Raw genomic sequence first — 144,179 nt, forward strand, 5'->3', positions numbered from 1 at the left:
GTAAAATCAGTACATAAAGATAGAGAAGACTATTATATATTAGTAAAGGGTACAATCCATACCCACAATATTACAGTTATGAACATTTACTCCCCCAATACGGGAGCACCCAAATTCGTCAAACAAACTCTCTTAGAATTACAGAACAACATAGATTCAAACACAATCATAGTGGGAGACCTCAATACACCACTCTTAATAAATGACAGGTCAACTCAACAAAAGTTAAGCAAACCATCGACTTAAATGACACCGTAGCCCAGCTGGGCTTAACAGATATACACAGAGTCTTCCACCCAACAGCAAAACTTTTTACATTTTTCTCGGCAGCACATGGAGCACACTCCAAGATAGATCATATAATAGTTCATACAGAAAACTTAAGCAGATACAAGAGGACTGATGTAGTCCCATGCATTCTATCAGACCACAGTGAAGTCAGACTAATTCTGAACAATGCAGTCAAAGTCAAAAAACATTCAATCACTTGGAAGCTGAACAACACACTTCTGAATAACTCCTGGGTAACATATCAGATCAGAAATGAAATTAAAAACTTCCTCAAATGTAATGACAATCAAGAAACATCACAAAGGAACTTATGGGACACAACAAAGGCAGTTTTAGAGGCAAATTTATCGCACTAGGAACGCATGTTAAAAAGACAGAAGAAGAGCATATAAATAACCTAAAAAAAAACTGAAACACCAAAAGAGCAAGAAAAAGTTAATTCTAAAACAACTAGAAGGACAGAAATAACAAAAATAAAATCAGAAATATCAGAGATTGAAATAAGATCTACTATACACAAAATTGATAAATCAAAAAGTTGGTTCTTTGAAAGAGTCAACAATATAGACAGACTCCTGGCAAGATTAATCAAAAAAAGGAAAGGGAAGACTCAAATAAACAAGATTAGAGACCCCACGGGAACAATCACAACTGATTCCCAAGAAATTCAGTCCATAATGAATAGCTACTACCAGGGCCTATATTCAAAGAAACAAGGAGGCCTGGAGGCAAAAGGAGTATCTTGAGCTCTTAAAGGTTTTTCAAATGCAAATAAAGGCTAAGGGGTTAAGAGTTTTAGCAAATGTCAGTCATCATCCTCGTATTATTTTGGAATCTCAGCCCTATACTGTCCTAAAAACCAATGGGGTATCAACCTATAAAAATGAGTGTGTTCAGGAAAAACAACCAGGGAATCATTGAAAGAAGTAATCAAAGTCAGGCCTTGGGTCAAACTTCCTTAACCAGTCTGTGCAGAAATTTGCAGGCCACCCAACAGGAAGTGTGAAGTTCCTTTGGAGCTACCTAGAGACAAGATTGCTGCTACAAATCCTGTTGTGCCTGATTCCACCCCCCTGCAGCAGCTTCCTGAGAGGACTGGAACTAAATAAACCCTTGGTGGTGGGACATTCTATCTGTGCTAAGTTCAAAGTCCCTAGGTTTTTGCAGCCATTATGGTAATTCTAGATGGGTGAAGGGAATTTTCCATCCAGTGCTGAACAGCCTGAAGGTGCAAATGTAAATGAGGGCTATAGTCAAATGAAAAAGAGAGAAAGGTTAGTAAAGGTTTTGAGAGAGGAGTTAAAAAAGAAATGGTGTATAAAGGATTTTAAAAAAGGGTCTGAAAGGAAGTGTCTTCAAAAATGAGAAAATGTTCATGTAAGTTATAGAAGGTTTGAGTATGTAGCCAATGGCATGAGTATGTCTTGAGTAAAGTTGGTATGCACTTAATGCATTAATGTAAATAGAGTGAGAAATAATACACTGATGTGAGGAGTTACTATGCTTGGATGTATATTTCCTAGTTGTGAGGGTTTTTTAAGTGCACAACTGGGAGGGCACACTGTATGCTCCTCCAAACCAAAGAATGCTGCCTGCCCAAGTCTGATAATAATTGTTGGCCCCCCCCAAGCCCTGTGTTATCAGTAAGGCCATCCAATTCATTCAAAGCAGGATAGAATCCATTCAGTTGATAAACCTACAGGTACATTATCAGAAGCTGGCTACTGATGCCAAAGAGGGCACTATGAGGAGATGGGACCCCATGACTCCCCTTAAATGTCTCTTTGAGAGCTAATTCCACAAACCCTCTAGTCTAATAGATCCAACATTGGATCTATAGGTGCTACTACTCCAAGGGGGGGAATGAGGTACCAGACTCAATTTAAGTTGATGACCCCCTCAAACTAACCCTGGCCTTATATGCTTATTAAACAATCAGCTTTATAAGATGCTTGCTAAACACTTTCACAAGGAAGCAGAAAAGGACAAAAATAGGAAAGAATAGTGAGGCAAGCAAACCCCTGTTCCTGTTTGCCCTGGCAGCTGTTTGTGGTTTTTGCCTTTAAAAAGGCACTCCTCCCAGCCTCACTATGCCAAGTGTCTGTGAATGAGTTCCCTGCCTGGCTTGTATCTTGCAATAAACCATTGCTATTGCATTTTGGATGCCTCGATCTCGGTGGTCTTCATTGGGGGACCCCTCCTCTGGGCACAACACTAGGATTACAGGTGAATAGAAATATTCACCTGAATAGAAATATTTTCAGGAGATACATAGTTACATGAAGCAAAAACATAGGCTGCCACTCTCTTTCAAAAATATTTCCAGCAAAATTGTGTGAATGTGGATATGGATGGTGTGTGTGTGTGTGTGTGTGTGTGTGTGTGGAGTCAGGAAAAGAGAAACAATCAGGGTAGAGGGAGACATAACCAGGGGAAGGGGGCTGAGCTAAGTAGGATGAAGGAGATTTAATATAATCAAAATAGATTATTTTCATTTATGAAAAAATAGAACAATGAAATCTGTTGATATTGTTTTGGGAAAAGTACCCTGGTGTAAAGAAGAGTGATAGAGGAGATGAGACTGAACAGAATGTATTATAAACATCAGTCGAGCACTAATAACAAACCCTCAGTTCTATATAAATAATACAAGCTAATTTTGAAAGAGTGCAAAAAGGAAGGAAGTTATTTAGTAAAATATAAGAAAAGTGTCAACTTTTTGAAATGTGTGCAATTTAATAACCACATTCACAATTTATGTGATTATTGCCACTTAACCATTTTCAGAATCTTTTCATTATCCCAAGTACTACTCAGTACTCATTAACTTCAGTCCTCAGCAACCTCTGCTAGTAATTCAGTCACTATGAAATTGCCTGCTCTGAGTCTGCTATGTAAGCATGATTTTGTGCCTAGCTTGTTTTATTTAGTATATTTTCAAGGTTCATCCACTCTATACTAAGTATCAGAATCTCATTATTTTTTGTCAGTTATGAAGTTTGAACTCAGAACCTGGCACAGTCCCTAGCTTTTTTACTCAAGGTTAGCACTCTACCACTTTGAACCACAGTACCACATCAAGTTTGCCAGTGGTTTAATTCGAGATAAGAATCCATGGATTCTCCTATCTGAGATAGGGATAGTGCTTTTAATTCTTTTGCATTGCTGGATTCTATAATCATTCCTTATTTGACTTTTTAAAGATGTATGAAACTGTTTTCTGGACAAAGATATTTGGTAATAGACATTAAGCATTATTTTTTTAATGCTGTTTGCTTGCTGGGCCAGAAAGCCAGAGATTATCTGTTCCTGGTCCTTATCTACCCTCATCTTCTCCCTGGCTCCATTCCCCATTTCCCTAAGTCACAAGGGAAGCTTGTTGTCTCTCTGGAACCTTCCTGCCATTTCCCCCTCAAGGGCATACAGGGTCCACACTCTGCTTCCTTAGGTCTCTGCTCCAATGTCACCTCAAGAATACCCAACCCACCCTAACCACTCCATCTAAACTAATTATCATAACCTGACACTCCCTGTCCTGACTTCCGGCTTTGTTTATTTTTGGTAGTTATCCCTATTACCCACTCTATGTGAAATGCATATTTGCTTCTTTCTTTTGTCAGTCCTGAGCCTTGAACTCAGGGCCTGAACACTGTCTTTGGGTTTTCTCAAGAATAGAGCTCTGTCACTTGAGCCACAGTACCATTTCTGCTTTTTTTCTATGTATGTGGTACCGAGGAATTGAACCCTGGTCTTTGTGCATGCTAGGCAAGCGCTATACCACTAGGCCAAACTCCGAACCTCATATTTGCTTTTTATCCTCTGTTTTGTTCAAGTTTCAGGAGGGCAAGAGCTTTGTCTACAATACTCCTTGACATGACCCTTGTACAGAGATTCACATTTATTGTTTTTGTTATTAATGATAAGCTGGAGGAAAACCACTGGACCCCATCTATTTTTATATTTTTATTGTAATTAATAGAAGTGTTACATTATATTCATCAGATAGAAGGTACATTACTTCACAAATATTGATACCCTTTCTCATGTCCTGGGTCCCATCTATTAATGAAGACTCAAACTTGGATTAGGGGAATAGCTCAACAGAGAGAGTAAGACATTAAGTTCAATTTCCACTATGGGAGGGAGAGAAAGATTCAGCATTAATTTCCTGGAACAGTAGATATTGTCAAAGACTAACACTAGTGTCTTTGCTATGTTTGTTGCAGTTGTGATTATGATGCAGAATAATTCCTTTTCAAACTTATTTTCTGAGTTGTGTCACACATTTTGCAATAATCTTATTTCTTTTTGTTTGTTTCTGGTACCTGGATTTAAACTGAGATGCTTTTACATGCTTTGAGTACTTGTTCAACTTGTTTGTCTGGCACTCTACCACTTGAGCCATGCCTCCAGCCTGTCCCTTTGCTGATCTTTTGGGGGATGGTGTCTCTTGTCCATTTTTCTGCCCAGGCTGACTTCAAATTATTATCCTCTGCATTTCAGCCTCCTGAGTAGCTAGGATTGTTGGGGTGAGCCATCATCATCCATCCATGTCTTGCTTTTAATTTTTTTCAGAACCTGACATTTAATGTAGGGCCGTGTTTTGGAGGGTGCTCTGTCACTTCAGCCAGCCTATTCTTCTATTTTTATTTTGAAAAAAATTTAAAGAGCCATGCACACAAGTACACTGTTAATGTTTAGGAGGTTGGAAGGCTGAAACATGAAGAATGTGAATTGATGGCAAGTCTGAACTAGTCATAAAACTGATTAAGAAAGAAAGAAAGAAGGAAAGAAAGAGAGGAAAGAAGGAAGGAAGGAAGGAAGGAAGAAGAAAATAAAAGAAAGAAACCACAAAAACTTAAAGAAATAATACATACCATATGCCTTTCACTCAGGTAAACAATTAGGAATTGACTCATTTGCTTTACACTCACGTAGTCATTATTGTCATTGCTATTCTAAGGAATATATGACACTAATCTTACATTCCTTGCCAAATCACTCAAAAACCACTGAAGTGCTGACTTTTTCATGGTCTCTAAATTCCACACTAAATTTCATCTGAAATCCAAGTGATTTTTGACTGAGGAAATTAAATAGCACTAAAAAAAATTGCTTTGCACATTAGGCATTGAATTCAACCTTCAATGGGAAAGGTGAGGAGGGGGAGGGGAAGGAGGAGGGGAGGAAGGGGAGAGTAGGGAGGGAGGGAAGGAGAGAGAGAGGGAAAGAGGAAAAAAGAAGATTCTTCAAAGCTCTTCATGAAGTTCTATGGGAAATTCACCAAAAGTCCCTGCGCAAACAGCTTTGAATGTTTTTCTTATACTCTTCTACCACCTAGTGGGCATGAAAGAGAATTGTGGGCATATTAAAAGCAAGCTGCATGGGCATGCTTATCTAGATATAAAGCATGTTTTGCTGCAAAATAAACTCTTAGAAAGTATAAGACTGTATCCTTGCTTTGCTTTGGATTAATTAAATTTTCTAATCAAGTAGTGCTTCAAAACTTGTAGCACATTTCATTACATTTCCCTGAACGTAATGCAGGCATTAAGGATAGGCTTTAAATTTACCTAAAAGTTTTGACCTATTTAGCATCACAAGAGTCTGCCTTCTTTCACTCCCCCATCCAGATCTTTCCTGTCCACATAGTCACGTGATCAGATCTTTGGCAAAATTATATCCCACCTTTCCAGTAAGATAAGTTGGGAAAAATAAAGAAGAAACCAGAGGAAGAAGGAAAAAGGAAAGGAGAAAGGAAGGATTTAGATGACCATGGCAAAATATAAGCCATTAAATCGACCAAACAATAGGATAAAGGTACAAAAAAAAAGGAAGCCAAGTATAAAATCTATGAAATGTTAGAATACTATGCTACTGCGGTTTATGTGTGTTTAGAATATGTCCCTTAGAATTTTTTGAACTGGAAACTTTGTCTCTGGTGTAGTAGTACTGAGATAGCAGAGGCTTTAAGAGATGGATCCTTGTGAAAGCTCATTAGGTTATTGGGAACATAACCTTTGCAAGACATTAATGTACTTTCTCTGGAGACATTGAATCATTAGAGAGCAAACTAGTTCCCTCAATCTACCTGACATCCTGGCTTGCCAAGTAGTTGCCACTGCACAGGTTAGTTCCCTTTCTGTCACCCTGCTGTATGTGTGATGTAGTATGTGTGACACAGGCCTGCAGTCCTTGCTGGGTGCCGGCACCACACTGTTTGGATACTGTAGGTACATTTGAGATAAACAAATACTTTTGTTTTGTTATACAGCGTCAGGTGTTTTTTTTTAAATACCAACTAAACAGAGACTCAAAAAGTTAAAAAGGCAAATAAATACATGGGGAATTCTGGAGTTTACAGCTCAGTTGTACAGTACAAATATTAGGCCCTGGGTTCAATTGCCAGCATTGTAAAAAAGGAAAAAGAGCTGTATGAAATAGTCCACAATCCTTTATCTCATCCCACTCGCAACAATACCTAAAGTCTCCCTCTCTCTCTCTCTCTCTCTCTCTCTCTCTCTCTCTCTCTCTCTCTCTCTCTCTTTCTCTAATACACACTCACACACACGTGCATGCATACATGCACACACACACACACACACACACACACACACGCATGCACAACGCCCCCTAACCTGGTTACCATCACCTCCTATTTTCCTGTGTGACTGGTGTATCTGTTTTGAATGCTTTCACTGACGTTTTCTCCTCCCTGCTGGAATATGAAGGCAGAGAGTTTTGCTCTTCCTTTTTCCTGTTTTTTTTTCCCCCCACCGGTATATCGTATGTGAACAGAGAAAAGCCTGACACATGAATGACAACTGCTTAGTAAATCTTCATAAAATAAATGAGCAAAAGGAATGAGTGAGTAAAGTGTGGGATCCACTCCAAAAATGAGCAAGTAGATTCATTGTCATGGCTATTTTTCTTTGAAACTAATACTTTTCATGAGCACTGCACATTTTCTTTCTTATACTACTGCCTAAACTTAGCCTCATGCTTCTTCTCTAAAGAGGAGTGCTATCACTTCCTAGTAATCATTGGCCATCTTTCACCTAAATAAACATTGCTTCTGTTTATCAAGATAGATAGGAACCATGTAATCTTAAACCTTGCATAACTAAATATCACAGGACATTCTCTGTGCAGGAAAAACAGAGATATTGCCAGGTGTGAAGGTTTATACCTTGATATCTACCAAGGCCAGTCTAGACCACATAAAACAAATCTTATCTCTCACAAAAAATAAAAGAAAGAGGGAAAAAAGAAAACATAAATAATATTCTAAAACAAGAAAATCAAATTATAATAGGCTATTTTGCTATTTCATTTGTGTATCTTAGGGAAGTAGAGAGTATTGGGAAAGTATCACAACAAAGCTGGATGCTAGTGGCACTGCTAACTATCTACTCAGGAGGCTAAGGGCTAAAGACCATGGTTCAAATCCAGGCCAAGGAAAAAAGTCCATTAGGCTCTTATCTCCAATTAACTACCAAAACTTGAAAGTGGAAGTGTGGCTCAAGTGATAGAGCCTTGAGCAACAAAACTAGCAGATTGTGCCCTGAGTTCAAACTCCAGTACCAGAAAAAAACAAACACCTAAAAAAATATTACTATGAAATAATTTAACATAATTAATTTATACTGGTATTTTTTGGCAGTCCTGGGGCTTGAACTCAGGGCCTGGGCACTGTCCGTGGGCTTTCTCAAAGCTAGCACTCTACCATTTGAGCCACAGCACCACTTCTGGCTTTTTCTGTATATGTGGTATCAAGGATTGGACCTAGGGCTTTGGGCATGCTGGGCATGCACTCTACCACTAGGCCAATGCTTCCAGCCTGATATACTAGTATGTATTTAAACATACATACTATTGTTTGTTTTGCAGTGCTAGCAATAAAAACTAAGTATAGGATCACCCACAGAGCTATACATCCCCAGCCAATTTACCTCCGTTCCTTCATTTCAGTCTTTGTAAATTATACTAGATTTACCCATGACTTTCCAATTTATTCCACCCAGCAACAACACAATATATATTTTTTTCAGCAGCACATGGAACATTTTCCAAAATAGACCACATTTTAGGGCATAAAACAAACCTGGGCAGATTCAGAAACACTGAAATTATTCCCTGCACTCTCTCAGACCACAAGGGCATCAAACTGGAACTGAACACCCAACTCCACCAACGAAAACCCTGCAACTCATGGAGATTGAACAACACATTGTTGAATCACCAATGGGTCATCAAAGAGATCAGAACAGAAATCCAACAGTTTATGAAATTTAACAAAAAGGAGCACACAAAATACCAGCTCCTTTGGGACACAGCAAAGGCAGTACTCAGAGGAAAATTTATAGCTCTGAGTGGCTACAATAACAAATTGGAAAAATCATAAACCAACAATTTAATGTGTCACCTTAAGCTCCTGGAAAAGGAGCAACAAACCAACTCTAATCCCAGTAGAAGAAAGCAAATTATTAAAATCAAAGCAGAATTAAATGAATTGGAGTCCAAAAAAAACTATAGAAAGAATCAACAAAACAAGGAGTTGGTTCTTTGAAAAAATTAACAAAATTGACAGACCCTTAGCAAATCTTATCCAAAAAAGAAGGGAGCATACCGAAATAAAATCACAGATGAAAATGGTAATATCACGACAGAAATTACCAAGATCCAGAGCATAATGAGGGACGCCAACAAATTTGAGAATCTAGAAGAAATGGATGAATTCCTAGCCAATATTAATATACCCACACTGTGTGTTTACTTGTAGATTTATAGGCACATTCTACTACCATAAATGAAGGAAACCATGTAATCTATATTTCTCTGGGTCTGGTTTACTTTGTTTAGTATAATTGTTTCCAAGTCTTTCCATTTCCTTAAAAATGGTACAGTATCATTTTTTATGATGGATGAGTAGAATTCCTGACTGATTCCATATCTTAGCTAGGGTAAATAATGCTGAAGTGAACATGCCATGCTAGTGGTTTTAGTGTAGCCTTGTTCGTGTTCTTTTTACCTGTCTTTTAAGGAAGAGTGAGGGAAGGCCTAATGTACTCATGGTATTCAGTAGATACTAGGTAGAAAATAAACTACCCAACTTGTGGACAGGGATAAGAGGGGAAAACTGGGGAAAAGTGAAGGAAAGGGTGCCATTGCCCAAAAAGAAATGTGCTCATCACCTGACCTACCCCTTAATAATAAAAATTAAATTTTAATTAAAAAATATTTGCGAATATCAAATTACACCAAAACATATTAAAATCTGTTTGGGAGGGTGGAAGAATGGTGGTGAGCAGATCATAATTAGCTGAAGTTTAAACCTAGCAATGAGGAAGTCAGACAAAAGGATCTTGAGCTTGAATTCAAACTGACCTACATACATAGTAAGAACTTGTCTCTAAAAGAACAAAAACAGCAAATGAAAGTTTTAAAAAGACAGTTTTCAACTGGAAACTTGGAACCTGAAAATGTCATCCTTTACATTAATTTGGAAGTTCAATTCACTACTTAAAAGTCAATAAGATCCAGGTAGTCAGACACAGTAATTCATGCCTAGATAGGAAGGATTTCAGTTTGAGGCCAATTAGGGAAAAAGGTTAATGAGACTCAATCTTAGCCAATAAGAAATCATCTTCCTGTCATTCCAGCTACAAAGAAGGATTAAAAAGGAGAATTATTTTTTATGGCATAGACTAACATATGAAACCCTGTTTCAAAATTACAATACAAAAAGACCTCAAGTGTGGCCTACACACACACACACACACACACACACACACACACACACACACACACACACACAATGAGAAAAAAATGAGGAAGGATGTCTTACAATAACTCGTGAATGGTTACTTGGCACTGTAGAGCTGATTTGGCAATCTCTGCCTTAATATAGTTTGTGAAAAGATGCTGATTCTTCAAGTGGCCCCACAATTTTGGGTAGTATAGCTTTCAAATCACACATCATAATTTTACAAGTATCAAAAATTTCTATTATTTAATCTTTCAGATATTTCTGTCACATAAATGACATTGGATACTAGCCTTAATTGCATGGTTTTATGGTGTGTGTGTGTGTGTGTGTGTGTGTGTGTGTGTGTGTGTGTTTTACTGGGGTTTGAACTCAGAACCTCACACTTATGAGACAGCTGGAGATACATCTCCAGGCTGCGTTGTGGCTTGAAAGATGGGCTCATGTTTTCCAATTCCATCTCAGCCTTCTAGTATCACAGGCATGGTAGCTGAGCCAGCTCAGTGTCTGGAGTCTCTTCTACCTTCCAGCTAGTCCTTGGATGAATCCTAAAAGGTCAGTGTATCAAAAACTCAGATCTCAGCTTGGGACTTCTAAAAATTTGGGTGGAAAGAGTTTGCAGTTCTAAGTTTAGTCATTGAATGTGACCATGAGCAAATTTGCTGAACTCTCTGATCTTTGTAACTTTCATTTGTAAAATGGGAATGTAGCTTAGTGGTAGACTGCTTGCTGGGCAAGCAAAAGAAAGAAATGAATCAAATAATCCCAAAAATCAACTTGATTTTTTTCTTTTGTTGAGACATGGTCTCACAATATAGCTCAAGCTGGACCAAAATCATATTTCTCCTGCCTTAGCCTCCTGTATGCTGGGATTATAGGTATGAACATTATACTTGATTCTACATGATCTTTAAAGAAATTTACTCCATGTCTGGTTATATTTTAGTTCTAGCTTTTGCATATGAGAGAAAACATGTCTACTTCATTTAAAATGATTTGTGAGACTGACTAATGAAGGTTACACATAGGGAAGAAATTCAAGGACATAACTCCTCTGAACAACAAACTGAAGTACTATTTATCAAAACAAATTCTGAAAAAGGAAACTTTGTTTTGCTTTTTGTTTTTAGAGAGAGAAAAGTGTAATACACAGAATGGAGGAAAGAAGGGTGAGCCAATGCAGTCATTATAGTCCATGTATACTATGCAAAAATAAAAGATGTAACTTGTGATTAGGGACAGGAGAGAGGAAGCGAAGAAGGAGTTGTAGAGATGAAAAATAACTACCCCCAGACCCAAAATTATTCCTCTTCAGTAAGCAGAATAAAAAACTCTGATTCGAAAAATCTCCAAGGACCTAGAGGCTGCACAAACAGGAACTTCTGGACTCTAGTCAGCCACTCTCTTTGCACGGGTGTCCATAAGCTCCAGGAACTAGCCTATTTTGTGTCAAAATTAGACTGCACAGTATAGCATTGTATAGCATTTGTTTCCCAAGCCATAAAACTACTCTCTGACAGTTGAATGGGACATGAGAACTTCCCGTCAGTTTCCACCAGCCTGGGAAGCTCCCTAATCCCTATCTTATCACACTCCACCACCTGATGGGTGTAAACCTGTGATTTTTGCCTTTAAAAGGCTGCGTTATATTATATATTATGTATATGCTGTTTATATGACCTTTCCACATTCCATTTCAACCAGATATGCTTAGGCAGTGCGGAAGGAGTTTGGTGGTGGGGGAGAATGCATGTAAGGCCATAAGACACATCACCTAGGAGCAACAAAGTAAAGTTGGAAGGCTAGAGTTCAATCTCCAGTATCACCACCAATTTAAAAAAGAAAATAAAATGCCCAGAGAAACATCTTGTTAAAACAGCTTTCCTAAATCTCAGTGATACAAAAAATTTATGCCAATTATAAAAATATGACTGAGGACCTACTACTAGGGATCAAACCCAGGGCCTCAGGCGCTGTATATTCTGCCACTGAGCCACAACTGCAACTTCTAAATCCTTTAAAAGACATTTTTATTATGATGTTTTCATTTTGTAAGTTTTGCAAAACATTCACAAAAATTTGCATATGAATGGCATTTTTAATTTTACTGGTTATTTTCCATTTATTTTTATTAATTTCATGTTTGCGTGGTACCAAGGAATTGAACCCAGGGCTTCATGCATGCTAAGCAAGCAAATAATATTGAAATACATCGAATGTATATATGAAGACATAAGAAACTCACTGAAAGCTGTTATGGGGCAAAGGACAGAGAAAGAAAGGGCAATAGAAGGAATCTGAGATATAATATGCATGCGTGAAATAACATACTGAAAGTCCTTTGTACAATTAATATACACTAAACAATGACAGAAAGGCGGTCTGTTGGGGGGCAGGATTACTAGCAGAAGCAAGTAGCGCAAACCAAGGGAATGAATGAGGGTGAATATAATGGAAATAGTTTATGTTTGCATATGGAAATAGACAGTAGAACTTGCTGAAATTGCCTTAAGAAGCGGGAGGAAGGATAAAGAAAAGCATTTGATGGGATACATCATACACAAGTATTGAAACCTCACTATGAAACCGCTGAGGTTTGACCTCAAGACTTCATGTTTAGCCGGGTGTGGTGGCTTATGCCTGTAATCTCAGCTATTCAGGAGGCTGAGATCTGAGGATCAAGGTTCAAAGTCAGCCTGGGCCACTAATGTCTGCGAGACTCTTATCTCCAAGTAATCACTGGAAACCGGAAGTGGTGCTGTGTCTCAGTGGGTTAGGGTGCTAGCGTTGGCCTGAAGTGTTCAGAGACAGAGACCAGGTCCAGAGATCAAGTCTCACAACCGACCAAAAAAAAATCTTCATGCTTGCTATGCAGGCACTCTACCACTAAACCATGCCTCTAGCCCAAAATGTTGCTTTAATGTCAGGCTGAGTGCTCATGGCTCATGTCCTAGCTACATAGGAGGATGATATCTGAGGATAGTGATTCCATGCCAGCCAAGGCACAAAGTCCATGAGATCCTTATCCTCAATTAACCAGGGGGGAAAAATAGCTATAATCCTAGCTATTCAGGAGACAGATCTGAAAGGCATGGTTCAAAGCCAGTAGTGGCAGGAAAGCCAGTGAGACTCTTTAATTAACAACCAAAACAAAAAGCTGGAATTGGAACTCTGGATCTAGTGGTAGAGCACTAACCTGAAGCAAAAAACAACAGGGACAGGACCCGGGCCCTGAGTTCAAGCCTAAGACCAGTACAAAAAATAAGCTGGGTGCCAGTGGCTCCTGCGTACTCATGATGCTGAGATCTAAGGATCATAGTGCTGGGAATTTGACCTAGTGGTAGAGTGCTTGCCTAGCATGCACAAAGACCCGGGTTTGATGCCTTGGCACAACATACATAGAAAAAGCCAGAAGTGGTGCCTTGGCCCAAGTGACAGACTGCTGCCCTTGAGAAAGCCCAAGGACAGTGCTCAGGCCCAAGAGTCAAACCCCAGGACTGGGGCTGAAAAAAGGATCATGGTTCCAAACCAGCTCAGTCAGAAAAGTCTGAGAGATTCTTCAAGTAACCAGCAAGAAGTTACAAGTGGAGGTGTGGCTCAAGTGATAGCCTTGAGAGAAAAAGCTCAGAGAGGCTCTGAACTCCAGCCACTCAAGCCCCAGTACCAGCAAATAAACAAACAAAGAACAAAGAAAACAAAGAAATAGAAACATACAAAGACATGGGTGTTCTTTTTTTTTCTTAATTTCTTCCTCTCTGAAAGTGATCCATGTAAATCAAGATAGACTCTTACAACAACAACAAAACAAAGTCACTGTACTGCTTTTAAAGAAGGGCAGTGTGGAAAGGACTAGGTGCTTGATATACTAAATTAACCAACCTCGAGTAGCCCTATTTTTGACTATTTCTTTATTTTATTTTATTTTATTTCTTTACTGCCATTACTGGGGCTTGAACTCAGAGACTTGTGCCCTGCTTGATTCTTTTGTGTGTGTGTGTGTGTGCTGACTCATGGCTCCTCCCCCCACCTCACTGCCTCACTGCGTTGGGGTACGTGGGGATGGGTCCCCTGCCTGGCTTATAACCCGCAATAAACCTTGCTTTTGCATTTCCGACGCCTCTATCTAGGTGGTTTTCTTTGGGGACCCTGTCTCAGGGCACAACATTTGGTGCCCAATGTGGGGCATGTCCAGGATCCCCAGGAACCCCACCGGGACTCTCTGGAGCCCTAAAGGTTTATTGCCTTCTGACTGGTAAGAGTGCTTGCTGTTTGTGTCTGTGTTGTTGCCCTCTCTAATTAAGGGAGCATCATCTTGTAATTAGTCCCGGGAACTTTAGATTCTGTGGAGATCGCATCTGTATCTGGCAGGCGCTCACTGGGACAGATGTGTCCGGACAGTGATCCTGGAGGGAAAAGGAGACGGCCCTGTCCCTGCCTGGGCAAGGGGTCTCTGGGCCCTAAGCCGTCTGTGGGCACCGAGGACGTGTCTGTCTGGTTTATACTCCCCAGGGAGGGGAAGAAGGAGTCTCTCTGATTCCTCCCCGCACCAGGTGGAGTGTGTCTGGGTAGCTCCGGAGTGAAATTTGTTGCTTGTTACCTGTTGTTGTCTGTTTGTTTTTAGTCTACCAGTCTTCCTTTTTATTCTTTTATCATGGGAGGCAATTCCTCTACTCCTTTAGATCTGACCCTTGCACATTGGCAGGATGTGCAGGAGACTGCCAGTAACAACGGTGTAATAATTAAAAAGAAAAAGTGGGTCACTTTCTGCTCTTCTGAGTGGCCCACATTCAATGCCGGGTGGCCCAACGGTGGAACTTTTGACCTGTCTACCATCCGGAGGGTACAAGAAATCACCTCCCATCCACTTACGGGGTACCTCAACCAAATTCCCTATGTAATTACATGGAGAGGATTAATTGAAAAGGAAGGGGGGCCTGTACCCTTGGGTTAAATCTTTCTTGCCTCCACAGGTACCTAATTCAACTATTCTGGCCACCCAGACCAAAAGATCCCACACTTGCCCCCCCCCCCATCTCAGATCTTACTAATCTCCTAGAAACTGTTTTCTTCACCCACCAACCAACCTGAGATGATTGCCAGCAGCTCCTTGGGGTTCTGTTCACCACCGAGGAACGGAATAGGATCCTAGAAAAGGTCAGGAAACTAGTCCTGGGCCCCACAGGAGACCCCATCACAGTCCCTACCCAGATTGCAATAGCCTTCCCTTCCAAAGCCCCAACTGGGACTACAATGAAGCAGAAGGTAAGGAGCAGCTCCAGGTCTATCGCCAGGCTCTGTTGGCAGGTCTCAAGGCTGCAGCTCGCAAGCCTACTAATATGGCCAAAGTTTGTGATGTAAAACAGGGGGCTACTTGAGAGTCCAGCAGCTTATTTAGAGAGACTCATGGCAGCCTTCAAGCAGTACACCCCTTATGATCCTGAACTAGAAGAGAGGAGATGGGCAGTTATTCTAGCCTTTATCAACCAGGCAGCACCAGACAGCAGGAAGAAATTACAGTCCTTGGAAAGACTTAGTGAGAAAGAATTAAGAGAGTTAGTAGCTGTGGCAGAGAAAGTGTACAGTAAGAGAGAGACTTAAGAGCAGAAGGGAGAAAGGAGAGAAAGAAAAGACAAGAGAGGCAAATAAAAAGGATTCTGGATGGACAGCAGAGGCAAATGGAACAGGTGCTCCTAGCCACCATGGGCAAACCTGAAAATAAAAATAGAAGACTGAAGTTAGGAAAGAACCAGTGTGCCTACTGTAAGAAGAAGGGCACTAGGCAAAAGAATAGAAGGAAGGACTTTCAACCTTTGTCTCAGCCTCTGCACTGGGGGCAGATTACCGACCCCAGAGTTCAGGACAGGTAGAAAGAATCAGACCCTAAAAGAGACTTTAACCAATGGATGGGTCCCCTGCCTGGCTTGTAACCCGCAACAAACCTTGCTTTTGCATTTCGGACGCCTCTATCTTGGTGGTTTTCTTTGGAGATGCTGTCTCAGGGCACAACAGAGTGATATTGCCCAAGAAGCCTTATGTTCATAACCTCCTTTGTACAACGTGTTAATAATAACAATTTCTAAAAGCAATTTACTTCAGATGATGAATCAGGCAACATTTAATTTTGGAGATGGATGGGTTTACTAATTCTTTATTGCTTGAAATAAGTTAAAGATAATTACAACTGTCACTATCCATTTACCCCTCTTCCCACGTTGGCTACAACCAGTGAAAAATGAACACAGAGATCCAGATGATGATCCAGCAAATCTCAGCTTTATCGGGGGATTGGTCAAAGAACAAGTGTCATCCAGAGACTAAGAGATAATCTCCTAAAGTTAAATGAGAATATCAATGAGACTTAACAATTATACCTGATGTCATTTGGTAGAGCACTAAGATGTTCATCTGTTTCCACAGGGCAAGCCTCTGTTCTGTGCCTTTATACTTGATTCTTATGGCTCCTTCAAGGGTCTGAATAGTAAGAAGCTCAGCCATTTCTCACCAAAAGCTCTGAAATAGATAAGACGAAAATAACTTCAAAGACATTCATGCTGTAGGCCAAAATTCTGTTTTGTATATCAAATTATTTTCTACCCAATGACCAGTATATCTCACCAGACAATGAATACCAAAACACTACAAATAATGCAAACACTGCAAATAATGCATAGAAATGCCCAAATTTATAGGAATTTGTAACAGTGATTATATACCAGAAAACCTAAATTCTAAAGATGAAATTTTATTTATCTTTGGTAGATCTGAAAGCATGAAAAATCAGCATTCTTTTGTCACTCAGATTTGTTGTTTAGTAGGGAATGCCATTTCAAGCGCATAATTCTAAAACCGGAACTGTCTCTTTCAATGGTTGTCTTAGTCCATTTTGATTGTTGTAACAAATACATGAAACAACAAACTTTATGAATGAAATAGGCTTATTTAGCTCATAGTTCTGGAGCATATATCTTCTCCATATGGTAAAGGTCTGTTGACTGTATCATAATGTGATATATGCTGTCATAATGGGAATAGATGTAGAAGAGATTACATGACAAGTCAAAATGAGAAAACAAAAATAGATGACTTTTTTTTTGACAACCCATTCCTGAGTTTTTTTAATTCATTCCATGCTACCAGCATTAAAACTTCCAAATGTGGTGCATCTCATATTTAAACTCCTACTAGGCCTCCTGCTCTAAAAATTTCACCATTTTGATACCATCATAATGGGGCCTAACTTTCTGAGGCATGAATCTTTAAGAGACATATTTAAACTATATTTAAACCATAGTATTAATGGAGAATTAATAAATGGAGGATAATGTATCTCAGTGACACAAACCAAATTCTCAGGTATAAGAAAATGCACATTTCATTTCATTTCCAGTAGGTTAGATCCTGAAAGAGGAACCTGTAAAATGGTATTCAATGACTTGACAGTCTTTGATTGCTAAACTTTGTTTCTCAGATGAGAAGGAACATTTATCTCATGTCATCACATGCTTCCCATTTCTGAACCCAGGAAGATGATTGACTATCCAAACAATCTTAGGAAAATCCCAGAACTATGAGTTCAATGGGTATCATCTACTACATTGAATATGTGGCTCAAATCTCTTAGAGAACAATAATACACACATACACACACATACACACATATATATATATATTCATTAGAATATTATTCAGATCCCAAAAGGAAGCTGATCCTATAAATCTTGAGGATAGTAAGTAATATAAACCATTCACAAAAAGATAAAAACTTCATGATACATAGACCCAAAAAATTTTAGAGTATTTAAATTCATTTAGACATTAAAGAATGGCTTTTGTCCAGAGTAGAAGGATAGGGACTTACTCTTGAATGAATGCATAGCTAAAACTTAGGAAGACAAAAATCTTCTATGTTTATTAAACAATGTACTTATTGACATTCAAATGTGCATGTAAAAATGGCTGAAGTGATACGTTTTCTAGGGGGTGTATTTCACCACACTTTAGATGTTTCCTTTAATAAAAAGAATATCAACTGCATGTGGTGAAATGTGCCTTCAATCTGAGCACTCAAGAGACAAGTAGCATTGTTAGTTCCAGACCATTCTAGTCCTACACAACCAATCCAGGCTAGACTGGACTATATAGGAAGAATGGACACACAAAAAATATAAAATAACAAAAGAATAATCGCACTTGGACTCATTATAGAACTCTAAACTCCTTTGTATGATTTTTTTCCTCCAATATCTATCTGCCCAATGTTGGCCAACTGCAATGAAATCAATACAGCTTATTGAGAGTCTTTTATAGCAAATATTGCAGCTTGTCCAGCTTTCCTATATTCCAATGGTTCATAACTGAAGGCTCTATCTTCAACATTTCTATCTATACACAAACTTTCTGGTCATCCCAAAGGAAGAGAACCATCTTATCTGACTAGGTGAAGAACAACATTTACAGAGCAGGTTCCCTGGAGGTCATTGTCCACTGCACCTATCCTTGTGTTTATTAGCGAAGCAGGCTAAGTGGAACCTACTTTAGTAGATGGAAAAAACTTTCAGTTCCACTTCCCCGGCCTGAGTTGAGTCATGAGCCAGATCAGCCAATTTTTGTTTTGAAATTGCAGAAGTAGAAAGATAACTTCTGTCCTAGCAACCAAAATCTGTTCTCTTCTCAGATTCACAGGAGTAGGCCTGCATCAGGAGCTAGTGGGTCACACCTATAAGTCTAGCTACAAGGAGGCTGAGATCTAAGACTGAAGTATCAGAATCAGCCCAGGCAGAAAAATATTCAAGACTCTTATATATAATTAAATAGAAAAAAGCCAAGTGAAAACACAGTTGAAACATGACTTGATGCTGTAGAGGAACAGGTGCCAAAGCAGGTTGGTGAGTGGATATTCAATATCCACATATTGATAATGGACAAAAGTAACTTAATGAGCTTGGTGTAGAAGAAATAGGTAGGAGGTGAGAATGACTCTGATCAAGGTGCATTGTACATATTAATAGATTTGTTAAGTTGAAACCTCCCCGTAAAATTATTTGAAGATTAAATAACCAGCAAAAAGGCTGAGAAACAGAGGTGTGCCTCCATTGGTAGAATGCCAGCCAGCAATCAAGGTAAGAAAACATGAGGCCCTGTATTTAAATCCTGGAAAATAAAGACTTACACTTCAGATTGTCAATGTCCCTCAAACTCCAGAGATTCGTGTGATAAAGGCTAAGTCCCATGTGTGGCTATTAAGAGGTGAAATTGTGTGCATGTGTATGTGTATGTGAATGTTTTTAGACTAGACCTTAGTTCATGAACTTTCTGCCTTTGGTTCCTAAATTCTAGGATGAGCACATTCCCCAAACTAGATGAATGTAATTTAACTCATTCCTCCTCTTTCTTTGCTTCCCAATCATAAGATGAATAATTTGGCTCTCTCATGCCTTTCTGCCATGATTTTCCACCATAGACTCAAAGCCATGGGGTTAACCAACCATGGACTAAGAACTCTAAAACTGTAAACCAGCATAAGCCTCTTCCCTTTGTAAGTCATTATTTCAACTGCCTTATTACAGTGATGAAGAGTTAATTAACATGGATCCTGGTTTTGTGTCATGATGACCAAAGAATTAATTGATCCCAAATCTCTGTTGGTTTATCTGAATCCATACTAGACTGAAATTGAGTGTGTATTTGCAAATAGAAGAAAAATCACTTGGAGAAAGCACAGAACTATAGTATGTCACACCATAAATTCATGTGGCTGCTTACAAATTTAGTTGTTTTGGCTTATCTTCTTTGTATTAATATTTATTAAAGTGAGATTACCATGTCTTCCTGACGTCAATGACTTCATTTTATAGGCAGCAAGAGCAACATACTTTTCTTGTTCTTTAGATATCTGGATTCACAAGAGTACTTATTTTCTCTGATCATCATCATTTCATTCTCTCCACCCATATTCTGAGTAGAAGAAGGAAGAGAACTCTTTATGCCTCCACCCACACCCAAAAAGTCCTTCACAAGCAACTGGCAGATTTTTAGCTGATATGTACTAGATTTTTCTAAAAAAAAAAAAAGCAACTAAAGAAACTATGGGAACAGATCATTTGAAGACTACCTGGGTACTGCCATAAGGGGTTTACAGAACATCTGTATTATGAGACACTTCATTTTCTACAAGAGAGAAAATCATTAGTTCTCTTGCTACATGAACCTTTGCTATTTCTATGGTGACTTCGGGACCAGGCTGTGGTGTGATCCATTGTTATACTGTGATGGACACCTTTTCTATTCTTAGACAATTCAATAAATCAATGTAATTGACTGCTAGCAGTCTATAGAGCTTTTACATCTTTATTTTGGATGATGACTATGCAAAGGTGGTGTGTGTGTGTGTGTGTGTGTGTGTGTGTGTGTGTGTGTGTATGTGTGTGCCCATGTGTGTGCAAATGTGTGCTTAAAATTATAGGATTTAGAAGTGGCATTATGGGTTAGAGAGGTAGAGCATTAGCCTTCACCAGCTGAGCTCAAGGGCAATGCCAGGTCCTAAGTTCAAGCTCCATGACCAAAAAACAAACTTAAAAAAAAAAACCTAGGGTGTTTTTTGTGGGGTAGGAGGAGACTTAAATAGGGTTTGTCATAGGTATGATTCACTCTATAGCCAAAGTATCCTTGAACTGTAATTCTACTGCCTCAGTCTCCTACTGTTTTACACATGTAGTTTGTGTCTCTGAACCTGGTTCTCTAGGATGACAATGACATAAATTTAGGGACAGTGACTTTTGGGGGAAGTTGATACTAGAAAAAGTGAAAAGGAAACCACATATTTATTTACTTACTATCCTAAAAAGCTATCTAAAAGGTCATTGCAGATGAAAACAGGTTGGGGCTTTGGGACAAGGGAGAAACAAAAATCTGGTAGCAAAAGATAAAGAGTGAATGAGTGAAAACACGAGTGAAGGTGAAGCTTATGTAACAAATACTTTCATATGACTAAATTTATCAGGACTAGTTGGGGTGAATATGTGCATGCATCCCCCTGGAGACTGAGTAGACTCCCGTATCCTGGCATCATAAGAATGAGAGTGTCATTGTAGGGTCATCATCCAAGACCCCTATGCATGCATATAGCTGAGGACACTGCCTTACCAGGCAAACACCCTGGTTATCAAGATTGATGTCTGATTGGTTTGGCACTAGAAATTTTAACAGTATCTTTAGCAGTACCTCATGGTGGGCTCTGGACAGTGCTTTTCATAGGTCTATAGGTGGATCTTACATGTGGTAACTGTAGAAAAGGATGCTCCACCTGTATCCCTGGCAACTAAATCCCATTTTCTACCTGCTTCACTATTCCTTCTTGAGTCTCTAAAAGTCTGTGAGACTCTGTAAGTCTTTAAGACCATAAAAGTTGCATTTCTAGACTCTTTGAGACACCTGGTACAGAACAAAAGGAAAAAAAATTTCATAAAAATATTAGACATGACTGGACATGTTGGCATAGGACTTTAATCACAGGAGGATATCTAGCTCAAGTCTTGCCAAGGATACAAAATAATACTTTATCTCAAAACAAATAACAAGCCAGGTGGCTCATACCTGTAATTCCAGCTACTCAGAAGGATGAAATCTGAGGATGAGCCAACCTGAGCAAGAAAGTATAGGAGACTAAACTCTTATCTCCAATTAAGAGTTAGAACCCTAGCTTTGAGCAAAAATGCTAATGGACAGAGCCCAGATCTTGAATTCAAGTACTCAACCCCTAGTACTGATATTAAAAGAATAAAAATAAGCTAAGCACTAGTGGCTCACACCTGACTAACTCAGGAGGCTGAGATCTGAGAATAATGGTTCAAAGCTGTGACTCTTCTCTCCAATTAACTACCAGAAATGAAGAAGCAGAGCTATGGCTCAAAGTGGTAGAGAACTAACCTTGAGTGAAAGAGTTCAGGGAGAGCCCCCTAAATCCTGAGTTCAAACCCCATGACTGAAAAATTTTTAATTTAATGTATAAAGGGGTTACAGGTACATTCACCAGATAGTAGGTGCATTACTTCTCACACACACTGATACCCCTTCTCAAGTTCATGTCCCTATTTTCCTACCCCCAGCTCCTCCCAATCATCTGTGAAAACTTTTTAATAAAAGTAAAAAAAATAAACAAGTTCTTTTCTAGCACATCTACAAGGTTTAATTACAGCACAAAAATGGGGAGGAAGAAAGGAGGAGAGGGAGAGAGAGAGAGAGAGAGAAAGAGAGAGAGAGAGAGAGAGAGAGAGAGAGAGAGAGAGAGAGAGAGAGAGAGAGAGATCACAAGAGCTTCAAACAAATGTGATAACAGCATCACATGAAATGCCTGATTGAGGTAGATTTGTGTAAAGAGGTCAATGCAATATGACAAGGGAATTGAAGGTGGCAGAAATACCTGCACTGGCTTCTTTAAAGGACAGAGCCTATGTCTCCTGCTGAAAAGGAAGATGGCATGGAACTGTGAAGACCCAAGCTGGTGCAGGCATTACCAGGTAATTCTGAAAATTAAAATAGCCTACCCTGAATTGATTTTGCACAAGAGATCTCAGAGGGCATCTTAAGAGTGTAATCTGCTATTTTTTCTAGTGGGTAGAAATGGGTGGACTAGGAGAAGCCTAGAAAGTAATCAGAGGAAAATGATATAGGAATAACACAGCAGGAGAAATACGTTTCAGGGGTTAAGTAAGAGGTTAATATTCTCAAGAATATTAAATGAGACAACTCAAAGATAAAACCACTTACATCTTTGTTTAGTCAAAAATCTATTTTTTGAGGCGTGTGTGTGTGTGTGTGTGTGTGTGTGTGTGTTTCTTCCAGATGTTTTTTTTACACTTAATTTTGTTGTTAAGGTGATGTACAGAGGAGTTACAGTTATCAAATCTTTTTTCTTTTGCTAAGACTATTCTTAAATTCATCTTTCATGCTTATACATTGGCAGTATGATTTCAGAGTTTTCTCTTAAAAATTCTAAAGCTGGGCTGGGAGTTTGGCCTAGTGGTAGAGTGCTTGCCTAGCATGCACAAAGGCCTGGGTTCAATTCCTTGGTATAACATACATAGAAGAAGCCACAGAGTGCTGTGGCTCAAGCGGTAGAGCTCTAGCCTCAAGAAAGCCCAAGGACAGTGCTCAGGCCCTGAGCTCAAGACCAGGACTGGCAAAAAAAAAATTCTAAAGCTGAGTGGTATAGGTGGCTCATCTCTGTAATCCTAGATACTCAGGAAGCTGAAATCTGAGGATGGAGATTCAAAGCTAGCCTAGGCAGGAAAGTCTATGAGATTCTTATCTTCAATTAACTACTGAAACTGGAAGTGGAAGTATGTGGGGTAGAGTGTGCCAACCTTGAGCAAAGGAAAACAAAAACAAAAAAAAAGAAAGAAATCTCAGGAACAACATCAACATGTAAACCCTGACTTTAAGCTCCTATACCAGTACAAAAAAATCTAAAATTTCTAGTAAAACCATCTAAAGCTTCTAACTCTACTCACATCATGTTGTTTTACAATCTCTTATAACCTTTTTCTCTTTTCAACTTCTACCTCTTTGGCCTAAGGAAAAACATATCCAAAGCTAGCAGCTAATAATTAGCAGACATGGCTTATAGAAATGTGAGGCATTGTATAAACTCTACCAAAGACTGTTGGTGAGATGCCTGACTTTGGCTTGTATAGGCCTCTCCTCTCTCAAAAGAATCCCTGGATATTACCATCCTATTTAATCTTAATTCTTCTCTTGTCTCTGCTACCCTTTTTTTTTTAGAGTGTTTTGTTTATGCCAGCTTTTCTTACTGTCTAAATGTTGGAAAATTTCAAAATTTCTAATTTTTCTTTCTCTGTCTGAAATATAATGATACTAGAAATACTTGATGTGATTTTTTACAAATAATAGGGATTGGGAAAAAAGGAAGTAGAGATTTATTTTGCTAGACAAAGTGAGGATTGCAATGAGTTTCTATCTCCAAAACTGTAGTCTTGGCCCTGTGCTTGTGGCTCTCACCTGTAATCATAACTATTCAAGAGGCTGAAGTCTGAGAATCATGATTTAAAGCCAGCCCAAAAAGAAAAATTTGCAAAATATATATCCAATTAACCCAAAAGCTGGTAGTGGAGGTGTGGATCAAGTGATAAAGCCCTAGCCCTGACTTCATTCCTCAGTACCTGCACAAAAAAAAGTAAATATAGCAAACAGAAAGCTGCAGTCCTATTCTAAATCAGAGAGGATATTTTTTTCTTTTTTGTGAAGTATGTGGTAGTACAATTTATTAAATCTTATTTGACGATAGGCATAGTCTTTGCCAGCACTCTCTGGCAAAAAAAAGCTTGTTAAACTTTTAAACAGAATATCTTCTCAGCAAATGAAATAGCTTGTGAATCAATAAATTGATTAAGTCATTAATTAACTATTAAATTATTAACATAAGTAAGTAAACAAATAAAAAATTATCTCTAAAAGCACACAGAAACTTTGAGGAAATCATTAAATAGTAAAATAATATATACATGCTTCACATTAAGAAAACATAATTTGGAGTCTTTACCTCTAATTTTCTTTGTGCAGAACAAAAAATGTTTTGTTCTCCCTGCTTTAACCCTGTTATATTAAAACAAACCTTTGTTCAAACTTAAAAAATAATACTTAAATTAATAAGAATAAGAAAAAGACTGATGGTTAATATTCATTGGAAACTTGATTTGACTATGAAATTAGACATACTTTTTTTTTTTTTTGCCAGTCCTGGCCCTTGAACTCAGGGCCTGGGTGCTGTCCTTGGGCTTTCTCAAGGCTTTACCACCCGAGCCATAGCACCATTCACCATTTCTGTTGTGTGTGTGTGTGTGTGTGTGTGTGTGTGTGTGTGTGTGTGTGTGTGTGTTACCGAGGAATCAAACTCAGGTCTTTGTGTTGTGCATGCTCGGCAAGCACTCTACCACAAGGCTAAACTCCCGGTCCCAAGATTAGATATACTTTTTAGTATACTTGTGATGGTGATCCAAGGGATGAATAAATAAGCACTGGGACCTAATAAATGGATTGATCCTTTGTTCAATTTGTAATATGTTGATATAATTGAGAAATGGTCTAAGCTAGGAGGTAGGTCTTAGGGAAAGTATATCACTAGAGTCTTGTTCTTGAACCCTACATCTAACCTTTCTGCTCTCTGTCAAGAGGACAGATTGTGAAGTGTCTGGACATTCTAGGTGTTGAGAGGAATGTCTTGGGCCACATTGTGCCCTTGTGAGTAGCTTATTTATACTTATCATTTGTCTCCAGAGTTGTATCTCTAGTTGTCCTCAATGTTTCTTCACTCTTGTGGTGTGAAGACAAGGATTCTGCAGTAGAGAGGGTGTTTTTGAGTTTCCTGGCTTGCATGAAGGAAGGAAAACCAATGAGAAAGTAAAAAGCAAACTTTTGTTTAAAAAAGACTGAGTAGTAAAGTGACTTTGTTATTAAGCTTAAAGTTCAGGTGCAGATATATTGTGAAGTCTGTTCCCATTACATAAGAATTTTTCAAAGTTCAATCAAGGAACATCACTTTTGTGATAATTTAATTTTTTATTAAAGAATTTATTAACATTGATTTTTACATCATATTTCAAATGACATGTTTAACAAAGAAGTATTCAAGAAGGGACTCTATATGATAATTAAATTTGTAATAATTTCCTTAACTAGGCTTTTCATATGGCTTTAATCTAAGGATTTGAGAGGCAAAAGCTGGAGGACATCAATTCAAAGTCAGCTTGGGCTGAGATAGCCTCTAAGTAGCCCATCAGGTGCAAGGCAGCATCATTCTATATTATTTGGGGGATTGGGTCTATAAATATGAATATAAGCCACATGCCTGTGGCTCACTCCTACAACCCTAGCTACTCAGAAGGATGAGATCTTAGGAGCTCACTTCAATGCCAGCTTTGGGATACAAATCTCCAACTAACCTACAGGGCTAGCTAGACATGGAGGGGTGGCTCAAGTGGTAGAGTGTTTTCCTTCAGTGAATAAGCTTGAGGTCCTTGGTTTAAACCCTAGCACAACAAAAAACATTAATATAATTGAGGAGTCTGAAAGTCTCCTGATTATTCCAGATTTACCCAGCAATGGCAGAACTGTGGCTTGGAAATGTCCATACCTTCCTTACTCTCTGCCCCTAAATCTCTAAGTCTACAGGTATAATTCTGGGAACCAGAAGGGACTCAGCTGCCTGACAACTAGATACACAAAAGCCTCTGGAGAATTCTTCCCCTGAGAAAGCTCTGGGAACAGCCCTGGGGTCAGCCAGACACAACTTAAGGGATACCTTTGGTGAGTGTGGAGATGAGAGAGCAGTTTCCCATGGTGCTCGTTTGAAAAACATGGCAGTAAGACCTAAGGAAACGGTGTGAGGCAAATGTTCAGATTCCAGAGAAAAACAGATAGCTTGAAACCAGGCTTTTAGCATACAAGTCCAAATTCCAAAGATGATTTAAAAAAAAGATAAGGGCATTTTGTGTTCTGTCACAAAATGCTCTTAGGTAAATCCTGTTCTTTCTGGAAGTGATTGTAAAGAGCAAAATCAAAGCAGAGCAAAATCAAAGTCCTGAATTCAAAGTCCTGAGTTCAAACTCCAGCAAAAAATAAAAATGTGGGGGTGATTGCTGCACTGTAAAAGTAATAGCAGGGCATAGTGAATCAAAGGAAAGAGAAACTGGTAATTGAGGGCATACTTAAGATTCTTTGTGGTTTGGAAAGGTTCTAGACACTGAAGGAAGATGGAAAAGAACTCAGGAAACTGCCACAACTGGGGCAGAGGACTAAGGCTTTCAATTGCTCAAGAATAGCAGCCAGACTTTAGTAACATCCAATGAAGGGCAGGCCCAAGTCAACACTTGTCAACACAAGTGCATTCAGCCAAGAGCCCTCACAGAGAGCCCTGGCAACAGATACCAAGACAAAGACAGGCTGATGTAAAAACCACAACAATTTGGTTTAATGAACTTAATTGGCATTATATTTACTCTAGAATCAGGCAAAAGCTCATTCCATAGAATAAAAGTTATTCCCATGTTCATTTCAAAATTTCTTTCTTTGTAAAGAGGGGACGAAACAACAGAAAAATTGAACTGATGGTTAATTACTTAGGCTACCTTACTTTACCCTTTGGAGGGATTAGAAAATAGGGAACTTTCATGGTGGTAGCACTATGCCAATCAGAACTGATCTATTTCGGAAATTTGGCCATTACATATCTCATTCTGATTTATGCTGTGGTTAGGAAAACAGATCATTGTAGTTAATGACTAAAACATTAGTGTGTATTACTCTGTTTTGTCCTTGGGCCTAGTCTGTCAGAATCTTGTGCAGATACGTATACTAAAGTCACGGATTTTTGCAATATTTAACACTGGGAAGATTAGAGAGGCAACAGGACCTCACTTTTCCAACAGTACAATACAAGAACAAAACTTCTTTTCTCTGTCCTCTGCTCACCATTGTTTCTTCTGAAAAGAAAGTTTTCTTCTGAAACATGTATCTTACTTTACCTTATCTGGCTGCAACTATTTTTTAAAATGAATAACAGTTGGCCAGTACTGGAGCTTGAGCTCAGGATGTGGGTCTTTCTAGTGACTTCTGGCCTCATCAACATGTACTCAGGTGTTTGCAAACCACCATCCATTGGAGGCTTTTTTTTTTTACCTGTCCTGGGGACTGAACCCAAGGCCTGAGCATTGTCCTTGGGCTATTTCCTCATGGCTAGCGCTCTGCCACTTGAGCCACAGAACCACTTCTATGTATGTGGTATTGAGGAATCAAACCTGGGTCTTCATTCATGTTAGGTAAACACTCTACCACTAAGCCAAACTCCTAGCCCCTCTTGGAGGCTTTTAAGAGTTCAAAAATAGGACCCAGAATTCATGTATGATCATACATCTTGTAATTCCAGCACTTCTGAGGTTGAGGTAGGATGTTTACATTCAGATAGCATCTGAAAGCAAGAAGAAACCAGGACAATAAAGAAACTAGGACAAAGGCCAAATATATTTCTTTTTATATAAAACAGGGGTAGAGTTAAGGGAGGGCTTTGTAGCTATTGCGAAAAGCTTCAGTTATTATCTCTATGAGTGTGATACTGCGTATAGTCTTGTTTAAGTGGGTAACATAAGTTTAACATGAGCCTAACTTCTGGCTATTGTTTTAAAAACAGATTGTAGGAGGAAAAAGGTAGAAGCTATGGTGTGTTGACAACACACACACACACACACACACACACACACACACACACAATTATCTAGTTTTTCCCCCCTAATGATTTTTATCCATTGTTATACAGGGTCTTATTTAAATATACCCAGGAAAAGAAAGTAATTATATCCAGAGTGTTGTGACTTTCTGGCCACTGCTATGGCTTGTAACCTGATGTTAATCACCACAGGCGTGGCTGTATTGCTTGGCTGTCCAGCCAAGGGCAGGTTGCCTGTATTTCTGATTCATTGATCCCACAGGAAAAAAGACAATAGGTTAAAGGTTGACCTGTAAAAATATACTGCAATTGCAAACTTTTGGTTTAGATGGAAGAGTCTTAGTAATACACAAAGCAATGTCAATGTCCTTTGAACAATGTAACAGTACAACTGTCTCCAAAGCACATAGCAACCACATTTCAAAATGTTAGAAATTATCTCTAGAACAAGAAGTGATCATTACAAACATTACTCTGAAAAATTCACTATCCCTTCCAAGAATATCCAAAGAAACTTCAAAATTTTCAGTTGGATTTTAGTTTCATGACAAACTTAAATTTCCACTGCAATGCAATAGGGACAAAAATAGGCGTATTTTGTCTTTTTTTCCCCTCAGCTGTGGGATTTGAACTCTAGACCTGGGCATTGTCCCTGAGCTCTTCAGCTGGAGGTTATTGCCCTACCCCTTGAACCACAGCACCACTTGTGGTTTTCTGGTGGTTAATTGGAGATAAAAGTCTCAGCTCCTTTTGTACCCAGGCTGGCTTTGAACCATGATCCTCAGATGTCAGCCTCCTGAATAGCTAGGATTTACAGGCATGAGCCACTGAACCCAGTTTAAAAGGTTTTTTTTTTTTTTTTTTTTTTTTTTTTATGGTCATGGAACTTGAACTCTGTTCTGGGCATTGTCCCTGAGTTCTTCAACTCAATGCTACCACCCTACGCCTTCAGCCACAGTGTCACTTCCTGTATCTTTTGATTAGTAATATATTCTCAAGATAAAACTTAAAAGTAGACAATTTAAATTATGAGACGACTCTCAGAAACACGCTGAAAAAATGAAAATAATGATTTTTAAATTTCCTTAAATGATCTGTGCTCTGAGGCTACTCTAGAATTCTAGGAAGTAGAGGCTAATTTACATAAACCAGTTCTTTCCTACAGTAATTACTCATTTGGGTGTGGTGACGCCACTGTTTTCATATAATAAATATAATCATGTATCACCACCCTCCCATAGACTCTATGTTAAAGGCCATTGTCTACTTGTAAAAATAGACTATTAGTTTGATTCTAATAAATTTTCAGAACCAAATGTCTATAGAAAGGATTAAACCAAAATTTTGTAAGAAGGTGTTTTAATTCATTTTAGTGTAGCCACCTAACTAAACCCAAGGGTATGGATATCAGTAGGATATTTACTTTCTCCTGAAAGGCTAAATTTTTCCATCTTAAAGATGAGGATAATTTTCTTTTTCTCGTTGTTGTAAAGATTAAATGAGCAAAGGTCTCAAAAACAATTCGCCATGGCTCATGCCTGTAATCCTAGCAACTCAGGAGTCTGAGATCTGAGGATTAAGGTTCAAAGCCAGCCTGGGCACAAAAAATCTGTGAGGCTCTTATCTCCAATTAACCACCAGAAAAATGGAACATGGTGCTGTGGCTCAACGGGTAGGGTGGTAGCCTTGAGCTGAAGAGCACAGGGACAAGGCCCAAACCCAGAGTTCAAGTCTCACAAACTGACAAAAAAACAGCAAAACAACAACAACAACAACAACACACACACACACACACACACACACACACACACACACAAAATCAATGCCTAGCCAGTACTTCATGTGTTTTATCAAAGGATTCACCCACAAGATTGAACCAAGTGTCTTGTAGGCAAGAAGCTCTATCATGTGAACTGTGTTTTTTGCCCTTTTGTTTTTATTTTGTATCTGAGTTGGAATCGTTTGAACTTTTGCTCCCTGGCCTCAATCTCTTAGAAACTGGACTTACAGGCAGCTGTCATCACTTCTGGCTTGTATTTAAACAAATATGCTATAGAAAAGCTGATATAAACAGCACTACTTCCCTAATACTCTCTAGTTTTACTGTTTGGTTGTTTGGTGCTTAAACACATTTAGGACATCACTTATAGCAAGAACAACAATATTTTCCACTTTAAACAACTAGCTGAGTGCAGATTGCTCACACCTGTAAGCTGAGCAACTCTGGAGGCTAAGATCAGTGTATCACAATTTGAAGCCAACTCCGGGCACGAAAGTCTGTCAGTCCCTTACCTTCAATAAATTATTCAACAACAAACAGACAAAAAACAGAAGTGGAGCTGTGGTTCAAGTGATAGATCGCTAGCCTTGAGCCAGAGAAGTTCATGGAAAAGGTACCAAGGCTTAGAGTTCAAGCAAGTCCCAGGACCAGAAAAAAACCCAAAAAACCAAAAAGCCCCCCAAAACAGCCAACCAGCAAGACTGGGCATGGTGGTTCAGGGCTACTGGAGGGGCTTCGGCAAGGGGCTCAGGCCAGCTTGGTTTACAGAGCTACAGTCAATGGGAAAAACCCAACAAAAACTAAACTAAGAATTCCAATCTGATCCCGTACAACTTTTCTTCAAAGTGAAATCTACTGAAAAGAAACTGAACCCTTCCTTTGACTGCACTGCAACTTAGTTTAAGGTCTCAAGGAGAGGTTAAGTCATTCTTCTGTATGGGCAGAGAAGCAGCCACAGAGCCCATGCTCTGTTTCACTAAGGCAACCAGTAGTCCAGAAGTCAAAACTGGTGGCTTCTTGGCGACCTGCTCATCCCTCCTGCGATGTGAGTTACTGTGAGTGCCCACAGTGGCACTCGAGCACGCCCAATTACGGCCATGTCTTGGAGATCCAAGAGGACCAACTCTGAAGCCCTGCAGCAAAGGGGCGGGCCAGGAGCGCGGGACGCCAGGTAGTGGAGAGCGGCCACGGGAGATGGGCGGGGAGCGCGGTGGGCGGGGCGGGGAGCGCGGTGGGCGGGGCAGAGCAGCGCGCAGCCCTCCGGGAGCGGCGCGCGTTTCCGGCGTGCGCGGCGGAACGCGGGGGCGGGGGCACCGTGGGTTCCCAATCGCGCACAATGAGACCGCGCTGAGCGCCGGAAGTGGAGCCGAAGGAAAACACGGAGAGAGAGAGAGCCCAGCCGGGACAGGAAGAGGCGGGGGACCTCGGCTGAGGTGGTGTGAGTGCTTCGGTACGCCTTCTCTCTGTCTCTCTCACGGACTCGCATCCGGGCTGGGGCTCCGGTGGGTTTCCTCATCGCGGGAGTCGGAGGTCTGGCCTGCCCACAGAGGTACGTTGGCTCCGTACCCCACTGGCCTCCGCGTCCCCGTTTCAGTGACCCCGGAACCCCCAAGCCCGGCGGAGACTGACCTTCCGGGTTCGAGTCCGCGTCCTTACTCTGTGTCAGGCTTTGCCGGGCAGAAGGGATTTGGGTAGTGGCGCTGGCCTCGGCCCCTTCGCCTACTGGGGAACCCCGGAACCCCTTCGAGGTGGCAGGTCACTTCCTGCTTCCTAGTCCCTGCAGTGGCGGCTTCGTGTCCGGGAGAGCCGGGGACCCCCCTCATCTTCTCCTGGGATCGCTAAGCGTGGAAAATAAAGCCCTTCAGGGGTGGGACAACCGAACGGGGCTCGGAAAGAAGTGTTGCTTTGCGATGAATTACTGTTTGCGACAAAACTGAACGCGTTTGGGGTTGGAGAGTGAGAGAGAGAGATGGGATGGCTTAGTCGGCGCGGTCCCCTGCTCGGAAACCCAGCCCCTCTGGAATTGAGGGCGGTCTGGGCTGCCTTCTTGGTCGCGAGCCCGGCGACCCGAGGTGGTGGTTTGGAAAAGTGAAAGCGAACTGGAGTTGAGTGGAAATGTAGTCAGTTCACCTACAAGTTTCGCGTACTTTGTATGTGGCTTAAAAGTAATAGCCGACTTCTTTAGGAAGACTATTTTGCACGTTTTAACAGTATCTCGGCATGTTTACTTGGAAGGGGACGCTGTTGTTTACACTATACTGTATAGATAAAAGCTTGTTCTGAGTAAAATTCTGTCCTACCGTTCTCCAGATTGTAGAAGCTTCTCATTCCCAGGTTTAATCTGGATGCTAAATAGTAAGTACTAATTTTCATGTCATTACAGGATTAAGCTTCTGACCTGTGCAGTCATATACCATTAGGGATATGATAGAAATTTTATTATAAAAATAGAAGGGGTTGGGGGTTTGGCACAGCGGAAGGGCCTTTGCCTGGCAAGTGCAAGGCCCTGAATTTGGTCCCCGGCTCTGGGGAAAAAAAAAAAAAAGAAAGAAAACTAGTTACTCAAAAGTTGAACACTGAGTATTTGGTTCACAGCCAGCTCAGGCAGTAAAGTATGTGAGACTCTTGTTTCTGAGCCATGGCTCAAGGGGTGCGGTGCCAGCCTTGAGTAGAAAAAGTTCCCAGAACAGCTCCCAAGCCCTGAGTTCAAGTCCTAGTACCAGCACATGCACAAAAAGGAAAGAAATTTCTTAAAAGACCTTTTTTTTTTCCTGTAGTAAATGTAACATTTTGTGTATATGTTCTGTTATTTTGTGTAGAAGTTCTGTGTTATAGCTAGTTTCCTTAAATCATTTTTCAGGTGCAAAGTAAGAAAATTGAAGTACAAGACTATGGGAGATGCAACAAAACCTTACTTTGTGAAGCACACTAAAGACCGAGGAACTATTGATGATGAAGATTTTAGAAGGGGTCATCCCCAACAAGATTATTTAATAATGGATGATTATGCTATAGGCCATAGCAGTAAAATGGAAAAGAACCTTCCAAAAAAAAAGATAACACCTGGGAACTATGGAAATACCTCTAGAAAAGGACCATATGCAGTTTCCAGCAATCCATACGCATTTAAAAACCCAGTGTACAGTCAACCTACTTGGATGAATGACAACCACAAAGATCAAAGTAAAAGGTGGCTGTCCGATGAAATTACTGGTAATTCAGACAGTTGGAGGGAATTCAAAATTGGGCCTAGAATTCCTATCATAAGCAGACCAAGAAAAGACTCCTTTCAAGAAAGTGATGACCGTTTCAGGCGGCAAGAAGGAAGAGGCTGCAGAACTGTAAGACCGCTGTTTCATAAAGACCTAACAAGCCTGGACACCATGTCAGAATTGGAAGCAGGAAGCCCTGGTAATGTGTTCCAACTCATCAGGTTACCCCAAAGCCAGGAATATCAAATTCTTTATTATTATTAATTATTATTATTATTATTTGCCAGTCCTGGGCCTGAGCACTGTCCTTGGACTTTTTCAGTGCCGGAGCTCTACCGCTTGAGCCTCAGCACCGCTCCCAGCTTTTTTCTATGTATTTGGTACATAGGAGTCGAACTTGGGTCTTTGTGCAGGTTAGGCAAACACTCTACCACTAGGCCAAACTCGTGGCCCCTCAAATTCTTTTTTTTTTTTTTTTATCCAGACTTATTTTATTACTTTAAAAAGGCAGTGAACCTTGCATATAAAGTAACTATTTTAAAATTGCCCTTTGGGCAAACTTCAATACATTTTATATACTTATTGCCTCAAATATTTATTTTAATGACCTCACATGGTAGTTCATGTTTTTAATTCCACGTAAGAGGGCGACATACATAGGAGGATTGAGGTCCAAGACTGGTCTTCTGCAAAATATGAAATTCTTGGAGATTTATCTGAAAAATTCTAGTGCAAACAAGGGTGAGAACATGCCTCAAGGAATAAATAATCTGTCCTAAGTATTGCCAGGAAAGAAAAAAAATTAAGTCAGATATCAGGCATGGTGGCACATACCTCTTAACCTTTGGGAGAGTGAGATGGGTTGTAGGCTAGCTTGGTCTATAAATTGAAATTTGAAACCCTTTCTCAAAAAACTATGCTTTAGGCTCTTTTTACATTAGTGAACATATATTTTGTGGAAGATGGTGGTCTTATACCCCCAGGGGCTGTATAGTAATTTCTGCATAGTATGTATGTATTTTCTAAATTTCATATTTAAATAACGTATCCACACTGCAAGTGATAGAATATAAAACTTGAAAAATTAATTGATGCAAAAACTCAAATGTAGATATATATATTTTTTTTCATGCCTGATTCAGAGCAGAATAATTTAAGTTTTTGTTCTTTCAATAGAACAGTAAACTGTCTGCCTATATTTCCAGTAGTTGCTGAGGCAGGGAAGGTCACTTGAGTGCAGTATTTCCAGGCCAGTCTAGGCTCTGTATCTAGACCCTTTCTCAAAACAAAACAGAAGAAAAGGAACCTGAGATTATATAGTTCAGTGGTAGAGACCTTGCCAAATTTGTACAAGACCTGGATGTGAGGGAAAGCTTAGCATAATAAGTTGCAAAACATGGATTTCGAAAGTTAAAACACACAGAGAAACCTTGTTTACTTTCAATAAAAGGAAAATCCATGAGGTGACTTCATGTGCTTTTTAATAATTGACTCAAAGTGATTTATAGATTTTTGTAAAAGGTGCAGAGTAGACATGTGCATTATAGCAGTGATTTCTTAAAACAAGGTTATTTTTAATTCAATGTTATATTTTCTGAAGTGCAATAAGACCATCAATTGGATGGGAAAAATGAAATCATAGCTTCTGGCTAAAAATTTCTTTTAGTGATTATATAGAACAGATTGCAAATGTTAATGTTTAAATACACTTAAATACATTTTGGCAATATAGGTACTTTCTAGGTGTACAGAGACTTTTTTCATGTATAGTATCTTAGTCGACAGTTTATTTTTGTATTGTGTTTGAATTTGTGATCCATGGATATAGAAGGCTTGGAGGGAATTGATCCTTTTTGTCAAAAAAATCTTAAAGCTGAATTTTGCAGCTTGTAAACCCAGAATTCTGGAGACAGGCAGTATTGATGAGGAAACGAGGATACATGGTAAGACCAGCTTGAGTTATATAGTGAGACTGTGGTTGGACAAAAAACAAAAGTAAACAAACAAAACAGTCTCTAGAACTTACTGAGATAAAATGGATTTTTTTTTTAAAGGAAAAGAAAGAGCTAGTGCTTTTATTAAGTAGCAGAAACAGAATAAAATGTTAGGAAGGAATTAAATAACAGGATAATAAAGGATAATCTTAGCTTTATAAATATTTGTGCTAGAAAGAACTGGAAGGAATTTTCTGATAGAGAACTGTGGTATTCTAGCAAAGGTGGAATAATAATTTTATAAACTTGCCAGCTGCAGTTTGGATTGAACTCACTGAATTCACTTAATTTTGTTGAATTCACTCAAAGTTGTTTATGTAGAATGGTAAAAGGGGAAGTAGAAATAAAATCAGGGAGTCTGTCATCCAGACCATTAACTCAGCCTCCCTAGACCTACAGGAATGAAGGAGAACCTAAGTATTAGTTGGTAAATTCTGGGCTTATGATTTGTATTTTTTTTTAAATTTTCTATGTCTAATTTCTATATCAGTGTGCAACTGAAATATTAATTACCATTAATTGAATTACCCATAATTGAACTTTTGAGGAAAAAAGCCATGAAAAGCATTGTAAGAATAAGAGATTCTTAAAGCAAATATAACTAATTAGCATATAATAATTGTATGAAAGGAATTCATTGTATTTCCATATTTGCATATAGTGTACTTCAATCAAATTTATCCTCTCATCTACTCTTTTATCCTTTTCTCACTTTTAAAACAGCTTTTGATGCCTTTCATCTCTAATTTCTAGTTTCTTACACCAAACTTCTGGGCAGGGAGTGAGTGAGGCCTAGAGGTAGAGTGCTTGCCTAGTATGTACAAAGTCCTAGGTTTAATTTCTTGGTACCACATACACAGAAAAAACTGGAAATGGTGCTGTGGTTTAAGTGGTAGAGTACTAGCCTTGAGAAAACTCAAGGGCAGTGCCTAGGCCTTGAGTTCAGGCAATAAGACTGGCAAAAAAAAAAAAAAAGAAACTTATGTTTCTGAACAGAAGTCACATGTCTATTTTGAGTAAGATTGAGAAAGATAAGAAAATTACACGAGAATAGTAGCACCTTTAAGTTAAAAGTACTGTTCATCTCAGAATTTAGTTTAGACCAAGCTAGATTAGGCTGGACTAATTTGAGTGCAGACTGTAAAGGTGTGGTAGCACACATCTCTAATCCTAGCACTGAGGAGATTGAGGCTGGAAGATAGTGTTAGGCTAGATTAGGCTATATGTGTAGTGAGATCCTGTCTCAGTAAGACCAACAAAATAAACAAGCTTAAAACCACAGGGTTGTTCTGACCAGATGTACTACTGGATTTTAAAGATTGTGATAGTGTAGCTGGGAGTAGACAAAGTATTTAAAAAAATAGTTAAAAAGCATTAAGATAGTCTGATTAGTCAAATGACTATATATTTTTTTTATTTTATTTGCTTGCTGGATTTAGACTTTTTATTTTTGGTGCTATTTGGGTTTGAATTTATAGGGCCTTGCACTTGCAAGGCAGTTACTATATTGTTTGGACCATGTCCTCAGTCCTTTTTCCTTTCTATTTTTCTAATAAAATCTTTTATGTCAGCTGCGATAACAGGCACATAACGCTATGCCCAACATTTTATCTGTTGAGTTAGGGAAGGGCCTCATGAACCGTTTGTCCAGGTTGGACTGGAACCACACAGTCCTCCCAATCTTTGCCTGAACTCAAGGCATACATATTTTCTCTCCCTCTCTCTCTCTCTCTCTGTCTGTCTGTCTGTCTGTCTGTCTGTCTCTCTCTCTCTCTCTCTCTCTCTCTCTCTCTTTCTCTCTTTCTCTCTCTCTTTCTTCAAAGCAGGGATTCTCATTGTAGCTCATACTAGCTTGGAACACTATACCCTTCTTTCTCTGTTTCCTGAGGACTGGAGTTACAGGTATATTACTTTTACTTTCTCTGACTGCATTTTGATTGAGTTTTTTTTTCTCCAAAAACTGTGTTTTCCTTGACAAATTTTAAAACATTGTTTTTTAGCTTGTCCCATATTCTGTTAGAGAAAGTGTTGGAGACTCTTGTTTATTCAGCTCAACAATGTACACAAACATATTGCTTGCTATTTGCCCACCAGACTTCTAAATAATTGTAGTAGGTTTTTGTTGTTGTTTTTTTCTTTTCATTATTTGTTTTTGCCATACAAAGGATTGAATTTAGGGTCCTGTGTATGTTAAACAATTGTTGTCTTACACTGAGTTATTCTACAGTAGCTTTTTTAAATTAAGAAAAAAACAAGCAAACTTAAAAGTACCTTCTTATACATTGTTTTACTTGGCAGCTAGTTCTGTAATTATACTAATCATGACATTCCCTGAAAAATAGGCAGAGGAATTGCCTAATGTAAGGCATTTTAGCTGGTTTTTATTTCTAAGCAAATTAAATTTTTAGCAAACCTTTGAAAAGTATTTATTCAATTTTTTAACTTGGGAAATGAATTTCCTAGTAATGTATGTAGCTAATGGCTTAAATTTTTTTTTTTTTTTAGCTTTCTCCACAGGGTTTTTTTTTTTTTTTCCTTTTTTTTATTGTAATTAGTAAAAGGGTTACATGATATTTGCCAGATAGAAGGTGCATTAATTTACGTACATTGATACCCTTTCACATGTCTTGGTACCCATTTCCCTCCCCCCCCACACTCCCCATCCATCTTGGTTTTCCCCCCTTCCCTATCAAATTTCAAATAACCAAATACAAATTAATTCAATATATCAGATAACAAAGTGAGATACTATACCAATATGAGATAACCAAGGGACAGCAAAGGAGATGAGAGACAACATAGTACATTAAGGACAACAATCATTCGTTATATGGCTTTTGTTTCGATATCCTGGAGGTCCTTTCAATTAGCTTCATACTATATGGCCTTATTAATGGCTTAATTTTTAATAACTTCAAAGAAGACAAGCCATCAAAGCCATTTAAAACATTTTTATAGTTTAATTTTGCAGTCATCTCTTTCACAAGATAAAATTTGGAATTGTGAAAGAAAAGATTCATTTAGTCATTCTAAGACTGTACTTGAAGAGCTTATAACAACTGAATTTACACTTAGACAAATGTTTATTTCAATGACAAGTTGCTTTTTATTCCACCATTAGTACACCCATTATGGTGGGGGAGTGGGGTCTAAAACATTAAAAAAGCTAAAATGAAAGTAGCAATAGGATAAGAAATAACTTGTCCTCAGTAAATAAATGGTGGCTTGGGTTTTTGCTCTTTATGAGAGAAACTCAATTATGTGTTATTGAAGGCTTTTGCAACGTACACATATTCTTAGCATGCCATGTAGGACATGGCTGATATCTAAATAATCCAAACGTACAGTATTGTCCATTTTGCTCTATTGAGATCCTTCAATTAAAAAATAAAAAGTAAATATTGATGGTTTTCTTAGAATCTCAGGTTTTTACAGGTATATTAAAATACATATGCATTATATAATTATAATTACAGATATACTGGATCTTAGGATAATTTTTATTGTTTTATTTAGTACACTCAGAAAGTATACTATTAACACATGAAATAAAATTGTATTATCAAGGTGGAGTTCCTTTTTAAGTAAGATGATTTCTGTGAATTGGTATATCCAGATGTTCTTTGTGCATAGAGTGCCATTTTCCCTCTTGTTGTGTGTTTAGAAGTCATTTATCTCATTTAATAAATATGTAAGTTCTGTTTTTATTCAGTAATGATATTTAGTGTTTGTCAACAATATTTTTCCCTAACTTAAGAAAACAAGAAGCAGCGGCCCAGACCTAGGAAGCCACGGAGGACTAGAAATGAGGAAAATGAGCAGGATGGAGAGTTGGAAGGCCCTGTGATTGACGAGTCTGTACTTTCAACAAAGGAGCTACTAGGCTTACAGCAAGCTGAGGAGCGATTAAAGAGAGACTGCATTGACAGGCTGAAAAGGGTAACATCTTCATGCATACATTTACTAGTTAAAATCTAGGCTTTCAAATTGTGATAGTAGTTGGAAATACCTTAATGAGTTGAGTATTCATTTTTGTTATCAGTGTTTAAGTACAACAAGTTGAAAGTGACATTTTTTTTTGTGGCTTAATAGTATTAATTTGTATTATACTTAAATAAAACTTTTTGACAGGATAGCAATGGCATAGACAGTATAAAAGTTTTAAAAGTAAAGGGAAAATCTCTCTCTCTCTCTCTCTTTTTTAAACTTCTTTTTTAACCTGTATTTTTGGAGATACATCTCTTTGTCAATATTTTCAAACTGTAGCAACCACGGAATTACCCTACAGCAAAGTATACCTGTAAGCTCTGTGATGTTTTGATTGAATCCATTGCATTTGCCCATAAGCATATCAAAGAGAAGAGGCATAAGAAGAACATTAAGGTGAGTTTGATTTGACCTAAGCAAGTGTTTTTACCTATCTGTCATCTTTATAGGTGTCTTACTATAGAGGTATGATATTAATGACATTAATATTTTATTATTTTCTTTTTGCCAAAATTCTGCTGGTCAGTTATGTTTGCTGGGCAGTCTAGTATTTATCTTTAAGCATAATATAATGCCAGCCAGGATGTATGTAGGAAGCAATATATTGGACCTGAGTAAATATCTTTGTGTCCATGGCAAAGCACAGAATTACTTAATTTAATCATTGCTATTTTTAGTTTTCTTTACTCTGTCCTTGTTCCTGCCTACTCTCTACTGTTCCTGTTAAGTGCATACAGTGTATATGCTTGATAGGATGAAGAATAATAGAGCTAAGATAAAACAGGCCAAGAAAACAGTGTCCTAAAATTTTGTAAAGTATTGTCTTAGTGAAAGAATCTGAAAGTATGTTTGAAGTCATGTTTTAATCTTAATATTTGTCTTAAAAGGAAAAACAAGAGGAAGAGTTGCTTACTACATTACCCCCACCAACACCCTCTCAGATAAATTCAATTGGCATTGCCATTGAAAAAGTGGTACAGGAGTTTGGGTTACACAGTGAAAACTTGGAACAGAGGATAGAGATTAGAAGTATGATGGGAAAGGTGTTCCACCACAAATTACCAGGTATTGTCTAGATTTCTTTGCTCTGTAGCAACCTTAAAGTATGTCATATTTCAAATAGCGGTAACTAAAGAAAAATTTATTGCTGGGTATCAGTGGCTTACTCCAGTAATCCTAGCTACTTAGGAGGCTGAGATCTGAGGATTAGGGTTTGAAGCCAGACTGGCAGAAAAGTGCATGAATCTAATCTCCAATTAACCATCAAAACGATGAAGTGACTGTAGCACAAGTGACAGAGACTTCACCTTGAACATAGTAGTTCTGGCACAGTGTCCAGGCCCTTAATTCAAGCCCAGGACTATATATATACAGATAGATAGATAGATAGATAGATAGATAGATAGATAGATAGATAGATAGATAGATATTGATATGTTGACATATAGATGCATATCAGTATAACATAAATATGGTTATATATTATATATCATATATGTTTCTGGCTAGATATGGTGGTACACATCTTTAATGTTCTGGAGCTGAGGCAGGAAGATTGAGACAAACCTGGACTACATAGTGATGTTCTCAATCTCAAAAACAAAAGTGACAAAACAAAACAAAAACTCATTTGCTATGTCCCATGGCTCATATTTTCAGGGTTTTTTTTGTTGTTTATTTTGTAATGTAGACTGACCTGGAACTCCTCATCTTCTTGTCTCTAGTCTCCCTAGTTGCTAGGATTACATGCTTGACAATAGTGGGATTTTTTTGGTGGTGGTGGTGGTGTTGGTTGGTTTTAAATTTTTGTGCCTTTTTCCAAGACAGCAAAGGCTTTTACATGTGCTGTCTTTGTAAATTTATTTTCATTATAAATTTCATTCTTTGATGAACTTTGATATAGTTGTAAGCCATTTTATTGGGAGCACTGTGCCTGTGATTGTGTGTGTGTGTGTGTTATTACCTTTCTGCCTATGGATTTATACATTAACTGCATAAAGTATTCTGGACATATTTTCCAGTTACATGTGTTAAGAAATATTTGAATAGATGTAAAAGAATTACATATCTAAATTGCACTTTGATCAGAAATTGTCAGTGATTTGGAATGCCTTTTGTATGCTGGGAAATTTATTTTCCAGTTCATGTGTGTCTTCTGATTATATTGAATTTAGATCTTTGCTATGAAGTTGAGCCAAAACATAAAGTAAAATAAAATGAAACCAAACAAAACCCTGAAAAATCAAAGACAAAAAAAGAATTAGATGATATGAAGCTCTGAGTTCAAACTCTAGTATTACCCGAGTATATGTGTATTTTATATGTGCATGTATGTAATATATATATATAATATATTTAATTTCTGTGGCCATTTGAGTTTTTCTGTGATAAATTTTTATTAATTGGGTATGATCAGAAATGGCATGCCTTCCTTCAGGACATAATCCATTTAGTGATTTCCCATATTTATTGTCCATGGTGTTGATCACAGGTTCTCTGAGCACAGAACTGAATATCACTGAGTATCTTCACACAAGAGACCTATAAATGGCTATCAAATACAAATTTTTGGTTATTGAAATAAAACTTCAGAAATACTCTTTACTACAGAATTACCATTATGATTGTTGTTACAATGAGTATTTCAAGTTTTATAATCTTACTCCTGAACACACTTTCCTCTAACAAAGGACTACAATTACCTGGGCTCTATCTGACCTTTCTGCTGTAAACCTTGCTGCTATTATAGTTGGTTACTGAATCTAATTTATAAGTTGTTTTTACTAGTCAGCAACCACTGGGATTTATCCATGTTTTTGCCATTTCTGTTATAGTTCATTCCTTAAACATCATAATTTTTATCTAATATTCTTGTATGAATTACAGGCTAGTTTAGTAATTCATTTTGACATGTAAGTGAGAGGTATAGCTTAGATGGTATGACACAAAATACAAGCTACACTATTAAGGTCAAGTATAGCTCATACCCTGGATAGCAGCAAACTTCACCTAACATTGGACTTAAAAAAAATCATATTAAGTGAAGTAAGTCAGACTCAAAGGAACATAGGCTCAATGGTTTCCCTCATTTGTCATAATCAGTAGAAACCTTGGGCTCTCCTAGCAGAGATTTGCAATAGATCAAAACCTAGATACATAAGGCCATATAGGATGAGGCTTAAATGAAAGGACCTCCAGGATATAGAAACAAAAGCCATACAATGAGTGATTGTTTTCCTTAATGTACTATGTTATCTCTCATCTCTTTTCATGTCCCTTGGTTATCTGATATTGTTACAGCATTTTACCTTGTTATCTGATATATTGTATATATGTTTATCTGGTTATTTGAAATCGGATAGGGAAGGGGGGAAAACCTGATGAGGGGTGGGGGTTGGGCGAGGAAAATGGGGACCAAGACATGAAAAAGAGTATCGATATTTGTGAAGTAATGCACCTTATATCTGGTGAATGTAATGTAACCCTTCTATTAATTGCTATAAAAATATATGAAAAAATAATTGGAATAACTTAGTCTGATGTTGTGCATCAGAATTATCTATGGAGCTACCAGTAATAGTTTTTTTTTTTTTTTTTTAATGTGTTTCATGGGGATTGAACTCAGTCTGGGCACTGTCCCTGAACTCTTCAGCTCAAGGCCACCAATCTACCCTTGAGCCAAACCCCACTTCCCAGTTTTCTAGAGCTTACTTGGAAATAAGGATCTCAACTCCTTTTGTGCTAGGGCTAGCTTTGAACCTTGATCCTCAAATCTCAGCCTCCTGAGTAGCTAGGATTACAGGTATGAGCCACTGTGCATGCATATGCACGTCCTTGCACGCCTGGCCCCCCATTAACAGTTTTAAAGGCTTATTATATCATTTTGATTTAGTCCAGGTTGATACATTTACTTACAAAGTATTACTTTATAATTCTTGAAAGATCATGAATATAGTATTTGTTGTATACGTATATTCACACACACATACACATATACACACATATAAAAAGATAGAAATATTTTCTCTAAAATTGAATGTATTTTATTAGAATAAAACTGAATCAGCAAAACTTAAATTTTTTAACTTGTATTTTATTGTTGGGATAATGTATAGAGGGATTATAGTTACATTTGTCAGGTAATGGGTACATTATTTCTCGAACCTTTTTACTCCTTCTGGGTGTTTGTCTCCCTTTCCCTCTCCCTCCCAATCATCTTGTTTTGCCCTTCCTTTCCCTGTTTCAAATAAATAAATAAATATATGTACAATATATCAGCTAACAAAGTCAGCTACAGTAACCACATAAGATTAACCATAAGTGGAAAAAAAGAGAAAAGAAATAACTTCATATAGTACATTAAGAACAATTATCACAAAGATATCCTAGAGTTCATTTTGTTTAGTCTCATCCTGTATGACCATATATGATGCTTTTGAGCATCAGTGCTCTATCTGATCATCACAAGGAAAAGACTCAACCCTCCTAAATTAATTCAAGAATTCTTGGTTTGTTTTTTGATTTTGCTTCTTGTTTTGAGTTTCTTTTGTTTTTTGTTCTGTCTGTTCTGGTTTTTTTCCTTCCTTTTTCTATACTTGTCTTTGTTTTTCCTTGCCTTATCCTCCCCCCACCTTCTTTCTTCTGCCCCTCTCTCCTTTACCATTTCATTGCGGCTCTCTTCATCCCTAGAAACATAGTCTTTTTCATTAATTGTGTACATATCTAACTCAGACTATTCTTTTGATTCCCTAGCCCCATATATCTCAATCTCAGTACTTTTTTAAATTTTAGTATTACTTGTTTGTACTAGTATGTTCTTTTCTTTTTTTTTTTTTTTTTTTTTTTTTGGCCAGTTGTGGGGCTTGAACTCAGGGCCTGAGCACTGTCCTTAGACTTTTTCTCAGTACTAGAGCTCTACCACTTGAGCCACAGCACCACTTTCAGGTTTTTTTTTTCTATGTATGAGGTACCGAGGAATTGAACCCAGGTCTTCGTGCATGCTAGGCAAGCACTCTACAACTTCATTATACCCAGATATTTCTAGTCCCTGTCCCTTAGAAGATTTCCTTACTTAGTTGATCCATAATAGTTTGTTGTTGACCCAGACTTTATCTGTACTCGTGGAAGTGTCCTTGTTATCTAGATGGATTTAATCACATAGTGGTCAGGTTAGTATTTGCCTTAAAACTATGTACAGTGGTGGTATTGTTTCTGTTTTTAAATCAAATTTTGAGTCCTCTGATGAGAATAGTTATTTTGATACAATAATAGTAGATCATTGGCAGTGTTATAAATGCTATAGTGATAAATATACGTACATAACATCATTTGCTGAAGAGGAAATTCCTACTCGCTGCCATTTTAGGTTATATTGTGGATACAAGTATTTTTTACAAAGGGGAGGTTATTTCCCATTGATTTTGTTCATATTAAAATTGACTCTACAAGGTATGGTGGCAATTACCTGTAATTCCAGCACTCAGAAAAAAGTAGTTTGAAGCCAGCTTGAAGAATATACAAATACCTTGTCTCAAAAATTTTTATTTTAAAGTTAACTTTATGTTGAAAAGTATTTTTTCTTACTACTGTTTACTGAGACATGCTCTTTAGTGAAAGCAGTACTTACGTCTGCTTTCTAATAGTTTGCAGTAGTATATTATACTACTGCTTATAAACCTGAAACATGCCTCTTGCAACTGGCCTTTTCTGTTGTTTGTGAGGCAGTGTTTTGTTCTATAGCCTAGGCTGACTTTAAATTCATTTTGTAGTCTAAGCTGGCTTTCAACTCAGGATTACTCCTATCTAAGCCTCACTAAGTGCTGAGATTATACTCATGGCCCACCAGGCTTGACTTAATTTTCATGGTTCTCTTCCAAATCACTACCAATCAAGTTTTCTGCAAAAAAAAAAAGTGAGAATAATAATACAGAAATACTTAACATGTTTTACAACTGGCTTGACAAGCTTGACTATTAGTAATAGAGCTTTCTGTGTTACATAAAGCTAAAGGCATAGCAAATAGCTACCTGTTCCTTTTATTTTGTTGTGTATGTAGATTTTTCATGGTCCTATTTCTGAAAGAGCAGTGTTTTATGATATCTATTAAGAAATTTTACTTACAACTTTTGTATATTTATTTTTAGATTGTTCTCTCAGATTATATGGGTCTTCCTGTAGCCTACTGGGTTTCAAAAATTCAGATGTTAACATTGACATTCAATTTCCAGCCACTGTAAGTATAAAATGGTATAGATTTCTAAACATTTATAATCTGAAAGTAGTTAGCTCTTGAGTTTCCTCTATTATATACCAGGTTTAGTAAGAATACTTATGCTTTTCTTTTTTGGTAAAACTAGGCTGTGAATTCAAAGCCTTTTGCTTCTAGATGATACACTCTCATCTTGAGCTTCATCCCTAGTTCCTTTTATGCTTTCATTGCTTTTCAAATAATTTCTTACTTTTTTCTGAAGCTGACCTTGGATAGGGAACCTCTTGTCTATGCTGGGATTGTAGGCATGTACCACTACATTCAGTCTAATTATTGTGCTTTTATTTTACATACGGAATAATAAATAAATTAAAGTGTATTCTTCCCCACCCTCACCCCCCCAGTCCTGGGGCTTGAAATCAGTGCCTGAGGAGTGTGTCCTTGGGCTTCCTCCAGGCTAGCGCGCTACCATTTGAGCCACAGCACCACTTCTGGCTTTTTTGTGTGTGTGAGTGTCGGTTGTGGGGTTTGAACTCTGGGCCTGGGTGATAGCTACCGCCTTCCACCTTTAGCCACAACCTCCACTTCTGGCTTTTCTATGTATGTTGTACCGAGGAATTGAAGCTGGGTCTTCGTGTATGCTAGATGAGCGCTCTACCCCTAGGCTAAGCTCCCAGGCCCTTAAGTGTCATTCTTGCACACAAGCCATGCTGATTTTCTCTTATTGTCCCATTTTAGTAAATGTCCTGCCAAAGTGATCACTAATGATTATGCTTTTAAATAACTATACCTAGCCTAGGTTTCTGTCTTAAGCATCCTTCAGAAAAATGTGGATGAGTCAGAATTTTAAAACTTGAAAGAACATAAGTGTGCTTGACCATTTACCCACTGGTGGTTCCCATTCATTTTAGATGCTGGTGAAAATACAGATTCCAACATTCTACCCCAAAATGTCTGTTTCATAGCCTGTAATTTTCTGCTATACCTGACTGCTGTAGCTACCTGATCAGCCAATCAGTAATTTTTTTACTCTGCTTACTTTTTAATCCTTTGGCTATATTTGTGCTTGAACTCAGCCTCATACTTGCTAGGTAAGCTCATTATCTCTTGAGCTACATCTTCAGTCCAGTTTTACTATTCTTTTAATTTTAAATTCTGATCAATTGTTTTGATTTTGAACCATTCATTTATTTACCAGATATTCACTAAATCCTTGTTTCATGGCAGGCACTCTATTGGATTCTGAGGGACAAACTGATATAGCCCCTCTTTCACAGAACTCAGCTAGTGAAGAAGATAAGAAGTTTTCCATAACATTATTACTTTTTACAAGTCATTTTTTATGAATATCAGATATATTTATTCATTGGCGTTTTTTTTGCAAATAGTCTTTGGATCTTTTTCTTTTAATTTTAATTTTTTTACTGTTATTATAAAAGTGATTTACAGAGGGGTTACATTACATTTCTTTGGATACTGTTACCCCTTCCCTTGCTTTCTTTCATTTTTCCCTTCCATCCCCACCCATGAGTGGTGAAGTTCATTTTAAACATAGTGTACAGTGAGTTCCATTGCTGCATTTGTTCACCCTTTGTCCCTCCATTTCTGTGCCTCCCCTTACATTTCCAAGGACATATATATGAACAAACAAAACAAAATGGGCACAAAAGGGGAAAAAAAAATCTCTTGTTCACATCAAATATTTTTGCTATTCTGTTTCAAAAAAATTCAAAACAGCAAAAACATATAACTTATGACTCCCATAATTACACATTCTTCTTTTTTTATTTTTTCCTGTCGTGGGGCTTGAACTCTTGGGCTGGGAACTGTCTCTGAGCTTCTTTTACTCAAGGCTAGTGCTCTACCACTTGAGCCACAGTGCCATTTCTAGCTTTTTCTGAGTAGTTTATTGATTTTTTTCCTGAGTAGTTTCCTGCCTGGGTTTTGGAATATGACCCTCAGATCTTAGTCTCCTGAGTAGCTAGGAGTACAGGCATGAGCCACCAGTGTCTAGCTCATTATATTTCTTTTTTTTTTTTTTTTTTTGCCAGTCCTGGTCTTGGGCTCAGGGCCTGAGCACTGTCCTTGGACTTTTTCAAGGCTTAGCACTCTACCACTTGAGCCTCAGCACCACTTCCAGCTTTTTTCTATGTATGTGGTACTGAGGAATCAAACCTGGGTCTTCGTGCATGCTAGGCAAGTACTCTACCACTAGGCCAAACTCCCAGCCCTCATTATATTTCTTAATTAAAAAAGTTTTCCATTTTTTCTCATGAAGATTGTTAGGATATTTTTTTTTTAAATAATCATACTGTATTCCCTTTTTCTGCCTGTGGTGAGGAATAGTGATTTAACGGAAAGATGTCCAAGAAGTATTTAACTGCAAAAAGATGAAGTGTTTACAGTGTTTATTTTTTGTCTCTCATTCTCTCCTCCTCCTCCTCCTCTTCCTCCCCTTCCTCCTCCTCCTCCTCCTCGTCCTCTTCTTCTTCTTTTGCAAACAGAGAAAGAATTAGAAACTTTTATTTCTATTTGATTACTCATAGTAACTCTAAAAGTACTTACAAACAATGAACATCAGTCACAGTTGGGAAGATGAAGAATGAACTGGGAAGGTCATTCTATATCATTTAATATACATTTTATAAATTATATATACACGTAAATATATTCACATATACATAGACAAAATAAACTGAAAATTTATTTATAAAGCAATGTGAATTGGATGTGGTAGTATCAACTTGTAATACCATCTAAATTAGAAAGATAGAGAATTTGAGGAAGAAAAGCCTGAGTTACACAAAGACACTCAACACAAAACAAAAATCAGTATGAAAATCTTGCATGACCTGTTTCTCAAGTTTGGTTGTCTTTCAGTTTGTTTGGGAAGCCAAGCTACCTAGCAGCTTTTATCTTCTATTTGATTTTCTTCTGAAGAGATCATAAAACATTATAAACATCCTCACTAGTCTTCTGAACATTTTCTTAATCAAGGAAACTAAGTTTAAAAATAGTATACATGAGCCAGGTGCTGGTGGTTCACACCTATAATCCTAGTACTCTGGAGGCTGAGATCTGGGGAAGGTGATTCAAAGCCAGCCAGGGCAGAAAAGTCTATGGGATTCTTTATCTTCAATTAATAACAGGAACAACCAGAAGTGGCACTGTGGCTCAAGTGGTAGAGTGCTAGCCTTGAGCAAAAGGAGCTCAAGAATGGCATACAGGTCCAGAATTCAAACCCCAGAATTGGCAAAAAAATAAAAAAATAGTATACACAGAATGAAGACTGTTCCTTTTCAGGTTTGTTCACAATCAATTGGCCTACACTTTCTTTGAGTCCCCAAACAGACCAAATCTACAAGTATCTGAACCCAGGAAAGAAAGTACATGTTTACATTCAAGAATTGAAGAGTAAATGTAAGATGAGCAGAACATCAGAGACACTTTGAGAAGGTCAGCTATTAGCATCCATTTTAATATGATGGCATTTCATTGGACATTGCACATTCCAGCAAGGGAGAAAAACTGTGCAGTAAATTCTGGCCTTTAGCTGGTTAATTGGAAATAAGGGTCTTTCAGATTTGTCTATATAAGCTGGTTTACATCTCTGCCTCTTGAGTCGATGGGATTGCAGGCTTGAGCCTGGGAAGCTAGCAGTTCTAGCTGGCTGGTACTTCTACCACTTGTCTCCAAGATTACTTGCCATCTTTGTGGGACTAACTGTGAATCTGCAGTCAGAAGAAGGCAGCAGGAAAGCATAGCTACCAGAAAGCTGGAGCTGGCATTGACACACTTATTATTAATTAAAAGGAGAGTTATACCTGGAAAACAAGTTCCATATGGCAGAAAGCAAGTTCTAGTCTGAGATTTAGCAGTCATGAATGCCTCTTTGAAAGATAACATTTAGGAAGATTAGACTGGAAAAGTAGGCCTGGGTTCAACATGCAGGATTTTACAAATTATGCTAAGAATTTTACTTTGGCTTAAGGTAGTAAGTTACTGAGAGTTTTAAGGGGTCCACTGCAAAAAATTAAAAGATATTTGAATCCTTGTGAAACAAGGAATGGAGAAAGACTAAAGAAATAATAAAGTTGGACCACTAAGCTACCAATTACAATAGTTTTGCAGAGTGGGAGGTGATACATTATTAACAGTATGACAACTTCTACCTGTGGATTTGTTGAGAGAATTAGATCATCAGGAGTAAATTATGATGAGGTAGGTCTCTTGCCCATAGTATGACAACTTCTACCTGTGGATTTGTTGAGAGAATTAGTTCATCAGGAGTAAATTATGATGAGGTAGGTCTCTTGCCCACAGTCACACTCATTTGGTGCTCATCTGTCTGCCTTTGACTAATATGTACATACAGCATAATGATTCATTTCATTACTGTGGTAGCAACATGTATTTCTAATTAGAAAAGCAATTTGGGTAGCTTTTGGCTGTATAGTATACCAGCAAAATCAAAATATTTAGGGGTTATTTCATGTATTCATTCATTTATTTCCTAGATATCTCAACCAGATGTCCTCTTACTTGTACAAGAATGTTTAAAGAATAGTGGTAAGGCTAAATTCTTTGCATACTTTGCTATTAAAGAAATTTCCTTGTCTCTAAATTTGAGTATTTTATTATTAAAGTCTGAAAATAAGCCATGTTTTAAAAATTGTTTTTATAGATAATATTCAAGGCAAATACCCATCAATTAATAACTAGATTATTTTATTAACTATTGCTATGAATTATTACTAATTAGTTGTTAGTTATCTAGTTGACTAGTATTAAGTTCTATGAATTATTCTTGAGTAGTCATTTCAATGCAAAGCTTTTTTAGCTTAATGGTGACATTACTGTTTATAACGAATACTTGAGTCCTAGACTATAAGAAATCCAGTTTGTAAAATTTACTCTTTAAATATAAAGGTAGAAGATAATCTGCTTTATTCAGTGGCCTAAACCAGTATGTTACAAATGGCAAATAGGTGTGACCCAAACCTAATCAATGAACTATCAAATAGTTGTTCTCACGGAGGTTTATGAATTGTTTTATCCAGTGTACTTTCCATCTCAGATCTGAAGGAGATTTTTTTTCTCTGCCTCATCAGACTGTTTGTTAAATTAGGCATTCCTGTCCTTTCTTGTTGGTTGAGTAAAACATTAAACATTTTATCTTATATATCAGTCAATGCATTGTTTAACACTAATCATTCGAGTAGTTTTGGTTTTAGAGCGTCATATTTTAATTATGTTATCCATGTAACATTTAATTATTGCAATCCAGTATTGCATTCACTTTGTTTTTTCCATTTTCTTACCTTTTTTTAATTGTTACTGGGATTTTACCTAAGGCATTTCACTTGTTCAGCCGTGCATCCAGCTCTGCTTTTATATGGTTATTTTGATGATGGAGTCTTGTGGACTCTTTCTAGTCTTGTGGACTTAGTGCGTGTTTGAACTATGATCTTCTGACCTCAGCCTCCTTCGAGTAGCTAGGTTTCTAAGAGTGAATAACTGACTTCTGGCTGATATCTTCATTTTTAATCAGGCATTCACTTTGCAAAATAAGAGTTTTTAATTAATATGGGTATATTTACTTTTTTTTTTTTTTCAGTATGAAGACTGAGTGTTGTCATGTTACGCTGGCTTTGAACACAGAGATTCTCTTGCTTTAGCGAGCAAGATGCTGAGACTAGCACTGTGCATCACCATGTACAGCTACTGATTTTTATACTTAGTACTTTTTTCTCTTTTTAAGTCATTTCAGAGCCACTTTTAGTAGTATTCTTTTAAAAGGCTGAACAGATAAGCTACAACAGGAACTCATAATTCATGTGTAGCTCTGCTGTAAACAAAGGTTTAACCTATGTAATATTTGTTTCTTTCCTCAGAATGCTTTATTGATGTTGATGCAGATTTCCATGCTAGAGTGCCAGTGGTGGTGTGCAGAGAAAAGCAAAGGTCTTAGTTTCTTTTAAATGTTTATTAACTATCAATTTGTAAAAAGCACAAGAACTTTACTAAATCTTATCCACCTTCTAAAATTGTAGACAGTTTTTTATGTGGTTGTCTCATAATTTCTACAGACATTTTCCTTATGTTTTATGCAAGATGGAGAATATCTTTTATTTTAAAAGGGACAAAGATACCTAGAAGATAAAAAAAAAAACAAACAAAAAAAAAAAACAGGGGCCGGGAGTTTGGCCTAGTGGTTAAAGTGCTTGCCTAGCATGCACGAAGACCCGGGTTCGATTCCTCGGTACCACATACATAGAAAAAAGCCGGAAGTGGTGCTGAGGCTCAAGTGGTAGACCTCTAGCCTCGAGAAAGTCCAAGGACAGTGCTCAGGCCCTGAGCTCAAGCCCACGACTGGCAAAAAAAAAAAAAAAAAAAAAAAAACATAGGAAGGAATCATTGTGACCAATTTCAGCTAGATTATAAACAATTTTATGAAATGGTTACAGTGCTGAGTTAATATATCTCCCTTCATCTAGAAACATTGTTGTCACTACTAAATATGTGGCTTGTTGTTATGATTCTTTATTGAAGATATTATTCATATTTTGGGGGAAACAAAAGATAAAACCTGTTTTACAGACATGAGATAGGTCATTCTTTCATTTGAAATATTTAAGTGAAAAAACTTGAAAGGTATTTATTGTCAGTGTAATTTTTCTGTTGTTCCTATTATAACACATTTTTCTTTTTCTTTTTTTTTTCTTCCTCATCCTTACCCCTATCAGTGGTCTTCTTTGTAAAGTGAGCGCAGGAAATGAAAATGCTTGTTTGACAACAAAGCACCTAACTACTCTTAGAAAACTAGAACCAAATCTACTTCCTTTGGTTATTGCATTTAGATACTGGGCAAAGGTAGGTTTGAGTTCTTTGTATGTATGAATATACTCTTCGTATGAATAACCGCTGAGCTTCTACTTTTACCAGGTTAATACAATTTTACATGATCAGATACCTATTTATAGGCATTCACTAAAAAAGCATGTGAATTTTAGGTAGAACAAAAGAATTCAGGCTTTTGAGTCAGGAGTTTGGCCTAGTGGTAAAGTGCTTACCTAGCATGTACAAAATCTGGGTTCAGTTCCTTGGTACCACATATGTAGAAGCTGAAAGTGGTACAGTGGCTTAAGTGGTAGAGCTCTAGCCTTGAGAAAGCTCAAGGACAGTGGTCAGGGCTCTGAGTTCAATCCCCATGCTGGCAAAGAAAAAAAAAAAAGAATCCAGGCTTTTTGTTGTTTCACTGGAACATTAAAGATGAAACATTTTTAAAGTACTTAGTAAAAATAATTTTAGAAGAACAGGAGGCATGGCTCATAGAATGCCAGCTATGAGTTAAAAAGCTGAGCTAGAACAATAGGATATAACCCAATAAATGACATTTTAGCGAGTTCCCATGAAGTTTGAAATAGAGCTTGACACATATTTCCCAACAGTATACCAAGAGACTTGGAAAAAAAGAAATACTCTGATTTTACCTTCATTTCCATAATGTTCTAAATTATCGCACTTGAAATGCTTCAGTAATTAATAAGAGCATTTATTACTACCCTAAAATGTAAGTCCAAATCTAATAATGAAATGGACTAGATATGGTAGTGCATGCCTTAAAATCCAGAACTTTGAAAGCAGGAAGACTTCACACTTGAGACTAGCCATGACTGTAGTAAATTTGATGCTACCCTTTGATACAGTGATCCTGTCTCAGAAAAAAATAGACACAGAGACAGAGAGACAAAGAATGAGACAGAGAAACTATAAAGTGCCTCATAATATATAAAGCTTTATTGATTTGATATAGTAATATCAATAGATAAAACCAGTTCTTGTCACCAGGATGAGTAGAGGATTCTCCACTCTTAAGTGCATTTTCTCCCAGTTTGTTGATTGTTGTTTTTTTTAATTTTTAATTTTTATTTTAGTGTATAGAGGGATTACAGTTGTATTTGCCAGATAGAAGGCGAATTACTTCTCATGCATTGATACCCCTTCTCATTTTCTTGTCCCCATTTCTTTCCCCTCACCACCCTCCCCTCATTTTCCCTCTCCTATTTCAAATAAACAAACATACATATACCAGGTAACAAAGTCACATACTGTAACAATATGAGATTAACCAAAGAGCAACACAAGAGCGGAAAAAAAAAAAAAAACCAACATAGTACATTAAGAACAACAGTTACTCATAATTAAGTTCTTGTTTTCCTGTCTTAGAGGTCCATTAATTTGGCTTCATTCTATATGGCCTTATGTATCTGGGATTTGAGCTATTGTAATCCTCTGCTAGGAGAGTCCTAGGTTTGTACCAGTTATTAAAAATGAGGGAAACCATTGAGCCTATGTTCCTTTGGGTCTGGCTTACTTCACTTAATTCGACTTTTTTCAAGTCTTTCCATTTCCCAGCTACCGAAAACAACTGGTTGTTGTTTTGTGGTACTGATGATTGAACCCAAGACCATGTTCTCATGCATGCTGGGAAAGTTGAATCATGCCCTGAGCCCTACAGTATGCCATTCACTGAAAACTAAAGTGGTAGAGAGTTTGTCTAGCAGGTGCCAAAGCCATAGGTCTAATACTCAACACTGAAACACTAACAAAAACTATTAATTAAATTGAAAACCCTTTCCTTTGTCACTGGATAGACCATATGTGTTTCCATCAGCATGAATTTGCACATACTCTCTCTGTAAACTCCTTCATACCAAATGGTGGTTCATTTGGTATCAAATGACCATTACAGAGAAAATAATTTGACTTACCATTTTTTAGATTTTTTTTTTTTTTTGGTCTCTCCTGGGCTTGAGCTCAGGGCCTGAACACCTGAGCATTGTCCTTGGACTTTCTTAAGGCTAGAGCTCTACCACTTGAGCCACTTCAAGTTTTTTTCTATTTATGTGGTACCGAGGAATCAAACCTGGGTCTTTGTGCATGCTAGGCAAGCACTCTACCACTATGCCAAACTCCTGGTCCCATTTTTAGGAATATTTTTTTGAAGTTAACTGTATGTTTTACCCAACTGAGTTGGTTTATTATAAATATTAAAAAAAAACACCAGAAAACAATACTTTAGGGCTGTCCCCAAATAAGTTCAGTCAATAAGAGTATTTGAAGCTAAGACTGTTATTCAGAATCACAATGTCATTATTGCAAAACTTTTAGGGAATTTCTGGGGCTGGGAGTTCAGCCTAGTGGTAGACTGCTCGCCTAGCATGCATGAAGACCTAGGTTCAATTCCTTGGTACCACATACATTGAAAAAGCCAGAGATGGTGCTGTGCTCAAGGAGTAGAGCACTAGCCTTGAGGAAGCCCAAGGACAATGCCCAGACCCTGAGTTCAGACCCCAGGACCGGCAAACCAGGAAAAAAAAAAACAAAAACCACAACAACAAAAAATAAGGTGAAAGTGGAGCTGTGGCAAAAGGTGTAGAGAACTAGCCCTGACAAAGCTCAAGGAGTGTTCAGGCCCAGAGTTCAAGCCGAGAACTGGCAAAAAGAAGGAGTAGGAGAGGGAGGGAGGGGAAGGGGGAGGGGGAGGAAAAAGAGGGAAACTTTAAGGAACTTCTAACAGTTGTTTGTTATTCTGCTATTGGGGGGGTGGGGGGGTCGGGGGTGGGGTGGGGAGGGGGGGAGGTTGCGAGTGTGGGAATACTACCCAGGGCTCCAAGTGAGCCAGTCACACTGTTTTATTTTGAAGAGTCAAGAAACTGTTACTCTCTCTTTACTGTTAAGCAGTAAAGCTTTTGTTATGAAGCACTTTATAGTTTCTCCCTCTCACCCTTCCTCCCTCTTTTTTTACCTGAGATAGTCCTTTTCTACAGCCATCTGTAATTTCATGTTTCAGATTTGGGACAAATTGTTCAGTGGAAAATTTGGTGTAGAAAGAATACTGATAGTCTTTTGTCTCATTTGTAGCTTTGCAGTATAGACCAACCTGAAGAAGGAGGCCTTCCACCTTATGTATTTGCCTTGATGGTTATTTTTTTCCTTCAACAAAGAAAAGAACCTCTTCTGCCAGTTTATCTAGGATCATGGGTATGAAACATGTTTGCTCAAATATTTGGTATTTTGTTACATGTCTAGTTTTATATATTTAACTTTATAGATTTTATTATGGATATTTCTGAATAATCTCAAAATCTAAAAACTTGATAGAACTGAAATAGATTTATTTATTTTACTGGTATAAATATTCAAATTTTCCATTGCTGAATTATTAATATTTTAAGTTACAGATGGTCCCTATACCTTGCTAGGGAGAAATTACCTTTCTGTGATACAGTCTAAAGCAATTGTGGCCTTGAGAGGTTCAGACAAGAGACTGTGAACTTGTATTAAATTTGCTATTTAAGTTATACTTTGTGTAAGCTTTGTAATATGATACTTGAATATCTCTAGAGGGAAGGCATCATTTGATTCACTAATATATTGAACAGATCAGACTATTGCCTGTGGTGCTTAAATTCCTGTGTTCAAGTGATTTCTCTGCCTCAGCCTATATAAAGCTAAGACTACAGACTAATACTACAATATTTCTGTTTATTTACTTTTTATTTCCCATATGAACAAGATACAATGAGATTACAATTTATACTGGAATATAGAGAGATAAGTACTTACTTGTTAAGCAATAATTTGATATACCTTTTAGATAAATTATACTTTAATATAAAAACCCTTTTAATTCTAAACAAAATTGAGTTGATTTGTTCAAGTAAGATTTTAAAAAAGATTTGCCATTGGTGGCTCAAACCTGTAATCCTAACTACTCAGGAGATTAGATCACAGGACCACAGTTTGTAACCAGCCCAGTTAGGAAAGTTTAAGAGACTCTTATCTCCAATTAACCATCAGAACACACAAAGTGGAACTGTGACTCAAAGTGGTGGAGCTGCAGCTCAAAATGGCAGATCTCTAGCCTTGAGCAGAAAAGCTCAGAACAGTATGTAGGCCCTGAGTTCAAGTCCCACAACCGACTGAAAATATTTAAAAAGCAAACCATCTAAAAAGTCAAAAGGATGTTACTGTCTTCCTTTTAGAAGATTTTAATCTTGACTTGGTGTTACATGCTAGTAATCCTAAGACACAGGAGATTGTAGGAAGAGAATTGCTAGGTCAAAGATACTCTGAGCTATCTAGTGAGACCCTGTCTCCAGAAGAAAATTTTTTGGCATTATTGACTCATACTTGTTGACCACAGTGATGCATATCTCTCATACCAACCTATATATAATGGGAGGTAAGAGCAGGTAAATTGCCCTTCCATTTACAGAAATGTCTGTAAAACTCAGTTTCAGTGAAGGGAAGCTAAACATAGTAGGTCCTTCCTGTGGTCCCAGAGTTTCAGAGAAGAGGGTAGATCATGGCTCAGACATGAGCCTGGTCAGGAAGTGAAACCCTCAGTGACTACTTGGTGGAAAGCACTAATCTAGCATGTGAAAGGCCTCAAGTTCATGTTATAGCAGCTGCCCTCTCCTAAATGATTGTAAGAATTTTTTTCTCCATACTTTGTAGCCTTTAAATTAAAGCAAGACTTTATCTGGTAGGCCTTAGGAATAAAAATTTTCTGTGGAGCCTCATTATGCCTGGCATGCTAAAGAGAAAATTCACAGCCACAAGAGTGTGTCTTTACTTGACTACCTCTGGGTGGGAAAAAAGACATAGGGAACAAACTTAACTTACTGAAGTAGAAATCTGTGAAAGTCTTTCAAGTTTTCCTTTTTCCCTTGTCCGAAGAGAACAGTTTAGGATGGACTCAAAACAGCTTAAATCATATACCTAATATTTAAAAGCAACTTGGATATGTGGCTTTGCCTGCTGTCATCTTACTGAATATGAGCTACATTTTGATGTCCTGATCATTTCTAAGTGTCATTTATCATTGTCTTGAGGGTACAGAACAAGATTTGTTTCTTGTATACTGATGAGATTCACTGTATGATTTGCTTAAAAGCAGTATAATACTCTGTAGCATAAGTATTATTTCTTCGGTAAGAAGCCAGAGATTTTCTGAGGAGACACTGAATTTGATTTCAATTACATGACTTGATTTTTCAATATTTAATTAAAAAACTTTTTTTTAAAGAAGAAAGTCAACACTGGTTGATTCTAAAGGTAAAATAATATATTCTACTTTTGAACCATAAAGATCTATAGTTATAAGCTAATCAGACAATGGTTTGTTATATTTTGTCAGAATACTCTTCAAATGTTGTACAGGAAGTGAGGAGTAGGATTTTAGCCATTCTGTTTACCCTAATCAGATCTCTGACACATTGGATAGTTTCTAACCTTTTGCTCCCATTCAAAATTCTAATTTTATTGTCATTACACCTGATATGATTAAAATTTGTCAGAAAATGTTATAAATCTTTTTTAAAAATTGGTGTTTAACCCTGTGTTTTCATAACCTTTTACCTCTAACAATACTCTATTTTACTAGTTTTTTGTTTTTTTTTTTTTTTTTTTTTAGTAGAAGTTATGTAGTGGATACATGTAAACAAATCCCTACAAAATGAGTAGCTTTAACATTTGTTAGCTCTGGAGCAGTGCTCATCTAGGTTTGTTTTTGCCACTTGACCTTGAGCAAGTTATTTGATCTCTAAGCCTTTGGGTTTTTCTGAACCTCAAATGAAATCATGAATATAAAGCTCCTACAGGGTAGGAGAACAAAAGTTGAAGTGGTAGAGTGCTTGTCTAGCAAGCAGTAGGTCCTGAGTTCAAACCCAAATAACACAAACTACAATCGTATTAGCAATAAAATTGTCTCAAGTTCCACTTACATTAAAGAGGTATAAACTCCAAACCAAGGGATCCTTCTCAAATAGCAGCTATTAAACTAGATAGAATATAAAAACATGCTTTGTAACTGAACCAAGACAAACTTGGGTGAGGAATAAAAACTTACAGCCAGTGAATGATAGTCACTTTTATCTAGCTTTACCCCTATAGATAACTCTTACTAGGAAAACTGCTTTCTATCATTTGACTAGATCTATCTGAACATAAGAGGAGGTAAAAAAAAAAAGGAAGCATAAAAAAAAATCTAGGCTATTACTGACATATTAAAGCCCAGCACATTTTCAGTTACCTTCTGAACTAGATTAAATTTAGCATGGAAGGATCATGGAAGTCTTCACTCTTGCTCTCACAAGAAAAAGCTAAATAAACTAAAATCTTACTTCGTATAGATCCATCAGACATTTAAGGTTCAAACTGCTCCCTCAACTAAGGAGCAGGTTAATACAGCAATCGATAGCTGCTAGATGAGAAACCCTAAATCTTTTACCAGGGTAGAGCCAGTATAAGAGTAGAAAGTATAAGAGTTTGGGAATGTGGTTTAGTAGTAGAGTGCTTGTCTAGCACACATGAAGCCCCTCAGTACCACATAAACAGAAAAGTACTAGAAGTACTGTTGTAGTGTGGCAGAGTGCTAGCCTTGAGGAAAAGAAGCTCAGGGACAGTGCCCTGAGTTCAAGCCCCAGGACTGGCAAAAAAAAAAAAGGCAATATATAAAGATGTATTTGAACATAATTAAAATTAGGCTGAGGGTTGATTGTATATAGAGATTCCCTTCTTGAATACTTGTTTGTTAAACATGTCATTTGAAATATGATGTAAAAATCAATGTTAATAAATTCTTTAATAAAAAAAGATGTATTTGACAAGGTAGAGAGTTAATACCTTCTTCAATTCAGTGCTAGTCTGCTCCCTGAAGTGACTGAAATGAGGAAGGTTTTTTGCTGGTGGCCACTTTTCCCTTCCTCTGAATTATGTACTTAGATACCTGTGAATTATTTTATTTAATTTTCTTGTCAAGTGATGTACAGAGGAGTTACAGTTACATTTGTAAGGTAGTGAGTACATTTGTTGGACATTGTTATCCCTCCCATGTTTTTTTTCCATTTTCCCTCTGCCCATCTATGAAAATTTTGAAAATACCCTTTATTATTTGTTTTGTTTTTATTTATAAATTTATTATATAGTTGTGAGAAAGTCATACAGAGGTTAAATTAAAAATATCTATTTAAAGTAAATTGTTTTTTTGATTGACAATCTAACCGGAGAATCATATAGAGTACTTCTTTTGCCTGGAGTGTCAAGAAATAGATGTCTTCCTCATTAGATTGTTATTGGCATTATCTTGCATCATGAAGATGATGAATAAGTATTTTTATTTATTCATTTACTCAGTTATCTTTATTAGCATATATTAAAGATATATCATGTAAGACATGTACAAACAGTGAACATATTCTAAGTATAATTTCACATTAAGTTTTGAAAAACATAGGAATTTTTACAAAAAATAAAACTAATTTATGGAGAGTCCCTAAACATTTGTGACATTTTCTTCTAAAAATTCTATGTTTTTAGGGTGAGAATTAGAGAAATCATCTGACTTGGTGAAATGAAATGTAGAAATTTTCAGCAGTCCTACAGGCCTTTTGAACATTCTTTTAATAAAAGCCTCCCTCAGGAAATATTTATCCTTGGGTGAGCCTAACTTCTGTAGCTTAATCTACCTAAGGAATTAATAACATGCATATTCTGTCCAATCTCTCTCTCATCTAAGTAGAAGACCAGACTGGAAGAGAAAAAGTAGAAAGTACTATGGGGGTTCATAGTCTTAGAGCACAGGTTCAGTGAAAAACAGACCTAATGTCAAAATTGTATGGTGTTCCCCTTTCTTTTTCTTTTTTCTTTCTTTCTTTTTTTTTTTTTGGTAGGCCATGGGGGCTTGACTTTGGCCCTGGGCGTGTCCCTGAGCTCTTCAGCTTAAGACTACCACCTTAACCCTTGAGCCACAGCACCACTTCTGGTTTTTTGGTGGTTAATTAGAGATGAAAGTCTCAGGGACTTTCATGCTCCGGCTGGCTTTAAGCCACAGTCTTCAGATCTCAGCCTCCTGAGTAGCTAGGATTACAGGTGTGAGCCACCTCGCCCAGCAGGTATTTCCCTTCTTAAAAACTTTCCCACAGCCTCTGTGTATAAGAAGCACAGTGGTAAACTGTGTCACAACTTACTCAAGTAGTCTCTAACAGTAACGTCAATCTATGAATAAAAAATGAGGACATTAGAGAGGTTTTAGCCTCCAAACTATAGCAACAAATAAAGGATAAATGCACTAAGTTTCAGTGAACATAAAACATCACTGCAAAAGCCTATTTACATGAATTTCTAGGAAAGAGAAAAAAAGGAATGTGGGGAAGAAGGAACAAAATAAGAATTATAGTGTAGTTGCTCAAGGTTGTAATGAGTAGGTAGTTGAAATATGAAAAAAAGAAAAGTATGTGAAGTAAGAGTTGATAGAATATTTCAAAAGTAGACTCATAAACCATGTGTGTTTGGGGACAAAAATAGGAACTGAGGTTTAAAGAACTGCTCTAAGTCAGATATGGTGACACAGTTCTATCATCTTAGCCTTTTGAAGTATCAGACTATAACAGAATTATATGTGGTCTAGTTTGGACTACATAGACTCTCAGTAAACAAACAGGAAAGCGCCTAGCTACTAGAAGTATTAACGTACAGTTTGACCAAATTAATTAGCTGCTAAAACAAACATGAGAACATTTTTAAAACTTAACACCATACTGTTTTATAAATAGTAATTACAAGTTCCAGTGTGCAATCCAACCTTACTCAGCATTCATACAGCCAAGTAAAGGTCACTTCTCTTTAAAAAACAAAACACGAAAAACAAAAAACCACAACAAAGGCCAAGTATTTATTTTGGTAAGCATTTGGTAATGTGACAGAATACCTGAGAAAATCATTTAAAAGTAGGAAAGAGTTACTTTTGTTCAAAATCATTTAAAAGTAGGAAAGAGTTACTTTTGTTCAGTTTCATTCTGTGATCTCTTGTCCCAGATGCTTTGAACCTGTGCTGACATTTCATGGTGACAAAAAGGATAGGGACATAAAGTCCTATTTCCCCTTCATGATATAAGGTTAAAAACACTTGACAGGATCTAATACTTATTTATAAAAAATTTATTTGTAACCAGAAATTTAAGTAAACTTTCTCAACTTGAAAGTAGAGATCTTGCTGGGTGCAGTGGCTCATGCTGTAACCCTAGCTACTCAGTAGGCTGAGATCTGAGAATCAGCAAACAAAGCCAGCCCTCAGTAGAATCTGGGATAGGCTGATTTTTTTTTTTTTTAATTAAGAAGGAAAAAACACTTCAATGTTTCTCAGAGCTTTAAGTTCAAACCATTTTCTTTTCACTTAACATTCATTAATAGCACATAAAATGTTTTTTGGAACTTCTGGACTTAATGAGAAAATTACATGAAATTAGTTTCCAAAACTCATTTGAAGGACCTAGTTTTTACAAGTACCTCCTTTGATAATATTTATAGTAAATTAATTTCCTTTAATTCAACATTTATGCTGCATGCTATAAGAATAACTAATGGCACAACTTTTTCATGAAACCTTGAAGGAAGTTTTAGTGTTATTTTCTAGGAGTTTCATTTACAGAAAGAGGACTCAGGTTGCTTTTATTTATTTGTTTGTTTGTTTGTTTGCCAGTCGTGGGACTTGAATTCAGGGCCTGAGCATTGTCCTTGGGCTTTTCTGAAAGCCAGAGCTCTACTACTTGAGCCATAGCACCACTTCCAGCAGCTTTTTTCTATGTATGTGGTACTGAGGAATTGAACCCCAGTCTTTGCGCTTGGTAGACAAGCACTCTACCACTAGGCCAAACTCCTGGCCCTCGGGTTTTTTGTTTGTTTTTTTTTAATTCTTTTGGTCAATCATGGGACTTGGCCTGGGTGTTGTCCCTGAGCTCTTCAGCTCCTCCACTTCTGGTTTTCTGGTGATTAACTGGAGATAAATCTCAGGGACATTTTAGTGCCTGAGCTGGTTTTGAACCATGATCCTCAGATTTCAGCCTCCTGAGTAGCTAAGATTACAGACGTGAGCCATTGTGCCTGACTCAGGTCTCAGTTTTTTTGAGGTCACCTGACTAATACATAATGAAATGTGAGTCCAGTTAATTTTACTTCAAAATTCATGGCTGAATGAATGGCTGAATCCCCTAGGCCATATTGTTTCTCTCTCTCTCTCTCTCTCTTTCTCTCTCTCTCCCTCTCCCTCTCCCTCTCCCTCTCCCTCTCCCTCTCCCTCTCCCTCTCCCTCTCCCCCTCCCCCTCCCCCTCCCCCTCCCCCTCCCTCTCCCTCCCTCCCTCCCTCTTCCTCCCTCTCCCTCTCCCTCCCTCTCCCTCCCTCCCTTCCTCCCTCTTCCTCCCTCTCTCCCTCTCTCCCTCTCTCCCTCCCTCCCTCCCTCTCTCTTTTTCTTTTTTGCATTGGATCCATGGCCACATGCACTCTACCACTGAGCTGTTTCCAGTAAAATAATTATCAGTGGTAAATAACATTCACTGTAAAAGTTTCACTAGGCCACTGTTTCTTTTGCAAAATCGTATTTTCTGCTCTAAAAATACCTTTCATTTATCTCAGATATTCCATAAATGACATGTTTTATTTACTTGTATTCATAATTTATCTGTATTAGCTTTTCATTCCTTCAATGATTTTAATGTGCTATGATTGAAACAAAGTTGTATGTATGCTGTAATAAAATTTATGCAATTTTTTCCTAGATTGAAGGATTTTCATTAAATAAACTAGGCAATTTCAATCTTAAAGACATTGAGAATGACTTCGTGGTCTGGGAATATGCTGATAATGCTGCAGGGGACATAAACACAGCAAAAGAAGAGGCACCAAAAGAAATGCCAGTTAAGAGGGGACAGGTCTGCTTTCTCATTTCTAGTTATACCATTGATGTTTTATTTCATTTGTCAGAAGTGCAATTTATATGTTGATCTTCCTGTCTTCTGTTTTTAACTATCTTAAGTATTTTTTATTTCTCCTATCACATTCTAAGTAGTCCTCTTTTTACTGTGGTGTTTTTCTCTTCCCCTAAATTGGTCCTGAAACTGACTTACTTCACTTAATATGATGATTTCTTGCAAGCAAAATTATTTCATTCTTTATGGCTGAATTAAACTCCATTGTGTATATATGATACCACACATTTCTTTAGCAGTTTACCCTTTTTTGGGTACCTAGGGTGATTTCATAACTTGGCTATTATGAAGGGCACAGGAATGAACATGGATGTGTTAATCTCTTTAGGAACCTTTTGATTCTTTAGGCACATACCTAGAAATAGCTAGATCATTGACTAATTTTTAATTTTTTGGAGACTCTATGATATTTCATAACTATTTCATTTCCTAGTTGAATAGATAATTAAATCTATTTCTATAATTTATCTGCATATAGAGACATTTGAAAGGTATTAAAAATTGAATGGTAAATCCCTCTATATTGTAAAAAAAGGTTTAGGATTTACAGTATTATTTGGTTTAAATGTATAGAAAGTTAACCTCACATTACTAAAATAGCAGTAAATATATATGTGATTTAATATTCTACTCCCATACTGTTGGGAGTGCCTAGGGTTATTTGAACATAAATTGACATTGGAATTTCAAGTGAAAATTTGTTCAGTGTAATTTTATTATTACTACTAATAACAGGATTCTGTCTTATTGATGAATGATCTGAAACTTCATGACCTTTTCTTAACTCCTTGGAGGAAAGTACCAACAACAGCCACAAAATACTTCTGAGACCAATATATTAACCCTAGCTGTACTTTGACAGGTCATGTAGTTCTTCCAGTCCATGGTTTACTCATGCCTAAACTGAGAGATAATGGTGAATCATAGATACTCCAGTAGCATTTTCTAGAATCTTTGAGTATTAGGGTAAGAAAGGAGAGGTGCCACATCATCTCTTTTTTCATTATAACAGTCCCATTTATGTTTTCTGTTTCACTGTCCAGTCCAGACTGTGAATTTTTATTCCAGCTCTTCCACTTCCTAGCTGTGTGACAAGTTACTTAATTTTTATGGGTCCCAGTTTCTTCCCTACAAATGGGGATAATATTGGTACTCCCTCATAGGGTTATTTATTTATAAAATGTTTAGCTCAGTGCCAAGCACTCATTGAGCACTCAATAAATGTTAGCTTCTATTCTTAATTCATTCAAAAAGGAAATGTTCTCTATGTTAAAAAGCCAGTTTGAGTATTGGTAGTTTGAGTGCTGGTAGTCTGCACATTTCAGTAGTCTTTTATATAAAGTTCCATGTTTTAGTATTTTCAAGTCCTTTCATTGAGATGCTTTAAAAACATTTTTTGTAAAGCTAGAAAAGGCAATGTATAATGAGATTAAATGTAACAAAGATCTAACTTCTGGAGCTTTTGGGTCCTCAACTGTACAGTTTGGGACATAGACAACTTCCATTTTCAGTCACTTCTGAATTGACAGAATAGTTCTGATTGAGATTTACTAGTTACTGAAATTCTATACCACTTATTTGAAATGTGATGTAAGAAAGTATGATTGGAGACAAAGTTGTCTTAAACTTTTTTTCAACACAAATTATAGGAATAATGTGAAGAAAAAGTCCAGTTAATGTTTTCTTTTCATGCTATTTGCAGAGATTTCATTATGTTGCCACTACTGAAATTATGTGTTTTAGATATTGTGAAAGTTGCATGTGTTATAACAAAGCACTGGCTGGAATCAGGGAATTTTATTCTGCTACTGATAAGCAGTGCAATCTACTGACAAGCCACAAAAACTCTTGGGGCTTTAGTTTCTTCTCTTGTAATGTATGAGAGTTGAACTAGATTACCTCTAAGAGCATCTTATAGTTGTAACCTCATGTTTCAATGATACTATGAGTTTCTTTTGCTTAAAAAGACTAAAAAACTACAGAGAGCAACCAAGTCTGCCAGATGCTTTCCCTTGTTTCTCATTTAATCCTCATAACTATCCTGTGTTATAGGTGGTATCATCCCTACTCTGCAGATAATGATAGCGACCATTTTTTGAACATTGTGTGCCAGGCACTGTGCTAAGCACTTTACAGATTCTATCTCATTCAGTCCTCCCAACAACCCTATGAGGTGGGTACTATTATCCCCGACTGTCAGGAAGCTAAGCCTTAGGTTGTAGACCTTGATGAAGATCATACACAGCTAGTACTTGGTAGAGTTTATTACAATTTCAGAGTCAGTTCTCTGAGCCACTGTGATGTACCATCAATGCGTATGCTGAGTTGCAGAGCAATTAAGAGCTCTGGAGTGGCAGAATTCCTATTTGAACGCGAGTGCTTTTTCAGTATACAAAGTATGTGCTTAAACTTGTCAAAAGTCTGTGACTGTAAAAACTGTTATCAATTTTTTATAGCAATTTTTTTTAAGCTTTTAAAACTAGTGGCCACTAACATTTAGTGTGGTGATATAAGCTATCTGGGCTATGAGAAGAATTTTTTTGCTCCATTTTCTTTATGCCTTTTGCTGCTGTCCTTTTCTAGATGTCTGTCTGCAGCTGTAAAGTTGTACTTTTGCAGCAGTATTAGAAAGAGGTCCATGCTGTGCATATTAGCAACCTATGCAGGGCCTACTCTACCTGTTGCTATGCTCTGTGATTAGGTAAAATGGATAGTCAGATCCCTGTGATAATGCCTAGATTTTAACAAAGACTCTTAATCCCAAGAATGCAGCGAAGTGGTATTATTTAACTGCAAGCAAAATAGAATGTAGCATTTGATTTAGCAGGCTGGATTACTCAATTTATATCTTTGCTGAGGTTTTATAGATTTTTGTTTGAATGATCTTTCATTTTTGGGTTGAGCCAGCATTTGAAATAACTTGTATTTCTGTTTGCTGTTTGTAGGTGCCATTAATGTTTGATACAAAACATCAGCCTTCAGTACCAGTTGGGCAGCTCTGGGTCGAATTGCTGCGATTCTATGCTTTAGAATTTAATTTGGCTGATTTAGTAATAAGTATTCGTGTCAAAGAATCTATATCTCGGGAAACAAAGGATTGGCCCAAAAAACGAATTGCTATTGAAGGTATCTCAAGATGTTTAATCTGCCCCTCCTCTTTTTAAAAGGTGTCAGTCTGACAGCATGCATTTTCTTTCACTCTCTTTTCAATTCCTATTTTAAAGGTAAACTAAATATTACAATCTTCCTTGTGTTACGTTGGGTCATTCTAAGGGACCAGAATGTTCATTCTTGTTTTTGTAGTTCCACAATGAACTAATTATGACTTGGCTAGAATAATGACTAGCTGAGTCCTTTGTAAATTTCTTAGCAACTTAAACAGTTAAAGCCTTTCTTCAGCTATTTGTGAGTGTCTGTTCTCTCTTTATTGTCCGCATTATGCATTTCTAATTCATCATTTTATAGGTTGTTGTTGCTTGTATAGTTTTGTAAAGATGATGAAAATACTTTTGCTATGAAAAAAATGACTTTCTTAGTTGGATGACTTCTGTAGAGTGATCAGATAGTGGTTTTTGAAATAGGAAGTAACTTATTCATAAACACCCCCTTTAGTGAAGTCTGTTTAACTGAAACCACTATACTATAAATGTCAATAAATGGACTAGTTTCAGCTTTTTAAATTCAGGTGTTTGAAACAAATACCTGTAAAAATTTTACTTCTCTTCCTTTCTGTAATCTAAAGGACCTCCTAAAAGAAAAAAATTTTTTTTTGTATTTTGTATCAGTTCTTTATGTAGTCATGGGGATCTCACATTTTTAAACCCTCCCCTGCAGTTTCTCTGGCTCAGCTCTTCTGGCCAATTGCCTAACCTGCTGGAGTTCTAGGGGAGGAAAAAAGATTGAGAGAAGTGGTATCTCCTCCTGGTGTCTCCCTCACACCCTTGAAACTCAGGCCAACTAGTTCAGTGATGGGTCTTGCCAGGTCAGAAGAGTGGAGGTAAGCGTGACACTGCAGCCTTGGCTGAATGGGAAACAGCACTCAGTAGGAAGCCTGTCAAAAAAACCTTTCCCCAAGGTGTGAGAGCCACATTCATGACGTTATTCCCACCTCCTCAGTTACAGAGCAAAATAGGAAAGGGATCCTGGTAATGAACAAGTATGGGTTCTCTTTACGGAGCCTGTGTTTAAGGAAGCATTGGTGGTTTTGTTCCTAAACTGAATTTTCTTGTTCTCTGCCCATCATCCCCACTCTGAAAAACTTAAGACCTGTGGTAAATTTGTTGTCTGCTTTTATATTATGGTAGGTTAAGGTTTAAAGTGTGAAGTACAAATGTATGATGTGGTGAATCTTTCTCATTACAGATCCCTACTCTGTTAAAAGAAATGTGGCAAGAACTCTAAATAACCAACCTGTATTTCAATATATACTTCATTGTTTAAGGACAACATATAAATATTTTGCTCTTCCACACAAAATTACAAAATCTAGCCTTCCAAAGCCCCTGAGCTCTAAGACATGCATTTCAGAACATTCTACAGAAACAACAAATCATGATCCAGATATCCAAGCAAAAGATGACAAACACAAAAACTCAGATTTGGCTAAAGATCCTGGTACTACTACTTCAACTTCTGATGCTTGTAAGGCACAGCCACTTACTCTAAAAGAGACTACAGAAAACCTTGGAAGCCAACCAATGAATAACATAGAAAATGTACACTTCAATGTCCACTTGGAAAAATCAGGCCTTAAGCAGACAGATGTCACTAATGTGAATGTTATAGTGCACCATCAGAATACAGGAAATAAAAATGAAAGAAAGAAAATCAGAAGGACAGGCAAACATCTGTTGACTGCCAATGATCAAAATTTAAGCAGTAGCAAGCATGGAGATCTTTTAGCCTGCAATAGTACATGTAATTGTGAGACAGATATTTCTTGGGGTTTAGAAGACTTTGAAAATCTTACAACTGAAGAAGGTGATGGATTTGTTCCTTTAGATGACAGTGATGATTTTAATAGAAAGCATATAGAAGGTACCAATGATGGAGAAGACTTTATAAACCACTTTAACCCTTTAGTCCAAGACCAGACCTCAGAAATGATTCACTTTAATGAAGATGAAGAAGAGGAAGAGGAAGAAGAAACCAGACTCATCATTAGCACAAGGGAAGAGGGAGATGGCATTGGTAATGAAGATGAGTTAGACAATACCTATACTGGATCAGGAGATGAGGATGCTTTATCTGAAGAAGATGATGAATTTGTTGAGCCTGCTAAATATGGAGATTTCAAAGACTGTGAAAAGCATGTAGATGGAGCTCTACTCATAGAGCTTAATAATATAAGTCTTAAAGAAGAAAATACATGTGAGGAAAATTCACCTGTGGATCCGTCTGATTTCTTCTATGAATTTAGTAAACTTATCTTCACCAAAGGCAAGGTAACCATTGCCACTACTAGAAGACATTTGAATAATTTTAGTGAATATAATCTATAAGTATTAGAATAGTCATTTTCCTATTGTGGGTGTTCTTTTTTTTTTTTCCTGTTGTTAGCAGATTTGTATTATCCTAGGATGATTACCCTCCTTAAAACTCATGGAAATCTGCATAGGAGAAAAGGAATGCTGAGAGTAACTATCGTTTCCTCTTGATGATATAAATATGTCTGCGTCTCAAATCATTTGGAGTGGTTGCACATTACATTTCATCTCTTTTCAAAATGTGTGCTTAAAATAAGTTATAGGACTCTCCCCTTCATTTAGCAAATACATGTACTATTTAATTTGCCATTTTGTTTTGCTTTACTATATTCCTGCAGTCTCCTACAGTAGTATGCAGCTTATGCAAGCGAGAAGGTCATCTGAAAAAGGACTGTCCAGAAGACTTCAAAAGAATCCAACTGGAACCCTTGCCACCACTAACACCCAAGTTTTCAAATATTTTGGATCAAGTTTGCATTCAGTGTTATAGTATGTTTTTTTATTTTATTATTTACCCAAAAAGTCTTCAGGGAATCAATATTGTGTTAATTCTCTAAGCGCTTATTTATTCTATAATGTATCTTTGGTCTGTGTCTTGTTTGTCCCATTCTGGCCATAACAGTTATTAAAGGGAGGAAACAAGAGAGTATCTTTCTCCCCTCTCACTCTATCTTTTGGCCATATTGGCGTATGAGCTCAGCACTTTGTACTTGGTTGTCTGACACTGAACTAGAGCCATTCCCTACTCTTTCCTTTTAAAATTTACTCTAGTTTTGGAAATTGAGTTAAAGGTCTGTATACACTCAGTGAGATTTACCACAGCATCCCAGTTCCTCTTAAGTTTTACAATTAAAATGTTAATACTATTATTTTCCACCTGATATTCTTTGAAATACTTTTCTAGATACACTTAATAGCACAAACAGTATTCCCAGGCTGATAGAGAATAATATATACTACTTGGTTCCCTTATAGAAAGTAACTCCCCCTTGAGATTTCTAGGGCATGTTGTAGTAAGGCATGTGAGCAATAATATTATATAGGATTCTACACTTAACTCTAATCATAATTTCTAATTAATTAACTGTAATTTCTAATGTTTGAACAAATTTTTTTTTAAGTAGCAAACATTACTGGTACAAAGGGTATTTTCTTATGGCATTCCAGATATACATACAATGTGCCTCAGCAGCCTTGCATTTGTTGTCTTGTTCTTGTTTTCTGAAAATAAAAATGATTACCTGTACCTGTCATCTCCACAGTGTTCTTTAAGGTTTTCGGGATTTGCATTAAGTTCTTTGAAGTATTTGGAGTTGGCTTTTGTACAGGGTCAGAGATAGATATCAACTTTCAGTCTGTTGCCTATAGATAACAGCACCATGGTTGAAGAAGTTGTCATTTTTTCAAATTATATTTTTGGCTTCTTTGTCAACATTATATGGATATATCTGTGTGGTTTTTATTTCAAAGTCTTTTATTCCATTATTGTGTCTGTTCTTATGCCAGTACCATACTGTTTTTGTTACTTGTCTCTGTAGTAAATTTGAAGTTCAGTCTTGAAAGAGAATTTTTTTGAGTAATTCTTTTATTTCTACATAACATGTTTGGGTTGTTACTAGTATTGAACTTGTAGATTTTTTTTTGAAGTATGATCATTTTTGCAATGTTAATTTTGCCATGAGTAGGAGAGATTTTTGCATCTTTCTTTTTTTTTAATTTTTTTATTGTAATTGATAAAAGGGTTACATAATATTTGCCAGATAGAAGGTGCATTAATTCACATACATTGATACCCTTTCACATGTCTTAGTCCCCATTACCCTCTCCCCACCCCCCATCTTGTTTTTCCCCCTTCCCTATCCAATTTGAAATAACCAAATACAAATATATCCGATAAATCATGTAACAAAGTGAGATACTGTAACAATATGAGATAACCAAGGGACAGCAAAAGAGATGAGAGATAACATAGTACCTTAAGGACAATCATTCATTATATGGCTTATGTTTCTATATCCTAGAGATCCTTTCATTTAGCGTCCTACTATATGGCCTTTTGTATCAAGGTTTTGCTCTATTGCAAATCTCTGCTAGGAGAGCCCAAGGTTTCTACTGATTATGACAAATGAGGGAAACCATTGAGCCTAAGTTCCTTTGAGTCTGGCTTACTTCACTTAATATGATTTTTTTCTAAGTCTTTCCATTTCCTAACGAATGGGGCGATGTCGATCTTTCTGACAGCAGCATAGAATTCCATTGTGTACAAATACCACATCTTGTTGATCCACTCATCAACTGAGGGACATCTAGTTTGGTTCCACATCTTTGCTATAGTAAATAGTGCTGCAGTGAACATTGTTGTGCTGGTTTCTGGATGATTGGGTAAATGCCAAGTAGTGGAATTGCTGGGTCATAGAGGAGGTCTATGTTTAGTCTTTTGAGGAACTGCCATACTGCTTTCCATTGTGGTTGAATGAGTTTGCACTCCTACCAACAGTGTAGTAGTGACCCCTCCTGGCCACATCCCCTCCAGCATCTGTTGTTATTAGTTTTCTTGATCCTGGCCATTCTAACTGGAGTGAGGTAGAATCTTAGAGTTGTTTTGATTTGCATTTCTTTTATGACCAGAGATGTTGAGCATTTCTTCATGTGTCTAGAGGCCATTCTTATTTCTTCTTCAGAGAAGACTCTCATTAAGTCTTTGGCCCATCTTTTAATGGGATGGTTGTTACTTTGGAGATTACTTTTGGAGTGATTCAATTTTTTGAGCTGTTGATATATTTTAGATATGAGGCCTTTGTCCATTGTATGGTTGGTGAAGATCTTCTCCCACTCTGTAGGCTTCCTAATTAATTTACTAGCTATGTCCTTTGCCATACAAAAGCTCTGCAGTTACAAGAAGCTTTTAGAACCCCAAACAGACCTGATCAGAAAAGGACATCCCACTGCCACATTATACTCCGAACTGGATTTTTGCATCTTTCTATGTCTTCAGTTCCTGTTTTAAATCTTTTAAGTTTTTAAACATCGTAATAATCCTCATTGTACACATCATTCATGCTTGAGCTAAAATTCATACCCATATGTATAAATATATATATACATTTCTGTATATGTGTATATATATGTTTCTGTTTATTGTTACTGTATAGAAGGGCTTTTAATTTCTCCTCCTCCTCCCCCTCTTCTTCCTCCTCTTCCTCCTCTTCCTCCTCTTCCTCCTTTTCCTCCTCCTCCTTCTTCTGCTTCTAATATAAGGATTCATCATTTGGGTGTTTTTACTCAGGCTTTTTACTCTACCACTTACTCAAGGCTTTTTTACTCCAAGCTTTTTTCTCTACCACTTACGCCACAACTCCACTTTCTGCTTTTTTGGTGGTTAATAGGAAATTAAGTGTCTCATGGGTTTTCCTGCTTGAACTGGATTCAAATCTCAGTCCTCATATCCTAGTCAATATTCCTGAGTAGCTAGCATTAGAGGCAGGGGCCATTGATGCCTGGCTCAAGCTTCTAAAATTTTAGCATGGACTTTGTATGCTGCTGCATTGCTGTAACTAGTGCATCTTAAGAATTCTGATGAAATCTTTTAAGTTTTTCTATGTGCAGAATCATGCCTTTGGAAATAGGGATAATTTTTCTCATGCCCTGTTTGTATCTCTTTTATTCCAAACGATTACATTCCCTCCTTCTTTTAGTTTCTTTTTAAAAAGTTTGAAAGTATTGATGTTTTGCCAGTTCTGGGGCTTGAACTCAGGGCCTGGGCACTGGGTATTTTGCTCAAGGCTAGCATTCTACTACTTGAGTCACAGTGCCGCTTCCAGCTTTTTCTGTGTATGTGATACCAAGGAATTGATCCCAGGGCTTTGTGCATGCTAGGCAGGTACTCTACCATTAGGCCGCACTCCCAGTCCCAGTACTGGTGTTTTATTTAAAAGTCTCATGAAATTTTTCAGTAAATCCTTCAGATGTTGGATTTCCTTTATTAGTTGACTCATTGTCACCAGTCTCCTTGTTTATCGTTGGTCTCTGTATAAGTAGTTTATTTGCTCCAAGTTCAGTATTGGTAGGTCAAATGAAGGTAGAAATTCTTCTATTCTCCTGGATTTCCTTGTTCTAGTGAAGTTGTCTCCTCCTCTTTTACGTCTGCTTTTATTAGTTTAGGTCTTTTCTTTCTTCCTCTTTGTCAAATTGTCTCTTAATTTTTCAAAGAATAAGAGTTTTTTTGTTGTTATATTGTTGTTGTTTTTTTAAATGGAGTTAGTTTCAATTTCATTAATGAGTTTGCTTCATTCCATTGGGTTGTGATAGAATATTGAGTTTTTCAATTTGCTTTTGTTTGACTAAGATTTGTTTATGAGCTATGACCATCTGTTTTAGAAAAAGTTATTTGAGCTGCTGAGAAGAATGTGTGTTGTGAAAATGGCAGGGGAAAACTGTAGATGTCTCTAAAATATCTATTTGGTGTACAGCAACCTTTATTTTTGAGACTCTCTTATTGCTTTTTTGTTTAGATAATCTACCTGTTGGTTATTGAAACTTCTCAGTATTATTATGCTGTGATTTATCAGTAATTGTATTATCTGAAGTATTTGCTTAATAAACTTAGGTGCACTAACATTTGGTGGTTAAATTGAAATATCTATTTCCTGTCAATGCTTTGTCTCTAATTTTAATTTAAAATTGGTTTTTGTCATATATTATATATATATGTAAGTATTTGATGCTTTCTATTGCTTCATCTTGAGATCTTCTCTTTCCCTATTACCCTATTGCTCTCTGTTTCTCTCTCTCCATTCTGCCCCCCCTCCCTTTCTTCTCTTATCCCTCTGACTTTTCCTCCTATTCCATCTCTCTCTCTACCCCCTCACTTTTTTTCATTTCTTTTTGGCATTCCTAGGCTTGAACTTAGGCCTGGACACTGTCCTTGTGTTTTCTCAAGGCTGTTGCTCTACCACTTGACCACAACACCACTTCCGGCTTTTTCTGTGAATGTGATACTGAGCAGTCAGATACAGAGTTTTGTGCATGCTCTACCATTAGGCCACACTTCCAGCCCATTCCTCACTGTTTTATCCATAGTATTTTTGAACTCTTGGGATCAAATCAGCCTCCTAATTATCTGGGACTGCAAATATGTGCCTTTATTTCTAGCTACCAGTGATTAAAAACAACAGCAATAAGTAAGTTTTTGTGAGGCTCTGGTGACTCATGCTTATAATCCTAGTTACTCAGGAGGATGAGACCTGGAAGACTGAAGTTTCAAACTAGCCTAGACCAAGAAGTCTTCAAGACTATGTCTCTAGTTAATCAACGTAATGCTAAACACAAGGTGTTGCTAAAGTGCTAGAATACCAGCCATGAGTTAAAAAGCAGAGCAAGAGCTTAAGGCTGTGAATTCAAGTGCTGGTACTAGCATCAAAAAACCAAACAGCATATACCTCTTTGGAAATAGAGCTATGAAAGAAAAAGTAGATTCTGCTTAGGTAGAAAAGAAAGACAAAAAAAAAAAAAATACTGTGCACGCTTATAAACTGTGATTCAGTTGGATCCAAAGAGGAATGTCTCTGATACCCTAAAGTAGAGCACTTGTCTATATTAGTTTCTATTCCAATTGAAGTTCTTAATGATAAACTATAAGTATTTCTGTAATATTGCTAATGATGTCTGCTAAAAAGGCCCAGGACTGTAGTTTCTAAAAATATTGAGAACTTTTTTGTTACTTTTAAATAATTCTGTTGAGAACTTTCAATTCAGCATGTTGGTTTATGTGTACACTGCATCTTGATTTGAATCACTTCTTACATTATTCTCAATCAACCCATCTTCTCAAGTATCTTAGTTCCATAACTTATACTATGGAAATCTAGCCCTTTGTGTATCATACTTTAGTCAGTTTGATTATATATATTTATGTATGGCATCATATATTAGTTGTTTAAAGAAATCACAGTATTGGAATCTTCTATTGTGAGTAATATACTTTGATCAATTTGTTTGTGGATATGTGCTTGTAGTCCTGTATATAGTTTTATTATATATGTTTATAATTTAGATCCATCTTCCACATATGAGGAGAAAACAAAAACATGTGCCTTTATCTCTCAAAGCCATACTCTACTCAGCATAATTTTGCCAGGTTCATCCATTTTCCTACAAATGACATCATATTCTTCCTGATAGATGAATAATAACATCGTATATCCATATTTTCTTGATCTTTTTTAAAACTGTTATTTTAAGGGTGGTGTACAGTTTCATAAGTAAGGTGAAGAGTGTATTTCTTTTTGGACATCAACTCTTTTTCTCTCTCCCAGTTTTTCCCTCCTATCTCTATCCACAGATGGTATAGTTCATTTTCAATGTAGTATTTAATGAGCTGCCTTTTTTACTTTTTATCCCTCCCAAAGATAGATAAATAAACAGATAAAAAGAAAAACAGCAATGAAGGAAAAAACCTTGTTTCTATTTCCTAAAGTTCTTTTTCTTGATCTATTGTCCAGTTGTAAGGCATATGGTCTGTTTTCACAACTTGGTGAATAGTCTTAGTGGTGAACATAGATGTAAAGATGTCTTTATTATATCCTGAGTTGGCAATCTTTTGGATAAAAGTCAAGAATGGTATCAACGGATCATTCTTTTTAATTTTTTTTTTTTGAGGCATCTCTATGGCTTTCCTTAGTGGTTGTCCTAGTTTATATTTGCACCAATAGCATCACAGCATCAGGTTGTTTTTCCTCTCATCCTTACATCTGTTATTTGTACTCTTGATGGTGGGCATTCATACTAGAGTGAGATAGAATGTCAATATTGTTGTGATTTACATTTACTTTATTGTTAGAGATACTGAGCATTTCTTTATATATTTTATTTATTGTCCAATTTTTCTTCTGCTTCTGAAGTATCTGTTTAGTACTTTGCCCACTTAGTATTAGGCTACTGGTTCTTTGTGGGTATAGTTTTTTTGAGCTCCTTGTATATTCTAGTTACAGTAGAGTCTTGTCAGAGTATAGCTGATAGACATTCTCTCATTCTGTAGGTTGTCATTTTAACTTATTTTTGAAGATTTAAAATTGATTTTGGAGCTTGTAAGTTTTATTTTCTGACAAGTTTTCATCTTTTTCAAACAGCAGTTTTTTTTTACTTTTCCTCAACTTGTCTATTTTAAACAGAGGATTTTTCTCCAACTGTTTTAGAAGATCAGGCTCGTGAGCATATTCGGCAAAATTTAGAAAGTTTTATAAAGCAGGATTTTCCAGGTAAGTAACTTTTAAATTATTTATTATATTTATTCTACTGTGAATTGGTCTTAAATTTAGAGTTTCATGTTTTTCACTAAGTGCCGCTGGTATTCTACTACTTAAATTGTTAGCCTGTAGTCGGGCTTTTTGTTGGTTTGTGGGAGAAGAGTCTTGTGATTTTGTCTTCCTAGGCTGGTTCAGTGACAATCCCAGATTTCAGCCTCCTGAGTAGCTACAATTATAAGTATGAGCTACTTGCATCGGTCCCATTAATATGTGTATTAGAAGAACATAAATTTTGAAAGTAACAACCTTAAGATGATTATGGTATCAGAACTTTGTTTTGTGATGCTATCTAATGGGCTTTGGCCATTAGCATGGTAGGACATTGATTACAACAGATACACATTGAATTTCATTTTGAATGGTAGTTAAAATTCTTAATATTTATGTATTAATCTAGAAAACCACAATCTTAAATTATTAAATATGTTGATATCCAATAACTCCTTGAAATGTTTTGAATTTTAGAATAAAGTGGAACCTGATAGTATTTAATGTCATATACAGCTTATATTTGAATAGAAACTGAAAGAAAAATGCAAAGTGTAGAATCAATGATTACCTGATGAGAAAACACAACTGTGACATCAGATAGTTCATAACTGGGTATTTTTGACTCATGAAAGTATCATTTCAATATAATTATTATTTATATTTCCAACAGGAACTAAACTGAGCTTGTTTGGCTCCTCTAAAAATGGATTTGGTTTTAAACAAAGTGACCTTGATGTCTGTATGACAATTAATGGACATGAAACTGCTGAGGTACAGTATCCACATAAAACTTTTATTGGCTGAGCTTCTGTGGTTAACTAATAACACTCCTTGGTGTTTTCTTTATTAATCAAGAGTATGAAATGTGGTATACCGAGTACATTAAAAAGTTTAGAAATGGAGAGGAACATCTGGGAATTCGGCAAAGCCAAATGAGTGTTCCTGCTATAGATGAAGAGCCTTTTAAAAAAAAGTTATTAATGTTAGAATCCATGGCATGCAGATTAAAATTCTACCTGAAACATTAGATTAAGAGCCTTTTATGTTTTAGAGTCTGCTTGTTTCTGATTTGGAAAAATATCCAAAAGTGATCTACCCATAATTTGGAGAATGTAAATTCTACAGAGAATTTGCTATTACTCCTTATAGCAAGTCTAATCTTTTATATTCTTAGATTTTTTTTCATGTGGTTATTGGTTTTTAGGGAACTCCTAAGAAAGAATGAAAAAAGCCAGAAGTGGTGCTATGGCTCAAATGGTAGAGCTCTAGACTTTAGAAAAGCCAAGGACAATGATCAGGCCCTGAGCCCAAGCCCAAGACTGGCAAAATATAAATAAATTTTATTATTTATGAATGTAATATGAACTTTGGTCATTTTAGGAACCTGTTTTCTAACTTTGATTCAGTAGTATTTGTCATTTTTATTGTAGGGATTGGACTGTGTGAGAACTATTGAAGAATTGGCAAGAGTCCTCAGAAAACATTCAGGTATATGTTGAGTTTTGTTTGGTTGTTTGAGACAGGATCTTGTGTATCACGGGCTTTTCTTTTTTTTTTCTTTTAACATTTATTTTATTTTATTTTTTATATTTTTTAATTTTTTATTGTAATTAGTAAAAGGGTTACATGATATTTGCAAAATAGAAGGTGCATTAATTCACATACATTGATACCCTTTCACATGTCTTGGTACACATTTCCCTCCCCCCCCCACACCCCCCCACCCATCCTGGTTTTCCCCCCTTCCCTATCAAATTTCAAATATCCAAATACAAATAAATTCAATCTATCAGATAACAAAGTGAGATACTATACCAATATGAGATAACCAAGGGACAGCCAAGGAGATGAGAGACAACATAGTACATTAAGGACAACAATCATTCATTATGTGGCTTTTGTGTCAATATCCTGGAGGTCCTTTCAATTAGCTTCACATTATATGGCCTTATGTATCAAGATTTTGCTGTATTGCAAATCTCTGCTAGTAGGGCCCAAGGTTTCTACTGATTATGACAAATGAGGAAAACTATTGAGTCTAAGTTCCTTTGAGTCTGGCTTAGTTCATTTAATAGGATTTTTTCTTTTTTTTTTTTTCTTTTTTTTTAAGAATTAAAATTTTTTTTTTATTTTTTTTATTTATTTTTTTTATTGTAATTAGTAAAAGGGTTACATGATATTTGCCAGATAGAAGGTGCGTTAATTCACATACATTGATACCCTTTCACATGTCTTGGTATCCATTTCCCTCCCCCCCCACACCCCCCACCCGTCTTGGTTTTCCCCCCTTCCCTATCAAATTTCAAATATCCAAATACAAATAAATTCAATCTATCAGATAACAAAGTGAGATACTATACCAATATGAGATAACCAAGGGACAGCCAAGGAGATGAGAGACAACATAGTACATTAAGGACAACAGTCATTCATTATATGGCTTTTGTGTCAATATCCTGCAGGTCCTTTTAATTAGCTTCACATTATATGTCCTTATGTATCAAGATTTTGCTCTATTGCAAATCTCTGCTAGTAGAGCCCAAGGTTTCTACTGATTATGACGAATGAGGGAAACCATTGAGCCTAAGTTCCTTTGAGTCTGGCTTACTTCACTTAATAGGATTTTTTCTAAGTCTTTCCATTTCCTAACAAATGGGGCTATGTCATTCTTTCTGACAGCAGCATAGAATTCCATTGTGTACAAATACCACAACTTGTTGATCCACTCATCAACTGAGGGACATCTAGGTTGGTTCCATATCTTTGCTATGGTGAATAGTGCTGCAATGAACATTGTTGTGCTAGTGGGTTTAGTATGTCCTTGTTTCTGGATGGTTGGCTAAATGCCAAGTAGTGGAATTGCTGGGTCATAGGGGAGTTCTATGTTGAGCCTTTTGAGGCACTGCCACACTGCTTTCCATAGTGGTTGGACGAGTTTGCACTCCCACCAACAGTGTAGTAGTGATCCCTCCTGGCCACATCCCCTCCAGCATCTGTTGTCATTCGTTTTCCTGATCCTGGCCATTCTAGCTGGAGTGAGGTGGAATCTTAGAGTTGTTTTGATTTGCATTTCTTTTATGACCAGAGATGTTGAGCATTTCTTCATGTGTCTATAGGCCATTTTTGTTTCTTCTTCAGAGAAGACTCTCTTTAAGTCTTTGGCCCATTTTTTAATGGGATGGTTGTTACTTTGGAGGTTAGTTTTGGAGTGATTCAATTTTTTGAGTTGTTGATATATTTTAGATATGAGGCCTTTGTCCGTTATTTGGTTGGTGAAGATCTTCTCCCACTCTGTAGGCTTCCTGATTAGTTTACTAGCTATGTCCTTTGCCATACAAAAGCTCTGCAGTTTAATGCAGTCCCACTTATCCAGCCTTTCTCTGATTTGTTGTGATTCTTGGTCTTTATTAAGAAAGTTTCGACCTGTGCCAAGGAGGCCTAGTGTATCTCCTATTCCTTCCTGTAGAGTTTTCAGTGTGTCAGCTTTTACCTCCAGGTCTTTGATCCATTTGGAGTTAATTCTAGTGCAAGGTGACAAAGAAGGATCCAGCTTTAGTTTTCTGCAGGTGCTTAACCAGTTCTGCCAGCACAACTTGTTGAAGAGGCTATCTTTCTTCCATTCTATTTTTTTGGCTCCCTTGTCAAAGATTAGGTGGCCATAGGTTCACAGGCTTTTCTTGAGCTTGCAGTCCTCCTAACTCAGTCTCCCAAGTGCTTATTATAGGTGTATGCCATCATGCTAAGCTATTTTTTATTTTTATTTGTTGCATATATAAGCGTTCAGTTAATTGTGGCTCATAAAATATTTGTAATATTAGGGTTATTAAATAACTTTATAAGGCACTGGAGGTGTGGCTTGAGTGGTAGAACAATAGCCTAGCATGTGCAAGATCTAAGATCTCAAAGGTTTTAACTCTAGTATTGAAAATCAAAAATAAGACCAATGTGGTATATGAGAATGTAAGATTGAGGAATTAGTGAAAATTCATGTGTGTATTATTGTCTAGGTGTTTTATTTTCAGACAGGCAAGAAATTTCAGGAATAATTTTGCATTACCAGAATTGTATAATTTAAAGCCTATGTGTTGGTTAAAGGCATTGTATAAATCAAAGTCTAGGTCTGAGACCCTTTGTCTGAGAATGTGTTGTATGTTATTTTGTTCATCAGGGTGTATAATTATGACCAAATCACTTAGTTTTCTTTGACCTCTTTTCTTAAAATTCAACACAAAAGAATTGGATTATTTAATGTGGTAAGAGCTGAGCTGAAGGTGAATAAGATGTGGTCTGTTTCCTCATGAAATTTAAGGAAGCTGAAAATCTTCCTTTCATTTTATTTGAGTCTCAACTTTTAAAATTCCTAATATGGTCATAGACATACACACAACATACATCCGAGTTCCTTGTCCCTTGGAGTTTATGGTTTTTTTTTTACTTTATTTTTAGGAGCTTAAGTATAGATACCATTTATGTGTGGGGAAATTTTTTTATTTTGGCCTATTCAAAATGAAAATTAACCTACTATATTGAGGATGTTTTATTTTGTTTAGATTTACTTATTTATTTAGAGAGGGGTCTGACTATGTACTTGAGATTATCCTTGAACTCAGAATCCCTCTGCCTTAGACTCTGTTTTTATTATAATTGTATAGTGATGTCATTTTCTTTGTTTATTGAAAAGTATTTCCTCGCTTGGAAAATCTACCTCTAAGAATCATGTGAAGTTGGTTTTGTTGTAGTTTTCTTTCTTTTAGAATTTATATAAAGAATCTAAAACACTGTGTTGCCACGTTGTTTAGCATTTAGTTTTTGACTTTTTACAGATTGATCTCTGCTTTCTCTATTTTCTTCTATATCCTTTTAGATTTAACAACACACCTTATGTCCCTTTCCCTTACTTAACATCAATGTATATTTCCTACAAGCAAACAAAATTAAAAAGATTGTTTTAATGGTAATAATGACTGATAATGGTTAAAATGCAGTCAAAATGGTACAAGAATTAATAACAGCTAGAAGTTTGTTTTTAAACCTGTTAAAGGCATTTAACTGGGTGCTTATTAGGTGCTCAGTTCTTTATTAGTTGACATACAAACAAAAAAATCTCTGCCTGCCTTCTGACAACTTACGGATTTTTTTTTTTTTTTTTTTTGGCTAGTCCTGGGCCTTGAACTCAGGGTCTAGGCACTGTCTTAGACACTTTTTGCTCAAGACTAGTGCTTTGCCACTTGAGCCACAGAACCACTTCTGGCTTTTTCTATATATGTGGTACCAAGGAATCAGACCTGGGTATTTGTGCATGCTAGGCAAGCATTCTACAATTAGGATACACTCCCAGCCCTGGATTTTTTTTTAAGAGCTGTAAAGTTATCCGTAAACTATATACTAATGTAATATAGTGAGTACATATAGTAAGAATAGTGAGTATATATAGTGAGTATATATGTATAGTATGTATAGTGAATAATATATGTAAGTATATACTGTAAGTATATATACTATGTATAGTATATATAGTAAGTATATATAATGAATATAATAACACAATTTTCTGAAAGCTACTAGGAGAAGTTGTTGCTTAGGTAATTCATGTGATAGATGTCTTATGCTCTCAGACAATAATGATTACTCTTTGAAGAGGGTAGGAAGCAGAGTCATTTCAAAGTTACATAGATCTGAACATGAGAATTACTGGAGTGTATTTTTTGAGGCTAATGAGATGATTTGTTACATTTGGAGAAGAGTTTAAAGTAAAAATAAATTGAAGGAAGTAGGTGAAAGTTTTATATATTTGGAAGCTATATATTTTTTTTCCCATTAAATGTCTAATACAGGTAAGATACTACCTTTTTTAAGGCAACTGTTGTAGTCTGTCCTGGGTAACAGGACACAAAAGTTTTCCAAAAGTGATTCCAGATTGTGGGGGGAAAATCTAACAGTATCTAGAACTGTGAAGAAAGAGGTTAAGGGTAATATTTTAGCAGTTAGGAAATATGAAATATGAATGTTTGCAAGTGAACACCTCTGTGGAAGGGCTAACATGGGATTATCTCCAAACAAGCTGTTAGAAAGATGCAGCTGCAGTTGGCAGTTGAATAGGAGTTGTTGTTTTTTTTGTTTTTTTGTTTTAACTAGTTCTGGGCTTGAATTCATGGTTTCAGGCTCATTCAATTTGCTCATGACTGGCCATTCTACCACTTCAACTGCTCCTTCTGTGAGATGGAGTCTCACAAACTTTTTGGCTTCTGCTGGGTTTTTAACTAACCAAGATTTCAGGCTTGAACTACCAGCACCCCAGCTAAGTACATAATTTTTGCACTGAAAGATATTCTGTATATGTAAGAATGAGTTAGGACATAGAGACTAAGATCAAAAAAAATTCAATAGAAATCATTTTAGAAAAATTGAGAAATTGAGGGATGAGTGTAGACATTCAGAATGGACACATAAAGGAAATCTTTGGAATTGCAAAATGAAACCAGGATGATGTGTTAAAAATAAATCATAGAGGGCTGGGAGTTTGGCCTAGTGGTAGAGTGCTTGCCTAGCGTGCACGAAGACCCGGGTTCGATTCCTGGGTACCACATACATAGAAAAGAGCCAGAAGTGCTGCTGTGGCTCAAGTGGTAGAGCTCTAGCCTTGAGAAAAGCCAGGGACAGTGCTCAGGCCCTGAGCCCATGCCCAGGACTGGCAAAAATAAATAAATACATAAATAAATCACAGAGAACAGATTCATAAGTACTAATTGTGGTCGGTAATATCAAATTCCTAAATGAGAGAGAAAAGTGCATCTCGTTTTAAGGAGTGTTGCAAAACAGTTGCTGGAAATTTTAAAATCTTACTCTCTAGTTTTAAATTTTTGCTCCCTACTTTCTGATTTTGTGATTGCAGAACATCATTTACTAACAACGGCACTATCATTTAAGATTAGAAGACTATACATTCAAGTATGGGTCCTAGCATATTTTAAGTGTTTGATAAATATGAACTTCCTTGCTCTTATTTCCCACCTTTTTAAGCTAACTTTACTCTATCTTCCACACAGATCATATTCTTCGAAACATTTCTATTATTTATACTCTTTTCCTAGAGTAATCACTATGTATGTGATTTCCTGATAGCACTACTCCTTTCCTACCTACCTTTTGAGTCCTTTCTGTAGTTTGTCCACAGTTATAGCCATGAGTCATCAGAATCAGTGAAATGATCATTAGCTGATCTAGAATCAGTTCAATAGAAGTTTGAAGTTGGTTTTGAATCACTTGAATTCTGGCTTCAGAATTTACAAGCCATGTATTCCTAAGTGAATTTCTTCAAGTCTCTTATTTCCTCTTTTGTATGATAAGGTAAGAGTGACACATCTTTGGACATTTGTGTTGAGTACCTTAAAATAATAACCCTTTTATACCATAGGTGCTCAGAAAATAATAGCTTTTTTTGTTTTTGTTTTTTGTTTAATCATGGGACTTGAACTTTGTTTGGATCTGGGCACTGTCCCTGAGCTCTTCAGCTCAAGGCTACCGCTCCACTCCTTGAGCCACAGCACCACTTCTGATTTTCTAGTGGTTAATTGGAGATGAGAGTCTTTAGTACCCGGGCTGGCTTTGAACCATGATCCTCAGATCTCAGTCTCCAGAGTAGCAAAGATTGCAGGCATGAGCCACCACACCCGGTTAATAGCTCCTGCACTTCTCTCCCCTCCTCCGTCACAGACTTTTTTTTTTTCCCAGTCCTGGGGCTTCAACTTAGGGCCTGAGCAATGTCCTTGGGGCTTTCTCAGGACTTGAACGCAGGGCCTGAACACTGTCCTTGGGGGGCTTTCTCAGGGCTTGAACTCAGGGCTTGAGCACTGTCCTTGGGCTTTCTCAAGGCTAGAACTCTGCCACTTGAGCCACAGCACCATTTCCAGCTTTTTCTATGTATGCAGTACTGAGGAATTGAACCCAGGTCTTTGTGCATGGTAGGCAGTCCCTTTACCACTAGGCCAAACCCCAAGAGACATTTTTTTAAATAAGTGATTACCTATCTCCATTCCTGTGTCTCCATTTTGTCCACTGCCAGGATATTGTTTATTTAGTAGATGTGGCCAGTGATTCTTCTGACCTGTGCTATTGGTATTCTTGTGTTCCAGGATAATTTTCAGAGGGAATGCAGGTTCTCTGAGTTTTTCCCCCCATCTCTTATTCTTCTTACTCCTTTCCTTCAATTCTGTACTACAGTCTACAAATGTCCATGGAAGGGCCCTAAAAGCTATCTTTTTTTTTTTTTCCCCAGTCCTGGGGACTGAACTCAAGGCCTGAGCACTATCCTTGGGCTTCCTCAAGGCTAGTGCTCTACCACTTAAGCCACAACACCACTTCCAGCTTTTGTATATATGTGGTACCGAGGAATCAAACCCAGGTTGTAGTATATGCTAGGCAAGCACTCTAGTAGTAGGCCAAACTTCCAGCCCCTATCTAAAATTTGTGTATGTAGTCTTCCTTCTAGGTAAATTCTTGTAACTTTGCTGTTTTTTATATATTTTTCAAATATATATCGCTCAGATAATTTCTTTCTTTTCTCTTGAAACTTATTCCTTTATAACCTTCATAATTGTAAGTGCCTTCGTGAGTAACTTCTATATTAAAAATCCATAGATTTTTCTTAAAATAGGATATGGTTACATGAAGAGAATGAGTAGGACTCACATGTTCCTAACTCTATATTAGCTTCATCTATTCTGGTGTATCTCACATAATAACCCTGTAGACACATACATGTTCTGAATGATAGTAGATACCTTTTACGATTCTTACGATTAAAATTTTAATATGTTTCATATAAGTTTTTCAAATGATGGTACTAAATGGGCAGAGTGAAAAAAGCCAAAATTAGAATATATTCTTTTAAATTGGAGCATTAGTGTAAAAATTGTTTAATTTTTACTATTTAATTGTACTGTATTTCATCATACTGTATTTCCAACCTAGGATTAAGAAACATCTTACCTATTACAACAGCAAAAGTGCCAATTGTGAAATTCTTTCACTTGAGAAGTGGTCTGGAAGTGGATATCAGTTTGTATAACACATTGGTAAGACTTTTGCATTTTTGTTATTTGTTTGTATGGTCAAGATATGACCATGCAGGCTCTGCTGGGATCAAATTTTCAGTTCCCTTCCAAGTGCTGAAATTATAGGTTTGTACCACTATGCCAAACTCAAATTCATAAGCTATTCTTTTTATTCTTCCTTTGGGGAGATTAAGGGGAATGAATGTTATTTATGAAGTCAGTCTTTAAGACAGTGTTTGTAAAAGAGAAAGGAAGGGGAGGATTACACACACACACACACGCGCACACACACACACACACTTCTGATCACCTGTTGCTCATGCCTGTAATTCTAGCTCCCAGAAGATTGTAGTTCCTATTACCCAAGCTATGACAGAAAAGTTACATATGAAGGATCACAGTCCAGCCCTTGGGCCATAATCAACAATCTATTTAGCAAATAACTAGATCAAAATAGCTGGAGATGTGAATCAAGTGGCAGAGTACCTGCCTATTAAGTGAGAATCCTTGAGTACAAACCTCAGTATAGTATATATGCACTTGTTTTGTTTTGTTTTGAGGTAAATTTTTTTATTTTGGGGTGATGTTTAGAGGGGTTACAATTACATTCATCAGGTAGCAGGTACATTACTTCTTGAACATTGATACCCCTTCTCATGCTTTTCTCATACTTTTTCTCCCTCTACACCCTCCCAATCATTTGTAATAATTAGGTCTAGGATTCTTCTAGCAGAAGATCACAGTAGCTCAAAAGCTATGTGCATATGGCTATACAGGATGAGGCTAAGTGAAATGAACTCCAGAATATGGAAAAAAGAGGTTTATCTTTGTGGTTGTTCTTTGTAATGTACTATGTGAAGGTATTTCTTTTCCCCTTTTTTCCCCTTTATGATTTATCCTCTGTTATTACTGTATCTGACTTTGGTAATGGTTTACTACATTTATTTTTGTTTGTTTGTTTTTATCAGTGCTGTGTCTTGAACTCAGGACACTTGCTTGACTTACTGACAGTTGGCACTCTACCACTTGAGCTTCCAGCCCAGCTATTTGCTGGCTAGTTAGCAGTGGAATCTGTTTGATTCCATCCTCTGGATGCCAGTTTTCTGAGTGCCTAGAATTATAGGTGTGAGTCATCAGGGTGTGTGTGTGTGTGTGTGTGTGTGTGTGTGTGTGTGTGTGTGTGTGTGTGTAAAGTCAACTGTCAATTTCAGGCTTTGTTAAAAAGTTTTTTTTTTAAACAAACTATAAATTATCTGTTTAGTTCATTTTACTCATTTTTCAGATTTTATTTATGAGTACTTGTTTGTAATGTAATGTTCTAAGGCTGGGGATGTTGAGAAAATTCAGTTGATGTCATCCACTTAAGCTGTGGCTATAGCTGAGCTATAGGGTATTTGATCAGTATGTGTGAGGCATTAAGTTACATCCTTTTGAACCAAAAATATATAAAATGTAAATGCAAAATATTTAATTCAATAATTTCAGAGTATTTGTATTAGCATTCACATAAAATGACATTGCAAGCTGTTCTGATTGTATTAAACTTTACTGTAACTTGTAAATAGAATATATCATTGGATATAATTGTGTGCCTATAGATGGGCACTATTCAAGCCAGATAACTCTACCCTTCTTTTGTTTTCACACTTGGTTTGCTTGTATTCTTATGGGATCTCTGATGCTCCCAAGAACCTTCTATTAACATAATGCCATGGGTACATGGAAGAGGGAATCTTATGTCTAATTTACAGAAGCTAATAGTTTATTTTAATAGCTCTTTTTCTTTAGATGATCAGATTAGACATATGATCATAATGGAGTTCTTGTAGTCAGATATTACAGAAATTCTTCATTATTGTCTAGCAAGTGAACAGCACTTTTCTTTGGAGGAAAAAAGGTTAAATTCTTTTTTGTTCTATTAGTAGGTTTGAACTCAGGGTCTGATTGTTATCCCTTAGCTTTTTTTTTTGCCAGTCGGAGGGCTTGAACTCAGGGCCTGAACACTGTCCTTGGGCTTTTCTCAAGGCTAGTACTCTGCCACTTGAACCACAGCAGCACTTCCAGCTTTTTTCTACGTATGTGGTACTGAGGAATCCAATCCAGGTCTTTGTGCATGTTAGGCCAAACTTCCTGGCCCCTCCCTTAGCTTTTATCACTCAAACCTAGTGCTCTACCCTTTAATCATCTCCACTTCTGTCCTTTTGTTGGTTTATTGAAAATAATAATCTCAAGGACTTTTTTCTTGGTCTGGGAACCAAGATCCTCAGATCTCAGCTTTCTGAGTAACTAGCATTACAGGAATGAGCCATTGGTACATGGCTCCAAATGATTTTTTTAAATGAATCACATAGAAAAGCTTTCCAATGTAATTTTTTTTCAATCTATTTGATAGCCTTACAGTATGTTTTCCCTTTTAATAGGCCCTTCATAACACAAGGCTTTTATCTGCTTACTCGGCCATTGATCCCAGAGTGAAATATTTGTGCTATACCATGAAAGTGTTTACAAAGGTGAGTATACTTTTTGTTTTGATTTATCAGGACATTGCATTGCATGTTCAGACCTAATTTAAAACATTGTTCTGTATTTTGTAATGTACCCTATTCATGTCAGTGCATCCTAGAACTATTTGAGGAATCCTATGCACAAGCTGAAATTTGGTTCTATGAAATTTTACAGTATGTCTAACAGTCCACTATTTTGTCAGCTTTAGTATGGTTTGGTTTGAAGCAATTAATGTTTTCAGAATATTTTAACCATTGAAAATGAAAGAGTTACAGTGGTTTCCCAAATAAGTCACTTTACTTTACAATAATTGGAGGACTACAAGTTTAACAAAAAAAACATAGGTGACTTTTCAGTTGTTCTTTGTGTTCTTTTTCTAGATGTGTGATATTGGTGATGCATCTAGGGGTAGCTTATCATCATATGCATATACTCTTATGGTGCTATATTTTCTTCAACAGAGGAATCCACCAGTTATTCCTGTCCTTCAAGAGGTAGATTTCTTTTTAATTTTTATTATTTTTTTTTAATTTAAGAGGGGTTACAGTTATATTCACCAGATAGAAGGTGCATTACTTCTCACACACTGATATCCCTTCTTATGTTTTTGTCCCCATTTCCTTCCCCATACCCCGTCCCCTCATTTTTCCCCTCCTATTTCAAATAAACAAGTAGACATCTATGTAATATACCAGGTAACAAAGTGGGATACTGTAACAGTATGAGATTAACCAAAGGGCAACACACGAGAAGAGAGAAAAACATAATACATTAAGAATAACAGTCACTCATAATTAAGCTCTTATTTTCATGTCCTGGAGATCCATTAATTTGGCCTCATCCTATATGGCCTTATGTATCTAGGTTTGAGCTATTGTAATCCTCTGCTAGGAGAGTTCTAGTTGTGTACTAAGTATTACAGATGAGGGAAACCATTAAGCCTATGTTCCTTTGGGTCTGGCTTACTTCACCTAGTATGATTTTTTCCAAGTCTTTCTATTTCCTTACAAATGGTGCGATGTGGTTCTTTCTGATGGCAACACAGAATTCCATTGTGTGGATTTCTTGATCATAGCCATTCTAACTGGGTCTTTATTAAGAAAGTTTCAACTGTGCCAAGGAGACCTAGTGTATTTCCTATTCCTTCTTGTAAAGTTTTTAGGGTTTCTGCTTTTACAAGAGGTATTGAGACTATTTCCTCTTGCCCATTCTGTTTTTTTCTGAGTTATAATAAAACACCAGTGTGGATGAAAAAAAAAGAAGTAGTTTTGTTTTGTTTTGTTTTGTTAAGAAATTACATTTCTTTTCCATAAAGCAGAGTTTCTGAGCCTTCTCTTCTCTAAAATTTTGGAATTAGGTAGTTATTAAATGTTTAACTATTTTCCTAGAAGATTTTTATTCAATGCATTATATTTGTAACCCTCAATGATAATTTAAAATTTAATTTCAGATATACAAAGGTGAAAATAAACCTGAAATATTTGTTGATGGCTGGAATATTTATTTTTTTGATCAAATAGATGAGCTGGTATGTATTTTAAAAGTAAATGTTTTTCCTTTATTCTTGTCTAAAAGTTACCTGCAATATACTATACAGGTTTATTGTGTTTATTTATATTACTTTAAGTGAAAGGTTGTCATTTATTGATGTTTCCTTTGGGAACTAAGAATGTGGCCTGACAGCAGAGCAATTGACCTGGCATGTGGCCAAAACCTGGGGCTCCATCCCTAACACTACAAGTAAAAAGGTATTTCCTTTGAAATGACAATATATCTATTAAGCCAAGTGAGTTTGCAGTCAGTCTGTCCATAATTTCTTTAACCTTCTGATTCCAAATAGCTAAATAGCTTTATTCCAGGTAACAGATACTTACTGTGTTGTTTTTGGATTACGAGGATTTAATGGGCCCAATATCACCAGAGCTCTTAGAATTTTCTTTAGGATTCTCCCCCTAGCATGTTATGATATCTGTCACTTAAAATTCTGACATTTTCTTGTTTTCAAGCAGAATGGTAGAGATGAATTAACTGGCATAAGTAACAACTTAAAATATGAAAACATATATACATTTTTTTATGTATTTAAACTTCAGTTGAGTAGAAAAAAGTACTAATTTTCCCACTGAGATACAGATAAATATTACTTTTACCAATTTTTTTCTCAAGCATGATATTCCTGTTTTGTTCTATTTCCAGCCTAACTATTGGTCAGAATATGGAAAAAATACAGAGTCTGTTGGGCAGCTATGGCTTGGACTTCTTCGTTTTTATACAGAAGATTTTGATTTTAAAGAACATGTTATTAGCATCAGGAGAAAAAATCTGCTTACTACTTTTAAGAAGCAGTGGACCTCAAAATACATTGTTATTGAAGGTACAGATAAAAACTTTAGAAGAGGTTAAAGTTTATAATGAATATATTTCTTCTCCTAATAAAGCTCTTCCCTGTCTCAGGGCTTTAAGTTCATCTCATTCTTTTACTCAGAGCTGTCACTCTAGTAAAACCACATATTTCTAGTCCTAAGGCATTTTCTTTTTGTACTGAATTCAGGGATCCATGGTAGTCATTAGTGTTCATAGATGATTATTTTGAATTTGTGGGATTTTTTTATTGTAATAAGAGAAAATTGAGTTTGTACACATGAAAAATGAACAGTGAAATTGATCTAATAGTACTTGGTTGATCTAATAGTACTTATTTTGTTTTTAAAATATATTTGTATCACCTACGCATATGAAAATGAGCAGAAGAGCCAGGTGCTTGTGGGTTCATCTCTGTAATCGTAGCTACAACGGAGGCTAAATCTGAGAATTGTGGTTTTCGTTCACTAGGGCAGGACAGTCTTCCACTTAACCAACAAAAAGCCAGAAGTAAAGCTGTAGCTCAGGTAGTAGAAAGTTTGCCTTGAGCAATAATGCTTAGCAACACTGAGCAGGCCTTGAGTTCAAGCCCCAGAACTGGTGTACACACACTCACCAAAAAAATCCAAATAAATCACTTTTAGTGATACGTTATTGTACACGTTTTTGTGATTTCTACATCTACTGTAAAGTGGTATTCATCAGGAATCATCTGTGTCTTTTTTACACAGTAATTCTTCCTCAATTAGCTCTCCTAAAATAAGATAAAGGACTTTATAACTATTTCTATATAAAGCAATAGTGTTTTGTCTGGTTAATAATTAGGGAGCCATTTGCTTTTTATATAGTTAAGATTATCTATTTCTTGGCTGCTTTACAAATGTTAAGCTAAACTAAAGATAGTTCTTTATTATAAACAAAGTATGCGAACAGCAGCATTTCCTCTTGATTTTCACTTTTACTCTTTAATTTTCTTAGATCCCTTTGATTTGAATCATAATCTTGGAGCTGGTTTATCAAGGAAAAGTAAGTTACTCTGCTCATAACTTTTAATGCATTCTTTTTTCTTTCTAGTCCATTTAATCAAGTTCTTACATTTTTTTCTTCATAGTGACAAATTTTATAATGAAAGCTTTTATCAATGGTAGAAGAGTATTTGGAATTCCAGTCAAAGGATTCCCAAAGGACTACCCCTCAAAAATGGTAAGCATTTATTAGAAGTGCCTCAAATGATTTTTACAATACTGCAATTCTCGTGAGTCTAACCATAATGAGCCTGTTTTTAGGTTTTTGAGATCAGGTCTCACTATGTAGGTTATGCTTGCTTCAAGATCATAATTCTTCTGTTTCAGCCTACCAATTGTAGGAATTAGGCCATGTGCACTACATCTAGTCTCTGAACAGAAAGTGCCCCTGATAGTAGTCATGAGCATGGGGAGAAATAGCAAGAAGAGGAGTGTGTGAAATTCGGAGGCTTTTCTTCATTGGCACCACATTTCAAAAAATTCATATCCCTACTTTTAACCCCTGAGGTAACTTTTCAGCACAGAAGACAGATTTATGATTCCTAAGTTCTTAGTTTTCCTCTTAATACCTTCATGGATGGCACTATTGTTCCACTAAAATTCAGCTCCATAGCAGCACAGTGTATGAAAATCTAAGATATTTAGACTTGGAATGTTGCTTTTAAGGAGTAATAAATTCCCTTGATGGGACTAGAAGAATATATTGCCTTTACTGTGAACTATCCACTTTCATATAATTGATACCTGATCTTCTAAGGAAACAAAGTCATTGAAAACAAAATAAAACTATGATTGAAAAAGTAACTCTTGAGGGCTGGGAGCATGGCCTAGTGGTAGAGTGCTGGCCTAGCTAGCATATACTAAGTCCTAGATTCATTTCCCTGGTACCACATGCACAGAAAAAGCCAGAAATGGTGCTGTGGCTCAAATGAAAGAGCACTAGCCTTGAGAAAGTCCAAGCCCAGTGCCCGATCCTTGAGTTCAAGTCCCAGGACTGGCAAAAAAACAAAAACAAAAAGTAACTCTGGGCCCGGGCGCTGTCCCTGAGCTCTTCAGCTCAAGGCTACCATTCTACCTCTTGAGCAACAGCATCACTTCTGGTTTTCTGGTGGTTAACTGGAGATAAGAGTCTCATGGAGACTCTTGCCCTCTCTGGCTTTGAACCACGATCCTCAGATCTCAGCCTCCTGAGTAGCCACGATTATAGGCATGAGCCACTGCACCTGGGGAAAAAGTTATTTTAGATAAAGTACAGACTTTACTATTTTATTCAGAATAAAGTTACTTTTTCTTAGTTTTAATGTGGTCGGTAAAAACATTTGTTTGTTGTTTGGCTATATTTGGGCTTGAACTCAGGGTTTCATTTCAGGCTTGTCCATTAGATGCCCTGTTACTTGAGCTATGTCTCCTAGTTCTTTTTTGCATATTCATTTTGTAACATCTCAGTTTTGGGTTTTTTGTTTGTTTGTATGGGTGTGTGTAATGGAGCTTGAACTCAGCCTGAGCGCTGTCCCTGAGCTCTTCAGCTCAAGGCTACTGCCCTACCCTTGAGCCAAGTACCACTTCCCACTTTCTAGAGGTTAAGTGGAGATAAAGAGTCTCAGGTCCTGTTGTCCCTGGGCTGGCTTTGAACCTTGATCCTCAGATCTCAGCCTCCTGAGTAGCTAGGATTATAGGCATGAGCCACCATGGTTGGCTTCAGTCTCTGTTTTTGTCCCAACTGATTTAAGACTGATTTTTCTTTTACTGATGTAATGTGTAGCTGTTCTAAGACGTGATACCTTCGCTAATTTAAGGTACAAGGTACCTGTGTAATAGGGATCACAGACATGGGTATCATTCTTAACTTTTCATTTCAGCTAACAACTTCCCACTTGCTTTCCTCATAAAGACTTTTTTGATGAATCTCAACTGAATGCTTATATAGTTGCATTAAGCATTTCCCTGTATCTGTGTGCCTCGTTTATGGTAGATACTTCTGTGAAAGTCTTTTACACTAGGGCTGAATAACTAGTTCAATCAGATTGCCTGGAAATTTTGTTAAAGTGCATATTCTGGTTGTAGATAACAGTGTGAAGCACAAGATTCTGTACTTCCAATGAGCTGCCAGGTAATATTGGTGCTCATAATCCCTCTTTATTCCTTAATATTAGTAGTAAAGAGGTTAGCAGCCTGATGATCATTGTTTTTTTTTCTTCAGAGGCCTCACCAAAACAAATTATTTTCCTTACCACAAAATTTTCACAGTGGGATTCAGCTTTTTGGTTTTATGAGGCCTTTGTACCTTTTTTCAAGTGTACTTAAACCTTTTAAAGTTTGATTTGCAGAGTGCTCTGTCTAGCTGAATGGAATAAACAAAAGCACATTTAGGAAAATCTGTCCTTAATATTCTTTTTTTTATATATTTTTATTGTAATTAATAGAAGGGTTACATTATATTCACCTGTTAGAAGGTAAATTATTTCACAAATATTGATATCCTTTCTCATGTCATGGCCCCCCCCCCCCCCCCCCCCCCCCCCCCCCCGCTCATCTTGAATCTTGAATCTTGATTCCCCCCTTCCCTCTCCTATTTCAAATAACCAATTTAGCATATATAAAATGTATCAGATAACAAGGTGAAATATTGTAACAATATGAGATAACTAAGGGACAACAAAAGAGATCAGAAATAACAGTACATTATGTTCTTCATATTCTTAATGGTTTTGGATTTCATTAAGAATTAAGCCATCTAAACATTTCTAAAGAATACTCATTAGAGGGTTAAGAAATTGGACGTATTTGGATGTAAAGTCACTCTTCAGTGTCTAAGATTTTTTTGTGTGTGTGTGTGTGCTCTGATCTCACATCAGTAGTTTAGAATTTTACATATTTATGTTTTTCTCTAGGAGTACTTTTTTGATCCGGATGTACTAACTGAAGGAGAACTGGCCCCAAATGATAGATGTTGCCGAATTTGTGGTAAAATTGGACACTTTATGAAGGATTGCCCTATGAGGAGAAAGTAAGCACATGTTTAAAAGGATGATGTGTGTGTGTGTGGTGTGTGTGTGCATGTGTATCATATGTGCCAGTCTCGATTTGGACATTGCCCTTGAGCTTCTGACATTACCACTACTTATGGCATGCTAGAGATAAGAGTTTCGTGGACTTTCCTCCTGGGTCCTGGCTTTTTAACTACAATCTTCAAATCTCAGCCTCTTGAGTAGCTATGATACAGATAAGAGCAATTGGTGCCTGGTGGTGATTTTGTTTTTGTTTTCATTGTCCTATTTTTTTTAACCACAAGGTAATTACATTTTTGTCTACATTTATGCCATTCCTTTAGATTTTTGTGTTTGATTTTTATGTTACTGAAGTATGCTTCTATTTGAGGAATAGGACATATAAAAGAATCTATATAATGTTTTCTATGTATTTTCCTTCATTCATATATGAGTAACAATCTCCCACCTTGTTTTACCAATAATCTTCTAGTCAACTTGGAAAGGTTGCAATATGCGTAAAAGGCTAAGATGGTCAAAGACAGATTTTCTTTTTTCAAAACCGGATCTCTCCATATTGTTAGATGGCCCATGTGGCTTCATACTAGAGTTTTCTGCTTTAACCCCTTAGTAGCTGAGAATAGGTACCTGGACCTCTATTCCACCACTGTGCCTGGAGAAAAGCTGAGATTTTCCTTTTTTAAGTAAAAAACAAGCAGCAGTGACTATTTAAATATTTTTTATCTTATTATATCCACTTAAGCTTGTCTGGACAATAGGAAATAGTGGTGGAAGAATGAGCGCTTCTGAAGTATATGCTAAAATTTGAGATATGCATAATTTGAGATATGGAATTGTTAATTCTATGAAAATAATTCTGCTGAGATTATGTGACAGAAACAACTAATTCTCTTATTAAATTTCTGGTGTTTTTTTCATCTGTGTTTGTGTTTGTGTAAGCAGGATGAGTAATTTCACTGTGATATTCCCATGGATGATTTAGTGTATTTCACTCCATATCAGCCTCTCAGTCTCCTTTCCTTCCAATTTATTTTTAGTATCACTGAAGGAATTAAACTTGAAGGGTAAAAATAATCACACATAAAATTTTAGAAAGTAACTTAGAATTTTTATTAATGTATTTTATTAGCCCTTTTTTATTGTATTACAATACAATAAGTTGTATTAAAATACAATAAATTGTCAAGGTAATGTATAGAGGGGTAACAGTTAACATTCATCAGGTAGTGAGTACATTATTTCTTGGACATTGATAGCCCTATCCTTCAAACTATATAATGTAACTGTTAAAACATCCTTATAGAATAGTTGCTAAATACTCAAGATTTGTGATCACTGCAATTACTGCATAAAAGTGAAAGGAATATTGTCTCTTGGCTCTTCACTTTTTACGCTTTTGGTATACATATGAAGAATAAAACCTTATCAATTAGTATAAAACCTTATCAATTAGAAAACATCAGTTAGTATTCTCATTAGATTTAAGTGGTTCAAATTATAAATTCCAAAGTAAGCACTACTCAAATCTTTATTTGAGGAAGTTTTTTTCATTTAATATAAAAATAGTTCATACTTTTTAGAGTGCCCAAATACTGTTGAAAAAACAATATTCTATGATAAAGAACAATTTTTTTTATGTTTTGTAGTCTTTATTTTGTTACAACTTACATTCCTTATTGGGCATGAGCTAATCAACAAGACAATAAACAAAGAACAATCACAGATTGCAATCATTTTTGCAGTGGAAATAGATCCAACATACTTTTTTCTTACGTATTGTTCATAGTAAGCCAATTTTTATTCTGTATATTCTTACTTATTTTCCAAATGATTTCTACATTTAAGGGTACACTGTAATGTTTCAATACATGCAGTGACCAAATCAGGCTAATTCAGATTTATGTCATGTTGTCTCTTTCTTTTTATTTTCGTTTCTCTTCTTTCTTTTTTTTTTTTTTTCTTTTTTGGTGCTCCTGGAGTCTGAACTCAGGAACTGGACATCTGTTAGTACTTTTCAGCTACAGCACTACATCCAGGGTGTGTGTGTGTATGTGTGTGTGTGCGCGCACGCGCGCGCACATACGTACATGCTGGTTAATTTGAGCTAAAGGTCTCATGGGCTTTCCTTTTTGGATAATTTTGAACTGCAATCTTCAAATCTCAGCCTCCTGAGTAGCTAGGATTGTAGGTGTGAGCAGGTAGAGTGCCCAGTCAGTAGTGCCCAGCTTATCATTTCTTTTTGATTGAAATTTAAAATTCTCATTTTAGCTGCTTTGAAATGGCCAATAAACTATATATGGTACTTTTGCTGTACAGTAGATTAGCAGAACTTTGTCCTTTAGTCTTACTGGGTCTTTGCATCATTTACCAAATTTGAGCATGCATTTGAAAATATTGAAAGCTTGTGTTGTTTTAAATCAGCAAATTTTTAAAAATATTTTTATTGTGATTAATAGAAGGGTTACATTATATTCACCAGATACAAGGTGCATAACTTCACAAACGTTGATACCCTTTCTTATGACATGGTCCCCATTTCCCTCCCCCCCTCCCCCCCCCCCCCCCCCCCCGCTCATCTTGATTTCCCCCCTTCCCTATCCAATTTCAAATAACCAATTAAGCACATATAAAATATATCAAATAACAAGGTGAAATATTGTAACAATATGAGATAACCAAGGGATGGCTAAAGAGATGAGAGGATTTAGTCTGTCCTTGTTTCTGGACAATTGGGTAAATGCCTAGTAGTGGAATTGCTGGGTCATAGGGGAGCTCTATGTTTAATCTTTTGAGGAACTGCCATACTGCTTTCCATTGTGGTTGAACGAGTTTGCACTCCTACCAACAGTGTAGTAGTGATCCCTCCTGGCCACATCCCCTCCAGCATCTATTATTAGTTTTCTTGATCTTGTCCATTCTAACTGGAGTGAGGTAGAATCTTAGAGCTGTTTTGATTTGCATTTCTTTTATGACCAGAGATGTTGAGCATTTCTTCATGTGTCTATAGGCCATTTTTGTTTCTTCTTCAGAGAAGACTCTCTTAAGTCTTTGGCCCATCTTTTAATGGGATGGTGGTTACTTTGGAGATTACTTTTGGAGTGATTCAATTTTTTGAGCTATGATATATTTTAGATATGAGGCCTTTGTCCATTGTATGGTTGGTGAAGATCTCCCATTCTAATTAATTTACTAGCTATGTCCTTTGCCATACAGAAGCTCTGCAGTTTAATGCAGTCCCACTTATCCAGCCTTTCTCTGATTCGTTGTGTTTCTTGGTCCTTATTGAGAAAGTTTCGACCTGTGCCAAGGAGGCCTAGTGTATCTCCTATTCCTTCTTGTAAAGTTTTCAGTGTGTCGGCTTTTACTCGAGGTCTCAGATCCAAGTTTTTGAATGTAATTTTACTCTAACAGAGAAAGTAAGATTTTACAAAAATCCAACAATTTCAGATAAATTTAGGGTTTGAGGTAAGGCTGTATGTGTGTGAAAATGAAGTGTTTGAAACAAAGCCTTATGATCTGTTAAGGTACTCCCAGTTAATTTAGTAAGTAGAGATAGGAGGATCGTAGTTTAAGGCAATCTAGTTTTTGATTAAATTTTATTTTATTTATTTATTTTTTGCCAGTCCTGGCTTGGGATCAGGGCCTGAGCACTGTCCTTGGACTTTCTCAGGGCTTAGCACTCTACCACTTGAGCCTCAGCATCACTTCCAGCTTTTTTCTTTGTATGTGGTACTGATGAATCGAACCTGGGTCTTTGTGCATGCTAGGCAAGCACTCTACCACTATGCCAAACTCCCGGCCCCTAAGGCAATCTAGTTTTATGATTTAACTTCTTAATTAAATGAGAAAAATATGACAAATTCAAAGTTCAAAGGCATATATCTTTTCAGATCTATGATTGTGCTAAATTTTGTTGCTGTTTTTTTTTTGTTGTTGTTGTTGTTAAAGCAATCTAGTTTTTAAAAAGAAAGTAAAGGCAGTAAGGTCATGCTCTTTGGATTTTACCTGTGTCCCTAGCTACTGGAGAGGCAGAAATTGTTAAGAGTTATGGATTGAGGCCAGTTTGAGCAAAATATTAATGAGATCCTCGCCTTAGTCAATAAGCTGAACATGTGAACATGGTGACCTGTACTCCTTTTCTGTGCAACATGGGATGATGTTGGTCTGGTTCTGCCAGTCCCAGGTAGAACCACAAGGCTCTGCCCTCTCTGCCACGTTCCCCCCACTCCCACCCCAAAGAACTAAAGCAGAAGTATGTAGTGGCCATGGCTCAAGTGAGAGTACTGGATTAAGAAATATAGAGTTGTAAAATACATGAAAGAGCCGTCCGTGGTGGCTCATGCCTGTAATTCTAGCTAGTCAGGAGGCTAAGGTCTGAGGATCACAGTTCAAAGCCAGCCCAGCACTAGAGTCTGGGAGACTCTTATCTCCAATTAACTACCAGAAAACCAGAAGTGCTGCTATGCTTCAAGGTGCAGGACAGTACCCTTGTGCTGAAGGGCTCAGGGACAATGCCCAGGCTCAGAGTTCAAGCCCCACAACTGTCCAAAAAAAAAAAAAGGGGGCTGGGAGTTTGGCCTAGTGATAGGAGTGCTTGCCTAGCATGCTCAAAGACCTGGGTTTGATTCCTCAGCACCACATACATAGGAAAAAAAAATCCGGAAGTGGTGCTGGTAGAGCTCTAGCCTTGAGAAAATCCAAGGACAGGGCTCAGGCCCTGAGCTCAAGCCCAGGACTGGCAAGAAAAAAAGAAAAAAAAAAAAAACATAAAAGAACGTAACCCCAAAACAAACAAGCCTAGATAATTGAAACCATGTCTTATGAACAAGTTCAGCATCGTTCATGTATATTTAGGAGGATCTCAGTCATAGCTAGCCAAGGTAGAGACCCTGTCTGAACAAGAACTAAAAGTAAAACTGGCTGGAAATACAGCTCTCAAGTAAAGAGGTACTGAGTTCACTCTGGGAAGGTGATGATGATCTGAAAACTCAGCTCTTGAACATGATTGCTTGCTGGTTGAGACTTTGGTGTCTCATCACCAAATTTGGATGGGTAGGTTGTTCTGCGCACAAAAATTCTCTTCCTTTGGCCAAATTCTAGTCTTTACCATAAAGCAGCAGGTGTAAACAAAGTATCTTCCTGTGTGTTGCAAGCCCTTCACAGCAAATTGATAGAAGGGTAACCTATGAAAGTATGATTTGTGACTGCCAGGATTAATGACTGAAGTGATGGGGCTCGTGTGACCCAGCCTGTAAACCTGTTCAGTCTAATGCTAACTGAGTAACAGAGCTGAATTGGAGATACCCAGTTGGTGTGAAGAGAATCAAAGATTGGTTACTGGTGTTGGAAAACATGTTACCAATGTAACACTGAAGTTTGTTTTCCATACATTGTATAAGGCTAGGCACCAATGGCTCCTATAAGCCTTGCTATGCAGGAGACTGAGATCTGAGGATTGACAGTTGAAGCCAGACCAAGCAGAAAAGTTTTTGAGACTCTTGTCCAATTAATTACCCAAAAACTGGAAGTGGAATTGTAGCTCAAGTAGTAGAACTGTAGTGTTGAGCAAAAAGCTATGAGATCATGCCTAAACCCTTAGCTTCAAACCCAGTACTGGTTCGAAAAACAAATATAATGTGAGTTACATGTGCTTTGGCATTAGTGCGTGTGTACACACACACACACACACACACACACACACACACATTTGTAACAAGAAACAAGTCACAGTTTTCATAGAAGAATTTTATTTAGTGGCCAGATCCAAGGAATAATGCTAGTCATTGCTTGATCCCGCTAAAATGTGCTGTTAGAAATATCCATAAGAAAGAGTACAAGTGCATCACCAAAAGCAGTTTAAATGGTATTGCGTAGAGGAAAATAAAATTACATAAATCTTAAAAAAAGAGCAAGGTACTGAGTTAACTTGTACTGCCAAATATTTTACAATACTTGCATGCATACATACATACATATATACATACAAAACATGGCTTTAGCTGAATACGATCAAGACTATTGTCTCATGTGCATAGTTAACCCTGGTCCTTTTGGTCATAAACCTACTTACTAATTTGTTGTTTCAACAGGGATAGAAGAAGAAAGGAGATGATGAGTATTTCTATTCGGCATAGTAGAAGTTCAGAGATTTTTTTTTTAGTCAGTAAATAGTCAAATGAGTTTCCCCAGGGCCTCAACTATATCTGATGTAAAGTGACTGGGGTGTGGCTTATTGAAATTTGTCCTCATTGGCCATTGATTGTAATAGGGCACCCTTATTTTGCATTTCACAACTTAAAAAAAAAACTCATAATTTGTGCTTTTTCCTATTTACCCTTTTCAGAGGCAAGGGCATGGGTTTAATTGGTAGAGATGGATTGTGGGTTTGGATGATATTTGTGAGGGTTTTTTTTTATAATAATACTTTTAATTCAAAAACTACTCAGAATCAGACAGTGTCAGGGACTGAATTTTTTTCTTAGTACTTCTTTAAAAATTCAGATAAGGGCTGGCAGTTTGGCATAGTGGTAAGAGTGTTTGCCTAGCATGTACGAAGATCTGGGTTCAATTCCTTGGTACCACATACATAGAAAAAGCTGGAAGTGGTGCCGTGGCTCAAGGGGTAGAGTGCTGGTCTTGAGAACAGCCCAAGGACAGTGCTTAGGCCCTGAATTCAAGCCCCATGACTAGCAAAAAAAAAATTAAAAAAATAAATAAAAATTCAGATAATAGTAATTATACTGAGGTAAAAGTGATTTTGACATTTTAAGAGTATAAATCTTCTTTATTTGTTTATTTGAAGTTGGAAAGGGAAGGGGGGTAAACAAGATGATTGGGAGGGGGTTGGGGGAGAGAAATGGAGACAAAAACATGAGAAGGGGAATCAATGTGTGAGAATGTATCTACTATCTGGTGAATATAACTGTAACCCCTCTATACATTGCAATTAAAAAAAGAACATAAATCTTCCTATGATCATTATTTCTTCTACTACCCAGTCACAAATGCCAATGTGCCAGAAAGGCAGTTCCATGAGTCCTGACACAGATGATTTTGGTTTCATTGCAAAGAAGAAATTCGACCAGAGTCGTACTAATTGTGAAAGTGTGTTTTATAACAGAATGATTTTGAAAATGAAAAAGGAACAACAAACAAAATAGTCTACATCCTGAACTCCACAGAAACATTCATTACTCCAAAGATTGCATATCAATAGATTCAACCAACTGCGTATCAAAAGTATTTTGAAAAGTAAATATTATTTTGTGTATTGAACAGTGCAGAATTGTTTATCTAGAATATATGCATAGGTTATTGAAACAACATACTCTTTATATATATATATATGGCTTAATTATTTATTGATTTTGGTTTATTTATTGAAACCAATCGCCCGTGTATATTGAGGGCTGGCTGTACATTCTTAATAGAGAGAATGTAGTGCTTACTTCTTGATTTCCTTGTTTACTTTATATTCCTGGTAATCTCCACATGCTGGTGATATTTTACTGTTTCTTTTTAGACTTTTCTTACAAGTATGATTATATCTTCTATAGAGTGAGAAGACGGCGTGATCAGGAAGATGCCCTGAACCAAAGACAGCTTGACAACAAAGAGAAAAGAAGCAAAGAGGACAAAGAAATTCAAAACAAGTTTACAGAAAGAGAAGTATTGACAAAAGAAGACAAACTCATGCAATGTACATCTCAGAAAGCCAAGCCTATGAGGGCAGCTGTTGACCTTGGGAGGGAGAAAATTCTCAGGCCATCAGTGGACAAATGGAAGAGACAAGATGATAAAGACTTAAGAGAAAAACGCTGTTTTATTTGTGGAAGAGAAGGACACATTAAAAAGGAATGCCCACAGTTTAAAGGCTCTCCAGGTAAGTGTATATCCTGACGTTCGTACTCAAATGTCAAGGAAAAAAAAATTGTTTTAGAACTCTTCTCACTTTAGTTATATTTTTTTAGGAAATAAGCTTTTGTTTTAATAAAGCACTGGGTACCAGTGGCTCATATCAATAATCCTAGCTGTTTAGAAGCTGAGATGTTAGGATCAAGGTTCAGAACCAGCATAGTCAGAAATGTTTGATTTTATCTCCAGTTAACTAGCAAAAAAAGAACTAAATGCACACAATACCAGCCATTATCACAAGCCTAACAAGAGAACTGGCAAAAGAAAAATGACTACTAATGACCTTTTTCTATCTCCTTCAGGTCTTAAATACATGTTCCTAGGATTTAATTTTGTGCAAGTGATTTGATGTTTTTTTTTTCTCAGATATTAAGTCAAAGTTTTCTCATCCTCAGTATCTATAAAACAAGCTCAAGGTAGATCTTTCCTGAGGGAGTAGCCAAAGTTTTCTCAAAACACCACACTGTGTATGGTTTAGCTACATACTATGTTTATACATCTTTAGGTGCATGCATAGAAAAAGGAATAGAAAGAAAAACACTGGCCTATTAATTTGGGCTATATTTGTAGAGAATAATTATGGAGGATTTTATATTTGGAGGTTATTATTTTACTAAATTTATTTAAGTTAACATGGCCATCTTGCTGAGGAATAAAAACTAATAGTCATTTAAAATATTTCCAAATCTGTGATAAATGTAATGATGTGCACTTGCTTGGGACGCTGAGGCAGGAAGAACAGTTAAGCCACAGAGCTTGAGACCAACCTGGGTAGCTAGTGAATCCTTCTCATGCATTAAACAAATCATCCACAAAGCTTGCCCCTTTGAGTTGGTGCTTATGAATCCACCATTTTTTTTTAATTTTTTACTAAAATCAGTATGTGTCCATTATTTCCATGTAACTATTCATGGAAGAAGTGTTGGGAATTAAAATCGGCATCTCTTCCTTGCTGGGCAGGTTGTTCTATCATTATGTTTTAGATAAGGCCTTAATAACATTTTTCCCAGAATGGCCTCCAGTATCAGTCCTCCCATGCCCGTCTCCCAAGGTCTGGGATAACAGAAGTGTACCACCACACCACATACAGCTGTTGCTAATGGACTATTAAAAATAAGGTAACTGGGGCTGGGAGTTTGGCCTAATGGTAGAGTGCTTGCCTAGCATGCAGGAAGGCCTGGGTTCTATTCCTCCGTACCACAAACATAGAAAAAGCTGGAAGTGGTGCTGAGGGTCAAGTGGTAGAGCTCTAGCCTTGAGAAAGCCCAAGGACAGTGCTCAGACCCTGAACTCAAGCCCAGGACAGGCAAAAAATAAAAATAAAAAAAAAGTAAGGATACTTTGAGTATGGATAAGAAGTTATGATGTTAAAGTAATTTATTTATACTCTCACTTTGCATCTTAAGGCAAATCTGTGCTAATGGGTAAAATTTGATTGTTTTTATCCTCAATTGTGCATATTTGACTGCAGAATTAGAGCAAGACTGCTTTATTTTTTTTAAAGTAATTTTTTTATTGTAATTAGTAAAAGGGTTACATGATATTTGCCAGATAGAAGATGTATTAATTCACATACATTGATACCCTTTTACATGTCAGCAAGACTGCTTTATACTTTTAAAATATTCTAATACCTTTGTAAACTTTTAGTTGGTTTTAGAGCTTGAACTTAGGGCCTAGGTGCTGTTCCTAAGCTCTTTTTGTCAAGGCTTGTGTGCCACCACTTTGAGCCACAGCTCCACTTCTGGTTTTTCAGTGGTTAATTGGAGATCAGAGCTTCAGGAGGACTTTTCTACTTTGGCTGGCTTCAACCCACGATCCACAAAACTCAGCCTCCTGAGTTGCTAGTAGGATTACAGGCACCAAGCCATGGTAGTGGGCCAATATTATTAAAAATTTTAAATATATTAATGTTCCTAGGTTTCAGAGCACTAATACAGTTGTCCCTTGTTATATCACAGTTCATTTATTGCAGTTTCACTGTATTGTGGGTTTTTTTTTAAAAAAAATATGTAATAGTGATACTTCACCTATTGGAAGAGTTACTTTCCAGAGATCCCCCACAATAGGTGAAAATCCACAGAGTAGCAGTGTTATTCCTTACTATATTGCAGTTCACTTTTACTACTTTGCAGATTTTCACATAAGTAGCAGAGGTCTCAGCAATTTAACTCCTGTGATAGGTGAATAATCATTATACCTCTCTTCCCCATTATTCTGTCATATTTAGTAATATAATGTATTTTGAATTTTAAGACAAGAGAATCTCAAATCTCCTATTTTTTTTATAGATCTTTTTGTGAAAATACATTATTTGAAGAGTCTTTAAAATAGTTTTCAGGACTCACCTTTACAGTAAAATAAAAATTTAAAAACATAAAAAGCTAAATGCTTTTCAAAGATCTGAGGGAAATCAATTAAAAATTACATTTATTCCTGGAGAGTTCAAGGGAGGGATGTAAGAATTTTATGAATGTTATTTGTCTAAGATATTTCATTAAATAAATATTGAATTAGAAAAATTCATATCTAGACTATTAGTTTTTAAATAGAGCTGAAATGATTAGAAATGATATAGCTTTGATAACCTCAAATAGGCTAAAATTATTGTCCTACATGTAAGGGATCTGAAACTTTAGTCTCACACTAAACTGAAATGAGTTTTCTTTTATAAGAGGAAAATATAGGGGCTGGGAGTTTGGCCTAGTGGTTAAAGTGCTTGCCTAGCATGCATGAAGACCCGGGTTCAATTCCTCGGTACCACATACATAGAAAAAAGCCGGAAGTGGTCCTGAGGCTCAAGTGGTAGAGCTCTAGCCTTGAGAAAGTCCAAGGACAAGTGCTCAGGCCCTGAGCTCAAGCCCAGGACTGGCAAAAAAAAAAAAAAAAAAAAAAGAGGAAAATATAAGGAAATTAAAGTAATGAAGCATTAATATTCATTGAACATTTATAATATATCAGGCCTATTAAATTTGGTGTTAATATTCTCAGTCTATAAGTGAGGAAAAGTATAGATAAGATTTTAAATAATTTGAAACGGGTACCAAGACATGTGAAAGGGTATCAATGTATGTGAATTAATGCACCTTCTATCTGGCAAATATCATGTAACCCTTTTACTAATTACAATAAAAAAAATTTTAAATAATTTTACCAAAATTATTTTTTGTAGTCTACAGTTTATAAAAAGTCAAGATCTGTAATATGAGGTAGTCATTGTTCCACATACTCCTCTTGGTATAAGCAAATAGTCAAGTTTCTTGAACTTTGAGGTGTATTTCTTCTTTGTAGGAGCAGGGTTTAAGATATTTATAAATGCAGTATTCAATTCTAAGAGCAGTTATTCTACAGTCTAACAAGGCACAGAAATGAAATGAGCCATCTTTGAAACAGAGAGATTAATAAACCTGAGGAAAAGCCCTCAGCTAGAAACCTTGTTTCTTCCATATTTAATATTTACACGTTACAGTAAGGAGCCATTGTGTCATAAAAGTAAGACAGGAATGGAAAAGAGAGTTTCCCTTGGTAGCTTCTCCTGTTCAGAAATTGATGGCAGTCCTCATTTTTTAAAATGTTATTTCATCCACACAGTGTACTGAGTAAGGTTTCTGTCACATTCCCAGAAAACCTTTCTGAGAAAGTGTGAAGACAAGGCCTTTCAATTTAAAATAGAAACAAATAGTGCTGCTTTCTTTCTTAGGCATGTCAAAGTCAGGTTGTATGTTTAGATCACCTTCGTCTAGTCTTTTGAGATCACCTGGTATATTTGGTCAGGTAAAGATAGGTTAAAGACTGAAAAGGTTGCCTCTTTATCCTGATTAGTCACTCAGCATTCCTAGAATGCTCCTTCTTTCTAAATCTAACTTGTCCTTCCTGCAGTGCCGTAGATTGTCCTGTATGGTGTGGCTTGCTGGGCTCATGGTGGTGGTGATTACACTCAACATTATTTCTTTGGGTACTGTCAAGTCTGCAAGATACCAGCACTAGTGTTAAAAGTAGAATCCTACCATAAAACATCATTTAATTAATACTACAGGCAAAAACTGTAATACATTCTGCATTATACCAAAATAAAAGATTTATAATTGGCAGAATTTTACTCTTTTCAATAAATTAGCTCTTCAAGTATGTAGCAGGTTTTTTTTTTATTAGAATGCATTAATTATATACAAGGAAGAGTTTATTGTGACATGTCCAAACACATGTACAGTGTATTACAATCTAATTCAAACTATTTCATTTCCTCATTTCTCCTCTCTCAAAATAATTTCAACTTGTTTATTTTATTTTATTTTATTTTGCCAGTCCTGGGCTTAAGCTCGGCCTGAGCACTGTCCTTGGACTTTCTCAAGGCTAGAGCTCTACCACTTGAGCCTTAGCACCACTTCCGGCTTTTTCTAAGTATGTGGTACCGAAGAATCGAACCTGGGTCTTTGTGCATGCTACGCAAGCACTCTACCACCACTAGGCCAAACTCCTGGCCCCTATTTTTTATATATTCACATACATAAACTACTTCCACCACATTCATCCTCCACACCAATTTCATTTGTCTTACTCCCTGCCTTTAGTATTTACTCCATAACAGTCGTTTTGCTTTCCTGTCATTATTTTCTTTATCATGGGGTTTAACTATGGTACTTTATACTGTATGTATTGTATTTTAATCAGAATAACAGTCTCTACTGCTTTTTCTTTCTTACCCTGTAACTTCCTGTTGATCAGTAGCTTTGTTTGAGACGTTTAGTGCTATCTTCATGTATAGTTGAATCTTTTGCTCTCTCTCTCCCTTTCCCTTAATCCTCCAAACACTGTTTAAAACCATGTTTTCTATATGTATATGTGTGCTAGATGTTATGGCAAATTATTGAATATAAGAATACTCTAAAGCCGGGAATTGGGCCTAGTGGTAGAGTGCTTGCCTAGCATGCACGAAGACATAGAAAAAAAGCCAGAAGTGGTGCTGAGGCTCAAGTGGTAGAGCTCTAGCCTTGAGAAAGTCCAAGGACAGTGCTCAGGCCTTGAGCTCAAGCCCAGGACTGGCAAAAACAAACAAAAAACAATACTCTAGCCAGGTGTGGTGGCTCACACCTGTAATCCTAGCTACTTAGGAGGCTGATACCTGAGAATTAAGGTTCAAAGCCAGCCCGGACACAAAATTCCAGGAGACTTTTTTTTTTTTTTTGATCATTTGGATTTTTGTCTGGTTATTTTCTGTTACAAGGCCTCTTCTTGTACTGAAGCAGGGGACTCATCTTGTACTGACCATATGTGAGATTGTATTAGTTATAACATGTGGACATGTGGCTAAGATGCTATCAAATCCAATGGCTGTTTTGATGTTGCTCTCATTTGCATTTTCTTAATTCTGGTAACACTATGTTTTTACATACATAAATGCCATTTTTCCTCTCTCGTAGTTTTGTTTATGTTTTTATCAGTTATCTCTTGATGTCCATTTTTTTTCTGAAATGAATTAGGAATCCTTTAGTTGTGATGATGTGCTTAGAAAGTAATTACCACAATTTTATAGATATTTACTACTGCTTACATTTTTAATTTTTATATTTATATTTAACAGTGAATTTATTAAAATCAGTGAGGTAGGGTATGGTTTGAAGAAAGAACTTCTCTCCCCATCACAAATTGAGTATTTAACATAACACTAGAGTAACTCCCTCCATTGGTTTGAAATTAAACTTTCATTATATAAAGTATGTCTTCTGTCTTGTTAAAACAATTTATTTACACTCCAGAACTTAGCAACTTGTCTGAATTTAGGAAGGCATGAGCAAGTGTAGTTTAATACATATTGCATATGCTTTAAAAAATCTTCCTAATTACTTTGTTTAGAACAGGTGACTATTCTTAGAGTGGCTAGTTTCTGTAAATAATTTAAAAATAATTTTGTGATTGTTTTATTGACTGAGGTTTGTTTCATTGACATTGGGTTTTGTTTTGTATTCTTCCCTAGGTAGCCTTTCCAGTAAATACATGACTCAGGGAAAAGGCTTGGCGAAGAGGACCCAGCAGGAATCATGAGGGAAGGAAAATGGAGGACTCTTAAGTGGCCACTCAGGCATCCCTATCCACATGGAAAATTAGGTTCATTTCACAGGACTTAGCAGCATAGATCAGGCTTTAACTTAACATTCAAGGGAAATGTTGGATTTTTTTTTTAACTTAATGAAATTGTTAATGAGGAAAAAAATTTTAATCTCACCTACCATCAATCCCCAGAGATTTACAGATTTTAGTAGAAAGCCACGATGTATGTATTTATGCCAGGTTAAAAGAAAAATTTAAGTATGGGCTAGTATTCATTGAATACAGCTTTACAGTATTTTAAATTTTTCCAAAGCATACTAAAAAGAGTGTGCTGATAAATTCCAAGTAAATCAACCTTTATTTCCCCTTTAAAATTACTTTTTTTGTTGTTTTGTTTTGTTTTGAAGAGGGGAGGTTATATTTATTGTTTACTGGAAACATATGAACTATATGTGAATTGCTACTGTTGTACTTAAGATCTGTAAATGATTTTATTCCCTTTGTAGAAATGGTGGCAACAAAAATGTATGTCTGTGTGCACCTTCAGTGGGGCTCACTACAACAGAGACATCTCTGGGTGTTTCTCTTTCTAATTGTAAGTCAATTGACATAGAACTCTACTATACTCATAAACAAATGAAGTCAGGAAAAGAAGTAGTCCTGTTTGACAATAAAAAGCATTTTCAAGGGAAAAATGATAAAATAAAAAGGTGCTTTTTACTTTTTATGATATTCAGAAATTAAAGTGGAAAGCTTTTCAAAACCTCTGATGACAATAGAGGCCATCTCTGCCAATCATAACGAGATTGGTATCATTCTGATTCTTACTGGAGCCCTCTTGCAACTGTTTCTCTTAACTTCCACAAGCTTTTCTGAAATACTACATGGTCAGAACTATGCCTCGGTTTATTTATCATTTCAAAATAAAATCAGACTTTCAACCTGTAGTTTTACCCACATTTTCTTTGTAATGAGAGTCTTAAATTTTATTAGGAATATAAATAAAGGAGGTTAGAACAGTGCAAATTTCATCCTTAGTAAGTCTACTAGGAGGGTTCCCCATTGACGTGATAACCCAATATTGTTTTATAACCTGCCTTGAGCCAGGCACTGGGAACTCAAGTAGAAAAGTAGAAGGGATGCAGACTGCACTCACTGTGAAAGTTCTGTTGAAACATAAAACCTAGTGATTGTCATGGTTTGAACACGAAATCTCAAACTGCACAATATGGACTGACCCTCCATGACTTTCCTCAGCTGCTGCTGGCATTTTTCTCCTGCCTTACTCATGAAAGTAATTGGGTTTATAATTCTGATCACACTGTATTTGAAAATCTGTTTTGTTGTCTTCAGGAATTATAGCAGAAGAGAAATAAGGGATTCTCCTAATTCTTGTTCACTTGTAGATTTTAATGTTTGGCTTGAGTGTTTCTATGTTTTTTACCAGCTGTAGAAGTAAGAAGCCAAATTGCCTCAATTTAGAAATGTCTCTCTAGCAATGAAAAAAAAAAAAAAAGTGAATCCAGTGAGGGAAAACAAGTGAATCCCTTCTCACTGTTTTAAAAAAATCTTAGTTTTTGGTAATTAAAAAATTTTTTTTTGCCACCCTGGGTCTTGAACTCAGGGCCTGAGCACTGTCCTTGGGTTTTTCTCAAAGGTAGAGCTCTACCACTTGAGCCACAGTGCCACTTCTGGCTTTTTTCTATGTATATGGTACCGAGGAATTGAACCTGGGTCTTTGTGCATGCTAGGTAAACACTCTACCACTAGGCCAAACTCCCAGCCCCAGTTTTTGATAATTTTTGTTTTTCCTCAGTATGCCACATCTTTTTATTGAGCTAGAAAAACCAGTTTAGTGTGCACGAGTAGTTTGATTTTTTTTGTTTGTTTTGTTTTTTTCTTTTGATAGTCCTGGGGCTTGAACTCCTGGCCTGGGCACTGTCCTTGGGCTTTCTCAAAGCTAGAACTTTGAATCGTGATCCTCAGATCTCACCCTCCTGAGTAGCTAGGATTATAGGCATGAACCACCAGCACCCAGCTACTAGGTTGAGTTTTTGTTAATTATTATTATTTTTATTTTTTGATAGTCCTGGGCTTGAGCTCAGGGCCTGAGCAGTCCTTGGTCTTTCTCTACCACTTGAGCCTCAGCACCACTTCCAGCTTTTTTTCTATGTCTGTGGTGTACCTAGGAATCGAACCTGTGTCTTCATGCATGCTAGTCAAGCATTCTACCACTAGACCATACTCCCGGCCCTAGGTTGATTTTTAGTGTCACCAATTGTTGGTATTTCTAATTCTTTTGTGAATATTATTTTAATTCTATTTTTTTAAACTTACCCTTTTGCTTTTATTCTTTAAGTTTGTACATTTTCTTTCTTTATAGGGATCTATACTTACCTCCTTTTAAGGATGTTACAGTTTCATATATATATTTTTTTTAATGAGCCCTCTAGTAAATTTGCCTAATGCATTGGGATTATTTCTTCGGTGAGTATAGATTTAGTTTGTTTGACATAGAGAGTCCCTTTGGCTTACCTTTAATTTGTGATCCTTCTGCCTTAGCTTCCTGAATGTTGGGATTACAAGTATCTGCAACAATGCCAGGCTTTTTCTCTGATATCAGATTCTTCATATAGGATCAATGAGACCATGAGCAGTGTTTTCCAGTAGACCCACACAATAGGTTGCCCTTGTCTGAACAAGGATGCTGGACACAGCCTTTCTCTGGGTGGTTACAGTGCAGGGCATAATCTCATTTCAAATTCCATTTTTCAGGATGAAGCTATTTTACAAGTATTGCAAGCTGTCTTACTAAGTGCCCCACAACCACAGTTCTGTTAAGGACAAAATTATGAAGTCTATATTTTGTAATGGTGTTGTACAGGACCTATTCTACACTTTCAGAATCTTTTGCTCAGTATTACTAAAGTACAATTTTTATGTTTTTATAGAAAACTAGCCTATTTTTGCTTCACAGGCAGCTTGTGTTTTAAAGAAAAACATGTTTATCAGGTGCAACAAAATCCTAGTTAGACAAGTCAGTTAGTGGAATTCACACAGAGACACACCCTTAAGCTAAAAAGACAATTTCATAGCTCCTCACTTCAAAGTGCTCAGAACCTTTTCTTTGAAGCAAGTCAGTCATGTCTGGTCAACAATGATTTCACAACACTCCACACAAAGTAGAACTCTTCATTTTGGTAGGTAGGGCCTGGCTCTGCCAGTTTGCTAAATGTGCTATAAGGCTCCTAATTGGGCAGTTTAATTTTCCTGTCAAATGAAAATCACCAGTGCCCTTGTAGAGAGTATACTAAGTAAACAGATTTAGAAATCTCCAGAATTATGAAGCATTTTCTTCAGTATGGCATTAACATTAACTACTTGAAGTTAACATATGTAGAAACTAAAACTTATAACTTGTAAAGTTCAGCATTTCCCACACCCACCTCATTTCCACACCCCTGGACAGCTGCTCCTGTGAGATAAACATGAAAGCTTGCCCAAAATACCTAGTTGTTTCCAGGCCCAGTGTCACTTTCAAAGGGCTGCTGTACCTGAAAGATTTGCTAACAAGTAGATTATATGCCTCAGTGGTTATGGACCAAACAGCTAACCAAGTAAATTAGATATAGGAAAGATTATTAAACATTAGATTTGGATATAGGCAATTTAGAAGTAGGCTTTTTTTTTAATAGCATCTACTGCACTAAACTAAAAGATCCGCTTTTAAGCATCACAACAGTATAATTTTCCAAAATTAATCAACCAACTGTTGTAACATGAAACTATAAGTGTTTAAACAAAAAGTCTGGTGTTCTTTTCTCTTTTTTTCTTTTTTTTTTTTGTCCCTTCCTCTCGTTTGCAGTTTAGGGATTCACATTTCTATTACAAACACTCTATCATTTAAGACATGCTCCACATCCTCTCCACCTTTATTTCACATAATAATTCATTCTATATCAAAACACTGAGTAAAGACTTCAGCACTGCTTTGCAGAACCCTTTCCCACATTTTAACCTTTACCTCTAGCCTTTCCTAGGAATGTCACCTTCAGTATTGTTCCCATCTGAAACTGCTGCATTTCTGATATAAAGCAACCAGTTTCTCTTTCTGATGCCTTTCTCCTGCTGGCTTCTTGTGTAAACCTAGGTAAAGTGCCTGCTGCAGGGATTATTAAAAGATAAAATTATGCCCCTCAATAGCCAGGACTGTCAGCACAACAGTTTTCTGAAGTGGTAACAGTTGGATCAGTTCAATCAGGATGATTCCTAGTGCTGCCCATGACTTCAGAGTGGAGTTGAGTTCCATAGTCAATGCCAGATGGGAAATTGGGCACCCAAGTCACCATCCTGCGGCATCCTTCAGGATACTGGACAGTCAAGTGCCCTAGCCTGACCCAAACTGGATGTAAATGTCAGTCAATAGGACCAAGCTACCTTTGAGAACCTGAGTCCCAGATTCTTCTGCGCTTAAAAGCCACTGCGGGGCAGAGAGCATAGCCTAGTTGTAGGGAGCTCACCTAGCATTCACGAAGCCCTGGGTTCGATTCCTGGGTACCATATACACAGAAAAAGCTGGGAGTGGTGCTGTGGCTCAAATGGCAGAGCGCTAGCCTTGAGCAAAAAGTGTCCAAGGACAGTGTGCAAGCCCCAGGACAGGGGTGCGGGGTGGGGTAATCACTGCTTGCTACTGGGAGCAGAGAAGGAGGTGATGGGACCGCACCAGGGCTAGCAGGGTTTTGCTGGCCATCGCTAGCCCTCAGCTGCCTTCCGCTGGGCAGTGAGGTGGTCTAGGAGGGCGCGCGCCCGCCAGCCTCAGCTCACAAGGTCGCGCACCGGACGCCCCAGAGGGCGGCTCGATCCCGGACGTCACTCACGCGGTCCGCCCAATGGCGGTAGCGGATGAGTGGCAAGGGGCGGCGCATTGGGTACGTGCGCAGGAGGTTGTGGCGTCAGTGCGCCTGCTGTGTCCATGGAGAGAGCCTGCAGGGTCTGAGCTCCTCCCGGAGCGCCGGGACGCCAGGAAGATGTCGGCTTCGTTAGTCCGGGCCACTGTTCGTGCTGTGAGTAAGAGGAAGCTGCAGCCCACTCGAGCCGCCCTCACTCTGGTGAGTGCACACCGAGCAGGCCAAAGCCTGCGACACTGGCCCGTGCTGCTTGCCGGAACCCGCACATCGGAATGCGGGCTCGTTCCGCAGCCTCAGCAACTCCACTTTCCAGTTCGCTCCTAACCCAACTGGTAAACAAGCTTAAGGCGGAGCTGGGGCTGCGCGAGTGTCGAAGACTACATTTCCCAAAAGGCCCTGCGCGGCGGCCCTGGCGTGAGAGGTGGGAGCGATGTCAGCTGGAGAGCAGCGCCAGGCCCATCGCGGCCCATAGTCTCCTACTCAGATTTCTGAAGTGTGGAGCTGGAGAGGGCGGGGATAGGGGGGTTGCGGGGGTGGCAGGACGACGCCCAGAAGTCCTGATCCAGGGGTGTGTGGGAAGCATGAGCTTGTGGAAGCCTCACCCCGCTTAGAACCCTGCTAGGCCACACGTAGGCTTACTTCCGGTGTCCTCAGTGGTCAGGCCTTTTAAAACACTAGTTGTGCCCTCTGTACAACCTGGGTCTTACAAAGGACAGAGAATAAAGGTTTTTCAGGCCAAGAACACTGCGTTTGCTGGGAGAAAGGTCAAACTCAAAAAGGCCATAAACACCCCATACACACCGACCAGAAACAAAATTCATTGAGCCATACCAAGTCCTCCTTAATCTATTTTTTTAGTCCAGGGGAAATCACATCAAAGAATTAGCCGTTTCAAAAGATTCACTTGAATGATAATAAATTTAGTGTCCAACTATCACTTTTTTTTTTTTTTAGTTCTAGAACATTTCAAAACAGTAGGCAAGCTTAGGATCAGTCAGGAAAATCATAGTCCCGTGGGAGATTGATTTTTATAGATCATTGACTTAGACTTTCGAGATTATCTCTATTTTATATCATATTGTGTATCTTTACTGTGCCAGCAAGCCTATAAAATTACCTCTGAAAGGTACATGATGGAATCTAGAAGTATCCAAAACTTGAGAACTAGGGAATACAATGTAGACTTAGCTTCTCATTTTTAGTTTCAGCAAGAATTACTCAGAATTCAGAATTCCTAAATTCCGAAAAAGTCAAAGAGTTCAGGGACAGTTTTTTCTCTTTTCCAGTTTCCATCCCTATTTGGCATATTACCTGTTCATTCAGATTTTGAGTCATTCTGTTTGAGGGTAAACTAGACCAAAAGTTAATGAACTCCATCTCAACAGACAAATTGAGCTTGGTGGTATGTACTTGTTTTTTTTGTTGTTTTATTTTTGTTTTTAAATTTCATTTTATTGTTAGGGTGATAAATAGAGGGATTAAAGTTACATTTGTCAAGTAATTGGATACATTACTTCTTAAACATTGATACCTCTTTCCATGCTTTTCTCCCACCCCCTCTGTATCATCTTGACTTTTCCCCTTCCCTTCCCTATTTCAAGTAAACATATACCAGGTACCAAAGTCAGATGCAGTAACAATAGGGGATGAACCATAAGGAGAAAAAGAGAAGAAATAACTTTGCATTAAACAATAAAAAATAGCAACCACAAAGGTAAACCTCTTGTTTCCATATCCTGGAGTTTATTTTGCTTTTAGCCTCATCCTATGTGAACATGTGCACGTAGCTTTTGAGCAATTGCAATCCTCTGCTGGCTGAATGCTAGATGCATACAAATTATTACAAATGAGAGAAACCATAGAGCCTGGCTTACTTCACTTAATATGATTTTTCCAAGTTTTTCCATTTTCTTACCAATGGGATAATGTCATTTTTTCTGATGATAGGATAGAATTCCATTGTGTATAAATAGCACATTTTCTTGGCCCATTCATCTCTGATGGTTATCTGGGTTGATTCCATAACTTATCTGTGGTAAACAATGTTGCAGTGAACATGGTTGTGCTGATAGTTTATTATGCCCTTGTTTATAAATATTTAGGTAAATGCCCAGAAGTTGGTTTGCTGGGTTATAGGAGCATATTCTTAGCTATAAAAGAATCAAGTAGGATTGTTGTTCCCGTCCAGTCAGGCCAAAAAGCCTATCTGAAAAATAACCAGAGATAAAAGGACTGACTGTAGGGCTCCAGTTATAGAATGCCTTCCAGGCAAACAAGGAAAACAAAACAAAACAAAACAAAATTGTATCAGTCATTTGAAAAGTAATAAACATGTCATTTTCCCCTTGATTACTTCATTGGGTTATCCAATTAGATAACAGTATGTTAATCTGACAAACAGGGACCATAACAAAAACTTCCAAGAATACAGATTCTCTTACCTATGTCTCGTGACCATGGACATCGTTTTGATAAGAGGAACTTTCTCTGTAGCCTGCTTTCATTTACTATATTCCACTGTTTCCATGCTTTCTTTTGTTTGGAATTTTGATTATGTTGCTATATTAAACTCTCATTTTCTCAAATAGCTGAAATTACAAGCACCAAAGTGTTTGAGGTCTGCTGAAAGTTGAAGAAGAAAATAGAGTATTTTGAAAAAAGCAAGTAATTTTATGTTTATATGTGGTGTGGTAGGTCAAACAGAGTTCATTTGTTTCCTTTGGAGCTCCTTTGACCTACCCTCATTAAACAAAGATTGTGCATCCGAGTTTAATTCCAATAACTATAGCTTTTTGGTTCTGAACATGTCAGAAATCTTTTTATTTGGCAGTAGGTTAATTTCTTCAGCACTCACATAGAAAATATACCCTGAATTTTTACAAAATAATAATAAAAATACTACCCTCCATTTGATTGCAATCTTTATTTGTGGTTGTTATCCATTATTATAACACTGCCAGCAGATTGTACCTCTGTAGCTATGCTTACAAATGTGAGCCACTGCCCCCAGCAGTATTTTCCATTTTTTTTTTAAATGAAGGTTTTGACCTTCTCAACTTTATGACACATATAAGGTATCTCCACACTAAATTTGAACATCATCTGGTCAGAAGGGAGACCATACTCTGATGCCATCAGATCTCCTTCAGAACAGGATAAGTTCTTACAAGTTTACTAGTAGGTCAGAGGTCATAATATTCAAATTTTAAAATTTCATGAACTGGTGATGGAGGACCAGCACAGCATTGTCAGTAGAAAACAGGAAGATCATTTTTTTTTTCATTCTGATGTATTCTGCCTTTGAGATATACCTAAGTACCTGACACTGTTCTAAGTGCTTTTCCTCAATTTTCCTCAATGCTTTTCCTCATAAGCATCCTGAGAAGGAAAGATGATTATCTTTTTTTCACAATAAGGAAGTAAAAGTTAGAAAAGCTGCTTAAAGTGACTGCCTATGAGCATAATGAGAAAGTGGAGCAGTAAGGCTTCAATAGCCTGGTTCCCAGAAGTTCCCCAAGAAGGTGGGAATTACACAGGTTTTTTTTTACAATTGCCTTATTTTTTTTTTTTTCCCAGAGCTGAGGACTGAACTCAAGGCCTTGTACTTGAACTATGTCAGAAGCATAATGTCAGAATATATTGAATAACAAATTCACCAGCTTTGTCAAGTTCAACAGTGTTAATTGACCAGTTAGGGATAGGTAGTGTGATAATACACAGTTACTTTGAGATACTGCCAGTTGAAATTGCAGAAATGGTACATGCGTCTCTTATTGGATACAGATAAAAATTTGAATAAGTCACATAAAGCAAAGTATGAAAGTCCTAGTAACAGGTTTGAGACTCTGTCACATGTTGATCCATGAATACCCAGATGGTATGATGATGGGTACATGTGAACCAGGTGAGGTGGTTTACATCAATAGCTCCTCATATGATAGATATATTTTCCTGACAATAATAAAGTATTATCAGTTCTTTACATAAACAGAATGAAGTCATTCTTATTTAGGTCTTAGATTGATAGGGCTGTTTGTTTACAAAATAGTCAAAGCTCAGTACATCCTGAAAGTTGTAGTTTTATGAATTACAGAATAACCCAGAGCTGGCTAGCCTATTTTCTTCAACAGAACATCCTGGGACATTTTTTCCAGTATGAGCACTGGGCTCGTTTCAACTGTATTCTTCCTAGGAGACAATTCTGTTTTTATTTCCAATACTGACTAGTTTAATTTCTGTTCACTTCTATTCACAGATCTTAATTTGATTCATATTGAATCTGGGTATTTGGCGGGACTGCTATGAGAAATTCAGTAAATATGTGAATATATCTAGAAAATAATCCATAGAAAAACACCTGAAGGTTGGCTTTTCCATTGAGATAATTGATCCATTCATTTTATGTTACATACATAAAATAGTGTCTTCCCAGGAAAAATGAATTCGTGAGATAAGTAGATGGTACAACGGGAGTATAAAACTCTGGGCATCAATGGCTCACACTTTTAATTCTAGCTCTTTAAGAGGTTAAGATCTGAGGATTGAAGGTCAAAGCTAGGCCAGGCAGCAAAATCAGTCAGACTCTTCTCCAATTAACCATCCAAAAGGCAGAGTTTAGGGGCAGCATCCATGGCCTAAGTTAAGGCCCCCAGGACCAGTCAAAAATAAGAGTGTAACAGGCAGCTAACTTAGACTGAACATCACAGTTCAAACTGATGTCAGTAGCAAATTTTTTGACAAATTGAAATATTTCCGTTCATTGAGTAAGGCTCATCTGTATGTAAAATCAATTTTTCCCTGGCAAAAGTGCAACAAATTAGTCACAAGATTTTCCTAAAGACAGCCTTGGATAATTTTAAAGAATAGTAAATCTATTGCTTTGAAAATTTTATGTTTTTAAATTGAAAATATATCATTTACTTTTTTCAGACACCTTCAGCAGTAAACAAGATAAAACAGCTTCTTAAAGATAAACCTGAACATGTAAGTAAAGCCTGTTTCATATTTAGTAAATTTTTTTTATTATATTTTATTGTAGCGGTGATGAGTAAAGGGGTTACAGTTACATTCATCAGGTGGTGGGTACATTATTTCTTGATCATTGATATTCCTTCACACTTGGCCTCCCATTCATCTTTTTTTCCTTTCCTTCCCTGTTTCAAATAAACAAATTAGCATATATACAATATACCAGGGACCAGAGTCAGATACAATAACAACATGAGAAAAACCATAAAGGGAAAAAAAGAAATGACTTCACATAGTACATTGAGAACAACAGGACAAAGATAAACCTCCTGTTTCCATATCCTGTAGTTCATTCTCTTAGCCTCTTTTTTTTTTTTTTTTTTTTTTTTTGGTGGGTCATGGGGCTTGAACTTGGCCTGGGCGCTGTCCCTGAGCTCTTCAGCTGAAGGCTTCTGCCCTACCCTTGAGCCAAGCCCCACTTCCCATTTTCTAGTGGTTAATTGGATAAAAGAGTCTCAGGTTCTTTTGTGCCCAGGCTTTGAACCTTGATCCTCAGATCTCAACCTCCTGACTAGCTAGGATTACAGACATGAGCCACCATGCTTGGCTTAGCCTTATTCTTTATGGCCATATATATATAACTTTTGAGTTATTGTAATCCTTTGGTAGGAGAATCCTAGATTCATACTAACTGTTGCGAATGCGGGAAACCATGGGGCCTATGTTTCTTTGGCTCTGGCTTACTTCACTTAATGTGATTAGAATTCCATTGTATATGAATACCACATCTTCTTGATGCCTCTACTCAGGGGCATCTAGGTTGATTTCCATATCTTAGCTATGGTAAATAATGCTTCAGTGAACTTGGTTGTGCTAGTAGCTTTGTATGTCCTTGTTTATGGATATTTGAGTAAATGCCCAGAAGTGGGATTGCTGAGTCATAGGGGAGCTCTGTGTTTAGTCTTTTGAGGAACTGCCATAGTGCTTTCCACAGTGGTTGAACAAGTTTACACTCCCACCAACAGTATAGTAGCATTCTCTTCTGGCTGCATCCCTTGGCAGCATCTGTTGTTACTAGATTTCATGATTATGGCCATTCTAATTGGAGTGAGGTAGAATCTCAGAGTTGTTTGGATTTGTATTTTTTACAGCCACAGATGTGGAGCATTCTTCATGTGGCTCTTGGCCATTCTTATTTCCTCTTCTGAGAAGTCTCTCTTTAAGTCTTTAGCCCACTTTTTAATGGGATGGTTGTTTCTTTAAGGATTTGAGAGATTGGATTTTTTGAGCTGTAGGTATATTTTAGATATGAGGCCCTTGTTTGTTGTATGGCTAGTGAAAATCTTCTCCCACTCTGTGGGTTTTGTATTTAACTTTAGCAAAATGTTAAAGTTGGTTTCCAGTGTTTATTTTGGATTAACAATATGGGTTGATATCTTTTACTATTTCCTGGGTTGAAACTTGTTTGGATTGTTTTTCTTTACCACTGGGACACACGTTTTCAACAGCTATTACTTTAGTGATTATGGGGTGCCATGCCCATTGTTTGCCAGATCTGTAAGCATGACTTAGTGTATTCATGCAAGATCCATTTCTAGATTGGAATTGTCAGGGGTATATGCATCATCTTAATCATAGTGCATGGCTTATTGTTAATCACTTCAAATAATGTGCTATTATTAGTTATTATTTATTTATTTATTTGCCAGTCCTGGGACTTGAACTCAGTTGCCTGGGCACTGTCCTTGGGCTTTCTCACAGCTCTACCACTTCCACCTTTTTCTCAGGGTTTATCACTTCCAGCTTTTTCTGTGTATGGCATACCAAGGACTCGAACATAGGGCTTCATGCATGCAAGGCCTTTACCACTAGGCCACATTAGTTAATATTTAGAGCATCAAGTCGAAAAACTTCATTCATTTATTCTGATGGCAGTTATGATGCTGGGAATTTAACACTGGCCTTAAACATACTAATCAGGTTATCAAATGCCAGGTTCACTTTTTTAAACATCTTACATCTGTATTTGTTTTTATCTTTTGATTTTGACTCCTGACACAGTCTGCCCCAGAATTAAAGCTTTTTCATTGAAACCAGGGAAGACCTGTGTGAACCTTGGGGAACTCTAAGGTATTTATCCAGAGAACATATTACAGAATGAAAAGGAATGAACACATTTTTAAGAAAGTGTAAACTTTAAGAGGATATCTCTGCTACTAGGTAATGTTTCATTTTCAGACAAGTAGCTGAGTCTCGTGGCACATGCTGACAATCTTAGCACTTGAAAGCCTGAGGAGCATGGAGGATTATAACTTCAGTCTCAGAAACCTCCAGTAGCACAAATGTGATGATTCTTTGATGATTCTTCTTCTTCTTCTTCTTCTTCTTCTTCTTCTTCTTCTTCTTCTTCTTCTTCTTCTTCTTCTTCTTCTTCTTCTTCTTTGTTAACATGCTGGTGATGCTAGTGCTTGCACTTTTGCTTGCATTTTTTTTTTCTTTTTGCCAAGGCTTGCACTGTACCCTTGAGCCACACCTCCACTTCTAGCTTTTTGCTCATAATTAGAGATAAGAGTCTTTTGGATTTGTCTCCTCAGCTAGCTTCAATCTAGTATCTTCATATCTTGTCCTCTGAGTGCTGGAAATATAGGCATAAGCCCCTGGTGGTACCAGGCTTGACTTTTTAAATAATTTATATTTTTATGCTAATCATTTCCAACTTAAATGCTTACTGGTAGGTGTCTAATAATTAAGAAAATTATAGTTGAGATTTTAGTTCAGTGGAGAACACTTTGCTTACTATGTCTAAGGCATTGATTTTTATTCCCAAATCATAAAATAATAGGTAGTTATATAATGGAATATGATAGACATTATTTGCATGTGATAATTATGAAGAGTCTCTGATATATGATGTCTATTATAAAACAAAATTTTGTCTTAATAAAATGGTATTCAGATTATATGACCAAGATTGGAAAAAACAGGAAAATAATATATAAGCTATTTTATGATGGTAGTAGTGGTATAGAATTTTTCCTCTCTCTATTTTTTTGTTTGCCCATTATTTTTTGTTGTGTTTTTTGGATGACACTTAGTTAATGATTGCATACTAATTTTATATTTAGCTGATTGTTCCATGTGTCATTTAAATTTCCCAAAGGGACATTTTATAACTGGAAATAATAATGTTTATCTTTTAGCTTATAAGAGAATGAATAGTAGTTATAAATAGCCAAGATTTTTATAAGTGTACCTTTTTAATCTGTGTTACTAAGTTTATATTTTTAATTCTGTTTTAGGTAGGTGTGAAAGTTGGTGTCCGAACCAGGGGCTGTAATGGCCTTTCTTATACTCTAGAATATACAAAGACAAGAGGAGATTCTGATGAAGAGGTTATTCAAGATGGTGAGATTTTTTTAGACTTGTTCTGGGCACTTAGTTTTACTGAAAATGTTTAGCATTGTGCATAATGAGAGGAAGACTAATAAAATAGGCATTACGTCAATAGTGCTTACTATGTGCCTTATGTTTTTTAATGATCTTTTCATATATATATATATATATATATATATATATTTTTTTTTTTTTTTTTTTTTTACCAGTCCTGGGCTTGAGCTCAGGGCCTGAGCACTGTCCTTGGACTTTCTCAAGGCTAGAGCTCTACCACTTGAGCCTCAGCACCATTTCTAGCTTTTTCTATATATGTGGTACCAAGGAATCGAACCCGGGTCTTCGTGCATGCTAGGCAAGCACTTTAACCACTAGGCCAAATTCCCAGCCTGAACTTTTCTTATATTATCTGGTTTATATACAGCAATCAAATGAGGGTGATGAAACTGAGACATGGAGAAGTCCATATAATACAACTAAGATCCATAGTTAAATTATATGGTTTTATTAAAATGCAGTTTGGGCTATTTTTAGGTTTGGCAGTATGTCTAATTATGTACATACCGTTACAAAGTTTCAATACATTCTACCAGTTCTGTCTTTACAGAACTGTTATGAGAAGCAACACATTTTGAAAAAAATGAAGTATGAGAGTAAGGAAAGGTAAATTGTGGTGTTGCATGGAGTTATTAGGGAATTTGTCTCTTCTATTATATTTGGTTTTGATATATAGACAATTGTAGGGGCAGAAGGGGCTGACAGAAATGTAGATGATTAATTATACCCATAGGATGAAGCCTGTTCAGAAACTTGCTATTGAATTGTTGTTTATTTGATTGAATTATTGATTATTTACTAAAATTAACTTGTGCCTTGAATCAGCAGATCCTGTAGGCTTCAGGCTTTATATGACTCATCTTTTCCTTTCCCAAAGGAGTCAGAGTATTCATCGAAAAGAAAGCACAACTAACACTTTTAGGAACAGAAATGGACTATGTTGAAGACAAGTTATCCAGTGAGTTTGTCTTCAATAACCCAAACATCAAAGGAACTTGTGGCTGTGGAGAAAGTTTTAATATTTGAAACCTCAGGACCCTTCTGGCTGTAAACTCCAAGAAAGCTGTTGGAAACATTGAAAGTTACTGAAGAAATCATGTGACTGTCCTGTGTCAGGTCTATAATGTGTGGGTGCATTGTTGGGGAAATAAAGTGATGCATTTTGAAAATGAAGCTAATTTGTTAGAATCCAGAAAATATGATATTTATACCCTCTGTAGTGGACAGAATAAGAAACCAGTGCTTGCTAAATTATTTTTCTGTTCTGTATAGCAAAGCATCTTGCCCTGCCTCAACTCTCTTGAATCCTTCGTTTGGAACTAGTTTCATTAAAGATAATTTTGCTAAATACTTTGAAGATGATATTTCACAGACTTCTTTACCTAGACTCTTTGGATCTTAGTCTCTTGGATAGCTAGTATTGTGGGTGTGAGTCATCAGTTACTAGTTTATATCACCGAGCTTGAATGTGCATTTGCCATGCTATTTTTCCAGCCAGTTGGTGGCTCCCAAATTCAGAATCAAGGAGTACTGACTATTGATAGTAATGTGTTTTTATACTCCATTTGGTGTGGCCTTTTCTTTTACTGAAAATTTCCTTATTAGGTGCTTCATTTGTATGTTCTGCAATAGTACCCAGGCAAACATTTCCTTAAAGTACAGTGCAGATTTAAGTGATTTAAGGATGAGAACTTCATAGACTTTTTTTTAAATTTAAAATTTTATTTTATTGTCAGGGTGATATATAGAGGGGTTACAGTTACATTCATCAGGTGGTAGGTACATACTTGAACATTGATATTCCTTCACACTTGCCCTACTCCCATCCCCTCCCAATTATCTTGTTTTCTCTCCCTTCCCTGTTCCAAATAAACAAATTAGTATATATACAATATACCAGGGACCAAAGTCAGATACAGTAACAGCATGAGAAAAACCAAAAATAACTTCACATAGTACAGTTGGAACAACAATGACAAAGATAAACGTCTTGTTTCCATATTCTGCAGTTCATTTCGCTTAGCCTCATTCTTTATAGCATATGTACATGGCTTTTGAGCTATTGTGATCCTTTGCTAGGAGAATCCTGGATGTATACTAACTATTGCAAATGAGGGAAACCATAAGGCCTATGTTTCTTTGGCTCTGGCTTACTTCACTTAATATGATTAGAATTACATTCTTGATGCCTCTACTTAGGGGCATCTAGGTTGATTCCATATCTTAGCTATGGTAAATAATGCTTCAGTGAACTTGGTTGTGCTAGTAGCTTTGTATGTCCTTGTTTATGGATATTTGGGTAAATGCCCAGAAGTGGGATTGCTGAGTCATAGGGGAGCTCTGTGTTTAGTCTTTTGAGGAACTGCCATAGTGCTTTCCACAGTGGTTGAACAAGTTTACACTCCCACCAACAATATAGTAGCATTCTCTTCTGGCTGCATCCCTGGCAGCATCTGTTGTTACTAGATTTCATGATTATGGCCATTCTAATTGGAGTGAGGTGGAATCTCAGAGTTGTTTGGATTTGTACTTATGGCCACAGATGTGGAGAATTTCTTCATGTGGCTCTTGGCCATTCTTATTTCCTCTTCTGAGAAGTCTCTCTTTAAGTCTTTAGCACACTTTTATTTTTTTTGCCTCTTTTATTAAATAATTAACATTGATTTTTACATCATGACGTGTTTAACAAATAAGTATTCAAGAAAGAAATCTCTATATATAATCACTGGCACTTAGATTTTAGAACATAATTAAAATTAGGCTGAGGGCTTGTATGTCATTAATCTATGTAGTAAAACAGTGTGTCTATAGAGTCATAGATTTTTGTCTATGTAGCTGTATTTATATTTCCAGTACCATATCCATAGCATTGAGTACACAAATATTGAGTCCTCGCTCTTGTACAGTTTGGATCTAATAGCCACACTTTAAGGATACCATGTGCCTTTTGTTCCTTTGGTCTTGACTTGTCTCACTCAACATGAATCGCTCTAGATTCATTCATTTTCCTGCAAATGCCATTATTTTATCTTGTCTTTTGGCTATGTAGAATTCCATTGTATGTGTATATATCACATTTTCTGTATCCATTCACCTTCAGTAGGGCATCTGGGTTGTTTCCATCGCCTGACTATTGTGAATAGTGCAGAGATGAACATAGCTGAGCAGGTGTCCTTATCGTATCTTGGGTTATGATGTTCAGGATAGATGCCCAGGAGTGATATGGCAGGATTGTAGGGAAGGTCAATTTTCAGTTCTTTAAGATTTAGCCCACTTTTTAATGGGATGGTTGTTTCTTTGAGGATTTGATTTTGAGAAATTGGATTTTTTGAGCTGTAGGTATATTTTAGATGAGGCCCTTTCTATTGTATGGCTAGTGAAGATCTTCTCCCACTCTGTTGGCTTTCTATTCAACTTGCTAGTTATGTCCTGCACCATACAGAAGCTCTGTAGTTTAATGCAGTCCCATTTGTCCAAACTTTCTTAATTTCTTATGTTTCTGTGTCTTTATTAAGAAAGTTTCCACCTGTGCCAAGAACTCCTTTTCTTCCTGTAAAGTTTTCAGGGTATCTGCTTTTACCTCACAAAACCATTTTTAAATTCAGTGTTTTGTCTCTCTATATGTCTGCTGAAAGAATGAATCCCAAGCTGACTTTGGTTATTTGCCTGGGAGGTCTTCGAAAGCTCTCAACCTGATTCCTTTTATGTATACACAGCGAGATACAACCCCAGGGCTTTTGTGCAGCCACTCTACATGCTAGGGGAAACAGTTTTATACCTATCTCTCCCTCATAGATGACTGTTGTGCAGTCTGAGAAATTAATGATGTAAATGCTGATATGTCTTCCTCATTTGATCAACATTTTGAGAGAGCTTATTTGTAAATTGACAAATACTTTTATGGGAATTTCATCTTCATGTTTTAGAACTAGTAAACAATAGGTCATACTTAAAGAGAAGGTATTTTAGCAGTTCAGAAGTACTTTTAAAGTGTACTAGTATTTGAGAAGAATGGAGATTTTTCTTTAAATTTCACACACACACACACACACACACATTTTTTTTTTCTGATTCCTGGATTTTGGGGATTTGTGGGCATTGTTACAAGGTCTGAGTACATAGCCCTGGCTGGACTTTCAACTGTCAATCATCCAGCCTCAGCCTTCTAAGAGTTGGGATTGTAGGTATGTGTCAATACAAGTGTGTGTCAGTACATCCAGCTTCCATCTTTCAGTTGATGTATTCTGGGTGTTTTATAAAAATACATTTTTCCAATATATGCTTTTCTGTAACTACTTCTACATTCCATAGAATTTTATAATTTAGAACAAGGGGAAGAAAATCATGTTCAGGAACAACCTGGAAGTGGGCTATTCCTCCAGGTTTGATGCTCTGACTTTGTAGCAATTTTCATGAGTCTTGACATTCTTTTTGAACAACTCTCCTCACATAGCTCAAGGAAGTCTTGCTTTTATAACTAAGAACTGCACCTGGCACCAGCATTTTCAAGGTGATCTCTTTCACACTTAGCAGCAATTAGAGTAGTTTTTCTGAATGAGGAAGAGAAACTATGTTTGGAGGGAGAATATCTGGGCTCTCCTGACTAAGATGCAATCTGGACTTCTGAGAAACAGTATAGAGCAAGGGAATCCTGAATGAGCCTTCCCCTCTGTTCCTCCTGGGCCCCATTGTATCACCAGTGCAGACAGGAGTTACCAGTCCTAGGATTGTTGCTGCCCTTGCCTCTCCTCAAGACTCCAGCTTCATAAAGAGACCAGAGATGCGGAGGCTTCAACCTGCACCTTAAATGTGCATACATTTTATATGGAAAAATGTTAAAATTTTGGATTTAAAGATGCAAATGTTTCTTTTAGCAATGATATGTAGGATTAACCCGCTTCCTATCTGCCCTTAATCATGTACACAAGTGTGTGTACATGCTTGCAAGCAGTCCAGAGCCACAGGGCGCCTGGCCCCACCCACCTAGAGCAAGTGGGGCGTGTCTTTGGACACCATTGGCTGACTGTCGTCCCTATTTGATGAGGTGACTGCAACCACTCGATCTGTATTTAGCAGGCACGTTTGTGAAAAAGATTAGACCTGCACCAAGAGTCATGGTCTCCAGGGTTTGTATTATTTGGGGGCCCCGTGGCCATCTTACCTCTCCTCCCCCATGTGGGCGTCCAAGATGGACGTCGGACAATGATATTAGTGTGGTCAGTGTCCAACAGCAGTGCTGAGTGAATTGGGAAGTTGTAGCCAATGAAAAGGGGTCGAGGATTGATTAAACCATGTTTCTGGGAGAGACGGGTCATCAAAAACGCAGGTGATCTTTAGAAGCTTATGAAAGAATTGGTTTTTGTTGGGAAACTGTCCTTTAATTATGCATGTGTAACTAACTGCTTATTTCACTTAAGGAATCAATAGTGGTCTCATTAAGTACCTTGACAACTGAAAACTGCGTACTTTACTGAATAAGTGAATAAAAATAGATAAGACTTAACATAGTCATCTAATTAAATATATTTACAGCATCATGGGCTGGGAGTTTAGCCTAGAGGTCGAGTGCTTGCCTAGAATGCACGAAGACGTGGGTTTTATTCCTCGGTACTACATACATAAAAAAAAAAAAAGCCAGAAATGGTGCTTGTGGCTCAAGTAGTAGAGCTCTAGCCTTGAGAAAACCCAAGGACAATGCCCAGGCCCTAAGTTCAAGGCCCAGGACTGGTAAAAACTAAATAAACCTTATTTACAACATCAAATCATTTAAATATATTATTTCATGGAGAAATAAAAGAACTTCAACATGCTATCCACCAGAGCTGATTACTCAACTAACTGGTCAGGTGAACCATCTCTCCTATGTTTGCTTATTATGTCCGTTTCTTTCAGTCTCTTGTTCTCTCTTGGGTCTAATACCTGGATGTATGAAAGTTTATACTGTATGTATGATGTTTAGAAATGTGATCTCTAAGCAGTGTACTGGTGGCTCAAGCCTGTAATGCTAAGCTATTCAGGAGGATTGCAGTTAGACTTTTATCTACTAAACTACCAAAAAGACAGAAGTGGAGCTGTGCTCAATTGCTAGCCTTGAGCAAACAAGTTCAGGGAAAGGTCCCATGCCCCAAGTTCGAGATCAAGAGTACCACATACACACACAAAAAAGTGATACCCAACAAAGAATACTTAATGGATCAATAATAACTGCAGAGCAGTGTTTTGCATTTTTCTTACCTTTTTTTAAATCTATGGTTGGTGTTATATTTACCATCTGGCTTAACTGGAGATAAGGATCTCACAGATTTGTCTGCCTAAGCTGGCTTCAAACCACAATTATCAGATCTCAGCCTCCTGACTAGCTAGGATTATAGTCATGAGCCACTGGCACCAAACCATCCACATACATTTTTCACAGGAACACTTGGCATGACTTCTTTCCCTTATGTACGGAGATGGAGACCTAGAGATCTACCTTAACACCTCTCCCCCCCCACCCCTGTAGTCCTTGGTACCAGTGGAATAGGTTTATTCATCAATCTTCTTTCCATGGATGCTGAGGGTTTCCTCACCTGCTTCAAGAGTGCTATGAGGAATAGTCTTACAAGAACAATGTTTGGCAAGAAATGTACTCACTGCCTTACATATGTAACCATAATCCCTCTCTATATCACCTTCACAATAAAATGATTATTTTTGACGTCCTGAAAAATTGCACAGCTCTTTATGGGATAAAGCATTAATATTAATACTGCTGCTCAGTTAAAACTTGAAAGTGTTCTAAATGCTGCCCTATAGTATTCATAGGAACATTCTTTTTTTTTATTGTAATTAGTAAAAGGGTTACATGATATTTGCCAGATAGAAGGTGCATTAATTCACATACATTGATACCCTTTCACATGTCTTGGTACCCATTTCCCTCCCCCCCCACACCCCTCACCCGTCTTGGTTTTCCCCCCTTCATAGGAACATTCTTGATTATGTACCCAGTATATTCCCAAGACTTCTGCCTCACACATTCTCACCAGCAGATTTAACCTACCAATCTGGTCCTGACAAATGTCATCATAGGAATGTGTGTATCTGTGTGCCATCATTTGACATTTGCTGGCTATAGGTTGCCTTTTGTCCCATAACACATAGACTCCTGAGGATCTATGTGCTCTACTATCTCAACCATTGTCTGCTGTGGTTTTGCAGAATTTTGCACAAACCCCAGCGGGAACTGGGGTTTGTATCTCTCCTCTTCTATGTAATCTTTTGATTTGGTAGCAGTTGAACTAGGCCATTTTCTTTGTGGTTTCTGACACTACTGTCAATAAAAGAACTTTCCACCTTAGAAGAGTGAAAATATGGACTTAAAAGCACACTCTGCATACAATTGTTTTTCTGAGATTTTCATCTGTAATGAACAGAAAAATTAAGCAAGCACTTCCAGTGCTGTGCAGGCAAAGAAATCTGGCAGCAATGTGAAAACTTCAAACTAGTGAAATCAAAAGGACAGAAAGGTTCCTGGCTGCCATACACTAGGAGTTGTAGAATGGGTGAGTACAATTGGAGGTACAGGACTGAGGAAAATGCAATTAAACAGTTGTGTACAATCTCAAAACTGCCTTAAGATCTAACTTGAGCTAACTTCCAAATATACCAACTAAGCTATGACTTTGAGCTAGATTGTAGCTTTGGAGTTGATTATGACCTGTTGTTCTTTTCAGAGTTCATTTGTATTCTTTGCTGTCTGACCCTTCCTTTACTCCCCTGACCAATGAGATGTGGATGATAGTGTGATAACCTTGCCCGAAGCTATAAAATCATTGTTGAGTTCTCCTGGATGGGGAAAAGTGCTGGGGCCAGCTGGCAGTGAATGGGGATTCCTGATTTAAAGGTTGAGGACTTGGAAAAGAAATAGACAAGAGACAAATAGATGAGGTTCGGGAGGACTACAGCCCAAGTCAGCAGCCCAAGAAGGCTGTGAGCGTAAGACTGTAGCACCATTTATTTCTAAATCCAGTCTCATATACTTTCTTGAAACCAGGGAACTTCCAGGGGTTACATTAGCACTAAATGGTAATCAGGTCTCAGATCAATTAAGCAGAAGGTGATAGAGCAATAACACATTTGTACCAAATGGTAATCAAGTCTCAACAGAAAGATAAAGCAATAAATAAAGTCAGGAAGTTCACAATACTGGCAGTATAGCTCAAAGTTTATAGGCATGGTGTCATACAGGACAGCTCACTTCTTTGTGTGGTTATCTTACTCAGTGATGCAGATTCATGGGACAGTCTGACTCCATACCCCGGCTCCCAACAGAAAAGAATGATGATGGAAAAAAGACAAAGAGAAAAAAGAAAAAGAAGTCTGTTTAAAACAATAAAAATTTTGTGTAAGCAGAAAGCTGGATTACTAAAGTAAGTTTGCAGGATAAAAATTTTGAGCATATTTTTCCGGTATTAATTTCACCTTCTGTTTCTTGGGGAAGAAGGAACACTCAGCCATCTGGTTGCTTCTTGAAGAGATGGGTGATACTATGGGATTGTTTGGGGTTTTTCTTTTGTTTCATTTTCCTGATACAAGGCATATACCTTTTTATTTTTATTTTTTCTTTTCTTTGCATGTGTGTGGGGGTGGGGTATAATAGAGCTTGAACTCAGAATCTCAAGTTCTTGCTTATCGCACCCTCCCTCCACACATTCATGCATGCATGTGCACTTTCTGGTGCTTGAACTCAGGGCCAGCATGCAATCCTTCTTGCTCAAGGCTAGCCCTCTATTACTTGATCCACAGCTCCACTTCTGGTTCTTTTTGTGGTCAATTGTAGATAAGAGTTTGAATTTCCTGTCTACCTTACAAATTGGAAACATCTCAAACTAACAATTTAATGGTGCAGCAACAAACAAATCCCAATTCCAGTAGAAGGAAACAAATTATTAAAATGAAAGCAGAATTAAATGAATTAGAGTCCAAAAAAAACCAATAAAATAAGGAGTTGGTTCTTTGAAAAAAATTAACAAAATTGAGAGACCCTTAACAAATCTTACCAAAGAAAGAAGGGAGCACCCCCAAATAAACAAAATCATGGACGAGAATGGCAATACCAAACTCCAGACATAAGGGAATACTTTTCCAACCTTTATGCCAACAAATTTGAAAATCTACAAGAGATGGATGAATTTCTAGCCAATATTAACATACACAAACTGAACCAAGAAGACCTAGACCAACTAAACAGCCCTATTTCAAGTTCTGAAATACAAATAAGAGACCTCCCATCAAAGAAAAGCCCAGGACCTGATGGATTCACAGCTGAATTCTATAAGGGCTTCACAGCAGAGCTCACACCAATACTACTCAAACTCTTCAATGAAATTAAAAGTGAAAGCTCATTGTCAAACTCATTCTATAAAGCTAGCATAACCCTCATCCCCAAACCAGAGACTCATCAAACAAAGAGAACTAAAGACCCATTTCTTTGATAAACACTGTTGTGAAACTTCTCAAAATACTGGCCAACCATCTTCAACAGCTCATCAAAATATTGTACACTATGATCAAACAAGATTCATCACAGGGCTGCAAAGTTAGTTCAATGTATGCAATTCCATTAATATTCATCACATCAACAGGAGTAAGTTCAAGAATCACATGATTATTTCAGTAGATGCAGAAAAAAAAATTGACCAGATCCAACACCCCTTCATGCTAAAAGCTCCGAAGAAACTAGGAATCCATGAAACATTCCTCAGTATAATAAAGGGTGTGTATGACAAACCTACAGTTAGTGTAATACTAAATGGTGAAAAAGCAAGAGGCATTTCCTCTAAAATCAGCAATGAGACTCTCTCCACTTCTCTTCAATATAGTATTAGAATTCCTAGCCAGAGCAATAGGCAAAAAGCAAACATAAAGGGGATCCAAATAGGGAAAGAGGAAGTAAAACATTCCATCGTTGAAGATGACATAATTCTTTTTTTTTTTTGCCAGTCCTGGGCTTGGGCTCAGGGCCTGAGCACTGTCCTTGGACTTTCTCAAGGCTAGCACTCTACCACTTGAGCCTCAGCACCACTTCTGGCTTTTTGCTATGTATGTGGTACCGAGGAATCGAACCCAGGTCTTCATGCATGCTAGGCAAGTACTCTACCACTAGACCAAATTCCCGGCCCCATGACATAATTCTTTACTTAAAGAACTCTATAGACTCCACTTCCAAGTGGCTTGAGCTGATTTGAAACTTTGGCAAGGTAACTGTGGGAAACCAATATGAGTCTGGGGTCTAACAGAGTTATACTCGAAAGGCCTATATTGAGGATAAAGGGTGAAGAGTACAATCTGCCTGCCTTCGTGCAAGGGTGGAGTGACCTTTTCGCCTATATTCTCACAGGTCATGACAGTGTGCTTTGATAGTATTCCCAGACTTATTTGGTTACCCTCTCCCTCCAGGAGATAGATTTGATGAGAACCATATGATAGTTGAGACTAGATTCTTTATACAAACAATAAGTCTTCTGAAAATTCTTGTTATTATTCAAGTATGGAACTGTAGCTTGATTGCCAACATAAGCAAATGCTTTCTACTAAGGTATAAAATAGACAAGCTGTTTAATAAAGTTGTCAGATGCAGCAATTGCTCTGGCCCTCCCAAACCCCCCTGTCTCTGTCTTATTTTCCTTTTAGCTTCTCAGCCCTACTCTTCGAGGAGCCTTGGCCGGCTGGCTCCCCTCAAATGGTGCTGAAACCCGGGAACCTCTTCTCCTGGATGTAGACCTTGAAGAATACTGGGACATAATCTGAGAAGGATCCTGCTACATGAGCCGCGCGGAAAAGAAAAGTAGTAAGTAGCAGGGAATAGTTAATTCGGGAGTAATAAATATGGGGCAAAATGTAAGTATTGAAAAAGAATTGTTTTTACAAGTTTTACTTAGTTTGTTAATGGAAAAGGAGTAACGGTAGATAAAAAGCAGTTACTTAAGTTTTTGACTTTTGTGCAGCAAGTTTGTCCTTGGTTCCCAGAGGACGGGACTGTGAATCTAGAAATATGGAAAAGAGTGGGACGTGGAGTCCACACTTTGGAAGGACGCCAAATCCCTTGGGTCTACAGCCTGGGTGTGCATGCAATTTGTCTGCTTCAGTGTCCTGTCTTGTTAAGTGAAGGACACTTAATTTGAATGTGGAAATTAGGAAAAGTAAATTAGCTTATACTTTGCAGTGAGGAATGGCCCTCCTTTAAAGATGGATGGCCAGCTGAGGGAACTTTTGATCTCCTTCTTGGTTAAAACACTTTCTGCCCCCCACTTTTGTCTTGACCATCTGCACTGCGCAGCGCTTCTTGATTCTTTCAGTGTGTATTGTGTGCCTAATTGACTTTGCTTCAGCAGCCCTGGCATTCGTCTGCTTTGTTCTGTCTTGCATATAAATCTTTACAGGATAAACTTGTTACTTTTTGCTCTGTAAAATGACTCACATTTGGGGTCGGATGGCCTTGGCCAAGCCGGCTGCCAGAGAATGGAAGTCTCCACAGGGGAGGTGCCCCCTGAGAGTTTTCAGGGCCCTGGGGTCTTTTCCTCACTCTGACTGCTGCCAGGCATGCCATCAAAATTTAGGGTTACTTAATGGTCTCTGCTTCTGTCTTGTTTCATTAGATGTTTTTTGTCTTGTCCGATTTTGTTCTCAAAACTAGTACCAGTCCAAAATATGGATTCTTGTTTTTTGTGTTTTTGTCACTAAGCATTTAAACATTCCAGGTAAATAAAAGCTTCAGCCCCACTGGAGTAGGTCTTGAGCCTGGTATGGCTTCTCCCACTCAACTACAATGGAGGCAGGTGAGGCAGCTGCAAGCCTAGTCTAGTTTCTTTTTTCCTAACAACCTGGCTGAAGTGACATTCTGAAGACAACTGGTGGCAGGACACAGGCATCAGCCTTGGTTCCCCCAGGTTTGAATTTGGTCTTGTAAACTGGTATGTGAAATGGCCTACTCAAAATTGAGATAATGACTAGAGTTATGCCCTAGTTAGGTTAAATTTGGCACCGAAAGACTCCCCACCAATTAATAATTTCAACTAAGTTGTCTTGTAAAAAGTTTTGTTTTAAATCTAGTTTTTACCTGAAAGAATAAAATTGGCAAAACTCTCTTGACACTAAAGCTTCCAGAAAATGAACGGCCGATATTAATTTTGTGCACTTTAAGATCTTTGAGTATGAATGTGTACATGAATGGGTCTGAGTGAACATATTCAAGGTTAAATTGTCAGCATGCTGTGTAAAACAATGGATGAGCTCATACTTGAAACACAAAGGCAATTGGGTAAATTTAAGTCTAAATTTTAAGAAAATTATTAGGTTTAAATGTTTTACAATGTCTCAAAAATTATTGCATTATTTTAAAAGGAACCGGTTAGGCTGGGAGTTTGGCCTAGTGGTTAAAGTGCTTGCCTAGCATACATGAAGACCCGGGTTCGATTCCTCGGTACCACATACATAGAAAAAAGCCAGAAGTGGTGCTGAGGCCCAAGTGGTAGAGCTCTAGCCTTGAGAAAGTCCAAAGACAGTGCTCAGGCCCTGAGCTCAAGCCCAGGACTGGCAAAAAAAAAAAAAAAAAGGAACCGGTTAATAGAATTTTTCTGAAGATTCTGAAGTCTGCAAAAAAAATCTGGTGTTCTAATGCATAAAAAAATCTGGTGTTATAATGCATAGAACTGTTTATATTATATTGTATCCTGTTTAGCCCAGAGACATTAAAAATTTAAAATTCATTTCAAGTTAATATTTGGAGATAAATATCAAAAATTTAAATGTAAAATTATTTATTAATGTCAGAAACTTTGCCTGTCTTCTAAAGTTGTTTAGGTAATCAAATGCCAAAAGAAAGAATGGGAAAACAGGATAGTCCTGTGTGGGGTGAGAGGGAAACTGGCAAAGGTGTAGCTCTGGGTTCCCATGGTGGAAAAGGCCCTAAGGGAGGGTCCACACATGGTAAAAGAAGACGAGCTGGCACAAAAGCTGTTCATTTAAACCTGGTCAGATGGACTGAGTGGACCATCTTCGTCCTTTTTCTTTGCAAACTGACACTGGAAATCTGATGCTAAAATGTGGGTGATGTGGTTAGTATTTCTTAAACTGCTCCCTAAAATCTATTAAATTGGAAAAAAGGGTTTAAAAATATTTAAAGGCTTATCTCCTTATGATTTGGTTTCATGCTATTTCACAATTAAATGTATTTGGAAAAAAACTTACAGATCATCACACTAAAAACTATGTTCTCTTGTCCAGTATAGATTAAGCTAAAATATCTTATTCTATGCATCATCAATCATCTCGCTCACTTAGATACCAATTTAAAATACCTAAATTAACAGCCCAAAAAGTAGTTAAAAATTGTCAAACATGCGCTGCCTATTTACCTGTAATACATTATGGAATTAATCCTAGAGGTCTTCAACCTAATGATATATGGCAGATGGATGTAACACATGTTCCTTCTTTTGGATGTTTAAAATATGTACATGTTACTATAGATACTTTTTCACATTTTATTGTTGCTATGCCCTTAGCTGGAGAAAATGTATGAACTACTATTACTCATTTACTAAACTGTTTTTCAATTATGGGAATTCCAAAACAATTGAAAACTGATAATGCCCTGTGTATACATCTTCTTCTTTTCAAAAATTTTGTAAAACTTTTTTCTATAGAACTTAGACATGGCATTCCTTATAATCCTCAGGGACAAGGTATAGTTGAAAGAGCCAATCAATTGATAAAAATTGCTCTAATAAATTAAAAAGGGGGAGTTGGTACCCTGTTTCTCCAAAGACATTAATAGACCATACTTTATATGTATAAATTTTTTTAACTTTAGATAAAGATGGTTATTCTGCAGCAGACAGATTATGGAACCCTAATGTACAAGATTCCAAGCCTTTAGTGATTTGGAAAGACCCCCTCAATAATCAAATTCATGGTCCGGCCCCTGTTTTATTATGGGGACGAGGATATGTTTGTGTTTATCCCACAGACGCAGAAGCACCCAGGTGGATACCAGAAAGGTGTGTACAGTCATGCCCAAAAGCAAGATTGCCAAAATGAGAAATAAGATGAACCAGATAAAAATTTATGATCGCAAGAAGAATGTTCATGTTTTTTAAAAAACAGTAGCATTACTACCCTCTTTGTGACTCGCTGTATCTCTGTAATATGGCTATGGCTCAAATACTTCAAACTCAAGCCGATGTTTATTGGTCCTATGTTGCTGATCCACCAGTCTTGCATCCTGCCAATTGGGTAGATAAAAAGATACCTGTATATATAAATAATACAAAGATATTAGGACCTCGATCTTCTAATCATTTAAAGCACTTAATCTATTCTAATTATAAATATGAAGGGATGACAATGATAGCGCCTCTTTGTTTTACAAAATTAAAGAGATTGTTAGATTGGAATACTAATTACTCTGCTGGTGTTCATTGGGGTGTTGATATGTTATATTTAGACCAAAACTTGTCAACAGTTACCATAGGTCCTGGACCGTTCCCACAAGATATTCCTATTTGTCAACGTCCTCAACTTCCTAAAAGTAATATAGGACCAATTTGGAGTCGGTGTCATCATAATGTGACTATGTGCGCTGATGATTTATGCGATTGGAATGATTTTCAACAGAATTCATCAAGGCCTCAGAATCTCTTATTTGGAATTTGGACAAAGAACAATAAGACTATACAAACAGAATTGTGGCATTTAGTAGCCAGTATGAACTGTATTACAGTAGGAAAGGAAAATGTTACTGCCCCACAAAGAGGGGTAATTTCAGCTCAAGGATCATCTTGGAATGTCAGTGTGCAAGCTTGTGTATCAGACCCTTTTGCTTTGTTAGTAGGAGATTTCAATATAGTCTATGACAATGTCACTTATAATGTAAGCTGTGATACGTGTGATTTAACTAATTGTATTTCAAATTGTAACTCATGTGTTATTAATTCAACCTACCTTTTTGTTATTACCAGTTAGTCTTACTGAAGAATGGTGTGATGATAAAGGAATCACTATTCTCAGAAATGTAGAAACACAATTAATTCGGTATAAAAGATTTGTAGGACTTCTCTTTGCAGGAATTACTGCGGTTATTATGATTGCTGCTATAGTCACTGCTTCTGCATCTTTAGCCACGTCTATTCAAATGGCAAGTTTTGTTAATCAGCTTTCTTTCAACGTTAGTCAAGTCCTTCAGCGACAAGAAGATTGGGATAAAAAAATTAAAGAAAGACTAAATGCTTTGTATGATGTAGTACAAACTACAGGAGGTTAGTCTTGAGACTAGATTATCTTTAAAATGTCACGCTGCTTATAATTGGATCTGTGTTACCCCACATAGATATAACGACACACAGACACCATGGCATAGAGTAAAAAGGCATTTACAAGGTATTTGGCATGATTCTAATACGTCTTTAGATATTCCCCTGTTACATAAGGAAATTCAGCTAATAGCTAATGATCCCAAAATTGATACAGATATAACCCAAGAAGCACAAAAATTTCAATTTTCCTTAAAAAAATCATTTTCCTTCTGTATTGGATTTTATAAAATATTATTGGATTGCTTTTATGCACTGTTTGCATTTGTGGTACTTAGATCATATGATGTTTAGGTGCCATTTCTTTCTCTGTATTACATTTGTGTTAGTTTTCTATGTGTAGAACATCTTTGAGAATTTTCCATAGTTTTGCTTTGGTTGCTACATAATGTTGAAGCTTTTCCCTGGAATGGAATGTTTTTATTGTTCCCTCAGTTATGAATGAGAGCTTAGCTGGGTACAGTATTCTTGGTTGGTAGTTATTTGACTAAGGCCATGACATATATCCTTCCAATCTCTTCTTGCTTGCATGGTCTCTGCTGAGAAATCTGGGGTTATTCTGATTGGTTTGCCTTTATATGTGATTGTTCTCTTTCCCTGGCTGCTCTTAGGATCCTTTCTTTGGTCTCTATTGATCCAGTGTGGATTATAATGTGGTGGTGGGATGTCCTTTTCTGGTTAGGTCTGTTTGGGCTCTAAAAGCTTCTTGTATCTGGATGGGTCTGCCCTTCTGGATACTTGGGAAGTTCTCTGAGATGATTCCCTGAAGTATATTTCCAATACCATTGACCTTTCTCCAAACCCTCCTCAATACCAATTAGCCTTAAATTAGGCTTCCTAATTGTATCTTGGACCTCCTGAAGCATTTTCTCATATTTCCTAGATTTCAATTGACTCATTTTCAACCCCGGAAATTCTCTCTCCTGCATTGTCTATAACTTGCTATCAAAGCTTTCTACTTTATTCGTCATCTCCCTTGCTTCTAATTGCTCATTTTTGATGCCTTGCATCTCTTGTTTTAGATCATGTATGGATTTCTTTAACTCCTTGATTTCCATCTGAGTGGATTTATCTCAGCAGCTTTATTCTCTTTGGACATTTGTTCTTCGGTCACCTTTTTGTTTGTGGATTCTATGAATTCGTCCATTTTTCTTTGAAAAACCTTTATTATGGCCTCTTTTATGGCTTCCCCTTTTTCACATATCACCTTTTTTATGGTTTCCTCTTGTCTAGCTATGGCATCCTCCCTTATCTCTTTCTTTATGTTTTCACACTTTTCATTAATGATGTTTATCAATTGCATTTGTATAGCACTTGGAAGACTCTCCTCTAGATTTGCCACTGACTGCTCCATTGCCTGTTTATGTTGGGTGGGAGATGCTATTCCTTGATTTGACATTTTTCTTAAGTTTCTTGTTCTGCCATTTGAAAATGGGAGCAAGAGTAATACTAAACAAGATTATAATTTTTCAGATATAACCAACCTAGACCTTTTTACTTGGCTGACAATAGATGTTCGCACTTTTAGATTGGTAATATCCCTCTCTCTTTCATACAAATCTAATACAACCACAGATTACCGATTTATGACCAAAACAATAGGCCCCTCAATCCAATCTCTATTGTATTTAAGTCCCTCTGGACCTAGAGTATAATTGAACACCTAGATACACAGCATTGCTCAACAACCATCAATTGTAGATGCATGCATTATAAAAGTTGAAGGATGAACAGAGGACCAGAGATAGAAAAATAATATGATAGACAACAAGGGAGGTAGGAAAAGAATAATGCAGGAGTGTAAGCTTATTATAGTAATGAAGAAAAGGTGTCCTGTAAGGATAACTGACCTAAGGTGATAGACAGGCAGAATATTTGAATAGAAAGTTAAGATGAACTTAGATAATACTTCAAAAATAAGAAGAGTAATAAGAAGAATATAGAGAGAAAAGAGGAAGGTAGATATAGGAGATTTCAATGATACAAATTTTAAAAAGAAAAAAAAAGAATCAAAGCACCAACAAAATAAAAGAAAATTGAACATACACACACACAAAAAGAAGAAAGAAAAAAAAAGAAAAGGTGGGGGAGATTCCTCACTATTGGAGTTCTTACCCAGGAGATACTAGGGTTGAGAACCAGAGTTTAAAAAGGTGACTGTATCTATCTATCTATCTATCTATCTATCTATCTATCTATCTATCTATCTATCTATCTATCTATCTGTCTATATAATTTTTATTCAAACTGTACCCAGAGCTGTCAGTGTGTTTCTAGGAATGACCACAGTGACATAAGGAATGCGGGAGAAGAGAGAAAAAAAGGAATGAATTATAACATTAGAAAAAAAAAGGTGTAGGTAAAATGGCAAAGAGAAAATAAGAACACCTAAAAATGCAAATGAAAAGGGGTAGAAGAACCAAAAAAAAAAGGGTATTCTTCAGTTTTTTGGGGGTTGGGGTGGGGGCAGGATAGGAAACTTGTGTCTCCACTAAATTCGGATCCAAACAAACAATTCACAAAGTCTTTGGTGATTTGGCTTTGTGGTTTTTCGAATCAGATTGCTTGATTGGTAAAACAAAGCTGAAAGATCCCTGGGCAGCTTTGTTTACCAGGACTGTGGCTGGAACGGGGACGGACTTCAGCAGCACTGGGGCCGGATTTCTGGTTAAGGGATCTCTGGGAAATCCTTTGCCAGTTAGAATGATGGCATTTCCAGCATCACCACTCCAATTGCTTTGGCCGTGTCTTTGCCAGCAGTCAAGATGGCACTGCTGTCAGCTTGTGGGGGAGGGGTTCCCTCCCAATGCCGTTCCTTGAGCAGAAGTGGAAACTTCTCGGAGGTACTCACAAATTGCTGGATTCTCCAGTTCTGTGACGCTGGCAGGTCCGTGCACGGCCAGGTGTCAGCTCTGGGCTCGCGCAGGCTCTGTGTGGCTCTGTCTGCATCTGGTGGGTCTGCACCACCATGAAGCGCTGTCTGCTCCGCGGCTGGCGGGGCTCCACGCTGTCTTCTCGCGCTGGTATTCTGCCTTTTTCCTCTCTGACTGAGATCTCTGTTATGCTAAAGCTTACTTAGGATCAATTTTTGGTAAAGAACTGTCCCCTACACTACCAGAACTTGAATCTTGGCTGGAGCTCAGTACATCTCACAGTGCACCACTGCCATCTTCTGCCGATCTTTGGGCTTTGTCTTGCCTCATGCTCCTTTGTCCTTGCCTTGCCTCTTGTGCCTTGCCTCTTGTGCCTTGCCTCTTGTGCATTGCTTTGCCTTGTCTCTTTGGCTTGCCTCGGGTGCCTTGAGTTGCCCCTGTGCCTTGCCTCTTGAGCCTGGCCTTTACCCTTACATAATGTCTCTTGCACCTTGCATTGCCTCTTTCATGTTGCCTCTTGTGCATTTCCTCTTCCAACTTGCCTTGTCTCTTGGTCCTAGGCTCTCGCGCTTTGCCTTGCCTCTTGTGCCTTGCCTCTTGCACCTTGCCTTGCCCCTCTCACATTACTTTTTGCTCCTCGCCTTGCCTCTTGTTCATTGCTTCTTGCCTCTTACGGCACGCTTTGCTTTGTCTCTAGTGCCTTACCATTCCTTTTGGGCCTTGCCTCTTGCGCCTTGCCTTGCCTCTTGAGCATTGCCCCTTGTGCTTTGCCTCTTGTGCCTTGCTTTGGCTCTTGAGCCTTGTCTCTTGCACCTAGCCTTGTTCCTTGCACCTTGCCTCTCTCCCCCTTGCCTTGCCCCTTGCCCCTTGCCTCTTGTGCCTTGCCTTGCACCTTGAACCTTGCTTCTTGCGCCTTGGCTTGCCTCTTGCGTCTTGCCACATGAGCTGCACATATTGCCTTGTGTCTATCGCCTGGCCTCTTGTGCCTTGCCTCTTGCAAATTGTCTCTTGAGCCTTGCCTTTTTCTTGTGCCTCGATTCTTGTGCCTTGCCTTTCCTTGCCTTTTGCATGTCACTCTTGCACCCTGCCTTTCTCACCTTGGCTTGCCTCTTGTGCCTTTTGTCTTGTACCTTTCTTTTCCTCTTGTGCCTTGCCTCTTGGGCATTGCCTCTTGTGCCATGCTTTGCCTTGCCTCTTGTGCCTTGCTTTGTCTCTTGTGCCTTGCTTCTTGTGCCTTGCCTCTTGCCCCTTGACTTACATCTTGTGTCTTGACTCTTTCCCCTTGGTTTGACTCTTTCACTTTGCCTCTTGTGCCTTGCCTCACCTCTTGTGCTTTTCCTCTTGTGCCTTGCCTTGCCCCTTTCACCTTGCCTCTTGCTCCTCGCCTTCCTCTTGTTCCTAGCCTTTTGTGCCTTGCCTTTACTAGCCTCATACCACTTGCCTTGCCTTGCCTCTAGTGCCTTGCCTTGCCTCTTGGGCCTTGCCTCTTGCACCTGGCTTACCTGCCTCTTGCCTTTGCCTTGCCTCTTGAGCAATGCCCCTTGTGCTTTGCCTCTTGCGCCTTGCCCTGGCTTTTGTGCCTTGCCTCTTGTGCCTAGCATTGCCCTTCACCATGCCTCTCTCCCCCATGCTTTGCCCATTGCCCCTTGCCTCTTGAACCGTGCCTTGCCCCTTGCAACTTGCCTCTTGCAACTTGGCTTGCCTTTTGTGCCATGACACTTGCGCCGTGTGCATTGCCTTGCATCTTTCACCTGTCCTCTTTTGCCTTGCCTCTTGCCAATTGCTTCTTGTGCCTTGCCTTTCCTCTTTCCCCTCGCCTCTTGGGCCATGCTTTGCCTTGCCTATTGCATCTTGCCTTGCTTCCCCTCATGCGACTTGCCTCTTGCATCTTGCCTTTCCTTGCCTCTTGCGCCTTACCTTGCCTCTTGCGCCTTGCTTTGCCTCTTGTGCCTTGTTTCTTGTGCCTTGTCTCTTGTGCATTGTGCCTTGCCTTTCCTCTTGTGCCTTACCTCTTGCCCTTTACTTGCCTCTTGTGCCTGGCCTCTTTCCCCTTGACTTGAAATGTTCACTTTGCCCCTTGCGCCTTTCCTCTCCTTGACTATTGCACCTTGCCTATGCACCTTTCCTTGCCTCTTGCCACTAGCCTCTTGGGCCTTGCCTTGCCTCTTGTGTCTTGCCTCTAGCGAGTTTCCTTCCCCATTGCTCCTTGCCACTAGCGCCTTGACTTGCCTCTTGTGCCTTCTTTCTTGCCACTTGCTTTGCCTTGTCAGTTCGCCTTGCCTGTAGCAACTTAATTTCCTTTGCCTCTTGGGCCTTGCTTAGCCACTTGCGCCTTGCCTCTTTGCCTTGCCTTACCTTTCCTCTTCTGCCTTGCCTCTTAGGCCTTGCCTATCCTTCCTTTTCTGTCTTGCCTCTTGTGCATTGTGTTGCCTCTTTCGCCTTGGCCATTGTGCCTAGCCTCTTGTGCCGTGCATTGCATTGTCTCCTGCACCTTGGTTCTTTAGCCTAGCCTTGCATTGCCTCTTGTGCCTTGCTTCTTGAGACTTGCCTTGCCCCTTGCACCTTACCTCTTGTGCCTTGCCTTGTCCCTTGCTCCTTGCCTCTTGCGCCAGCCTCTTGTGCTTTGTGCATTGCCTTTCCTCTTTCGCCTTGCTTCAAGCAACTTGCCTGTTGGACCTACCCCTGACTCTTGCACCTTGCCTCTTGTGCCTTGCCTTTTGTGCCTAGCCTCTTGCGCATTGCACATTGCCTAGCCACTTGCTCCTTTCCTTGCCTCTTGTGGTTTCATCTTGTGCCTTGAATTTTCTCTTGTGCCTTGCAACTTGCATCTTGCATCTTGCACCTTGCCTTTCCTTGTCTTTTTTGCTCTGCCTTGCCTTGACTCTTGTGCCGTGTCTTGCCTTTTTTGCCTTGGCCCTTGTGCCTTGCCTCTTACACCTTGCCTTGGCTCTTGCGCCTTCCCTTTTGGGACTTGTTGTGCCCCTTGCCCCTTTCCTCTTCCTCCTTGCCTTGCTTCTTGTGCCTTACCTCTGTGCCTTGCCTCTTGAGCCTTGCTGCTATCACAAGCGCATTGCCATGCCCCTTTTACATTGCTTCAAGCGACTTGCCTCTTGCGCATAGCCTTGCCTCTTGTGCCTTGCTTCTTGTGACTTGCCTTGCCCCTTGCACCTTAGCTGTTGCACCTTGCCTTGTCACTTGCGTCTTGCCTCTTGTGCCAGCCTCTTGTTCTTTGTGCATAGCCTTTCCTCTTTTGCCTTGCTTCTAGCGACTTACCTGTTGGGCCTACCCTGCCTCTTGCACCTTGCCTCTTGTGCCTTGCTTTGCCCCTTGCACCTAGCCTCTTGCACCTTGCCTTGTCCCTTGCGCCTTCTCTCTTGTGCCTAGCCTCTTGCACATTGTGCATTGCCTAACCACTTGCACGTTTCCTTGCCTCTTGCGGCTTTCATCTTGGGCCTTGCCTTTTCTCTTGCACCTTGCATCTTGTACCTTGCATATTGCGCCTTGCCTTTCCTTGTCTTTTATGCCCTGCCTTGCCTTGTCTCTTGCGCCATGTCTTGCCTTTTTTGCCTTGGCCTTTGTGCCTTGCCTCTTATGCCTTGCCTTGGCTCTTGCGCCTACCCTTTTGGGACTTGTTGTGCCCCTTGCCCCTTTCCTCTTCCTCCTTGCCTTGCTTCTTGAACCTAACCTCTGTGCCTTGCCTCTTGCACCTTGCCTCTTTCACAAGCACATTGCCATGCCCCTATCACATTGCTTCAAGCAACTTGCCTCTTGCGCCTAGTCTTGCCTCTGGCGGCTTGCCTTGCCTCCTGTGCCTTGCTTCTTGTGACTTGCCTTGCCCCTTGCACCTTGTCTTGCCCCTTGCACCTTGCCTCTTGTGCCTTGCCTTTTCCTCTTATGCCTAGCCTCACCCCTGTTGCCTTGCCTCTTGTACATGCCTCTTGTGCATTGTGCATTTCCTTTCCTCTTTCTCTTTTCTTCTTGCGACTTGCCTCTTGTGCCTACCCTTGCTTCTTGCGCATTGCTCATTGCCTTGCCTTTTTCGACTTGCCTCCCCATGCCTTGCCTCTTGAGCCTTGCCTTTCCCCTTGCCTCTTGATCCTTCCCTTGCCCCTTGTGCCCTGCCTCTTGTGCCTTGCCTTTCCCCTTGCACCTTGCCTCTTGAGACTTGCCTTGCCACTTGTGCATTGTCTTTTTCAAAATCTTACCTCTTGTGCATTTTACATTGGCTGCCTCCTTCTCTTTGCCTCTTGCCCCTTGCTGCTTGTGCTTTGCCTTTCCTTGTCTCTTGTGGCTTGCCTTGCCTTGCCTCTTGTGCCTTACTTTGCCTCTTGAGCATTGCCCTTTGCGCTTTGCCTCTTGAACCTTGCCTTGGCTATTGCGCCACGACTCTTACACCATGGCTTGGCCCTTGTGTCTTGCCTCTCTCTCTCCCTTGCCTTGTCCCTTGCCTGTTGTGCCTTGCCTTGCCAATTGCATCTTACCTGTTGTGCCTTGCCTTGCCTGTTGTTCCTTGCCTATTGTGCCGCTCCAATAGCTAGGCCAATATTGTGGGAGGTAGGGTCTACATCTGAGCAGATTTTTATACAATCAGAGAGAGTCTTAAGGCGCCAATGAGGCCGTAATGCGGCTTG

At 37.6% G+C, this 144,179-nt stretch overlaps 2 protein-coding genes across 8 annotated transcripts; both read left to right on the top strand.

The window, feature by feature from the left end:
- Positions 1 to 31,367: 31,367 nt before the first annotated feature.
- Positions 31,368 to 108,947, top strand: Tut7 (terminal uridylyl transferase 7). 6 transcript variants are annotated; one of them, XM_090329526.1, is made up of 27 exons: positions 31,368 to 31,505; positions 32,933 to 33,483; positions 39,036 to 39,217; positions 39,545 to 39,661; positions 40,153 to 40,330; positions 45,409 to 45,497; positions 49,991 to 50,042; positions 51,368 to 51,437; positions 52,220 to 52,346; positions 55,401 to 55,520; positions 63,096 to 63,248; positions 66,251 to 66,431; positions 67,668 to 68,749; positions 69,130 to 69,280; positions 75,961 to 76,047; positions 76,757 to 76,857; positions 77,517 to 77,574; positions 85,057 to 85,160; positions 87,560 to 87,649; positions 88,025 to 88,138; positions 89,095 to 89,172; positions 89,841 to 90,018; positions 90,984 to 91,031; positions 91,117 to 91,208; positions 93,922 to 94,037; positions 101,595 to 101,920; positions 107,927 to 108,947. In XM_090329526.1, the coding sequence occupies exons 2-27, from the start codon at positions 32,964 to 32,966 to the stop codon at positions 107,992 to 107,994; spliced, it is 4,482 nt and encodes a 1,493-aa protein (XP_090185652.1). In that variant the 5' UTR covers positions 31,368 to 31,505; positions 32,933 to 32,963; the 3' UTR covers positions 107,995 to 108,947. The 6 variants fall into 6 exon arrangements, with proteins under 6 accessions (XP_090185652.1, XP_090185653.1, XP_090185648.1 ...); XM_090329527.1 differs by having other exon boundaries at positions 31,413 to 31,510; XM_090329522.1 differs by having other exon boundaries at positions 31,419 to 31,621.
- A 3,998-nt stretch (positions 108,948 to 112,945) lies between these two features.
- On the top strand, positions 112,946 to 122,679 carry Isca1 (iron-sulfur cluster assembly 1). Of its 2 annotated transcripts, none has more exons than XM_090329528.1 (4): positions 112,946 to 113,108; positions 117,837 to 117,890; positions 121,175 to 121,280; positions 122,200 to 122,679. In XM_090329528.1, exons 1-4 carry the CDS (start codon positions 113,028 to 113,030, stop codon positions 122,346 to 122,348), a joined length of 390 nt encoding a protein of 129 aa, XP_090185654.1. In that variant the 5' UTR covers positions 112,946 to 113,027; the 3' UTR covers positions 122,349 to 122,679. The 2 variants fall into 2 exon arrangements, with proteins under 2 accessions (XP_090185654.1, XP_090185655.1); XM_090329529.1 differs by lacking the exon at positions 112,946 to 113,108 and adding an exon at positions 114,239 to 114,309.
- Positions 122,680 to 144,179: the final 21,500 nt, after the last annotated feature.

This window comes from Megascapheus bottae, chromosome 3 (assembly GCF_031878675.1).
Source record: "Megascapheus bottae isolate mThoBot1 chromosome 3, mThoBot2.hap1, whole genome shotgun sequence".
In the NCBI taxonomy this organism is placed as follows: domain Eukaryota; kingdom Metazoa; phylum Chordata; class Mammalia; order Rodentia; family Geomyidae; genus Megascapheus; species Megascapheus bottae.

What these genes read in the sequence shown, in the direction of transcription:
- Tut7 (XM_090329526.1), top strand. Translation starts at nt 32,964, where the DNA reads ATGGGAGATGCAACAAAACCTTACTTTGTGAAGCACACTAAAGACCGA. An exon ending in TGCCAGTTAAGAGGGGACAG is followed by an intron (nt 63,249 to 66,250) that starts GTCTGCTTTCTC and finishes TGCTGTTTGTAG; the next exon opens with GTGCCATTAATGTTTGATAC. An exon ending in TTATTCCTGTCCTTCAAGAG is followed by an intron (nt 88,139 to 89,094) that starts GTAGATTTCTTT and finishes ATTTAATTTCAG; the next exon opens with ATATACAAAGGTGAAAATAA.
- Isca1 (XM_090329528.1), top strand. Translation starts at nt 113,028, where the DNA reads ATGTCGGCTTCGTTAGTCCGGGCCACTGTTCGTGCTGTGAGTAAGAGG. An exon ending in TTAAAGATAAACCTGAACAT is followed by an intron (nt 117,891 to 121,174) that starts GTAAGTAAAGCC and finishes ATTCTGTTTTAG; the next exon opens with GTAGGTGTGAAAGTTGGTGT. An exon ending in TGAAGAGGTTATTCAAGATG is followed by an intron (nt 121,281 to 122,199) that starts GTGAGATTTTTT and finishes CCTTTCCCAAAG; the next exon opens with GAGTCAGAGTATTCATCGAA.